This window comes from Pelobates fuscus, chromosome 5 (assembly GCF_036172605.1).
Source record: "Pelobates fuscus isolate aPelFus1 chromosome 5, aPelFus1.pri, whole genome shotgun sequence".
Lineage (NCBI taxonomy): Eukaryota > Metazoa > Chordata > Amphibia > Anura > Pelobatidae > Pelobates > Pelobates fuscus.
The window spans coordinates 285,863,774-286,007,952 of NC_086321.1; the positions used below are offsets into that span (position 1 = coordinate 285,863,774).

Here is a 144,179-nt window from a genome sequence, read left to right on the forward strand (position 1 = left end):
ATCCGTAGGTCCTCCTCACCAGCCGGGGCTGGATTCTTCTTTGTCTCTAAAAAAGAAGGAGACCTACGCCCTTGTATTGATTATAGGGGTTTGAATAGGATTACCATAAAAAATGCCTACCCTATTCCCCTTATATCAGAGCTATTCGACAGATTAAAGGGAGCTCGAGTCTTTACCAAGCTCGATCTCCGAAGTGCCTACAATCTAGTCAGAATTAAGGACGGTCACGAATGGAAGACCGCATTTAACACCAGAATGGGACATTACGAATACCTGGTTATGCCGTTTGGATTATGTAACGCTCCAGCGGTATTCCAGGATTTTATCAACGATGTCCTAAGAGAGTACCTTCACATGTTCGTTCTAGTGTATTTGGACGACATTCTCATCTATTCCCCAGACCTAGAGACACATCACGAACATGTGAGAATTGTACTGAAAACCCTGTTACAGAACGGCCTTTACTGTAAACTGGAGAAATGCCAGTTTGACCAAACGGAGATACAATTCCTTGGATACGTTATATCTCCGTCTGGTTTCCAGATGGATCCTCGTAAACTGGAGGCAGTCTTACAGTGGCCATTACCCAAGGGCCTTAAAGCTACTCAAGGCTTTATAGGTTTTGCGAATTACTACCGCAAATTCATAAGGGGATTTTCCTCCGTGATTTCCCCTATAACCAATTTAACAAAAAAAGGAGCAAATTGTATATCTTGGCCCAAAGAAGCAAGAGAGGCATTTGAACGATTAAAATCTTTATTTTCCTCAGCACCTGTCCTGACCCATCCTGATCCATCCAAACCATTTATCCTAGAGGTGGATGCATCAGAGACAGGAGTTGGAGCCATTCTGTCTCAAAGAGAGAGTCCTGATACGCCTTTACATCCCTGTGGATTTTACTCTCGCAAACTCACACCTGCAGAGAGGAATTACGACATAGGGAATAGGGAACTTTTGGCCATTGTACTTGCCCTTAAGGAATGGAGGCATCTCTTGGAAGGTTCCAAAGAGCCACTTTTGATCTTTACTGATCATAAGAATTTGGCTTATATTGGGGACGCTAAGAGACTGTCCTCTCGTCAGGCTAGGTGGTCATTGTTCCTCTCCCGATTCAATTTCGTAATTACATACAGACCTGGTACTAAAAACACCAAGGCAGATGCACTTTCTCGGCAGTTTGAGACAGATGAAGTTCCGGAACAGGTGATATATCCTATTGTACCTCCTGAATGCCTCATTGCCACTACAGTTTCCGAAGTGTCTTCTCCACTCTTCTGTGCCATAATAGCAGATCAAACTCAGGCACCTGTGGGAAAACCTCCGGACAAACTATATGTGTCACCTCAGTTTCAAAAGAAGGTACTAGATTTGTTCCATGACAGCCTCACAGCGGGCCATCCTGGAGTCCATAAAACTCTCTCTGCCATCTCCAGGAGATTTTGGTGGCCTGCTCTTAGAAACGATGTCAAAGATTATGTTGGGGCATGTCAAATATGTGCTGTTTCTAAAGTTCCTCCCAGGTCACCTCCTGGACTATTACAACCACTGCCCATACCTAGTGCTCCATGGACCCACTTGGCCATGGATTTCATTGTGGATCTACCCAGTTCAAACGGGTTTAATACAGTCCTTATGGTCATTGATAGATTCACGAAGATGGCACATTTCGTCCCACTTAAAAAATTACCATCTGCTCAAGATCTAGTTCAAATATTCTTGAGAGAGATCTTTCGGTTGCACGGTGTACCCAAAAGCATAGTATCTGACAGAGGTACCCAGTTTGTTTCTAGGTTTTGGCGTTCCTTTTGCAAACAATTGGGCATCGAACTCTCCTTTTCGTCAGCATATCACCCTCAAACAAATGGAGCAGCAGAGAGGGCGAATCAGTCTTTAGAAGCCTATTTACGTTGCTTTATAAATGCCAATCAATCTAACTGGTACGAGCTCTTACCCATGGCTGAGTTCGCCAGAAACAACGCCACTCATGAATCTTCTAATCACAGTCCATTCTTTGTTAATCAGGGTTATCACCCCACTGTTTTTCCTTCTGCATTCTCAGACACAGAAATCCCCGCTTTGAACACCCGTTTAGATTCGATTCATGATACTTGGGATTCCGTCCATTCAGCTCTGCAAAAAGCCTCATTACGAGCGAAGGTCCAAGCTGACAAGAAACGGGGCGCTAATCCTGTCTATATTCCAGGTGACAGGGTGTGGCTCTCCACAAGACATATCAAGCTTAAGGTCCCGTCCATGAAATTTGCCCCTCGGTACATTGGTCCCTTTCGAGTTACCCAACGTATTAATCCAGTGACCTATACTTTGGCACTACCGGCTCATATGAGAATAGCGAATACTTTCCATGTGTCTCTGCTCAAGCCCCTTACTTGCAATCGCTACACAAGGGTATCCACTCCTCCTCCGCCCTTGGTAGTGGGTGATCAAGAGGAATACGAAGTCCGTTCTATCATGGACTCCAAATTATCCAGAGGTGTCTTGTCCTATCTCGTTGACTGGAAGGGTTATGGTCCCGAGGAACGTTGTTGGGTTCCTGCTGACCGGGTCCATGCGCCCCGTCTTATCCGGTCATTTCACAACCGCTTTCCTCTTAAGCCGGGTCCTTCCCGCTCGGTGCGCGGTCTTCGAGTGGGGGGTACTGTTGCGGTCACCGGCCCGCCGAGCCTCACGGTCGTGCCCGACCGGCACGACCGCTCCGACTACACGAGCTTACCTGCTCGTCGGCGAGCCGGGAACCGCGCGTGTAGTTCTTCCGGGCATCACGCCCGAATCCAATATGGCGCCGACCACGTGGTCGCGTCTATGGATAGCCCCGCCCCCGAGAATTATACTAACGTGTGCGTGACGTCACGACGTCAACGCACACGTACGTTCTGGGGTCAGAGGTCGCCCTCTGACCAATCATAGCTTAGAGAGGGGTATTTAAACCCCTAATTCACCCTAGTACTTTGCCATGTCGTGGTTTCAGTTTCCTGGTTTCCTGAAAGTGCTAGTTTCGTGTTTCTGATTTCCTGGTATCCTGACCCTTGGCGTTTCCCTGGTTATTCTGATCTCTGGTTTCCCTGACTTGGCTTGTCTTATCGGTATTGAGTATTTTCTGGCTTCCTTGACCTCGGCTTTCCCTTTGACCATTCTCTGTCTCTAGCGTATTAGTCCGGCCATTCTAAGGTCCGGTTTACGCTCTGTCCTGTTATTTTTCCTTTTCTGACTTATGTATATGTTTACATAGATTCTGCGTGCTGGACCACATTACTAGTCGTGACACAGACAGTCCTTGGGCATCTCCTGTAGTCCTCGTACCAAAGCGAGACGGTACGACCCGCTTCTGCGTGGACTATAGGAGATTGAACGAGAAGACTGTATCCGACGCCTATCCGATGCCCCGGATAGACGAGTTACTGGACAGAATGGCCAGGGGCCAATACCTCACCACTATTGACTTGTGTAAAGGGTATTGGCAAATCCCCCTGGCCCCAGACGCCATCCCGAAGTCGGCCTTTGTCACCCCATTTGGCTTGTACCAGTTTAAGGTCATGCCATTTGGGATGAAAAACGCCCCAGCCACCTTCCAAAGGATGGTGGATCGACTCCTGGATGGATATCAGGACTATACCTGTGCCTACCTGGACGATATTGCCATTTTCAGCAATACATGGCAGGAACATTTAGCTCACATAGGAGCTGTGCTAGATAGGATAAGGGAAGCAGGTTTGACCTTGAAGCCGGCCAAGTGTAGTATCGGAATGGCTGAGGTACAATACCTGGGACATAGAGTAGGGTGCGGTAAACAGAAACCCGAACCCGCCAAAGTAGAGGCTGTAGCCCAGTGGCCCACCCCTAGGACTAAGACCCAGGTTTTAGCGTTTCTAGGGACAGCAGGGTATTACAGGAAGTTTGTTCCCAATTATAGCGCCCTGGCCAAACCCCTCACTGACCTGACCCGTAAGAACCTTCCCCGCCAAGTAAACTGGACCCCGGAGTGTGAGCAGGCATTCCAACAATTGAAAAATGCACTGATAAATGCCCCTGTCTTGGCAGCTCCCAATCCAACTAAACGTTTTCTTGTTCACACAGACGCTTCTATGTTTGGATTGGGGGCAGTACTGAGTCAAGTCGGGGCCGATGGCGGAGAACATCCAGTGGCTTACATCAGTCGCAAACTATTACCTCGAGAAGTAAGCTACGCCGCCATCGAAAAGGAATGCCTGGCTGTGGTGTGGGCCCTAAAGAAGCTACAACCCTATTTATATGGACAGCCCTTTTCCTTGCTCACGGATCACAACCCGTTAGTCTGGCTGAACCGGGTGGCTGGAGACAACGCCAGGCTGCTGCGCTGGAGTTTGGCGCTACAGCCTTTTGACTTTAATATCCAGTACCGGCCGGGTAAGCAGAATGGAAATGCTGACGGGTTGTCAAGACAAACTGACTTAGAGAAATGATCCGTGAGCCCCCGGACATCCCCAAGCCGATCCGTGTTGGATCAGACTGTGTATGCCGGCTTGTGTGCAAGGGGGAGCAGTGTAGCGGATTGGTACCGGGCTGTCCCACAACATGTATGAGAAATAGTGTATTTAGTCATATTGCTGGTTTAATGTGTGTGAACATGTATAGAAATCATGGTATCCAGTTATATTGACAGTTAAATGTATATAAAGAACTGTATTCCTCTAGTTGTTCGGTAGAATCATTCAAATAAAACAAGGGAATGAAACTACCGAACAACCAGACCCCCCCTGTGTAAAGTGTGCCTTCAATTACCGTTTGCAACAATGTTGCAAACGGGTAATTACCTATTCATGCGGTGTGGTCTTTGTTCTCTGGGTGGCCGCCATTCGGGATGCGAACACGTGGCGGCGGCCATCTTGGACTGCCGAACAGCGGTGTTTTGCCGTCGAGTGTCTGGAACCAAAATCGGACACTTGACTAGGCAAACACCGCTGAGACCTCCAGACTCCTAATACTTCGTGGGGAAACTACCGAACGGCCCGCCGTTCGGTAGAAAGAACCCCACAAACTAGGGGATTCATCCGAATCCCCGTCAGGCCACTTAACAGTAATATTTCACCCCTTTGCATTCGCCTGTTTGTGACCGACCACAGGGCCAGAATACATGGAACTGTTTTCGGATACTTTACCTCTGCGGTCGGTCCAAACTTCAAAGTCCCATAACTCCCGAACGCTGTATCCGAATGGGCTAATTTTTAAGTATGTTGGTCCCCCAGAATAGAGCTATCTGGGGATGTTGGATTTGTGGATGTACCCCAAGTATTTAGGGTACATCCAAAACTCGGGGAAAACTGTGTACACGATAAGGGGATTATGATGCTAGAGGAGGGGAGGAGATCTGTGGGAGGTTACTACTTGGAGATTGGATAATGTCTTAAGTGATAGAACCTCCTCCCTTGCATGGGAGAGGGCTTTATAAGGAACTGTGAAATAAAGCTAGCTAGTTCTACTCCTGAAACTGTGTGTCGTCCAGTTATTGGGATTGCGATGGGGATATTGCTGTATTACTCTACCTACTGGAAACCTTGCCTGTGGACTTAACATCACCTTGTTCCTGAGCCTCACTGGGATCTCTAGTGGAGAATAGCTGTGTAAGATCGGCTCTCCGCTACAGTGTTTTTCTGCTAAGTGGACAGGACAACTGCACAGCATCAAAGGGACAATGGACGGGCCATCTACCGTCAAATATTGGGTGAGAACCTCCTTCCCTCAACCAGGACATTGAAAATGGGTCGTGAATGGGAATTCCAGCATGATGATGACCCAAAACACACATCCAAGGCAACATGGAGTGGCTCAAGAAGAAGCACATTAAGGTCCTGGAGTGGTCTAACCAGTATCCTGACCCTAATCCCATAGACAATCTGTGGAGGGAGCTGAAGGTTCGAGTTGCCAAATGTCAGCCTTGAAACCTTAATGACTTGGGGAGGATCTGCAAAGAGGAGTGGGACAAAATCCCTCCTGAGCTGTGTGCAAACCTGGTCACCAACTACAAGAAATAGAACGGACGCACACCCATATCCCTGATGAGGATAAGCTCCCCTCCCCTCTTTCCATTACTGCTGGAGCCGGTCACGTGACGCACGCACTACATCTCCCATAGTGCTATGCGAGTCACGTGACGCGCCATATTTTTATAATACATTATTAATCAAGTTTAAAGCTTCATTTTTCATTTCATCCTATTTAAAATGATTAAGATATGCAACAGTTGTACTATAAATATTTCTATTAATTATTTTACCTCTTATTGTAAGTTTTATTTTTTTATATGTATAATGCATGACTCTGATTGGCTATTAGTTGATGATGCAATTTTGGCGCCATTTTTTTAAAGTACCAATGCTCCTATATATACCGTACATTTGCCAGGTTTTTAAAATTATTCAATTTTGATAAAACCCTAGTGGTGAAACGCGTTAATGGTTTTAAATATTGTGTAATTTATATAAAAAATAATTTTGGCTATATTACTGTGCCACTATATATATTTTTATACACATATTTATTTTATTTATCCTTTTCCTGGCATTTTACTTATCTACTTATCCTGAGGTGGGGATTATACCACCAATGCTATATCCAGAGTGCAGCGATATCTGCACTCCACTTGTGAGTATATTTTATCTCATTTTTATCAACTATTCCATCGTATTATCAGAGAACACTATTTGCTGTTTTATTTTCCCCCTTCTTCTGAGAGTTGGACATCATCATTTTCCGGAAAGAGCATCCATATATCCTACAAACGGGGATTATTACGCTGTACGCCTGTTACACTTGAGCTGGCTATAGCTCATTGAAATGTGAGTGTAATATTTATCATTTACTTATTATTATTCAGCTTTTACCCTCCACACGATTGGTCCTCTCTTCTTGTGTTTTTCATATCACGAGACGGTCAGAACTACTATAAACAGAGAATATACCTTACCAGCGGAATTTGTGGAAAAGCCAACTTACCCTCTGATATTTATTGGGACAATTTCTATTAACAATTAATTTTTATTTGTATTTTTACTTTTTTATTTGTATTTATTTTTTTATTGTCATTTGGCACAGCCTTTCTCTTTCTTGTTGTACATTTCTACCATAGAGGGTTAGAGGGTTACTCTCTGTAAGGCCGCTGCCTATTTTCTGTATTATTAGCGCAAACCAATTTATTTTATCTCACAAGAAATGTCTGACCTCTGTGATTGCCAACAAGGGTTTTGCCAACAAGTTCTAAGTCGAAGGGGTTGAATACTTATTTCACTCATTGACATGCAAAGCAATTTATAACTTTTTTGACATGCGTATTTATGAATTTGTTTTGTTTTGTTGTTATTCTGTCTCTCACTGTTAACCCCTTAAGACCGCAGCCAAATGTACAAGTTGTGAACCAAAAAAAATGTAAACAAACCACAGATTTTGACTATATGTCTGTTCAACAATAATTTACCTCTTTCATATTAAATGCACCCACACTTATTATATATCATTTTGTTCAGGGGAAACAGGGCTTTCATTTAACATCAAATATTTAGGTATGGAACATAACGTAATATGAATAAAATATAAAAAAATGAGAGAAAATATGATTTTTTAAAATTTTCTTAGTTCTATGTGACATTCTAACTGTGAATGTCATAATACTGTTTGCTTTTACTGCAATAAAATACACATATTTGTATTCAGCGATGTCTCACGTGTAAAACAGTACCCCCTAAGTACAGGTTTTATGGTGTTTTGGGAAGTTACAGGGTCAAATATAGCAGGTTACAATTTTCAGTTTTTTCACATTGAAATTTGCCAGTTTGGTTACGTTGCCTTTGAGACTGTATGGTAGCCCAGGAATGAAAATTACCCCCATGATGGCATACCATTTGCAAAAGTAGACAACCCAAGGTATTGCAAATGGGGTATGTCCAGTCTTTTTTAGTAGCCACTTGGTCACAAACACTAGCCAAAGTTAACGTTAATATTTGTTTGTGTGTGAAAAATGCAAAAAACTAATTTGAAAGCCAATTTTGGCCAGTGTTTGTGACTAAGTGGCTACTAAAAAAGACTGAACATACCCCATTTGCAATACCTTGGGTTGTCTACTTTTGCAAATGGTATGCCATTATGGAGGTAATTCTTATTTCTGGGCTACTATACGGTCTCAAAGCCAACGTAACCAATCTGGCGAATTTCATTGTGAAAAAACTGAAACGCAAGCCTTATATTTGACTCTGTAACTTTTGAAAACACCATAAAACGTGTACATGAGGGGTACTGTTATACTCGGGAGACTTTGCTGAACACAAATATTTGTGTTTCAAAACAGTAAAAAGTATGACAGCAAAAATATCGTCAGTGTAAGTGCCGTTTGTGTGCGAAAAATGCAATAAATTTCACTTTCCCTGACGATATCATTGTTGTAATAAATTTTACGGTTTTGAAACACAAATATTTGTATTCAGCGATGTCTCCCGAGTAAAACAGTACCCCCCATGTACAGGTTTTATAGTGTCTTGGAAAGTTATAGGGTTAAATATAGTGCTAGCAAATTAAATTCTCTATACTTTCGCCCTGGGTTGTTAGGCAGGTCCTGCAAATTGTAATTAATAAAAGGACCTAATTATGTAAAAGTATTACATAAATATATATGTAAAATTATTATATATACACGTGTGTATATATATATATGTATATATATGTATATAATTTTTTTACTATTATTTTTATTTATATATAGGTATACATATAGTGATGTATACGAATATACTTGGGTATATACATATATATATTATTTCGTTCTACGTGTATTTTGATATCTATATCTATATCTATATCTATATATATATATATATATATATATATATATTATCAAAATACAGTTAGAACGAAATTACACACATATATATTTTTAATTATTTATTTTTTTATTTAAATTTTTTTTACGTATTTACATATTTTTTTATTATAATATATATATATATATATATATATAATTATAATTATGTATATATTTAATCAATATCCTTCTACGTGTATTTTGATATTAATATATATATATAATTATATATATAAATATTAAAATACACTTAGTGTATGTGTAAATGTGTGCGTATATATATATATATTATATATAGATCATATATATAATATATATATATAAATGATGTAAGTATATTTTATTTTTAACTTGACACACAGGATCAGTGATCACAGTGACTGGCTGTCACTGTGATCACCTCCTGCAGATCGCGGTAATTGGCCACAGGGGGAGTGCCTGGGTGGCCAGGCATGCCCCCCACCGCGATCTGCAGGGGGATCCTGCCTGCAGTTACTATGGGTCAGCCAATAGGCTGACACATAGTAACTCTGATCGCAGTGACAGGCTGTCACTGCGATCAGATCGCAGGGAGAGGCTGTCTCTGCATTCAGATCGCAGAGACAGCCTCTCCCTGCGATCATAGTCTGCAGATCGCGGTCACTGACCGCAGGGGGACTGCCTGGGGGGCCAGGCATGTCCCCCGACCGCGATCTGCAGAGTGAAAATGCGGCCGGCTCCATGTGTCAGCCGATTTTAAAATCGTCTGACACATGGTAAATACCGATCGCAGTGACAGCCTGTCACTGCGATCGGAAGCTGCAGACCGCGGTCCCCAGGCACAGGGGGGCTGCCTGGGGGGCCAGGCATGCCCCCCAACCGCGATCTGCAGCGGCCATGTGCCGCCGGCCACGTGGGGGGTAAGACCACCCAGGACGTACCATGCCGTCCTGCGGCGTTTAGAGCCGCCCAAATAAGGACGGCATGGTACGTCCTGCGGTCTTAAGGGGTTAAAGGACCACTATAGTGCCAGGAAAACAAACTAGTTTTCCTAGCACTATGTAGTCCTTAGGTCCCTCCCCCCCCCCCACCCATATGGCCCCCCTTTCGCGGGGCTTAAGGGGTTAAAACCCCTTCAGCCACTTACCTTTATCCAGCGCCAGGCTCCCTCGGCACTGGTGACCTCTCCTCCCACTCCGACGTTGGCTCCCGAGTGGAGTCGAATGCGCATGCGCGCCCAGAGCCGCGTGCGCATTAAAAACACCCATAGGAAAGCATTACTCAATGCTTTCCTATGGACGTCAGAGTCTTCTCACTGTGATTGAGACAGCCACTAGAGGCTGGATTAACCCTGCAGTGTAAACATAGCAGTTTCTCTGAAACTGCTATGTTTTCAGCTGCAAGGTTAAAACTAGAGGGACCTGGCACCCAGACCACTTCATTGAGTGGTCCTTTAAAATACACCTACCATAAATAGTAAATCGATGTCCTTAACCCCCTCTGTGTTGCTACAAAAAAATATTTTGATTAATAAAAAATTTTATTCTCATATACAAAAATAGCTCTTTATTAGATAGTTGAAAATCTTAAAACTATTTGAGGGAATTAGTTGATTTTATCTAGCACCATTAGCTATATAATATTTTGTAAATAGTTTTTTTGTAACCACTTGTCTAGATTAAGATCTTCTACATAGTATAATTTAATATTTGCAGGAAATTTATTTTCTATTCCGCAAATTCATGTTTTTCCCACCGTCTAATATCGTGACTACATCGCTATTTCTAGAAGCAGCAACCCAAGGCTTGTTGCTCCTGTGCCATGAAAGGGCTCCCAAGTCTTTAATTTGACAGGCCTCACTCACTAAGTTGTACCAACCTACATCTTTAACGGTATCTAGTTGAGATCTGTATAGATGGTATAGTAGGTTAGCATAGTATGTCCTTTCAATCATAAGGGAACCTAATCCCACCACTCTAACTTTCTGTGCTAGTAGTTTTTATCCCCATTTTTTATGTCTTACCCCTTTAGTATATCTTACCTTCCTTCACTGTATCTCATCCGCCCACTTTCTTGTGCCTATCACCCTTTTTGATGTTTCTTACTCCCATTTTGTATTTCTAATTCCCCCTTGTCTCCTACTCCCCCTTTCCCCCTTACTCCTCCTTGTATCTCATACCCCCAAATCTTACTCCCACTTTGTGTCTCCAAATACCCATTTCTATTTTTACTGTCACCCACCTTGTGTCTCTTACCTCTCTGTGTCTCTTGCTCCCCCTCTGTTTTCAGGGTGGCCTTGCAAACTCCAGTAGATGGTCTTCTTTATCCTCTACCTTCTATCTTCTGGACATTCAAACCCCCGATACTGCTTGATACTGCACTGGCCCTGATATCATTTGAGGTTTCAAGAGTAAAAAATAACAGTTATCCTGCTCTATGTAATTTTAATGCTAGATATGATTTCTCTGTTTCCATAGCACACAATATGTACCATATGCAAATATTTCAAGAAAGGCTAAGACATAAAAAGTGATTTTACTCTTTGCAACATTATGCATTTGATAAATTGACAGGACATATACATGGATTTGCATAAGTTAACCCACCTCTTCATAGGTCATTTTTATGTTTTTGTTAGGAATTTGTAATTGGAATCAACATTATTCTGATTTTTACATTTTTTTTACTTATCATTACTAACACTTTGAAGATGCTAAATATTTTATATTACAGCAAAAATATGACTTATAATACAGACATTCATTGGTTGCCCCCAAGGACTTTGGGGTTACGTCTCTACCAGTTTTACACAGCAGGATCCGATGGTTCTTAAAGGAACACTATAGGGTCAGGAACACAAACATGTATTCCTGGCCCTATAGTGTTAAAACCACCATCTAGCCCCCCAGGGCCCCTCATGCTTACCTAAATATAGTACAATCTTACTTGTACTCAAGCCTGAAGCTGTAGCTCTGCATGGTGTTTGATTCAGAAAAACAAGCTGTCTGCTGACATCATCAGAAGTGGTGGCCTGATCCAATCACAGTGCTTCTCCATAGGAGTGACTGAGACTGACAAGGAGGCAAATCAGGAGCAGAGCCAGCACAACTCAAACACAACCCTGGCCAATCAGCATCTCCTCATAGAGATTAATTGAATCAATGAATCTCTATGAGGAAAGTTTAGTGTCTGCATGCAGAGGGTGGAGACACTGAATGTTTGGATGCATTTTACGCAGCCATGACCCAGGAAGGATCTCTAACAGCCATCTGAGGAGTGGCCAGTGAAGTTATCACTAGGCTGTAATGTAAACACTGCATTTTCTGTGAAAAAAAGCTTTAAGTTAATGATTTTCAAGCTGGACAAAAGTGGTAAGTGGTGTCCCTCAGGGTTCTGTTTTGGGACCGCTTCTATTTAACATATTTATAAATGATCTTGAAATGGGCATTGAAAGCCATGTATCAGTGTTTGCAGATGACACAAAATTTTGTAAAGTAATAAAATGTGAGCAGGGCATTGCCTTGCTGCAGAGGGATTTGGATAGATTGGGGGACTGGGCACTAAAATGGCAGATGAAATTTTAATGTAGAAAAATGCAAAGTTATGCACTTCGGGGTTAAGAATGCACAAGCAATTTACACCCTAAATGGTAGTGAACTAGGGATAACCACACACGAGAAGGATTTGGGAATTGTTATAGACAACAAATTAGGTAGCAATATGCAATGTCAATCTGCCGTTGCTAAGGCCAGTAAGGTTTTGTCATGTATGAATAGGGGCATAAATTCTCGAGATGAAAATATAATTTTGCCTCTTTATAAATCGCTAGTAAGACCACACCTTGAATATGCTGTGCAATTTCGGGCCCCTGTTCTAAAGAAGGATATCATGGCACTAGAAAAAGTGCAGAGACGAGCTACAAAATTGATAAAAGGAATGGAGCATTTTAGTTATGAAGAAAGGTTAAAAAATTTAAATCTCTTCAGTTTGGAAAAACGGCGCCTTAGAGGGGATATGATAACATTATACAAATATATTCGGGGCCAGTACAAACCATTATCTGGAAATCTATTCATAAACAGGGCTATACATAGGACACGAGGTCACACATTTAGGCTTGAAGAAAGGAGATTTCATCTAAGGCAAAGAAAAGGTTTTTTTACAGTAAGAGCAATAAGGATATGGAATTCATAGCCGGAAGAGGTGGTTTTGTCAGAGTCTATACAGATGTTTAAATTGCAATTGGATAAATACTTGCAAAAACATAACATACAGGGATAAAATTTCTAATTAGTGGGCTAATAGCTGCTTGATCCAAGGAGACATCTGACTGCTATTTTGGGGTCAAGAAGGAATTTTTTCCTAGTTTGTTGCAAAATTGGAAGCGCTTCAGGCTGGGTTTTTTGCCTTCTTTTGGATCAACAGCAAAAGCATATGTGAGGAAGGCTGAACTTGATGGACGCAAGTCTCTTTTCAGCTATGTAACTATGTAACTATGTAATTCTACTCACCAGAACAAATTCAATAAGCTGTAGTTGTTCTGGTGACTAAAGTGGCCCTTTAATCTTTCTTCTCAGCAAGATTGTTTAATGTTTATCAGGTTGAAATGGAATTATTGGTAGCCACCAATTTTCAAATATTTCTAGAAATTCTCAATTAGAATAGTGGAGAATCTGACACTTATCTGAAATTTACACCATTGAATAAACACTGAAATCACCTATAGCTTACTGTTAACCGTTTTTTTTTTATATTATTCATTATCTTTTACATTAATATTACAGATATAGCAAATTATCCAGTTCAGACAAGACACAGCAATGGCATACATTGCAAATGAGGAGAAAACTAAACCTTGTTTCCTTTCTACTATTTTCTTTAGGCTTTCTCTATATACTGACTTCCAAGTGCAAAGGACAAAGCTTATACTGATAACTATAGTCACCAGAACCACTAAAGCCAGAGTGCATGCATTTTTGACTACTCAAACAAAGATGCATTTTGCTGCACCTCCCCAAAAAATGAATCTTACCTGTGTGTCTCTTAGCAGCATGGAGCATGACAAAAAGTTCAAGGTGTTGCCTTGCCTTTTAAAGTCCCCAGATCTCAATCTGATTGAGGATCTGTGGGATGTGCTAGCTAGAACAACACATTTCATCCGTGGGGGCCCTATCTCGCAACTTGCAAGGCTTAAAGGATTTGTTGCTTTTGTACTACAGAACACATTCAGATATCTTCTGGAGTCTATACCTTGATGCATCAGAACTGTTTTTGCAGAATAAGGGGGACCTACACGATATTAGACAGGTGGTTTTAATATTGTGACTGATCAGTGTAAATACTTGGCATTTATTGTGCACGTTTAGATGGTATATTATGAACTTTGCACTGTTCTTTTCTAAGACATAGATAAACATTACACAAATAATTGTACTTATTCTTAATATACTATTTTTTTATGTTTTGGAAGAATGCCCTAAAAGTTTTGTTTTCATCTGGAAATGTTCTTCACTCCGTGTCCTTGTGGGAAAAAAAATCAATGGATTATATTTTACATTAACATAACATTAATAACTCGCAAAGGAATACAGGATATTGTCTGTTGTACTTACACACCTCATTAGGAGCTTTCTGGAAATATCTGTCAGTTACTATAATTGTACCTGTATTATGAGCAGAGTGGAAAAATAGCAACCTTAATATATCACATAGAGATACAGACTTGCTAAACCAGTCACTTAAAAATATGGGCCATATTATGTGCCAATTTGGTCAGACAGGACACTGTCGTCACTTATAGTCTCCCAAGGCCGAGAGAGGATTCGATATTGGAGAAAAGGGTAAATAATTTTTCGTTTTAGGTTTACAGGGAAGAGACACTTAGCATGTAAAGGGGTTAAGGAACACGCCAATCATTAAAACAGTTTTTAACGTTACAGTGGTTTTTTTTAAAGGTATTTGCTAGCTGTCAATTAATGTCTTGGGGATACACAGTCTTTCAAAAATGTGTCTTTTTCTATGCATAATATGTTGAAGATATTATGATAATGGAATTGCAAAATGTATACAAATCCACCAAAACTATACATGTAAACATTAACATACATCTCAATCGTTTATGTTAAAAACTGCACATTTATAAAATATATACATGGGGATGTATTGAGATTCTTGGACCCAACTGTAGAAGGAGCTTCCAAATCTGTGCAAATAGAGTAGGATGGTAACAAGTCAATATAAGTAAATTGAGGCACAGGCTCTTTCCAAGTAAAATAAGTGGATGGAATGATCTCATCCTTTGAGAACAATCTGTGCTCTATGTGACACAGAATAAAACTGTTTTCTCTATTTCATTCATCGAAGTGTGATATTAAGAAGCCTTAAACATGCTTTGAAGAAGTTCTCTATGTTGCCAGAGAATTGCTCAAGTCATTGGAAAAAGGTTTAGCCTGGTGCATTAAGTGAATATTTGCCATCAATGTAGTTATAGCCCCTAACTGAAGTTTGTTTCACACTCTGAAAATGCTGTTTTACTTTTATTAAAAATACTGCTTGAAAAAATGTTAATCTTGTCAGCCTCAGCAGGGTTTATACATTTGAGATGTTAGGTGTTTACCCAATGTCAGATATTTTATTCCAACATGAAAATCTCAAGTGTGCAATCAAATTCTAAAGGTCACAAAACCATTTACCAGATCAGGATTTGTAGGGAACGGACAAGGACATTTTATACTGTTGATCAATATATCTATACTAGTAAACTATCCACATGAGATGCTTAAGATCAGCATCTTGGCTCTTTTGGCCGATATCTTCCCATTCTCTTGTCAATTCCCTATTGTACTCACTATGGTAATTAACCTAATTGTTAATGGTTAATTACTAAAGTGTGACTTGTTGGGAATTCAAAGTGAATTTAACATTTTAGTCAATAATAGCTGAGCTGAGCATAGCTGACTTGTTTTTTTTTTTTTCATTTCAACTATTTTTGTCTTTAATTTGAAATCCACTTCCAATTTCGCACAAATCATTCTATGGGAATAAATATCTCTTCGAGGAGCTGATCTTGATAGATGGAAAATAGTTTTTTACTGACAACACCCAAGGTTTTCTTTAACATTTTCCTTGTGCTACATGCATTGTGCACAGACTCAATTTTCCTGCACTTGACAGTTTTGACAAATCTTGACAAACCTTAAGGCAAGCAACACTTCCTTTGTCAAGATAACATTACCTACAATACTCACTTCTCTATCCTGTTCTTCCACTGTTGCCTCGTGAGATTTTCATGCGCGGCACATTCCCAGTTCAGTTTTAATTGCTCGCGACATATTGGGCAAGCATGGCTGTGGCCGTTTCGATTGTAGCTTATACAAATGTCATGCTGATACTGAAAGTGCTCCCCCATCTCACACTATGGGTAATAGAAGGCACTGACATAATGACATTGCCAGTAATGATATAATTGCAGTGCCAGGAATAAGGATATGGTGCAGAGAATATATATATAATGTAAGTGTGTTTTTTTTAGATGTTAAAATTTAACTGGTTGAACTTTGATGAGGTGTACAGTTGGGGGGTTGGGTGCTAACATTTTTAAATTGCCATGACAGAGCAGCTTTAGGTCTCAAACCATTCTAAAATGGTTTGACAAATTAAACTGAGAGGGTGCAAGGGTTGTATTTGTAATCGTTCTTGGAGTGTTTCTTTAAGATATGGAACAAATAAAATGAACAGCGCAAAAGGTACATTTCACTCATTGCTCTTCGTCAACTGCTTCAGGTAGTGGCGTACTAAGGGGGGGAAGGAAGGGAGGTGCACACCGGGTGCCACTTACTAGGGGGGAGCCATGACCAGGGCGGCCTTAGGATGTGTAAGCTGTGTGGCCGCACATTGCGCCATGGCAGTCGCACAGCTCACACACACAGGCAGCCGCAGAACTTCAAAACTGGACGGCATCTAAGAAAAACTGGGGCGGAGCTAATGGGCGGTGGGGACGAAGCCAAACCAGCAGCAGGGACGGAGCTAAACATGGCCGCTGCTGTTACTGCTGCACATCGAGGATGGAGTCCCTGCTTCCCCAACTTACAGACTCCAGGAGCTTTAAGGGATCCACTCCTCCAGCCCATACTGTCTGCAAGTAAGAGAGAGTGTGTGTGTGTGACTGTCTGCATGTGACTCTATGTGTGACTCTCTGCCTGTGAGTTTGTGTGTGTGACTGTCTGCCTGTGACTGTGTGTGTGTGTGTCTGCCTGCCTGCCTGTAGCTGTGTGTGTGTGTGACTGTCTGCCTGTAACTGTGCGTGTGTGCGTGTGAGACTGCGTGCTTCTGACTATGTGTGTGTGGGACTGCCTGCCTGAAACTGTGTGTGTGACTGTCTGCCTTTGACTTTGTGTGTGTGTGTTTGTCTGCCTGTGACTCTATGTGTGACTCTCTACCTGTGGGTTTGTGTGTGTGACTGTGTGTGTGTGCGTGTGACTGTCTGCCTGTGACTGTGTGTGTGTGTGGGTGTAACTGCCTGCCTGTAACTGTGTGTGTGACTGTCTGCCTGTGACTTTGTGTGTGTGATTGTCTGCCCATGACTCTGTGTGTGAGTGCCTGCCTGTGACTGTGTGTGGGTGTGTGGGTGTAACTTCCTGCCTGTAAGTATGTGTTTGACTGTCTGCATGTGACTATATGTGTGACTGTCTGCATGTGGCTATGTGTGTGTGACTGTCTGCATGTGGCTATGTGTGTGTGACTGTCTGCCTGTGATTGAGGGATGCTGCCTGTGACTGTGTGTGACTCTGTGTGTGACTCTCTGCCTCTGAGTTTGTGTGTGTGACTATCTGCCTGTAATTGTATGTGTGACTGTCTGTAACTGTCTGTGTGGCTGTCTGCCTGTTACTGTGTGCAAGTGACTATGTGCCTGGGACTGGATTTTAAAGACTGTTGCTAATATTGTTGTGTAAAAAAAAATAATTCTATTGTAAGGGGCTGGGCAGGGGGTGCAGGAGTTTTATGGTAGGAAGTGCAGTGGTTTGTAGAAGGAGGGCAGGGATTTTGTTTAAGGGGGGCTAAGCAGAGGATTAGTGGAAGGGGTGGGGTGCAGGGGTTTTGTAGAATGGAGGCAGTACAGAGTTTCTTCCAAATTTACACATTTGTGTAATTTTTAAAAATGAAAACCTTTAACATTAAAAATATTGCGTATTGGTGTTTTTTAAATTTTAGAGTGGAGGGGAATGGGGTGTCAAACACAGGATCCGCGCCGGGTGCCAAATGCTCTAGGTATGCCCCTGGCTTCAGGTGGTTGTAGCGGAGTAGTAGTATTATCCATGGTATCTCCGCTGGTAGACAGGATAAAGCAGATCCAAAACAGGCAAAATGCAGGAAGCGTAGTTACAATCCCTTCCTCCCAAGAACTAGACGACACATAGCTTGGAGGTCAACTGAGGTTTTAATTACTGGCACAGTATTTATGTGGTTACAGATGTACAGGGTTTCCCAAGTCCCAATGCAGGGTTTGTCCTGTAGGGGACTACATTGGGGACTGGGTTTTACACATACAATACCCATCATACATTGCTGTACCAAGGAGATACTTATCCCAGAATGCATTGCTAATGGGAGTATCCCTTGGTACAGAGGAACACAGTTTTTATATTAAAATCCATAACTAACATAATATTTATGCCATACAGCTGTTTCACCATTTATTACATAGCTGGGATTTGGGCGCACAGTTAAGTGAACTTGCGCTCAGATCCCAGCACAAATAACCGAACGCCGTTCAGTTTCCCCTATCAGGACCACTTCGTTCAACCGATTGCCTGAATGAAGGGAATGAGAGTCCTGAAAATGGTAAACTCCCGAACGGCTCGGAAGTCCAGCGGGGCTTGTGTTGTCAAGTAGCCGATTTTAGTTCCAGGCACTCGACGACAAAACCCTGCTGCCTTATCTGCGAACAAAGATGGCCGCCGCATCGTGTTCGGTACACGAATGGCGGCCACCCACAACAAACCGCAATTAACTTAGATACAACTGGACATACTCCATTTGCAATACCTTGGGTTGTCTACTTTTGCAAATGGTATGCCATCATGGCGGTAATTCTTATTTCTGGGCTACCATACGCTCTCAAAGGCAACGTAACCAATCTGGCGAATTTCAATGTGAAAAAACTGAAATATGTAACATGCTATATTTGACCCTGTAACTTCCCAAAACACCATAACACCTGTGCATAGGGGGTACTGTTTTACATGTGAGACATCGCTGAATAGAAATATGTGTATGTTACTGCAGTAAAAGCAAACAGTTTTATGGCATTCACAGTTAGAATGTCACGTAGAACTAAAAAAATAAAAAATACATCTTATTTTCTCCCATTTTTTTAATATTTTTATTTATATTAAATTATGTTCCATACCTAAATATTTGATGTTAAACTGTTTCCCCTGAATAAAATGATATATAATAAGTGTGGGTGCATTTAATATGAAAGAGGTGAATTATGGCTGCGGTCTTAAGGGGTTAAAACATACATTTATAAAAACATTAGCAGGTGTACAAAAGGCCCTGTCTATGACATCACTTGCTGCTCCAGCCTGGCACAGGTCAGAGTATTTTGGCGGTTGCCATCTTCAAACGGTCGTATTTTAAAAACTATAAATCCTACAGCGAAGAGCTTTATATTGTGAGAATCCCAAGACCCAGACCTACATTGTGATAGTATGTCTCTGAAATATTAAAAATGAAGGCACAGTCGCAGTTTAGAAATTGCCCTTCAAATGTGAGCTTTGCAGAGTGGAGTTTCAATGAATGTCAATGGACGGCGTGAGTTGCAAACAAATGGTCATATTGTGAAAACTATCAGGACTATGGCTTAGCTGTGGACATTTTTAGTGGCTGCAGGGATAGCTGAACGTTTTGATATAAGATTTGTGTAGGTGGGCCTGAACATGAGCGAGTGGTGGCAGTTTAGAAATCATGTCCTGATTTTTCAGCTTTTGCCAGCTCCCACTCTAGCTTTGCCATTCATTCTTATGGGACAAATTTCGCCACAAGAACAACGATATTCCGAGAACCATTCGGCAAAACGTTCCACAAAGTAATAGCAATCCAATCGGGAACAATCTGCACGTTTTGGTATATTACTGTCTATGTAGTGTAAAAACTGTGGGAGGAGTTAGGGTGGTAAATTTGGCTATAATAAGCATAATAATATATATGTGAGATAACAGTAAGTGGTATTGCTATGCAAGAACACTTAATAAGCTGTGGTTGTTCTGGTGACTATAGTGTCCCTTTAAGTTTGGAAGCTTAAGAGGGACGTATGGCAACACAACCTGTGTGGACTGGCTGACAATAAAATTAGTTTACGTAATGCAGATGCTGGTCTCTCTACACTCACTACATACACCTTTTCTCTGTCTCAGACTATATACCAGGAACTTCTGCCTGCTAGTAAGAAGGTAAGGAGACAAGTGGACCAGCGAGTGCTAGGGGACAGTCCTTAGAAAGCATGGAGTGAGCACATCATTAGATGCATTTATGTCAAGCCACCATATGTCTATGCTGCCTGCATAGTATGCCCTTAGTTGGACAGCCTGCAGGATTGGCGGGCAGCCTGACATGCATTCATGCCAGGCTGTCCTTCAAATTCTGCATGTTCTCCCCTTTTGGCAGGTCTGGTCACGTGATTCGCACCAGTGGCCCACCCTTTTACCCCGCCCATTGACTTCCTGCTTCACTGGACACTGCTGTTAGGGGTTATGGATTTACTTGAAAGATGAAAGCATAAATTAGAGAAAGATTAAGAGAGAGTATGTGTTTTCTTATAGCCGCATCCTATGAGTTTCCCTCCAGCACCATCTCCATCAGATACATGACGCTTGGGAGGTATGACTGTTTTTGGTCAATAAGATTCCGTAATTAGGCCCATCATAATTGTCAGCACCAGGCCCACTGTGCTCTTAATCCGGCCCTGGGCATGTCCGAATGTCCAGTGGTGTTTGTTCAGAGAAGATTAAGGGAATAATACTGACCTAAAACTTTCCTTCTTCGCATATTTTCTTGTCTTCAGAGTGAATTTAATCACCTCAGACAGTTCACCTGCCGTAAAGCGTTCATCCAGAGCAGCCACTATGACTAATGTTAAGTTACATTTTATTAGCAAAATGTGTTAGTAGTAAATAACGTAGCATTTCTCAGAACAGCCTTTGCACCTGGTCACACCCCTGAAATGAAATTGTCTCTACTTCAAATGGGACATATGAGAGATAGATAGATAGACAGACTGGCAGACAGATAGATATGGATCAAATAAAATATTAAAGCAAGAGGTTTTTGTACAAGTTATCTTATGAAAATAATATTTAGTTGTATTTTAGTTACTATTGTGTTTTAAACTTGCCTCTTTTTTACAAGACAGTATGTATACTTTTATTGTTCTAGAACAAAAACAATCTTCCGTGAACATCCTGCTCAGAATGATTGCTTGCAACTCATCTAGGTTATTGTACAAGGATATTCAGGGACAAGAATTGTTTATGAAACATTTCGTACTGTTTTATGATGTTATGTCTCCTGTGTTCTTCTCATAAATAAGCAGCTTATGGGGGTAATTTATTTAAGATGAAGTTTAATTAAATCTTTTACACTTCACAAAAACATTATATTCTATTCTTCTAGAGTTAACAGGTACACTTCAAAAGAAGAGTGGGTTGATGCCAGTATAATTGGTGGAATTTTTGTAATAAACCCAGGTGTTGCAGGATCTACATAAAAACAAAATTTGTGCAGGTGAATGAATGCTTATGCAACTTCACAAATCAACAAAGATATTTAGATTTTGAAGTATCTGCTTCAGTAAATGTTTCATTGACTTACATTTGGCATTTCAAATATCTTGTCTTGGGAATTTCATGGTTTTTCAAAAATAATACACCTAGATGCTTTTGTGGCCATTTTTACCAATACACTTAGATGCATTCCTTCCTCTCAACCCAACTATGACCATACCTCCTCCCAAAACAATGTCCATACCTGCCCTCCCAACCATGCCCCAATAACTTCTTCCCTAGCCATACTCCATACTTTTTTTTTTCAACCATGCTACATATTTCCATCTTTAGTCATATCACAGATTAGACCTACTCCGTATTTCCCTCTCTCTTCAACAAGTCCAACACTTGCCTTTTTAGTCATGCTCCATTCCCTCCCCAACCGTGTTCTACTCCCCACTAGCCATGTTCCAAAATTTGCTTCCTATCCAACCATCCCTGTATTTATATATCCCTCCACAGAGTGAATTCTGTTTGCTAAACATTGTTACATCCATCACAACTCATCAGGCAGGATAGGAGGAGTTCCAGCAGACAATGGTGGAAGAAATCACAATGTAGTAGACTTGTGAATGGCGAGAAGGTACAGCTCGGCCAAACTATTTATCTCAAAATATCGAATAACTGATTCAGGAACAAAATCAGAATAATCAAAGATGCAAAAATGAGATATAATATTATGTAAATGTTTTGCAGTACACTGATAGGAGCATTTTTCTGCCATTTGGTTCACAGATCAAGGGGAAAAATGTAACCAATACAGGAAAAACAGGAGGAGCAGTAAAAATAAAATCTATATTTAAAGATTTATAAAATATATATTCATTTTTTTTAATGCTCCTCCTTATGTCCCTCAATTGATCTGTGAATAAAATCAACATTTAGTGACTGTCCTCTAACCATCTATCATCTTTTTTTCCTTCAACTCTCTCTCTCACTCTCAAAGTGAAACTAACATGCTTGGCTATTGATCATTTTGGCTGGCTCGTGATATATGTACATTTCGTGAATTCAGTGAATCAACCTAAATTTGGATGAATTGCTGTTTGGACCAAATTAATCTCCATGCCTATGATGCAACTTTGAATTAGAGTTAGGATTTAATATTAGAATTAGGGAAAGTACTAAAGTTTAAGTGGCTTTTGAAGTTAGTAGCTAGGTTTTTAGGGTTGTAACAAGGGTTAGAATTTGCATCAATAAAATGACCTAACTGAAAGTATCAATCGATCATCATGTATTACTGTATTAGTAAGACAACTTTGTAATAGTTAGTGCTAAAACAGCGGTACCTAACAATTCTAGACTCCCTTGAAGAGGCAAAATTTTAAACATCAGTAATACACAACTGTGAATTGTTCATGGCAGGAACAAAAAAGGTTCCATTGTAGGTAAACACAAAGGAATTGGAAGGAGTAGCTTACTGGTGGATAAAGATAAGAGTGCCACTTCAGGAGTGGGAACAAACATGGTGCCTCGGAAGATTCAGTTATGAACAATCTTATATCTTCAGGGACAGACATTAGAGGAATGTTCTTGTGAGACAACATGGAAAAGAGAGCCTCGATAAAGGCAGACATAGACAAAGGCCATAAATTGACATCAATGGTGTTATGCGTTTAGATGCAGATTAGTTCTGAAATACTTCGTATGGAGGTTTTGGGAATTAAGAGAGTTTTAGGATGAGTCATTTGGTAATTGGTAATGGGCTTGTAACATCTATATATGTTGCATCTTTCCAGCTTTAATTCATATTACACTGGTTCTACAAAATTTGAGTATTTCTGTTCTGTTCTAAATGAGGTATGATTTGCTATGTCCATTGTTATGAGCTATTATTGGAGTAGGTAATCTGACACATTCACTGTAAAAACCCTAATTAAGGTTCCAAATAATATGCCTAATTCAACTGGGATATCAAAATGGAAATCAAAAAATGATATATTCCTCACAGATAGAATACTTTCTAAATACAGAATTAATCATTTATTCATGATGGTAAATCTGTATGTCTGCCATTAACTAGTAATTTCTGGTCTGCTGGCTATGATCCGGGGAAGTAGGTGTTTTAGCAAAGGACTCTTGGGTAATGGACTTAGCATCAATTAATGAAACAACATTCTCAGAATGTTTTGTAAAGTTATGCTCGGCATCAAATATTTTATTTATTTTACAAACTCTTGTGCTGCACACATTTTATTGTAGGAGATTAAATTACATCTTCTGGCATGCTAGGAAACAGACACAGGTTTACTATCCATATCTGCAGGATCCATGAGCCAAATATATTTGTGAAAGTGTTAAAAATATGACTCGACAACAGGGGAAATGGCAAAATTGAGGAAACTGGGAAATCTTGTGATTTTCTTTGAGCTTACTTTATGGTTACTTTTTTACTCATAAAAATGGAATTGTGGGTACACCTGGAACATACATTTCTCAGTAGAGGTGCTGCCATAAAGACCAAATATATACAAAACACATATTAACCCTTTAAGGACAGAAGTAATGGTACAAGTTCTGACCAAAACAAAACCTGGAACTTGAGCTATATGTCTGTTCAACCATAATTTACTGTTTTAATCCCTTAAGGACGGCGGGAGTGCTATGCCGTCCTTGGGGACCCGGCTCTAAACTCGCCGTAGATCGTGATGGAGGGACTTACCTGACATCCCAGGGATTCCCCCTGCTGCCGTTCCGGCCCTCCTGGGCCATGTGATCGCGAGGTCCTTGCGAGGACCTCACGATCACATGGACGGAATAGCCATCCATAGCAGTGTCAGCAGGGGGAGTGCTGGAATCACAGGCAGTACCCCTGCTGCCTGAAATAAATTAAAATAAAGTTTTAAAACAGTGTAAAATAAAATAATATACACTTAGATGATATATATGTGTATTATATATATGATCTAAGTATATATATATATATATATATATATACACTTACACATACATACACATGCACTGTCTAAGTGTATTTTAATATTTATATATATATAAATAAATGTATCAAATAAATATCTAAATACGTTAAAAATAAAAAATAATAATAAATAAATTATATATATATGTGTGTGTAATTTCATTCTAACTGTATTTTGATATTAATATATATATATATATATATATATATATATGCTTTGATATCAAAATACTCTGGTGAGTATAATAGCTCCCTTCAGGCATTTTCATGCAAACACTGTCTTTTCAGAGAAAAGGAAGTGTTTACATTGCCCCTAGGGACACCTCCAAGTGGCCACTCCTCAGATGTAGGCAGTCTTGCCGTTCAGCGCCCCCATGCAGCTGAATTTTCCTCATAGAGATGAGGAATAAAAGATGAGGAGGTACTGATTGGCCAAAACGGTGTTTGGCCCCGTCCACTTGCCAATTTTAGCCAATCCAATGCTTTCCCGATGGGTTGAGGGGGGCAAGCCACCTAAATGGTGGGTTAAACACTATAGAGTCAGGAAAACAGGTTTGTGTTCCTGACCCTATAGTGATCCTTTAAAATAAAGGCAATGCAACACATTTCTTAAATTATTTTATTATTTACATAATTGTTAGCAAATCGTGATCAAAACAAGAATAAAATTGTATAAAGTGTGTACTAAACGCTTAATGCTAATGCAAAGAAATATAAAGTGCTAAATGTTTACCTAACTAGTAGATAAAAAGGACATGATTCAATTAATTGAGAAACATTTATTTAAAACATGCTTGAAATAATAAAGTGAAGGGAAGGTTGGGTTGGTGGTTTAAATCATTACGGCCAAAATTGAGTTTCATCCAAGTAGGAAACATCATCAGAGGAATGAACATAACTTCAAAAACAGTTCCAAGCAGTGTTTCAGCGAGTAGACTCAGAAACCTGGACACACAGAGCATCACACAATGATTTCAGCAGTATTCCTTCTGACTTGCTACAATATATTTTATGGATCATGCCAATTGTCTGGAAGAGGTATGTCAAACTTGTCAAAAAATTGTATTATTTGCAAAGGTACATATTAACATATTAACTTATATTCCATGTAAATCATTATTTTAACCCTGTATATAGTGCATATTAATGTAGATGTATTTTTTCTGTATTAGAGTTTATATTTTAAGACATCAATAATAATTTAATGCAATACAATAAAATGCTACTTTAAGTGCTTAAAATCAAGCAAATTAAATAATGTATTTAAACCTTACTGCCTTACTATCTATTGATTGATCTTTTTTTGTTTATTTATTTCATAAGCATCTTGAATATTGAAAATTTAACAATGTCCACATACGGACCTTCTAAGTACTTTCTACATTTTCTTAGACTTTTTATAACATTTTTGGTGGCAATAACCCTTTTTTTAAATCCTTTCTCCATATTTATCCATACACCTATCCTCTCTGTGCTTTTTTGTGTAGACTTATCACACACATGCAAAATATATATCCACACCTTAATATATATGCCCCATTTCTTTACATCTTGTAAATAAAACACACACGTTTACACATGTATCTTATGCTATAACTTTCCCCTTATTTGGCATAATTCCATACTTTGTACCAATTAGTTGAGGGCAAATTTGTAAAATTTGAATACCAAAAACCAGAGTACAATTTTCTGAGATGTTATAATTGGCACTTTGAAACATAGCCCTGGAATCAGTATACAATAATAATCAGCAAAGACAAGATAAGCATACCTGTGATACTCAGTAAAAGCAGATAAGAGGCTTGACTTGAAACCATGAAATCATGGCTATGAGATCATTGTGGGAAATAGCATACGACTCAGACACTCAATAGAATTAAATTAGAATTGTCTTTTTTAACAAAACTAAACAGTGTTTATGTGAAAATAGCCTTGAGCAGCCATTGAAAGTGCATAATTAAATATCTGACAGATACCTTTACCAGTAGCAGGTCACAGAAAGGATAACTAATGCAAGAAACCAAGATGAAAATATGACATGAAGTGTTAGCATAAGAAAAAAGAAATAGGAAATGTTTGGCTTAAACTCTACAAGACTCTACTGCCCACTGTAGTGGTTATAGTACTACAAGTGTCCTGGCATTCGTTCAAATTAACTGGTCAAAACCACCCCCTATCTAGCCAGAATCTCTGTGTGCTGAGCTAAGCCTGGCAGTTGAGGCAGGTGCTCATTCGCTGAGAGTGATTAGCAGCCACTCTCAGCCAATGGCATGACTAAGCTCAGTTGGAATAACTAGGGACGTGCGTGGGCAGAAAATTGGTTCCACACTTCCGAAAATCGGGGCTTCAGCAATTCAGGACTTCGGCAATACGGCACTTGCGAAATTCAGGACTTTGGCACTTCGACAATTCCCTAACCCTACCCTTAATCCTACCCCCAACCCTACCCCATAACCCTAACCCTACCCCTAAACCTACTAGGGTTAGGGGTTAGGGTTGGGGTTAGGTTAGGGGTAGGGTTAGGGTTAGATTCCTGTCATCATTCTCTTAATTTTTCCTCCCTCTCCTGTTTTGCCACTTTTCATAAATCCGAAGCACTTCGACACTTCCAAAATTCCGCAATTCGTCACTTAGGCAATTCGGTTCGGTTTGGAACTTCCAAAATTCCGCAATTCGGACATTCGGAAGCATTGAATTGCACATGTCTAGGGATAACAGAAGCTCCTTGCAGAAGTTAAGGCTTTGGAGGATCCCATGTAAATTTTCAACCATTTACTGTTGGCGGTCGCCAGGGCACTACTGGCACTATGACCACAACAACAGGCTGTAGTGGTCATGGTGCTTGTAGTGCTCCTTTAATTATGCTCTTTTGGAACCAAAAATGTTGCCCACAGAGAAATTAGCCGGAAAGCATTTTCATTTACTAATAACCATGATGCAGTCAGCGTCACATGGCTAATTTAAATAAAGTGAAGGTTTACATAAAATGATTAGGTAACTTATTAACAGCTGAAAAAGAACATAGTACTCTCCACTTAACATAAACAATAGCCTGATTCTGAGCTTCCCTAGGCGTAAACAGTTTTCTAAACTCCTGATCCAACACTCCCTCATCTAACACTCCTGCTCCTTCCATATTGGACACCAACCCTTGATATCTCAGCAAATAATTTACTTTTTAAGTTTATTCTTGAGTTATGTTTTCATGTGGACAAACATACATATGAGCAGATTATCATCCAGTAGCTCCATATTGGGGTTACACATATGGGATTTATTGGAGCAGGGTATCTTCACGCCATTTATTAATAGCTTATATTTAGAACTCTTTTGATAATTTAATATATATGATATCATATTAACAGATTTTTATAAGAGCCACCTCATTTTCTTTCTGCATGATTATATCCTAGATTTTCGGGATCTACAGTTCTTTGGCTGGCTGACTGAGCCTCATCAAAACTGACGCTCTCAAGTACCTAGTCTGTCATTGTGCAAATGAGGTGTAAGATAAGTCACTTATAACAAAACAAAAAGTTATATTGTGCACTAGTTTAAAATTGTTGCCTGTTCACACTAAAAAACCTTTCCTACGGTTGATCCATCTTTGTTTCCCTTTTTCAAACGCCCCAAGAACACCACACACTGAGCTTGATAATGGCTCTTTTATATGTTAGTGCTTATGAGCACACTGAATAGTGAATACCATCCCATTTATATGGGCTTCATAAGATCTGATAAATTTACTACAGAAAATGTTTATTAACTTGGTTTTGCAGCAAAATTATGCCAAATATGCTATTTACTAACTGTAGTAACCCAGCCACAACGCCAAATAGAAAATGTTTCCAGCTGGAACGAAATTACGTCATTGAAAAACCACACAAACTGTAACTGTTTACTAACTTAATAGGCATTCATCTTTTAATTTAGGTATGAATGCTACCGTTAGTGAGAACAGGAGTATAGACTGTTAATTTTGCTTGATGCTGCTCATCTTGTGGAACCACACAAATGGACAATGCTTCTGTGATGCTGAAAGAGAAAATTAAAATGTTTAACATGCTGGGGTCTGCAAGATCTCAATATGTAATATCTTCTCCTTCAATCAAAGATGAACAATCAGCTTTCTTATATCAGCATAAATAGATAAATAAATAAAAAATACATGCTCCATAGAATCCTATGACTCATGATGTATGACTTCCCCTCTTCCTCCACCATGTGTAGTGTGGTGAAGGGGAGACACAGTAGGGTAGAAGCATGAGTGATCACTTCTTTTACCAAACTGGCTGGACTAAAATTTATTTTAGTGGCAGAGGATGTCCAGTCCTATGGGTCTATAGAATATTAGGGTTAGAGTAGAGGATGCCCTATCCTCTGGTCCTAAATGCATAAGTTGCAAAAACACACAGCACACAGCACACACACACACACACACACACACACACAGTTTGTATATGAAATCAACATGCAAATTACCCTAGGTAAAAACAATACATATCCTCACTAAATTTTGGTGAATATATCCATTCATAAAATGTTCACACTTCTTTCCAAAATGTGCCTTTTGCTACTGCTAATAAATAGTGCTTTTTTATTTTCCAAAAATATGATTTGAAGTATGTTTCTGTTTTGAACAGGCGCAAATTCTGCCTATGTCAAATGTAAATAACAGAAATTGAATTTGGTGGAGGAGATGGACTATAAAATGAAGATCTATGTGTTGGCAAAGCTAGTTTTTGCGTACATACCTTCATGTTCCACATCATAATGATGACTAACACTGTCTTTTGAGTACAAAATGTTAGTGTCACCCGTGAAGGTGTACAGTACATTCATTTAACTATTGCCAACTACCACAAGCCCAAATTATAGACTTAAGGTGAAACTCTGTTTCCGACCTATTTTATATGTTATCATAAGGAAACCACCCACAGTTCTAATTGATGTGTTCTACAATATAAATTAGCTGAATTTGGGTATTTTACAAAATTAAGCTGCAAAATGCTTTTATTTATTTAAGAATGGAAATTAATTCATGGGACTCACAATGCTGAACAGTGTTCTTGGAAATTTGCTCAACCGCACTGTTTCTTGTGTTTATTAACTTAAAATGTAGATTAAATAGCACAGCTTAGGGCACACACAAATCATATGTTAGAGCAATAACCAAGATCTTTAAAAAGGTAAACACAGAGGGTGCCTAAATATGTGTGATCTGAACTTTAAATAGTGCATGGTAAAACATTTAGCATACTTAGTGTGATTCATTAAGATGGGCTCTCTGCTTATAGCATGGATCATCTGTTTACAGTATGGGCCCTCTGCTTATTGTATGTCAATATGAGACATCACATGCAGACTGCAGTATATACACAAAAAAGCCTATCCTATCATAATGGTGTGCAGAGTTTGATACCGGCCATTGTGAAAAAAGGATTTCATGCCTGAATTATAGGAAACGTGTTGGCTGCAATATGCGGCTAAATCTGTTACCATGTACTAGCCACATTGAGACCTGCGTGTCTGTTTTTCGGCTGCATTCTCAATTGTACTGTTGACTGCTATAACCTTGCTCAATAGACAGCTTTTTGAAACTTAAAAAAGGATTTCATAAGGAATTGTGCCAGACTTGCCTTTATTACAGCTTCAATCACTCATGGAATTCATACATACACATGATTTTTTATTATTATTATTACTTATTTATTTATGGTATGCAGATACATGAACATGCCGAAAAAGCAGTAATGTATACATTCTGCACATTTTGTAGATAGTAGCTACAAACATGATCGCTACAAGTGATTACTATATAAGAAGCAAACACTCAACAAACACTCAAGTGTAACAATCATGGGTAAGTATATAACCAGAAATCAGTGACTTCATAACATCATGATATTTATGACTCTCTGTGAGAATGGTGTCTATTTTCTAACAGACCTGCATCTTATCTGTGCTCATGTCACTTTAACCCCTGTATACAACCAAACTTTGAATTCTATGTGTTGTTTTTTGTTCAGAAATGCTTTAGATTTGAGAAAGTGAGGTTCTCCTGAAAGATTGTCATTCCAAAATTCTGTTAGTCCAATAAAAAAGGCATTACAAGGTAGTAATCTCATCTGTTATTTTACATTTACATCACTGGAGTAATACGGTAACAATCTCTATTCATTATTGAGGTAATACGTCTGCGATCATTACATCTATTCCTTCTTTAAGCTATGATTTATAATCTACTGAGCTCTCATTATTGAAAAACATTTTAAAATTCACTATTAAACAGAACTAGACATGTGCACCAGTGAAATGTTTGTTTTGTAAGAATGATTTCGTACTAAGTAAAAATGTAATTCATCAATCCCGAATTTCGTCCACAAACCATTCGGTTTAGAAAATAATTAGGACGAAAACAGCACTGCGCATACTCCCTCCTTGTAATAAATAAATAACTATGCATACCCCCCCTGCATTCAAACCTATTGCGGTCACTAAGACCCCCATATTAATAAAATGGAGGTTAAATGCTCCCGCATGCCCCTACTCGGTGCTTGCCATGAGTAGAGGCATGTCACCTAAACAAATTTAAAACTACTGGTGACTGGGTACCTATTGCTGCCCAGTCACTAGTGCAATAAGAGGGGGGACCAATGGCTGCTCGCTGTCATTTAAAACTGTATGTAAATAAATCAGTATTTTACATAGAAGTAATAAAGAGCAACCGTAATAATACATGTAACCAAAAGGTATAGCAAAAACTATAACAATGTTGCAATATGAAAAAGTAGCTATTTAGATCTAAATAGCTACTTTTCATACATACTCTTACCGTACTCTTTACACTTCTATATAAGATACATTTATATCCAGTTTTAAATGACAGCGAGCGTCCACACGTCTCACTCCATCTGCTTCTGGACACGCCCCCCTGACCATTGGTGCTTTTAACACATTGAATTGTACAGGCACTGTTTGTTTGTGAAAAGATGGATGTGGCATGTCCTCTGTATGATGACAGCTAAGGGAAGAAAGTATGGGGACACACAAAACTAAAGCTTTCCTTCTGCCATCTATAGATGACCAATACATGATGCTTTTCCTTATTTTGCCCACTTATGGGCAGAGCTGTAACTTACCATCATCTGATTATTTATGAATGTATTACACATTGGATGGGAAGCATCGTATGACTACTGTGAGAGCAGCTATTTGGCAATACAAGTAAAAATTACATCTATACAACTCAACTATTTGTCACTTAACAACTCACTACAAATCACTTTGCAGCAAATATTCCCCCAAGCTAAGTCCCATTTTCTTGTATTCATAAATTCATATATGCAGCAAATGCTGATCTCTAAATCATTTGCTATTATTTCAACATGAATCTCTTTTTTTTACTGTGTCATTTCAACAAAGTATACCCAGGTTGGGAACAAGAGCCAGTGGAAATAAAAACATTGTTTAGAACACTCTAAATCACAGTTTTCATTTTAAGGCTGAGTGAACATTTTTGCGTAAGACAATTAACAATGATACTCCGAATGCAACGCTGTGCTTGTATTTGTGCAGAGCAAATCATGCTTTTAATCACACTCCAGAGGAAAATCTTAAATATTTGATGGCTGCTTCAACCAGTGTAGCAACATAAGAGGATAACCTTAGGAATGATGCCACAGTAGCAATTATCTTGATAACTAAATTACAGGTTGGATTTGCCGTGTAGCATGAAATTGCTGCCTGTGTGAAAGCTCTCTCAGTAGATTATTAGCAATATGTCATTATTTACTCTACCAGGCTGGAGGCAAGTGCAGCAATTAACCGACGTGGCCTTACGGTTATTTGAAAAGTTTATTGTCCAAATTGATGCTATTAAAAAAACGCATACAGACTAATTCACTAAGCAGAATGTTTTTGTGTTTTAGAAATCCAAACAAAGTAATCAACTCAAATAAATTTGTGGGCAACTATTCACTTGCAGATTCTGCTTTCTTCCAAATTTTGCAACACGTCTCCTTAGTGATTAGAATACGTTTCATGTTAGAAGCCATCCCATTTCTAATTATATGGACCCCAACATAACTCTGAGATAAGATTGATTAGCTCAGAAATGACCAGGGAATGACATCCTAAGTGTCAGGATCAAGACAGGGATCCAACACGCAGTGTACTAAAAACTATAAAGACGTGTACCGGACCTTAGAGTGTCCGGACTAACATCAAGCAAACAGAGAATGGTCAGGGGCGAGCCGAGGTCGAGGGAACAAGAAGACAGCAGAGGCGGCTCTCTAATTAGGCGGTTTAGGCGTCCGCCTAAGGCCTCGCGCTGGCGGGGGCCTCGCGGCCGCCTAAACCGCCTGTTGGCAGAGTGTGTCAGGTCCTCGGTCACTGACCGAGGACCTGACACCAGGAGGGGGCCCGGCGGCTTGCCCGGTATGCCGCCGGGTGCGAGGCCCCTCCTGGCTGCCCGGCCACCATCGCAGACACTGGTCTGCAGCTCCGCAGTGTGCAGAGCTGCAGACCATGTGACTCGCGAGAATTGGCCAATCAGAGCGTTGCCGCGGGTTACCACGGCAACGCTCTGAAATCACGCGAGATTACATGGTCTGCAGCTCTGAGGAGCTGCAGACCGTGAGCAGTGGCCACCGGACCACCAGGGAGCCCACTGGACCACCAGGGAAAGGTAGGCTCTCCCACCCCCAGCTTTACCCCCTACCACCATCACCCCCACCACCCTCAGCCTCACCCCCACTACCACCATCACCCCCACCACCCTCAGCCTCACCCCCACTTCCACCATCACCCCCACCACCCTCAGCCTCACCCCTCCCCACCATCACCCCTCCCCACCATCACCCCCCACCACCATCACCCCCACCACCCTCAGCCTCACCCCCACTACCACCATCACCCCCACCACCATCACCCCCACCACCCTCAGCCTCACCCCCACTACCACCATCACCCCCCACCACCCTCAGCTTCACCCCCCACCACCATCACTCCCACCACCCTCACCCCCACCACCATAACCCCCACCACCCTCAGCCTCACCCCCCACCACCCTCAGCCTCACTCCCCACCACCATCACCCTCAGCTTCACCCCCCACCACCATCACCCCCACCACCCTCAGCCTCACCCCCACCACCATCACCCCTCCTCAGCCTCACCCCCACCACCATCACCCCTCCTCACCATCACCCCCCACCAGCCTCACCCCCACCACCCTCAGCCTCACCCCCACCACCATCACCCACCATCACCACCCTCAGCCTCACCACCATCACCCCCCACCACCCTCACCATCACCCCTCCCCACCATCACCCCTCCCCACCATCACCCCTCCCCACCCTCACCCCCACCACCCTCAGCTTCCCCCCACCACCCTCACCCCTCACCACCATCAGCCTCACCCCCCACCACCCTCAGCTTCACCCCCACCACCATCACCCCTCACCATCACCCCTCCCCACCATCACCACCCTCAGCCTACCCCCCACCACCCTCAGCTTCACCCCCACCACCATCACCCCTCCCCACCCTCAGCCTCACCCCCACCACCCTCAGCCTCACCATCCCCCATAACCCCTCCCCACCCTCAGCCTCACCCCCACCACCCTCAGCCTCACCATCCCCATAACCCCTCCCCACCTTCAGCCTCACTCCCACCACCCTCACCATTATCCCTTCACCCTCAGCCTCACCCCCACCACCCTCAGCCTCACCATCCCCCATAACCCCCACCACCCTCAGCATCACCCCTCACCCCCCTCAGCTTCACCCCTCTCAGCATCACCCCTCTCAGCATCACCCCCCTCAGCATCACCCCCTCAGCATCACCCCCCACCACCCTCAGCATCACCACCCTCAGCATCACCCCTCACCACCCTCAGCATCGCCCCTCACCACCCTCAGCATTAATCCCCACCACCCTCAGCATCACCACCCTCAGCATAACCCTCTGTCACCACCCTCAGCCTCCCCCCACTCACCATCACCCCCTCCTTCTCACATCACCCCCTCCTTCTCACATCACCCCCCTCTCACTCTCACATTACCCACTCTCACATCACCCCCCTCTCACTCTCACATTACCCACTCTCACATTACCCTCTCACTCTCACATTACCCCCCCACTCTCACATTACCTCACTCTCACATTACCCCCTCTCACTCTCACATTACCCCCCTCTCACTCTCACATTACTCCCCTCTCACTCTCACATTACCCCCCTCTCACTCTCGCATTACCCCCTCTCACTCTCACATTACCCCCTCTCACTCTCACATTACCCCCTCTCACTCTCACATTACCCCCTCGCACTCTCACATTACCCCCCTCTCACTCTCACATTACTCACTCTCACATTACTATCACCCCCCGCTCCCTCTCACATTACCATCACCCCCCGCTCCCTCTCACATTACCATCACCCCCCGCTCCCTCTCACATTACCATCAACCCCCTGCTCCCTTTCACCATCACACCCCCTGCTCCCTTTCACCATCACCCCCCCGCTCCCTCTCACCATCACACCCCCCGCTCCCTCTCACCATCACCCCCCCCGCTCCCTCTCACCATCACACCCCCCGCTCCCTCTCACCATCACACCCCCCCGCTCCCTCTCACCATCACACACCCCCGCTCCCTCTCACCATCACACCCCCCCGCTCCCTCTCACCATCACACCCCCCCGCTCCCTCTCACCATCACACACCCCCGCTCCCTCTCACCATCACACCCCCCGCTCCCTCTCACCATCACACCCCCCCCCCCGCTCCCTCTCACCATCACACCCCCCGCTCCCTCTCACCATCAGCTACCCCATACACATAGGGTCTCAGACAAAAACGCAAACATGCTCACAGAGACATACATTCGCACACACAAGGATACTCTCTGTCAGACACACTCTCAGGCACATACACAGGTAGACAGTGCATCAATGTGTATATGTGACACTTTTTTGTTAGTGGGTCCTCATGTTTGCGTTTCGCCTAAGGCCTCATAAAGTCTAGAGCCGCCTCTGGAAGACAGGTAAGCGAAAGCCAAGCCGAGATCAAGGATAGGAGAGGTAAGCAAAGTCAGGATACAAGCCAAGTCAATAACCGAAGAAACAATCAATATAAACGCACTGAGGGAACAGACAAGCTGAAACCGCGACAGGGCAATGACTCACTGTAAGTGAGTACCTTTTATACCCTGCTTCTTTAATTGATTACCACGCCCCCAAAACGTCCTAGTTTGAGATTTTTGGCGGGTCGTGACGTCATGACGTCGGCGGCATAGCGCCGCATCATAAAAGGGGGCGGGGCTATCGCGGCCGGCGCCCAAAGTGCCGAAATCGCTGGAGGAGCATGAGGTCTGAGTAGCAGGTACCATGACACTAAGCATTTTCTGAAAGGTAGTAGGGAGGAGTCGGGCAACTATAATCCAGTAAGCCTTACTTCAGTAGTGGGAAAAGTAATGGAAACCATGTTAAAGGATAGGATTGTTGAACATCTAAAATCACATGGATTTCAAGATCAGAAACAACATGGGTTTACTTCAGGGAGATCATGCCAAACTAATCTATTATTTTAGTTACCTAATCAGTGTGGTGCAGTAGACATTGCTTACGTAGATTTCAGTAAGGCTTTTGACACTGTTGCACATAGAAGGCTTATCAATAAACTGCAATCTTTGAGTTTGGATTCCAATATTGTTGAATGGGTAAGGCAGTGGCTGAGTGACAGACAACAGAGGGTTGTAGTCAATGGAGTATATTCGAAGCTTGGGCTTGTCACCAGTGGGGTACCTCAGGGATCTGTACTTGGACCCATTCTCTTTAATATTTTTATTAGTGATATTGCAGAAGGTCTTGATGGTAAGGTATGTCTTCTTGCTGATGATACTAAGATATGTAACAGGGTTGATGTTCCAGGAGGGATAAGCCAAATGGCTAATTATTTAGGTAAACTAGAAAAATTGTCAGAGTTGTGACAACTGACATTTAATGTGGATAAGTGCAAGATAATACATCTTGGACGTAAAAACCCAAGGGCAGAGTACAGAATATTTGATAGAGTCCTAACCTCAACATCTGAGGAAAGGGATTTAGGGGTGATTATTTCTGATGACTTAAAGGTAGGCAGAGAATGTAATAGAGCAGCAGGAAATGCTAGCAGAATCCCATGTATTAGCAGTAGAAAGAGGGAAGTACTTATGCCATTGTACAGAACACTGTTAAAAACATCACTTGGAGTATTGTACGCAGTACTGGAGACCGTATCTTCAGAAGGATATTGATACTTTAGAGAGAGTTTAGAGAAGGCTTACTAAACTGGTTCATGGATTGAAGGATAAAACTTACAAGGAAAGGTTAAAGGAACTTAACATGTATAGCTTGGAGGAAAGACGAGACAGGGGGGATCTGATAGAAACATTTAAATACATAAAGGGAATCAACATCGTAAAGGAGGAGACTATATTTAAAAAAATAAATACTAGCACAACAAGAGGGCATAGTCTTAAATTAGAGGGGCAAAGGTTTAAAAATATTATCAGGAAGTATTACTTTACTGAGAGGGTAGTGGATGCATGGAATAGTCTTCCAGCTAAAGTGGTAGAGGTTAACACAGTGAAGGGGCTTAAGCATGCGTGGGATAGGCATAAGGCTATTCTAGAGTTAAGATAATGCCAGGGACTAATAAAAGTATTTTGAAATGTTGTCAGACTAGATGAGCCGAATGGTTCTTATCTGCCATCACATTCTATGTTACTATGCTTCTGAATTAGTTTTGATTTAATCCCTCTGACTCGGCATGTTATTGCTGAACAATAGATTTGGAATCAATCTAAAAAATAAATAATATAACTTAAACCAGGGAATGAGATCCCCCAAAAATTATTTTTATAATAATTTGTAAAGAATGTGAACTTTTAGATTAATTATCATAGAAAAGGTAATTTTCAAGCACATGTAATTCCAACCAGTAGCAAGTCATTATATGTCTATACACTAGATTAGTCATTCCCAACACCTCACGGCACAGCAAATAGTAACACCAATAATAATAAAAAGTCATTAAATCAATTTATATGAGCACATTTATTTTCCCTTAGCTTTAATATACACATTTTAAAGGTGTTTAATTAGGCTGATATACCAGTGCATTGCGGTGCTAATACTTAGTTCACATTTGCTAATAATAACAGCAAGTATAATTTAGGCAAATAAGAGAGCAATCATTACTCTCTTGTTAATAACATGCATGGCGACATTCAATTGAATAATTTCATTTTTAATGAAGCACAAACATTAATAAAAGATTAACTGGGGTTTAATATTTAAAAAATATATATATTTAAAGGAACACTACAGGGTCACAAATGTGTATTCCTGACCCTATAGTGTTAAAAACTCAATTTAGGTGGCTTGCCTCCACCTTAACCCCCTTTAAAGGTAATACATCTTACAAGTCTGCCGGCGCTGGCCCCACCCTCAATCCGCCTCCTTGCGGACATCATCAGAATTTATGATTTCAGCCAATCAAATGCTTTCCCTATAGGAATTGACTGAAATCGGCAATGAGGCGGAATGGGGCGAGACCAAATGCCGGCTTGGCCAATCAGCACCTCATCATAGAGATGCAATTAATCAATGCATCTCTATGAGGAAAGTTCAGCATCTCCATGCATAGTGTCGAGATGCTGAATATGCAGCACTGCCCCAGGAAGCACTTCCAGTTGCCATCTGAGAAGTGGACACTGACGGTGTCCCTAGGGAGCAATGTAAACACTGCCTTTTCTCTTAAAAAACAACAACAACAAAAAATGTGTTTACTGCAACATGCCTGCAGGGAATGATTATACTCACCAGAACAAATACATTAAGCTGTAGTTGTTCTGGTGACCATAGTGTCCCTTTAATTTTTTTAATCAGTTTTCAACAATCTTTCCCACACTGTTTGCAGAAGGAACAACATGCTGTAGATTTAGTGATTAAACATAGAGCTGCTATGCTCTAGTTTTTATTATTACTTATGTAAAAATAATCTCTGCTGTTGAGATGCTGCATAGCTGCTGTTTGCCTCTGCATAATGGAACAGGGTAGATTTATGTGCTGGGAGCTTTGTAGAATAATTGCTTCTCTTTCTTATTCAGACTTATTTGCTTGGGCTAAGGAATGCTTTGTGTGTATGAATGTGTGACGGATGCTCCTGTGCAACAGCCTTTTGGACAGCCTTGAAGGCCAGCCTCCTGCCTACAGACCATGAGCCTAGTCCCAAGAGCCTGTGAAAGGAGCTATTGTCATTATGGGGAGGGGTATAGGGGCCTTGGATGCTTATTGTGCTTTCCAGCTGGGCCTGGGGGTTGCCTGGACTCATCCTACATATTAAGCACTAGACCAGGAGATTACCTGAAACACTCTGGAACTGTTCCTCGGAGTGGGAGTGGGTATTGCTCGGTCCCCTGATCATCAAATAGGGCGCTATTTGGAAGGGAGGTTGGGGAAACGAGGAGGTATCAGAGGTTTTCTTGGACTTGAGAAATTTCCCAGGGTCCAAGAACACCTTTTGTGAGACAGGGGCTAAAACGACGCATGCCTGTAACTTCTCTTCTGATCGGAGAATAGCCGTAACCTGGTAAAACTTAAACACGATGAAAGTTTGATGTTGGCGTGGATTCTCTGATCCGTTCATTATCTGGACTGTGAGGGTGCTCAGTGATGAGCTTTCCAGCTTTATATATATTGTGTGGGGTACGGTTTAGGGAAAGGTAGCTCCGGTAGACATTTTGTTCTATGCCTCTAGGAGTGTGAGAGCACAGCATGGAGCCTATTGTGTTAGCTGGGGATATTCAAGTACCCAGACAGAGTGCCGCAGGGAAGGGCTAATTGTTACATAGTTACATAGGCTGAAAAGAGACATGTGTCCATCAAGCTCAGCAAGGAAGCTGACCTAGAGGAGGTGGAGTACAGAAGCTCCATCTCATTTGAGTGTATTCAATTCCCACCAAATACAGCACAAAAGAAACGCCTAAATGCCCTTGTACAAATATAAATGTAATGTAGGTCTAATGCTTACTGATATTTTTGACCCACAGACATAACTATATATATCACCATAATTGGTCATCTACCAAAAATAAGGGAGTATATATGTTGTTGTTATTTAAATACATTAAGCAATATTGTCCTGTATTTTGGTTTTAGGTGGAGATGTTGCTCCACAAATTCTTTCAGAAGTAAGAGAAACCAACCTTGTATTGAAAGAAGTTCGGGATCTCCTAAAGCAGCAGGTAAATGTCTTTATTAATATGTGCTGAATTCCATTGCATGCATTGGATTAATATGATAAGTACTGGTGAAAGCATGAGATAGGATGGTCTCAGCAATGATGGGGTGAAGGTATCTGACTTTTTTCAGTCTTGTGTTTGGCAACATTTAGTGAATAAGCCCCTAGACTAACAAGCTAAGTTTTGTTCAATGTATAGAGGGTATTAATTGTTTACAAGTTTGGACTTTATACCTTATTTCCTCCCCCCTACACTCACGACCCCCCTTACTGCTGATCTGCCTAGTAACACAGTCAGGTTCCAACAAACCATCTCCCTAACTGCTAGTCTGCCTTGTAACAGCGGTAAAGCTAAACTCACAACTACTCATCCCCCTTTTATTACCCTCTCTATACATGAAGACCAGGTGTAACTATCTGATTGGATAAAGAATAAAAAACATGCCCTGTTGAACACCATATATGCACCTGTGATATGCAATAAAATTTTAAGGGTCACTGAACAACTTGTGTCTGTGTCAGTTCATGGTGGCTTCCCCAGTGCTGGAAAAAGATTGTAGTACAAACCAGAGATTGATAAATTAGTAAAATACCAGGGCAAATTAAGTGATTTTTACTTAAAGTATTCTTAACTAGATTAACCGTGGGTTAAACAAAGAAAATGATCACTATGCCTCAACTAGTAATGGTTAAACTGGAAATGCAAACAAATAATGAAATAAATAAATAAATATATATATATATATATATATATCTATAAACAGAATATAAAGCATGCAAGGACTATAACGTAGTGTGTGGGCAAGGATGTCAAAAATCAGCAGAGAGAGTATGGAGAATAAAAAGAGTGATAATATCTGGATTGAACCGTAAATCGAGCATTGGAAACCAAATTGAAGAGGGTCATAGAGGGAGTGAAAGTTGAACAGACAGGCATCTACAAATATTTGTGAAGAGCAAATCATGCTTTTAATCACAATTCTCCAAGTCATTCACCGTTTTGAGAGCCTGATTGGGATGACTCTAATCCTTAATAGCAGTCTAGTATCTTAGAGGGGGAAATATGATCTTCTCTTGCGCTACCATAAGTACTCAAAGACAGAAAAATACAGTCATAGTGTTATTCATGAATCCAGCAAATATATTCATGAAATTAATACTACTTGTGTGGTTAAGGGCCCTGAAACATCTAGTGTCAGTGTCTATTTTATAGGGTAATAATCCCCCTTTTTCTTTGTATATCCTAAACCTCTTAAGAAGACGAATAACAGACTGCAGAGTATATTCCAAAAGGATTTATTAGCAAATTTGGGGGTAAAATACTAAAACTTACTTCTGCAATAAATAATATAATTTATAATAAGGTTATTTGTTAAAGTGAGAATTCAATGTGAATCTGCAGTGAATTTTACATTTTAGGCCTAGGTAGCCAGAAATAGGAGAGAATTTTTAAAAATAAAATAAAATTTACTATGGATTCTCACTTTAGGTTTCCTTTATGAAAGATATTTTTTTAAAGTAGCTTACACTGTTATGTTATTCATGTACAACCAACAGTGTGGGAATACGTCTTGAAATGGAAAAAGAAAACAAACAATAGTGTAATACAGGTTTAAACAATATGACTTTGCATAAGATTAAACTCACAGGAGTTATAGGTGTATCAGAGTGTTAGAGGTGCCTTCCCAGATGATGTGGGGGGATAAAATACACTGTCCATTTTAATCACTTTCACCAGTGATGCATAAGAACTCTAGCAGGTATATGTCTAAAATATAGGTATATTAAAATATATATTAAAAAAGGCAGCAAAAAAAAGCATTGGGTGTATAAATCAGCTTATCTATATAACATTGAATTGAATTATGAGTGGCAGTACAACACTTTTTAAGCATCATTTTGCATATTCTCCCGTCAATGCACAGGACCGGCGCAAGAATTTTTGGCTTCACAAATGATCACCTCTGTGTCTCTTAAAACCATTTAGCCCCTGTTGTGTTTGTTATGCCCTATTTTAAATGTTTTACCCCCTTTAGTGTATCTTATCCCTCTTGAGTGTATCTTAACCCCTCTTTGTGTCTTACAACCCTATTGTGTGTCTATTACTTCTCCCTATAACCTCTGTCTGTCTCTTTCTCCCCCTCAAGTTCCTTTGTGTGTCTCTTGCTCACCCCAGACCCTTTGTGGTCTCTTACATTGCATGCATTTTTGCCTCCTATTAGTAGTAGTGGGGCCTCGCAGCCTGTGATGGAAGTCTTCTTTATCCTCAACCTGAAAGGAGGGGGGAAAGACTTGCAATAGCTGCAGACAAGTTTCAATCTGCAGCATTTTCAGATATACCCACAAGGAAAAAATGCATAATTAAATGCATGCATATTTTTATTGACAGTATATCTACTAAACAGTGTTTTTTTAATAGTTTTTTTTTTTTTTGGTCAGTGGAATGTCCCTTTAAATTTAGTAAGAGCTATTGATGACAAAGGGTTAGCTTTATGAGAGATTCTATGGACAATGTTAGAAAGTTTTATTCACTAAAGTGAGGATTTAAGGTGAATTCAAAGTGAATTTTACATTTAAGGCGAAATGATTCAATCTGGAACCATAGCTGAGTTAGAATTTTTTTCCAGTTCAGTTATTAACCTTAACTTCCCAATTCACTTTGAATTCACTTTAAATGATCACTTTAGTGAATAACCCAGCTAAATTAAGGTATAGCATGAGAGAGATTTCAGCTCCGTTATCTATATGTAACATCAAATTTCATTAATTTTACTATGCAGACCGTTGGTAAGTTCATAGCAACAGTTCAATGCTATAGGTGTGTAAGCTTTTAATCTATTCATGTTTCGTACTGGGAACCACATAGCTGCCCAATAAAATCACAGCATTAGGCCAACGCCCGGTGGAGAGAAGGGGGAAAGACTGAGAGGTCTGCATTAGACAAGCGTTGCTGACATAAACAACAAAAATAGCAGCCATGCAGACAATTAAGTGTGTGGTCGTTGGTGATGGTGCTGTTGGTAAAACGTGTCTCTTAATATCCTACACAACAAATAAATTTCCTTCGGAATACGTACCAACGGTATTCGATAACTATGCCGTAACAGTTATGATCGGTGGAGAACCATATACTTTAGGATTATTTGATACTGCAGGGCAGGAAGATTATGATAGATTACGACCTCTTAGCTATCCACAGACAGATGTGTTTCTTGTCTGTTTCTCCGTGGTCTCTCCATCTTCATTTGAAAATGTGAAAGAAAAGTGGGTACCAGAAATTACTCACCACTGTCCCAAGACTCCTTTCTTGCTTGTTGGGACCCAGATTGACTTAAGAGATGACCCTTCAACAATCGAGAAACTTGCAAAAAACAAACAGAAGCCAATCACTCCAGAAACAGCAGAGAAACTTGCTAGAGACTTGAAGGCAGTAAAATATGTGGAGTGTTCTGCCCTCACACAGAAAGGCCTAAAGAATGTATTTGATGAGGCGATATTGGCCGCCCTGGAGCCCCCAGAGCCCAAGAAGAAACGCAAGTGCGTGCTGCTATGAACACCCACCATCCATGGTCCTCCTTCTGCAAAGCTGGTGTCGACGTCAAACTAAAAGCAATGTTTAAATCAAACTAAAGATGAAATACAATTCCCCCCCCTGCCCAACGTTTACCACCCTTAAACAAAGGGGTGTCCGAAAAATCAAACCCAACAACTTATGTAACATAAAAATAGTTGAACAATTGTGTATCTTCAGGATCACACATAGACACACACACATTGTTACTAGGTTTTTTTTTGTATATTATTTACTGTATCTAACGTCTTATATTAAGAGCAAGGCATGCTTTGTAGGTAACAGACTAATTTTAAAGCTCTGTTTTATCAGCCCAACTCTTGTACCAAGTTGGCAGGAATTTTTTTTTCTGTTTTTTACTGTATAATTGCACAAACATCGGGCAGGTTGGCACGTTGTTTTCCCACGCTCACCTAAAGTCTAAGACCCCAATATAAGCCTGCTGCCAATCTAGGACATGAGTTAACACTAGACAAGCATGATTCTAGTTTCCAAAATCAAAATGTCCTTTGTAATCTACTTCCTCGACTGTTAAAGTCCAGGTTTCTGACTCTTGACATATAGAGTCGAACCATTTCAGCACTGACTCTCCAGAATATTTCTCCATCTTTCATTTCTAACTCCTTTTTTTAAGTTCGAGGGTAGATATGTGTTGGGTGCCTCTTTGGCAGAAAGTAGGGATTATTTCATCCCCTGGAGTATCTTGGCAAACATATTAGACTAATTTAGGTTTAGTCTTTTCTTGATCACATAATTGATTTTCTTACCAATATGTCTAACTAATGAATACAAATAGTTTCACATCCATGTTAAATAGATGTGCCTGATTTACATTTTTTGTTTATGTTGTAAGGAGGGAGTGGTTTTTATTTTGTTTAGTTTGATATTTGAGGGACCAGTCATTGTCCTATTAATGTACAGTTTGCATGTAAACCTAACCCAAGGAGCCTGGGATTGAATTCAAGTTTCAGAGATAATGTAAAGAAAATATAGACACCAGTGTTAATACAGATTTTACCAAAACCACATGGTTTATTTCCAGAACTATTTTTAATATTTAGGGAATATATTCCACCTTCCCAAATTAATAACTTGTAGACTCATTAGTGTTTTCAACCGATGGTTTGTTTCATGTCTCCGTTCTTTGTATATGCATACTTTTCAGATGTATTAAACAAAAAATACTGTCAAAAAAAAAAAAAAAAAAAAAAATCACAGCATTATATTTGGATATATTGAAATGAAAAATAAACAAAGGGTTTAGTGGCTTTTCTAGACAGGCTCCCACATTGAACATACTCTATTAGGTAATTATGATAATCAAAAAACGACTGTAGTACACATGGAACTTGTGTGTTAGCTATGACTAAATAATTTAAACATGGTCAATCAGTTATTTTCCATTACATATCCACATCCATTCAATTAACATTTCCACGTCCATTCAATTAACATTTTTTGGGGGTTAATTGAATAGATGTGGATATTTTATGGAAAATAACTGATTGACCATGGGTTTTCAAGAGATATTTTTCTAGTGTTTATTTACTAAACTGAGCATTCAAAGCAAATTTTAAATTTAAGGCCAAAGTAGCTGAATTGTAGTTTTGTAATCTAGTTTGGCTACTTTGACTTAAATGTGAAATTCACTGTGAATTCTCTTTGAATCCTTACTTTAGTAAATAACTCTGCATATGTTTTGCTACCCTGTACTAAGAGCCGGTGCAAGGATTTTTGGCTACACAGGCAAAGATGCATTTTGTGTCCTCACCTCACCTCCTCACTCTGTCTTCTCACCTCCCTCTTGTAGTGTTACCGAGTCGAGGGCCGGGGGAGAGGAGCTTCAGTAACCTCTCCCTAGTCTGACAGGAAGCAGTTCTATGCTCTCAGTGAGCACTTCCTGTGAGGGTAGAGATTACTGAAGATCCTCTCTCCTGGTCGGCGGCTCGGCCACGCTACATTCATAGAGCGGCAGGAGGGAAGGGCTTTGCTGTGCATTCCTCTCCTGCCGGTCAGCTGAATCTTGCGCCCCGAGGGCTGATGTGGTCCCCAAAGGCCGTTTGTGCCATCTTATAGTAGTGCCAACCCTTACTGTACTGTTTATCCAATAATTCTGCCACCATACTGCCTTCAATAAACCATGTCCCATCTATGTACAACCAAAATAACCTTCATATAACTTTTTTAATGAGCAGTGAACATAAAGAGGAATTAGGGAGGGTTTATAAGATTGGTAAGGCTTGGGATACAGGACTGACAGTGTAATAAATTTAAATAATTCCACTGTGGTGTTATCAAACCATCAATGATAAATTGCTTTTCCTTCCAAGTGGTATTTCACTACAAAAAAAATCAACCAATATTATTTATGCCATATGGTCAATTAATTGTGGCTTTATATTATTGATCATAATTATGAACTAGCAAAGACTGACCCCAGACTCTCAAATATTGCCTAGCCATTCATCATCACATTCATTTTCATAGTTTGTCTATTTATGATATTTTGAACAGTAGTCCAAAGCAAGCCGATCCTCTACACATAGGAATATAGACACAAATTCTGCAAAGCAAGACACTGGAAACTTTGAAAACCAAGTATCTCATGAAGAACACTTATAAGAAACTACATTGGTTCACAAACTTCAGCGAGGTCACTTTGCTGGGTTATTACAAAGAATTGTTAACTCCACAGGGTGTCAGAAATTCCCAATATAATAAACAGATTTGTGACATACTTTTACTCTCCTCTACATTTGTAGAAAAACAATCTCTTAATTGTTTATGTGTGGAGGAACTTCCAAAACATGACCTATAGACTCAGTGGTAATATTTCATAAATGCATATACAAACCTACACAAAGCAATTATTACTATTGATATTTTATAATATTAAAGGGATACTGTCACCATTTTTTATCATTATTTTAGAAACAGATTACATGCATTATAGCCTGTTTGTATTATTTTCTAATGCATACGTAGAAATATATATTTCTTCTCAGTCTTCCAGTTTACCTTTATGGGGCAGTACAGGTTTGCAAGACCGGTAATAACCAACATATGGCGCTGTACAGGCTCCACAGCCAAATGCACTTGGCTGGTAGAGAGCATCAACAGGACAGGAGAGCACACAAAACATTTAACAAATAACAATACAATACAAAATTTAGAAGAAATACGTGTTGGTGTTAATGCTTTTAATACAAAATGTAATAGGAGTAAGGGAGGCTTTATAAGATAATAAACTTCATTTTACACTGCTTTGCAAAACTGTTTTAATAGACATCTAAGTTACAACCCACGTCCCCATTATTCTCACTAAGGAATTTGGAGTCCCAGGGTCAAGATTCTTGTTTTTGAAGGGGAAAATATGTGAAACCATTTATATCTTTGTCAATTGTTATTTACCCACCAGAGGTCAGAATCACATTCTGAGAAATATAATAAGGCAACTTGGGGCCTTCAATGCTGGCTCCCTGGTGGTTGGAGGAGACTTCAGCCTACCACTAGACCCTCTCACATATACAGCCGCAGGGAAGTCACATCCCCCTACCTATCTGCTGGGGAGGATTCAAGATTCTCTATAAGCTTAAATTAATAGATTGTTGGAGGACCCTTCACCCTACTGGCAGGGATTATACCTTTTACTCATCCCTACATACCTCTAGAAGTCCTATGTGATTGTCCAATTGGAAACATAACAAGGTCATATGGCACAGTCCACGCTCCCGATCAGAGTGTTCAGCGCGCGTGGCCCGCCAGGAGCAAGCAGCTTCCGAGCCACATGCGGCACGCCTGGAGGCAGGAATGCTCGAGCCGCATGCGGCTCGATCAGAGGACCCCTGCCGGCTCGCAGACCGTTACATTACCCACCCCTGAAGATATTCCATACATTTTAAATTATATATACAAAAAAAGAAAAAATATCCACAGAATTGACATTAGCCAACCTGGAGCTCTTGGCTAAACTCAGTATGTATGTACATTGTTTCATAGAGAAAGCTGCACATACATACTCCAGGCACCATGAGCACTTCAAAACGCTAAAGTGTCCATGGTGCTTGAAGTAATCTTTAACACAAGTGTACATGTCTTGATGTGAAGGAATCTGAGGGGTGTTTCACTATTTTTAATCAGCAAATGATGAAGGGAGCCATTTATTTCCAATCATGTGATTTGCCTGTCCTGGTCTTATATGTCTTTTTGTACCTCTTCCAGAACTTTTAATCGTTTTACATTCAGCCTTGATCATTATTTCTCCTTCATATCTTTACTCTCACTATTAATCTTCATCTGTGCACTTCTCCAGTCTAGGCATATTAATGTCAGCAGCAAGACGCAGAGAAAAGGACCTGTCCAACCTGTATAATTCATAGAGAAAAATGTAGCATAAAGTTCAAGCTACATATTACAGAATTATGTTTCCTTGGTTCAAATATCGCTCTTATAATTGTCATAGTCTATTTCGTTTCACCCCCATCATATTCTTATTCTGCATTCAGTTCAAAAGCACAACTTTTATGATCATGCTTTAGCCTTAAACAGGATATGTATTACTTATAGGACAGTGGTATATACTGGTATGCATTATTAGAGGCATGCTGATTTTACATCTGTCTGTAGGGATGAGGTTAAAGCCATAGTGGGTCAATCACTCACTTGTTGAAAGCAATCACGGGATTTGTACATATGATAAGCTGAATTTGAAAACGTTGAAAACTTTAACCTGAAAAGAGTTATTTCTCTAGTTAACCAATATCAGCTTAAAACTTGCAATTCTCAACTGTAATCTCTACATTTCTCCATTGAATGAACCCCACTGGGTGCGCACACTCCAACATGATGAATTTGTCTTTGTGTTGGTGTATAGGAAAACGGCAAAGTGTTGAAACTGCTCACTTAATGTTTTTAAATGTATCCAATTCCTAGCTTTCCCCCCCACCCCCTTAAGGCAGGTTGGTGCTCGTGGCATACATCCTCAGCAAATATTTGTTAAATAATAGTCCGATTTCTTCCATTAAGTTAAATGACCTGATTAGTTTAACAACTGTCCTGGAAAATGAAAACTCCATCAGCATAGCAAGGCTTCCAGGAATGAATGAGTGGAGAAAATGAGGGAAATATGATTCACCATTAAACAACTGTATTTTCTTAAGAACTTTATTGACTCATTCCAAGAGATTAGTGGACAGAGCAGGGACCTTTGGAATTTGGCACTGCTCGCTATATGCTGCCTAAATGTTTTGCTAAACTTCTATGTCCAAACTTTGTGGTGCAGATGAATAGGTCTGAACATTTTCTTATGCGAAGGTTTTAGCGCTCTATGCCAATTCCAAAGTTAATGGTTCATAGACACTAACCTGTCCAGAGAACATAAAGCAGTCACATATATAACATTACACGTGCCCAGTGAAAAAGATCAGCAAATCCTTCACTCTACAAAAGTAATACTAAAACGAGGGCTTTGGATGAAGCAATTACAGATGATCGGTTCTGTTCCCAGTTGAGCACTCCTCGGTTTTCAAACAGAACAATTTACATTAAAGGATGCCTCGTACAAACAGGTAACAAATCATGGCCTCAATTTCATATTATTGAATAATCTTTTTAAATGTTTGGATGAACAAAAATTTCAATTTATCTACTAAAATTCCCATATGCTTTTATGGTGACTTCTGTAGATTAATTATTTGTAAAGTTTATCCAGAGATAATAAATCAATTGAAAAGCTTACCACAAAATATTACCTTGAGGCCCATGTTTGATGAATAAAAGGACCTCAGTAACAGTAGAGTTTGGATTTTGCTATGTCTGGTTAACAAACTGCTACAAATTGTGATTGAACTGTGTGTTATTATACCTGCTATATGACCCTGTGCTGTTGCTCAGTACTGGAAATATTACCGAAAGGAATAGTTGTAGTTATAACACTTATAATATTTTCCCAGATCTAACTCTGTTCATGTTAAGGATACACTACTTGCATACTTTATAGTAGGGAGTACATTAAAGGGACACTATAGTCACTAAAACAACTTTAGGTTAATGAAGCAGTTTTGGTGTAAAGACCATGCCCCTGCATTCTAACTGCTCAATTCCCTGTCATTTAGGAGTTAAATCACTTTGTTTATGATTCCTAGTCACACCTCCCTGCATGTGACTTGCACAGCCTTCCTAAACACTTCCTGTAAAGAGTGATCTACAGTTTATCCTTTATTGCAAGTTCTGTTTAATTTAGATTTTCTTATCCCCTGCTTGCTAGACCCTGCGCCTCTGGTATGTGATTAAAGTTCAATTTACAGAGAAAGAGATACAATTGTTTAAGGTAAATCACATCTAATTCAAAGTGAAACCGTTTTTTTTCATGCAGGCTGTGTCAATCAGAGCTAGGGGAGGTGTGACAAGGGCTGCATAAACAGAAAGTGATTTAACTCCTAAATGGTAGTGAATTAATCAGTGAGACCTGAGAGGCACGATCTACACACAAAAACTGCTTCATTAAGCTGAAGTTGTTTAGGTGACTATAGTGTCCCTTTAACTCAGCTTTTGCCATTAGTACATTTATGCTTGCGTTGTAATACCCCCTTCTTATCCCTACTTGTTTGCTGAATGTTTCATGCTTAGGTTACTTTTCTAATATGTTTATATATTTGCACCCCCTATAGATTGTGGGTGTAAATCCTTGTAATGTTGTACGTGGTGATCTTTGTTACTATTTTCCTAATGTAACTAAATTTTTAAGTTTGCTTACCTGCATAATTTTCCCCAAGGAGAGTTCTTGCCCTCATGTAGTAGACATGACTTAGTTTATTACAGGTCAAGACCAGGAGTAGCCAGCAGTGGTTCACTACAATGCTTGGCTTATTGTGGGCCTAGAACTTCAGCTCCAATAGTCCCTATGTTAATCTGGTTCTGGCAGCTGGTGAGAAAATGACCTTGTGTTGACATGAATATTGTTTGTTTGCAATAAATAATAAAATACAATATAAAAACACATTTTAATGCTAGCACAACATATTGCAAACACTTACATAAATATATGTTAAAAAAAGCCACAAAATGGCACTATTACAACTGCCCTTTCAAGACTCCTTACCTGTGCAAACACTGAGAGACACTGAAGTAAAAAAAATATAATAATAATTAAACACAAATGCCAAATGTGATGCTTGTCTACATGTTTAGAAAATGTATTATTTCAATCGTGACAATATGCCATTCTTATTTGTCCAAGACAAATAATCTTGTAATTGTAACTGATATGTTTCTTAATATTTCATTTTTTTTTACATTTATTTTGGTAGGTTAAAGAAATAATATTCTTGAAAAATACTGTTATGGAATGTGATGCTTGTGGTACGTATTTTGGTAAGATCACTGTAATATGTATGATGTACAATTACATAGCCTTTATATTTTTTTCTCTCCATTGTGCCAATATAGAGTATAGAATTTCTCACAAATCATTGAGCATAGCAAGTATAGTGTGTAAGGTTGAGGTATACTATTTAGAATATACAACTAAGCATTCCATTTCTTCAACAAGCTCTAATGAAAGTTCTGCTGTGTTCAGAAGGCATATGAAGTAATGCAACTACCCATGTGTTGCATCATTCACTTGCTTCTGTGTTGTCTCACTGTCATGAAAATAGACAAGATAACATTACTGACCAGAGCTCAGGACAGATAGGGATAGATTCTGGCCGATCCTAGAAATTATGTAGAATATTAAAAGTAATATCTTCATACTATGTACATCACACACACGCGAGTCCGCAGGCGCATGCACACACACACACACACACCAAGATATGTGGAAGCATTATTTGAAACACAAACAAAAGCATAACCTGTGCAAGTTCAGGTGATACAAAACAGCAAATCAAAAGGGAAATTAGACAGTCTGTGCAGAGCTCACATGTCTTGAGTCATCTCTCTTGTGGGCCTCATGCTATTCTACAAAAAACAAATTATATCTGTTCTTTCCCTCTACTGCACATCAATAGCTTTCCCTCTGCTGTGAGAAATGCCAAGACAAAGTAACATCTCAGTCAGCCAAAGTTATCTTTGCCCAGCCCGACGGAAAAACAGAAAACAAGTTTTTTACTCCCTTGGTATGCATTTACAACATGGCCAAAAAAGACATGTGGGCAATAGTTTAAAGGAAAGCCATCATGGTGTCATACACTGAACCAAACTCGAGGGAAATAAAAATATAATTTACTTGAAATTGGTACTAAATTCTGTTTATGGTAAAAAGAAATACATTTTTGCAAAACCAATGCCTTTATAGTTTAGAACAAGGGTCGTCTTGTTTTAACTCCCTGTTCACTAACTTAACATATTTGTACAGTTTGGTCCCGAATTATTTGGACACGGGTACAATATTCATAATTTTGTCTCTGTACGTCACCAAAATGAATTTGGAATGACACAACTGAGATGTTAAAATATTATCTATGATTGTTTTAATTTGTCCAATTACATCTGAACCCCTGACATAAAGGGATTGTGGATTAAAATGGTTGCAATTCTGAAATGTTTCATATGATATTTTTGTTCAACCCTTTGAATGAAAGCTGAAAGTCGACACTTCAATTGCATCTCGGTTGTTTCATTTCAAATCCAAATTTCAAATTGTGGTGGCACACAGAGTCAAAATTATGAGAATTGTTCTAATGTCAAAACATTTCAAGACCTAACTTTATGTATGCATTCTATGTATGTAAGAAAGAGGCCTTCATGGGGATTAACAGCTATGTCATCCTCCCCCACACCACAAACAAATGAGCATTTCATAAAGATGAAAAGACCCCAAAAGGTGACAGAGCTGCATTGACATTATAAGTACTAAAAATCAAACCTCTCTAGAGACAAGGTTTTTTTTTCTGCATAAAGTGGTTTGATATAAATTTAACTCAACTCCTTTACTACCAAAATATATATACACGTTCTCTTTTACTTTAATTTACTTTGCAAAATTACATTTAGTCAACATAGCTTCACTTACAAACAGATGGAAGGAATCTCTGGCACTCAAGCAGATAAGGTGAAAAATTAGGCTAAGCAGGTGCTGTAATTTAAATTGTAAAAACATATAAAATCCATTTCCAATCTTACACTATTCATCCAACATGCTAACAGGACTTAATCGTAGATAATAAAGCTTCACTTGCGTTCACCTTCAATCCAGGTATAATTACTTGCTTGTACTGGAATTTCTGTGCCAGGAGCCCATTTCACAATTTAATGTCTGCAAATGTTCTGATAATGGCAGCCCTCCCTCTTTCCTTGAAACAGTAAAGGAAATGTTAAATATTATACCATTCCTACATGAAGGAGCAGTGACTCCCTCATATTTCTCTTATGCCTTTTAGCAGCACATTAGCTTTCTGTAAGAAATTGTTATAAAACTTTTAAAATACCTTTATTTAAAAAAAATTAGATTAAAAAAAATTAGATTCAACTGTATTTACTATGTAAAACGACATTAAACTCAAAAACAGACATTTGTTCTGCATTCTTTTGCCATGTAAGTAAGCTGTACTTCTAGGAAAGCCATAAGGGTTCTTACAAATATCTACAAGCGTGGTAGTTGACCAATATTATTTATCTATATTTGTCACTTCTTTGAGACTCCTGTGCTAGCTATGCACCTCATGCTTCCAATACATGATATGCTATTTTTTTATTTTTATTTTTTTATCCTTGGTAGTGAAAGGGGTAAATAAATGTACTAAATGATTAGCTCCTCTTTACCTCTCTTCTCTTTTTTAAGGCATTCACACCAGTGCCACTAGCCAAGCCATAAAAGTCACAACTTATCAAAATGGATGTAATCCAAATCCCTGCTATCCTGGTGTTACATGCACTGTAACCGGCTCTGGCTTCCGTTGTGGGACTTGCCCAGCAGGTTATTCTGGTAATGGATCTCATTGCACTGACATTAATGAAGTAAGTAAAAAACACCTTAATGCAATGCCTCATAATCGTGACTGACCAAAACCTCCAGTAAAGTCTAAATTATTTCTGGCCATTGTTGGGAACGGTGGATTATCATGTTTTAAAGGATTACAACTTCAATCCACCTCATTCAGCAAAGGTTATGAACTTCCAGTAACTCTGATTCATTCCTGAGCTATAGTCACAGGAAAATTACAAAAAAATGTTAGGGCTGATCTTATGAATAACTAAAAGGTTATTAAATTGAAGGGTACCTTTTATGACAAACACAACTCAATCTTTAAGGATAGAGAATCAAATTTCCTATCTGCATTGTTATATCATAATTGCTAGCAATTATCTAGATGTTAAAAAATAGCCACTTCACTTTCTGTTAAAATGTGCTGATCAGCACAGAGATAAGAAGGGTGTGCTCTGTATGTCTGTTATCAAGGATATCCTCCTCTGGATGTCTATTTTTGAATTCAGCCTAAGGGAAAGCAATGGTTAGAAAGGGAAGAAGGTAGGAAGGGCAGGCTATGGGTGAGTGCAGCAGCAGCTGCAGGATGGTGAGAAACAGCCAAAATAATATATTGCAGCAACTTTGGACAGGCAATCTGGGAATGGAGAGAATACATATGTTTATTTACACAAAGACAGCATAAATGTTGAGTACTTATAACCTGTTATGGGAAGCAAGTCTTTGCTTCCCAAACAAGGGTATGCAGAAGAGGTGCGTCTTACAGCAAGTGTAACTCCCACTGAAAAGATTATTGATGATCTCAGGAGACAGAGGAAGAATAAATACATTAAAATATGTGCTTTTAATACTATTAAGGGAAGAAGCACATATAATTGCATTACACGAGTCAGGCCAGATTTATGGGAAATTGAAAAGCTTTATCTGCCATGACAGGTTCACTTTAAGAACATTGATTAATCATAGATCACATTTTAATAGGAAGGAAGAAACATGTAGGCCATTTGGGTGGCACAAACTATTTTATTTTTTTATTGTGGTCGCATATTCAATTTCTGTGTCTGGCTGTTGCTATAATATGTAATCAACAATTCAGAACGTGATTCAATGAACATCTCTTTACAGTGCACTGTGAATCCTTGTTATGCTCGAGTCCGATGCGTCAATACCGCTCCTGGCTTCCACTGTGAACCTTGCCCCATTGGTTATATAGGGAAGAGGGTTGAAGGGATTGGACTGGAATACGCCAGAGCAAATAAACAGGTAAGGATGTTCAGGTTGTAATTTGATAAACATAATGTGTAAGAGGAACAAAGTGAGGAAGGATTTGATATTAATGTGAGTATAATAATAATTATTAGAGCAGACCTGTCACTTTCTGAAGCCTTTACATGGTTTGCAAAGACCCTTGATGTTAGCATCTCCAATTAGGGTAAAGCTGCCAGGGTGCAGGGCAGGGTGCAGGGCAAAATAAGTTTTACTTACCTGAAGTTGAGCTTCACGGACATTGCCATCTTCTTTTTTAAGGTCTAGTTCTTGTTACTTCATGTGCCAGGAGCTGCATTAGTGCTGTACTCTCGCGATGAGCGAGACCATGAATGAATCCCACAGGTATCACTTCTGATGGTAGCTGGGACTACAGAGGTTGTAAATGGAGCTTCGTCTTTTGTCAACTTTTGTGAGCCTCAGATTTACCATAGTCCCTATTTCATATCATGGTACTGTTTCGGTCTGTTGGAGTTTCATTGAATTAAAAGATTTTCTATCTTAATGAAATACTGAGAAGGGAGAGAGCCACTTTAACATTATAATTTAGTGTTTAAAATGGTTATTGACAGGAAACAAAACTAAATACAAGGCGTTAGCTTGGTCAGGGCCGGCCTTAGGGGTGTGCAAGCTGTGCGGCCACACAGGGCACCATGGAAACAGGGGCGCCATGCGACCGACATAGCTCATACATGACCGGATGTGAAATGTGTGCACCTGCTACCTGGATGGAAGATTTCAGCCTGGGTGGCCGACTATCCCAAAAAACACATGGCAGTGTGGGTGGGGCTTACCAAGAGGCGGGGTGGGCGGGGCTTACCTGGCACCAGGGGTGGGCTAACTGCACCCAGAAGCCGGTGCTGCACAGAAAGGGGAAGCAGAAAGGAATACCTGCTACCCCAACAACTCCAGAAGCTGCAACTGCCTCCTCCCTTACAGACCATAATAGATAGAGGTAACATTCCATTTATGTGACTGTCTGCTCTGTGTGTGTGTCTGTCTGTCTGTCTGTCTGTCTGTCTGCGTGTGTGTGTGATTGTCTGCCTGTGTGTGTGACTGTCTGGCCATGTGTGTGTGAGACTGTCTGCCTGTGTGTGTGGCTGTCTGCCTGTGTCTGACTGTCTGCCTGTGTGTGTCTGAATGTCTGCCTGTGTGTGTGTGTGTGTGTGTGTGTGTGTGTGTGTGTGTCTGACTGTCTGCCTGTATGTGTCTTACTGTCTGCCTGTGTGTCTGACTTTCTACCTGTGTGTCAGACTGTCTGCCCGTATGTGACTGTCTGCCTGTATGTGACTGTCTGCCTGTGTGTGTGACTGTCTGCCTGTGTGTGTGACTGTCTACCTGCCTGTGTGTGACTGACTACGTGTGTGTGTCTGTCTGCCAGCCTGTGTGTGACTGTCTTTCTGTGTATGTGACTATATGCCTGTGTGTCTGACTGTCCACCTCTGTGTCTGACTGTCTACCTATGTGTCTGACTGTCTGCGGTGTGTGTGATTACCTGCCTGTCTGTGACTGTCTCCCTGTGTGTGTGACTGTCTGCTGTGTGTATGTGTGTGTGTCCTACTGTCTGCCTGTGTGTGTGTCTGACTGTCTGCCTGTGTGTCTGACTTTCTTCCTGTGTGTCTGACTGTCTGCCCGTGTGTGACTGTCTGCCTGTATGTGACTGTCTACCTGTGTGTGTGTGTGTGTGTGACTGTCTGCCTGCCTGTGTGTGACTGACTATATGTGTGTGTGTGTGTGACTGTCTGCCTGTGTGTCTGACTGTCCACCACTGTGACTGACTGTCTACCTATGTGTCTGACTGTCTGCATGTGTGTGTGTGTGTGTACTTATCTGCTTGTGTGTGACTGTCTCCCTGTGTGTGTGTGTGTGTGTGTGTGTGTGTGTGTGTGTGTGACTGTCTGCCTGTGTGTGACTCTCTGCCTGTGTGTGTGTGACTCTCAGCCTGTGTGTGTGAGACTCTCTGCCTGTGTGTGACTGCCTGTGTTTGACTGTCTACGTGTGTGTGTGTGTGTGTGTGTGTGTGACTGTCTGCCTGTGTGTGTGACTGTTTGACTGTAACTGTGTGTGTGTGTGATGGACTGTCTGCCTGTGTGTGTGTTACTGTCTGTTTTGTGTGTGACTCTAACGGAGTGTGTCTGTCTGCCTGTGTGTGTGTGTGACTGTCTGTCTGTGTGTCACTGTAACTGTGTGTGTGACTGTGTGTGACTCACTATAACTATGTGTGTGACTGCAACTATGTGTGTGACTGTAACTGTGTGTGTGACTGTAAATATGTGTGTGACTGTAAATGTCTGTGTGTTACTAACTGTGTGTATGACTGTCCCCTATACAAACACTACACCCCTATACACACACACAGACACTATCCATGGATGTCAAGATTTTCTGCACAGGGCGCCTAAAGGCCTAAGGCCGGTCCTGAGCTTGGTGACCAATTCTTCCATAGTGATTCATTATAAATTACAATCAGTCAGTCAGTCATCAATCAATCACCTTCATCAGACTTTTGCCAGTATCAAATGGGCTTTAGTTGCACTGGTAAAGGCAAACTACTGAGGTAATGGGTCAGTTGCTTACGGGCTATCTACCTATGCACTTTGTATAAAAGAGCTTAATGGAAAGAATTCAACATACAGGCAGGGCCCTCTCTACCTTTTGTATTTGTGTGTATATTGTATGTTCTCCACTAATTGTACAGCGCTGCGGAATCTGTTGGTGCTTTATAAATACCAGTAATAAATAAATAAAACATGGCAGATATGATTGGTCTGTTTTAACCAGTGCGGGCAAAACCCTTCTGTGATAAAATGCATAATTAATTTATTTGTGTGTGATATGCCCCAAAGTGTATCATGGTCCCTATTGCAAACTGAATACTTTCTATCTGTATTCATTTACATTGCTCAAGCTCGCTCTAAGAATCGTCAATAATTTAGAAAAAGAGGGGATACATTTGTATTCTGTCCAGTGTTCCTCGGCATACTTATTCAGCTGAATAATTCATAGCCTATACATTAACAAGTTATTTGATTAGCGCAGTATATAGGTCATGTCTCCGCCTTGCTTCAATCATTTTGTCGCATGACTGATTCATTTTAAAGCTGATGATCAAATAATTGAAATTCTGCTTGTTGCTATACCATCTATGGGAATTTCCATAATAATTAAGTTGCTGTACCTAAATGCAAACTGGTGCATAAGTTAGCGCCCTTCTATATATTCTATCACTGTATGTTCTATTTATGAGTGTAGCAGTCACATTATACATTCATGAAGGGAATAAATGAAATCTTTGGTGGTATGAATCACAAGGACACACAAAGAAACAGAGGAAAAAGTAAGTAGAAAGTATCTCCGATTTTGAAATTTAGAATGGTTTACATACACTTTTTTTATTTTCGTGTGGAAAGGAAGGCGTTAAGTAACCACTGCCTTCACCTCCCGCTGTGGCCAAATAAAGAGGTTTATATGTGTAAGTGAGGGACAGAATCCCTACAGCTTTCTCTCTGACAGTGAACAGCTTACTGGTGTTGTACATATTTTATGCTAACCAATGTTTACCTACATACAACATAACATACACATTGACGAACACAAGAATAAATTTAAAAAGCTCAGAGGCAGCCAATAAAACTGAACGAGTAAGCGAGAGACAAGCACATGCTCATGTAACAGAGGTAAACGCGTGCCTAGTGTACAAATGTAGATGTTCAGAGCCAGAGAGTAAAAATCTAATCTCTTCATATCACGTAATATATTCACATTTCTCTAGAATCATTTCATTACAAGCGGAATGTCGAAACACTGATATTTTACCATACTCAAAATCAGTTAATTGAAATTGATAGTGCTTTTTAATTGAATATGTTCTTAACGTTCTAAAACTGATATAAAGTTCGGACTAACCTTGTTTGGCCCTTGAGAAAGGCGGTTTGTTTGTTTTTAGTACTTTAGCGAACTACTACTTTAGTACTTATTTTGCAGTCTTTATTGTGCTTTAATGAGACTTTTGGTTCACCAGTAGTGATGTCGCGAATACAAAATTTTCGGTTCGCGAACGGCGAACGGCGAACGTGAACCTGCAAACCGGGTGAACCGCCATAGACTTCAATATGCAGGCAAATTTTAAAACCCACAGGGACTCTTTCTGGCCACAATAGTGATGGAAAAGTTGTTTCAAGGGGACTAACACCTGGACTGTGGCATGCCGGAGGGGGATCTATGGCAAAACTCCCATGGAAAATTACACAGTTGATGCAGAGTCTGGTTTTAATCCATAAAGGGCAGACATCACCTAACATTCCTAAATCACAATGGATATGGCTTGACACCTGACATATGACATATTGACACCTTGACATATGGATTGACACCTTTCCTCAGAGACCCTGATACACACTGGCACAGAGCAGAATAGGGACTGTTCCCCCTACATAGGGTCACTTGGCAGATATGGATTGACACCTATCCTAAGGATCCCTGATACACACTGACACAGAGCAGAATAGGGACTGTTCCCCCTACATAGGGTCACTTGGCAGATGTGGATTGACACCTATCCTAACAATCCCTGATACACATTGACACAGAGCAGAATAGGGACTGTTCCTCCTACATAGGGTCACTTGGCAGATATGGATTGACACCTGTCCTGAAGGACCCTGATACACACTGGGGTGGGGGACCTACTGCCTTCCCCCCCAGCCCCCACCCTTGCACGGTGGGTGGGGTCCATAAATCACAATGAGGGGGACCTACTGTCGTCCCACCGCCCCCACCCCTGCGCGGTGGGTGGGGGCCATACAAATAATGACGGGGGGACCTACTGTCCTCCCCCCCCAGCTCCCACCCCTGCGCAGTGGGTGGGGGCCATAAAAATAATGAGGGGGGACCTACTGTCCACCCCCCGGCCCCCACCCCTACGGTGTGGGTGGGGGCCATAAATCTCAATGGGGGGGACCTACTGTCCTCCCCCCACCCCCACCCCTGCACGGTGGTTGGGGGCCATAAAAATAATGAGGGGGGGACCTACTGTCCTCCCCCCTGGCCCCCACCCCTGCGCGGTGGGTGGGGGCCATGAAAATAAAGAGGGGGGACCTACTGTCCTCCCCCCCGGCCTTCACCCCTGCGTGGTGGGTGGGGGCCATAACAATAATGACGGGGGGACCTACTGTCCTCCCCCCCTGGCCCCCACCCCTAAGTGGTGGGTGGGGGCCCTAAAAAAACAATAAGGGGGGACCTACTGTCCCCCCCAGCCCCCACCCCTGAGTGGTGGGTGGGGACCCTAAATAACCCCCCCCCCAATCAAAGGTGACTAGGGGTCCCCAAGCCCGTAGTCACCCACCCCCCAACCCCAAAAGAAGTTACCCCCTACCTACCCCCCTCACCCTAAAAAATAGTGAGGGGGGAATAAAATAACTAACCTGTAAAGAAAAATTCAACTTACCATTTGATGTCTTCTTTTTTCTAAAATCTTCTTTTTTTCAGCCCCAAAAAAGGGCAAATAAAAAGCCATAAGAACTGACGCAATTTAAAAAACAAACAAAAAAAAACGAGCGCAAAAAATAATAATCCATCTTCACCCATGGAGGGCTCCGCGCAGACTGAGCTCTGCAGGGCGGGGGAATGCTTATAAAGCCTTGCCACGCCCTGCAATTAGGCTAAGAACACTCTGATTGGCTGGTTTAAGCCAATCAGAGTGCTCTTTGTCATTTTACACAGCGTGGGAAAATTCTAAAGAACTTTCCCACGCTGTGTAAAATGACACAGAGCACTGCGATTGGTGGGCTTGGAATCTAACCAATCAGAGTGCTCTGTGTCATTTTACACAGCGTGGGAAAGTTCTTTAGAATTTTCCCACGCTGTGTAAAATGACAAAGAGCATTATGATTGGCTTAAACCAGCCAATCAGAGTGTTCTTAGCCTAAATGCAGGGCGTGGCAAGGCTTTATAAGCCTTCCCCCGCCCTTGAGAGCTCAGTCTGCGTGGAGCACTCCATGGGTGAAGATGGATAATTTTTTTAGCGCTCGTTTTTGTTTTTGTTTTTTGTTTTTATTGCGTCGGTTCTTATGGCTTTTTATTTGCCCTTTTTTGGGGCTGAAAAAAGAAGATTTTAGAAAAAAGAAGACGTCAAATGGTAAGTTGAATTTTTCTTTACAGGTTAGTTATTTTATTCCCCCCTCACTATTTTTTAGGGTGAGGGGGGTAGGTAGGGGGTAACTTCTTTTGGGGTGGGGGTGGGTGACTAGGGGCTTGGGGACCCCTAGTCACCTTTGATTGGGGGGGATTTTTATTTAGGGCCCCCACCCACCACTCAGGGGTGGGGGCTGGGGGGGGACAATAGGTCCCCCCTTATTGTTTTTATTAGGGCCCCCACCCACCGCTCAGGGGTGGGGGCCAGGGGGGAGTACAGTACGTCCCCCCTCATTATTTTTATGGCCCCCACCCACCGTGCAGGGGTGAGGGCCAGTGGGGGAGGACAGTAGGTCCCCCCCCTCATTATTTATATGCCTCCACCACCCACCGCGCAGGGGTGGGGGCCGGGGGGAGGACAGTAGGTCCCCCCTCATTATTTTTATGGCCCCCACCCACCGCCGCGCAGGGGTGGGGGCCGGGGGGAGGACAGTAGGTCCCCCCCCCTCATTATTTTTATGGCCCCCACCCACTGCGCAGGGGTGGGGTGGGGGAGGACAGTAGGTCCCCCCATTGTGATTAATGGCCCCCACCCACCGCGCAGGGGTGGGGGCCGGGGGGAGGACAGTAGGACCCCCCTCATTTTTTTTATGGCCCCCAGCCACCGCGCAGGGGTGGAGGCCGGGGGGAGGACAGTAGGTCCCCGCCCCTCATTATATTTATGGGCCCCACCCACCGCGCAGGGGTGGGGGCAGGGGGAGGACAGTAGGTCCCCCCCAATTGTGATTTATGGCCCCCACCCACCACGCAGGTGCAGGGGATGGGGGGGAGGACAGTAGGTCCCCTCCCTCATTATTTTTATGGCCCCCACCCACCGTGCAGGGGTGGGGGCGGGGGGGGGAGTACAGTAGGTCCCCCCCCAGTGTGTATCAGGGATCCTTAGGATAGGTGTCAATCCATATCTGCCAAGTGACCCTATGTAGGAGGAACAGTCCCTATTCTGCTCTGTGTCAGTGTCTGGGGGGAGTATCTGCAGTAATACAGAGTGTCTGGGGGGAGTATCTGCAGTAACACAGGGAGTCTGGAGGGAGTATCTGCAGTAACACAGGGTGTCTGGAGGGAGTATCTGCAGTAACACAAGGTGTCTGGAGGGAGTATCTGCAGTAACACAGAGTGTCTGGGGGGAGTATCTGCACAAACACAGAGTGTCTGGAGGGAGTATATGCAGTAACACAGAGTGTCTTGAGGGAGTATATGCAGTAACACAGAGTGTCTGGAGGGAGTATCTGCAGTAACACAGAGTGTCTGGAGGGAGTATCTGCAGTAACACAGAGTGTCTGGAGGGAGTATCTGCAGTAACACAGAGTGTCTGGAGGGAGTATCTGCAGTAACACAGAGTGTCTGGGGGGAGTATCTGCAGTAATACACAATGTCTGGGGGGAGTATCTGCTTGTAACATTTATATGCACTGAAAAAAAAAATAATACATTGCAAAAAAAAAATGAATGCAGCCTCTGAATGAATCTTAAATGGATGCTGTCCAGGAGGTGGGAGGGTCTGGAAGGGAGGGTCTGCTGCTGATTGGCTGGAATGTGTCTGCTGAATGTGAGGTACAGGGTCAAAGTTTACTCAATGATGACGAATAGGGGGCGGACCGAACATCGCATATGTTCGCCCGCCGCCGCAAACGCGAGCACTCTATGTTCGCTGGGAACTATTCGCCGGCGAACCGTCCGGGACATCACTATTCACCAGTTTCTGAGACAGGAGGGGCATTGGGCTTAATACGAAGGGTAGTTGGAAGTCTCTCTTTCTCCCTTTATCTTTTCTACTATAAACTCTTCCCTGTCCTTTCGATTTCTGGTACATTTTTGCAGCACAATATACTGTTTATGTTGGTTTCTAGTGATTATCTGCATGGCCTAATATACATTGTAACATGTGTCTCCTTTACTAACAACTCTGTTATGAGTTTTAGTGCTAAATTTTTTGGATACAACCCTTTACAGTCATATGCCTGCAGTAACCAAGGATCTATTTATCTATGAGTTTCTAGCTTTTTAATTTATTATTTTTTCAATAAAGTTTATTAATTATTTTGGTTTAATTCTTAGACGCTCCTATTGGGGTGGTTTTTGAGGGGGATCAGCCCGGTTGATTACGGGGTGATCCTGCCTCATTTTTTGCTCTTTATCTGATATAAAGTTGTTTATGTTAACCACTGTGACTGGTTGGGGAAGTATCTCCCGTAACCAATCTACGGTGAAGATCAGCATTGGAGCGGATCCCTACCATGTTCACAAAGATTGTTGGTGCTTTATAAATACCAGTAATATTTGTTTGTGGAGTAGATTTCTATTAATGTATGTAAACAGAAGACATCCTGGATGACATTGGGTTTGGAAGCGGGTACAAGCTGATTATGTGCCACCTGGGCTAAGTAAGGAGGGACTGCTGTTAATGTGGCCAACAGGGTTTGTCTGAATCCAGTCACATCTCTTAATCTCTGTCAGCGGGAGTGTGAGTGTATATAGGTGCCTGCTAATGCAGCGTGAGCAATGTTTATATCTGTATTTGCTGGCGAAACTTGAATAAGTGAGCATACATGCTGGTGAAAGATGAGTGTGAATATCTGTGTCTGCTGGCGGATTGTATGAGTTCACATATATCTGCTGGTTGCATGTGTGTGTGTGTATTTGAGCAGGGTGTGTCCATCTGTAGGCTGGGTGTGTAGGCTAAGCAGGGTGTGTCCATCTGAGAGTATGAATGCTGGAGCAAGATGAGTGTCAGTTTGGGAGATGTGTGTATGTATACCATTCTATAGCTCGTTAGACTTTCCTGTGGAAAACACTGGGGCAAGTGCAATGCCAGAAGAGCTTGCAGTGAGATAAATGCTTTCAGCATACCCTTTTTAAGTTGAAAGGAAATAATTATTACCGACAGAATTGACTTGTTTGCAAAATAGATAGTAAATACAAAGTCACTTTTCTTACTTTAAAGGAACACTCCAGGCACCATAACCACTACAGATTGTCTGGACAGCCCTGCCAATCTCCCATGTTAACGGTTTGACTTATTACCTGTGGTCTTTAAGGTGCCGCTCCTCGCCTCCACTACCATGAATGGAGAAAACTAAGTTCCTGAAGAAAGCAAGGCTTAGCTAATTGGCTTAAAACGATCAGCTGACACTGTAGTGATTATGGTGCCTGGAATGTTCTTTTAAATATATTAAATATATATGCACACACACAGTGTCTCTTTAAGTAAGTTTCTAACACAAAACATGTGTCCTGGGCGAGAGAGAGAATAAACTCCAACATTTAGTTTAGGTTTTGGATCAACAGCAAAAACATATGTGAGAAAAGCTTGATGGACCCACCCAAGTCTCTTTTCAGCTATGTAACTATGTAACTATGTACATTCTAAGCTTACAAACTGTGGTGTTGGTTGAATAGTATGAACAACAATTTAAATCTTAGTTTGGTTAAGATTTCAATAGGTGTGTTGTAAATGTGTTTTGGACAATACCATATGAGTATATTCATTATTGTTTTTGAAAATGTTTGGTGACCTCTCAAAACAGAGAAAATATCAATAATTAATGTTCAAGTCCACTAGGTGTCAGGATGCTGCTGTGTCAGTATTACATACACTGGTATAGCTTCTTAATAGCAATGCAAAAGAAACAATATTGCCAGAAAAAAATGTATTCGCCCACTTATAAACAACTACATTTTTTGTAACATTTTCAACATTTCAACCCTTTCGATACAGAAAGAATCTGATAGACAAGTTGTGTTTTAAACACACACAGAAGCATGGAAATTACAGCTTTAATGTCAGTTAATGCTTAAACAATAAAAAAAAACACAGAACAATGTTACTTGCATCCTATCCCAAATCCCTAGGACATTTAAATAACTAGAGGTGTTCTAGTATCACTCCAATGGCCATTAAAGTGTAAGCTCACCTGACACGTCAAGGCAAACCTCTTAGGTGAGTCCTACACTAACAATTCACCTGGCTGTTTTCAGGTAGAAGGTAAAATCTCTAATGAGACAGAGAGGGGTATTTCCCAAACCCCTATACACTTATTAACCCTTAATAAGGAACACATTGGGTGGGTGGCAGCACAGCAAAAATGCCTATACTTTATGAAGACAAAGGCTAAAAAGCCCAATTGTCCATGGTCAAACTGAGAAAACTGAAGGAATTCTACTGTCACATTGCAAATAAGGTCATATATAAGTCATGGAGGGCAAAGTGGAAAATTTGGAACTCTGAGCTAATATAAAATAAACTAAAACACATGTATGGAGTAGTGATGTCGAGAACACAAAATTTTCGGTTCGCGAATGGCGGACGCGAACTTCCGCAAACGTTCGCGAACCGGCGAACCAGGCGAACCGCCATAGACTTCAATGGGCAGGCGAATTTTAAAACCCACAGGGACTCTTTCTGGCCACAATAGTGATGGAAAAGTTGTTTCAAGGGGACTAACACCTGGACTGTGGCATGCCGGAGGGGGATCCATGGCAAAACTCTATTGGAAAATTACACAGTTGATGCAAAGTCTGGTTTTAATCCATAAAGGGCATAAATCACCTAACAATCCTAAATCACAATGGATATGGCTTGACACCTGACATATGACATATTGACACCTTGACATATGGATTGACACCTGTCCTCAGAGACCCTGATACACACTGACACAGAGCAGAATAGGGACTGTTCCCCCTACATAGGGTCACTTGGCAGCTATGGATTGACACCTGTCCTCAGAGACCCTGATACACACTGACACAGAGCAGAATAGGGACTGTTCCCCCTACATAGGGTCACTTGGCAGATATGGATTGACACATATCCTAATGATCCCTGATACACACTGACACAGAGCAGAATAGGGACTGTTCCCCCTACATAGGGTCACTTGGCAGATTGACACCTGTCCTCAGGGACCATGATACACACTGACACAGAGCAGAATAGGGACTGTTCCTCCTACATAGGGTCACCATTTTTAGCCCAAGGCAGCTCATCTCATCAGGCCTTTTTTAGTTGAATGTATCGCCCACTGTCAGTCCCTTCGGGATCCATCCCTCATTCATCTTAATAAAGGTGAGGTAATCTAGACTTTTTTGACCTAGGCGACTTCTCTTCTCAGTGACAATACCTCCTGCTGCACTGAAGGTCCTTTCTGACAGGACACTTGAAGCGGGGCAGGCCAGAAGTGCTATCGCAAATTGGGATAGCTCAGGCCACAGGTCAAGCCTGCACACCCAGTAGTCAAGGGGTTCTCCTCAGAGTGTCGATATCTGCAGTTAAGGCAAGGTAGTCTGCTACCTGTCGGTCGAGTCGTTCTCTGAGGGTGGATCCCAAAGGGCTGTGGCGATGCGTAGGACTTAAAAAGCTCTGCATGTCCTCCATCAACAACACGTCTTTAAAGCGTCCTGTCCTTGCCGGCGTGGTCGTGGGAGGAGGAGAATTACTTTCACCTCTTCCCCTGTTAGATTCCCGTTGTGCTGTGACATCACCCTTATACGCTGTGTAAAGCATACTTTTTAATTTATTTTGCAAATGCTGCATCCTTTCCAACTTGTTGTAATTTGGTAACATTTCCGCCACTTTCTGCTTATACCGGGGGTCTAGTAACGTGGACACCCAGTACAGGTCGTTCTCCTTCAGCCTTTTTATACGAGGGTCCCTCAACAGGCATGACAGCATGAAAGACCCCATTTGCACAAGGTTGGATGCCGAGCTACTCCTTTCCCGTTCCTCCTCCTCAATGATCTCAATGAAGGTATGTTCTTCCCCCCAGCCATGTACAACACCACGGGTATCAGATAGGTGACAACGAGCACCCTGGGATGCCTGTTGTGGTTGGTCTTCCTCCTCCTCCTCAAAGCCACAATCCTCCTCTGACTCCTCTTCCTCACAATCCTCTTCCAGCGTTGCCGCAGGTCCAGCAAGCGATGCTGATAAGGCTGTTTCTGGTGGTGATGGTGACCACAACTCTTCCTCTTCCTCTTCACGCTCATCTATGGCCTGATCCAGCACTCTTCGCAGGGCACGCTCCAGGAAGAAAACAAATGGTATGATGTCGCTAATGGTGCCTTTGGTGCGACTGAGTAGGTTTTGTCACCTCCTCAAAAGGACGCATGAGCCTACAGGCATTGCGCATGAGCGTCCAGTAATGTGGCAAAAGAAATTCCCAGCTCCCCAGAGGCTGTGCTAGCACCCCGGTCATACAAATATTCATTAACGGCTTTTTCTTGTTGGAGCAGGCGGTCGAACATTAGGAGTGTTGAATTCCAACATGTCGGGCTGTCACAAATCAAGCGCCTCACTGGCATGTTGTTTCGCCATTGGATATCTGCAAAGTGCACCATGGCCGTGGAGGAACGCCTGAAATGGCCACACACCTTCCTGGCCTGCTTCAGGACGTCCTGTAAGCCTGTGTACTTATGCACAAAGCGTTGTACGATCAGATTACACACATGTGCCATGCACGGCACATGTGTCAACTTGCCCAACTTCAATGCCGCCAACAAACTTGTTCCGTTGTCACAAACCACTTTGCTGATATCCAGTTGCTGCAGAGTCAGCCACTTTTCCATCTGTGTGTTCAGGGTGGACAGGAGTGCTTGTCCGGTGTGACTCTCTGCTTTCAAGCAAGTCAAACCCAAGACGGCGTGACACTGCCGTATCCGGGATGTGGAATAGTACCTGGGGAGCTGGGGGGGTGCCGTTGATGTGGAGCAAGACGCAGCAGCAGAAGAGGACTCAGCCGAGGAGGTTATGGAAGAGGATGGAATAGGAGGAGTAGAGGAGGTGGCAGCAGGCCTGCCTGCAAGTCGTGGCGGTGTCACCAACTCCTCTGCAGAGCCACGCATTCCATGCTTGGCAGCCGTCAGCAGGTTTACCCAATGCGCAGTGTAGGTGATATACCTGCCCTGACCATGCTTTGCAGACCAGGTATCAGTGGTCAGATGGACCCTTGCCCCATCACTGTGTGCCAGACATGCCATTACTTCCTTTTGCACAATCGAGTACAGGTTGGGGTTTGCCTTTTGTGCAAAGAAATTTACCTTCCACTGCGGTATCCCAATAGCCACAAATTTTTTGAACGCCTCAGTCTCCACCAGCTTGTATGGTAAAAGCTGGCGGGCTAATAGTTCAGACAAGCCAGCTGTCAGACGCTGGGCAAGGGGGTGACTTTCTGACATTGGCTTCTTACGCTCAAACATGTCCTTGACAGACACCTGACTGTGGGCAGATGAGCGGGAACTGCTCAAGGCGAGAGACGGAGTGGCGGATGGTTGAGAGGGGGCAAGGAGGACAGCAGTGGTTGACGTGGCTGAAGATGCTGGACCAGGAGGAGGATGGCGGCTTTGAGTTTGTGTGCTGCTTGTACTCATGTGTTGATCCCATAGGCGTTTGTGATGTGCGATCATGTGCCTACGCAAAGCAGTTGTACCTAGGTGGGTGTTGGACTTCCCACGACTCAGTTTCTTTTGGCACAGTTTCAAATGGCATCGCTGTTGTCAGAGGCAGACAAACAAAAAAAATGCCGCACTGCTGAGCTCTGCAATGACGGCATTCTGGTGGTGGACACAGCATGCGTTGATTGGCGTGCTGTCGGGCTGACCCCGGGTGCCGATGCATGCTGTCTGACTGTGCCACTAGCTCCTTGTGATGACCTCCCCCTGCTTCCAACTCATCTCTTCCTCCTCCTCTCAGTCTCCCCATCTGAACTTTCGCCCTGTTCTTCTTCTTGCCGAGCGGGCACCCACGTGACATCCATGGACGCATCGTCATCATCAACCGCTTCACTTGTATCTGACAACTCAGCAAAGGAAGCAACAGCGGGTACAACATCATCATCATCACACCGTACGTCCATGTGTGTAATGCTGCCTGCCTGAGACATATCCCTGTTATCTACATCCTCTGGCAATAATGGTTGCACATCACTCATTTCTTCAAACGGATGTGTAAATAACTCCTCTGACATACCAAGTAAAGCGGCTGTGGTGCTAGTGTTGGTAGTGGTGGCAGGCGGGTGAGTGGTATCTTGAGAGGTGCCCGAAGCTAAGCTGGAGGAGGATGGTGCATCAAGGTTCCGAGCGGAAGCTGTAGACGATTGGGTGTCCTGTGTTAGCCAGTCAACTATGTCCTCAGAACTTTTCAAGTTCAGGGTACATGGCCTCTGAAAACTGGGCATTATTCTAGGGCAAAAGAGAATCACAGCACCACGACCACGATGGCCCCTGCGGGGTGGCCTGCCTCTGCCTGTCATTTTTTTTTGGGTTAGTGGTACTATGCGTGCAAGCTACTGTGAGACCAGATATGAGTGGCAATGTGCACTGGCAGAGGTTGGCAGAGTACACGCTGAAGGCCTGACACCCGCTTGAAGGACTCTGACTGCTATTCAATCTATAACAGTGGAAAAAAGTTTTTTGGTTTTAAATGCACGCTATTGTGACACCAGATATGAGTGGCAAAGTACACTGGCAGAGGTTGGCAGAGTACACGCTGAAGGCATGACACCCAAACGCTTGCAGACAACTAACTGCTATTAGCTTACAGTGAAAAACGTTTTTTCTTTTTAAAGGCACGCTATAGTGACACAAGATATGAGTGGCAAAGTGCACTTGCAGAGGTTGTCAGAGTACACGCTGAAGGCCTGACACCCGCTTTAAGGACACTGACTGCTATTAGCTTACAGTGAAAAACTTTTTTTCTTTTTAAAGGCACGCTATTTTGACACCAGATATGAGTGACAAAGTGCACTTGCAGAGGTTGGCAGAGTACACGCTGAAGGCCTTACACCCGCTTTAAGGACACTGACTGCTATTCGCTTACAGTGAAAAACTTTTTTCTTTTTAAAGGCACGTTATAGTGACACCAGATATGAGTGGCAAAGTGCACTTGCAGAGGTTGGCAGAGTACACGCTGAAGGCCTCACACCCGCTTTAAGGACACTGACTGCTATTAGCTTACAGTGAAAAACGTTTTTTCTTTTTAAAGGCACGCTATTGTGACACCAGATATGAGTGGCAAAGTACACTGGCAGAGGTTGGCAGAGTACACGCTGAAGGCCTGACACTCAGACGCTTGCAGACAACTAACTGCTATTAGCTTACAGTGAAAAACTTTTTTTCTTTTTAAAGGCACGCTATTGTGACACCAGATATGAGTGGCAAAGTGCACTTGCAGAGGTTGGCAGAGTACACGCTGAAGGCCTGACACTCGCTTTAAGGACACTGACTGCTATTAGCTTACAGTGAAAAACTTTTTTCTTTTTAAAGGCACGCTATAGTGACACCAGATATGAGTGGCAAAGTGCACTGGCAGAGGTTGGCAGAGTACACGCTGAAGGCCTGACACCCGCTTTAAGGACACTGACTGCTATTAGCTTACAGTGAAAAACTTTTTTCTTTTTAAAGGCACGCTATTGTGACATCAGATATGAGTGGCAAAGTACACTGGCAGAGGTTGGCAGAGTACACACTGAAGGCCTGACACCCAGACGCTAACAACTAACTGCTATTACAATAAAAAAATCTATTACAGTAAAAAAAAATTATTTGTTTTAACTGCAAGCTTAAGCTATTGTGACACCAGATATGAGTGGTGGCACTGGGCAAGTGGGCACAGTATCCACTGTGAGCCTGACACAGAAGCTGGCAGGCAGGCAACTGCAATTACATTACACAGAAAAAAGCAGACTGATGTTCTAGCCCTAAAAAGGGCTTTTTGGGGTGCTGTCCTTACAGCAGAGATCAGATGAGTCCTTCAGGACTGTAGTGGACACTGAATACCCTAGCCTAGCTATCAACTTCCCTATCAAATGAGCAGCAGCTACACTTTCCCTCCTCTATCTAAGAATGCAGCTTCAGAATGAATCTAAAATGGATGCTGTACAGGAGGTGGGAGCGTCTGGAAGGGAGGGTCTGCTGCTAATTTGCTGGAATGTGTCTGCTGACCGTGAGGCACAGGGTCAAAGTTTACTCAATGATGACGAATAGGGGGTGGATCGAACCGCGCATGTGTTCGCCAGCCGTGGCGAACGTGAACACGCTATGTTCGCCGGGAACTATTCGCTGGCGAACAGTTCGGTACATCACTAGTATGGAGTAGAAATCACAGTACAAAATAAAACACTTCATATATACAGATTAACGGGAACAAACTACAATGGAAAATAACCAAACCCAAAAGAAAAATATTTCTACAGAACAATTTTTTAAAGGAAATTGTTACCTAAAATCTTGAGTTTTAATCTTTTGTTTTCCAACCTATGTGTGTTGCATGAGTTGCACAGAGGATTTGTTTTGTTTCTGCATCCATCTGTTTATCCTACATTTATGCATTGTATTTCATCCCAAGTTTCATCTCATGTTTCAGATAAATGTTATGCAAATGTTATGCTATGTTTAAGAAAAACATACTGTGTAGTGAAAGGGTTAAAACATTATTGCTAGCATTCATATTCTAACTCACTTTGTATATCTGATCCTGGCTGGATAATACATGGTATAGTCAAGCAGGACAAAAGATTGACCGGTAAATAGCAACTGTTTGGGTACTAGAGGTCTAACCTTTTGGGATACTCACAGCCTTGACCAATATCAGCTTGAAATATTTGCGAACAGCTCTGAGGACTTGAAATGTCTCTTTAAGCATTATAGGGAGTACAAAGCATAGTTTTAGATGGTTGCCTGTTCAATTGGCTTCTTTAAATGGGCTACTATAGTCTTCAGAACAACTACAGCGTATTGCATTTGTTCTGGTGAGTAGAATCATTCCCTTAAGCATCTTACAGTAAACACTGTCTTTTCAGAGAACATGCAGTGTTTAAATTACAGCCTAGGGATAGCTCCACTGGCCTTAGATTGCTGGTAAAGCTGCTTCCTGGGGCAGTACTGCAGAGTAAGCAGCATTGCCATGCTGTGTCTCCACCCTCTGCATGCAGACACTGAACCTTCCTCATAGAGATTCATTGATTAAATTCATCTCTATAAGGAGATGCTGATTGGCCAGGGCTGTGTTTGAATCATGTTGGCTCTGCCCCTGATCTGCCTCCTTGACAGTCTCAGCCAATCCTATGGGGAAGCATTGTGATTGGTTTAGACCACCACTTCTGATGATGTCAGCAGACAGAGGCAGCTCAGAGGCAGAAAGGGGCAGAGCCAGCAGCTGCAGACTTAAATATATGTAAGATTTTACTTTAGGAAGGCAAGGTGGGCAAAGGGGGCTTGATGGTGGTTTTAACATAATTGGGTTAGGAATACATGTTTGTGTTCCTGACCCTATAGTGTTCCTTTAAGGAACAACTGTCATCAGATTTTTATTTTTCATTTCTTAAAACTGTATTACATTTAAAAATTTATTGATTTTTTTTTAATTATGTATATACATTTATTTGAAGAAAAAACTCACATTTTGAACTTTAATCACACACAGAAGGCTCCTGCTAGTTCTAGAAATCTATTAACAAGAAATACAAATTCTAAATGAAACAGAATATGCAATAATGGAAGTGTAAATATTAGATCTTTCTTTACAGGAAGTGTTTAGGAAGGCGGTGTAAGTCATATGTGTGAAGGTGTGACCAGGGCTGCATAAACTAAGTGATTTATCTCTGAAATGGCTGATACTTTAGCAATAAGACTGCAGGGGCAAGATCTATATACGAAAACGACTTCATTAAGCTAAAGTTGTTTTGGTGAGTATAGTGCAGTCATGTTCATGTAAACAATGCCTTTTCAGAGATAAGGCAGTGTTTATATCAATTTCTAGGGACACCTCCAGACGGTTACTAGAGGTGTTTCCTGGGTCAGTGCTGCACAAAGTGCAGCACTGACGTTTAGTGTCTCCACGCTCTTCATGGAGGCGGCGACTTTTCCCCATAGAGATGCATTGATTCAATGCATTTCTATGAGGAGATGATGATTGGCCAGCTTGGCGTTTGGATCCACCCACGCCCCACCTCCTTGGCTGAGATAATCAATTCTGATAATGTTAGCCAAGGTGGCTGGGTGGTGACGGGGCCAGTGCCAGTGGACTAATGCAGGGCTGAAATAAAGGTGAATTTTACAGCTTTTTAATGGTGCGGCAAGGGGTACTGGCAACCTAAATACTAGGTTCAGGAATGCACGTTTGTATTCTTGACCCTATAGAGTTACTTTAAGGTATGGCACAAAAATATGGTAAAAATATTATATTATACTCAAAAAACTAATTCAAAATAAGCAACATATTTTGAGATACAGCATATAACTTTTTATCTGTATATTTGTATACTTTGATACTAACTCTAAACTTGTTTCTCACCTCTCTTCAGGTGTGTGATGATTTAAATGAATGTGAAAGTGGAAATAAACCGTGTCCTGGAAACTCAGTTTGCATCAACACCAAGGTAAACTGTTATAAATCAGATGTTTAATAAGGGGAATCAAGAGTCTGGGGCTAACCAGTTCTTTTTAGTTAATTGTTAAATAGGTCATGCATTTTACTAGATTTAAGAGTAGCCTAACCAACCAATCCAATATAAATAAATATAAAAAGATAGTCACATTTAAAGTTGCTATGTTTGTTATAAAATCCTAGGCTTTAGACTTCAAGCAATTGCCACCTCTCAGAAAAGAAAGTGATCAACCAGTGAATATGCTCTCAGAACTTTCTGTAGAACTGTTAAAAACATTCTAGGCATATTTATAGAACATGTAGTTCAGTTATCGTATTTACTTAAGAAAGATGTTATTGGAACTAATAATCCCAGAGTCCTGGGTGAGTGCAGTTTAGAAACTGTGGACAGAAACAAACAGTTATGTTATCACATACATGGATGAAGCAACCAAGAAGAAAAAGGTATTGTAGGATGGGGTGAGACAGAGGAAGCAGGGTTAATATGTAAAATGTAATTTTCAAAAACTAAATAAAATTGAGATTGCAAAATATATCTAATGTTTAAGGTAAAAAACGATAAAATGCTTAAAATATGTATTTGATGCTTAAAAATGTTCTTTTTCACTTATATACAATACACAGTTAAATAACCTGAGAGGTATAAGGAAACCTGCATTTCATGTGTTTCACATTTTACACAATGAGGTTTATTAATTGAATATTGTCCTAACATTTGCCAGTCCATAAATGAGTTAGGAGATTATCAAATTGTGTTGGTGAAGAGAATTTTTGAGAAAGTTTGTCTCTTTCGTTACCAGTGGAGTGGTAAATATGACTTTAAATCAGGCAGAAATAGAATAATGGCACCATAAACACAATAAACAGTTACTGAATGTATCTGCTATCTCATAAACTTGCAAGCAATCGTATACAGTGCAGAATTTTGGCAATAGTTCAATCTAATAATTTCGGAAGACATAAACCTCATGCTTACATATTATAAAAAAAAACAACAAAATATAAGTGACGTCACATTATGGTTAAAGCACAAAAAGCAAAATGCTGTTAGCTACTTTTGTCCAGGATACGCTGGGTCTTGTTGATAGAAAGGAATCGCAGGGCAGAATTCTAAAGGTAATCCATCACCATGGAAACCAATTTAATGTTACTGCTGATTAATCCTCTTGTAGAATATTCCTTTAGATATACACTTTATAAATAAACCTAATCATGTTGATCATTAGCACACATCTTGTTAGGTAGGATAGTATATGAAATATTAGATGACACAAAAGTCACCCAGACCACTTCATTTCAATGAGGTGGCCTGTTTGCAGTGGTCCTCTCATTTTAACCCTTCAAATTAAAACATTGCTGGTTTTTAATATGGCTCTAGTGGTTGTCCTATTGATGGCTTCTAGATGAGGTTTCTCGGCACTAATCGTCATGTGATGCTTGATGTTGAACATCATGAATTGCAGCTGGTAGGAAAGTATCAGGTCCAAAATGCACCCTTATGTGGAGCATCTATATGGACCCTCGCCGAAGAAAGCAATGCCTCCTTGATGACTTTGTGAGAGTAGGATAGGTAGTCATCACCAAGGGAGCCTCGGGCCTGGATAAAGCTAAGTAAGCCCTTTCTAAAATTAATTTTATGGCCAATGAGGCGTAAATGACTAAATTTCAGGAGGAAATATGAGAAATTAGAAATACGCATGCAATACGATTGCAATTTGAAAGATGTTTGAATCTGGTCACTTAAACCATATTTTGTTTATCTGGATAGAATTCAGTGTTTAGAAACAATAATTTGTGCTAAGCATTAAAGTGAACATGTCATGACACATTCACTAAATCTGAAATAAAAGGTATATGAAGTGATTTGAAGTAATCATGGTGGTGGAAGTCTGTAAGTGTTTATGTTTGAAATCCTGTACATTCAGAGATATTTGTATTTTTGTGCATGCAGGGGGCTTGTTATATCCCAGGCACATGTGACATTGACAGCTGGCAACAGTCATAATATTCTTCTAATGCAAGGGGAAGGTCGCTTCCCCCTCCCTACCTTCCTCCGTTGCTTGTATTTTCTTTTTAATATTTATTTCATTAAAATACTCCCCTAAAATCCCTCCACACTCTCTCTATGAGAAAACTGTGATTGGACGGCACAGGGCTCCCTGTTGACGTCAGATGGAGGAAGGAGATTAGCGCCGGGAGCTTTACCCTGCGCTGGATTACAGGCAAATTTTAACTTTGTGTTTTTTAAGGGGTGGACCTTTTAGCAATGATCAATAGGGCATTCTAACCTTGAATATGCAACTGTAGCAAAAGGCAGGAGTTACCCTTTAAGTAAAGTGTATGTGTTCAGTAAAAATAATAGACATGTTAGCAATTAATTTTAGTTCTGCAGCTTTCCCGTTATTATTTTTTTTTTTTTATTGGACCGAACCGCTCGGTATTCATAACAACATATCAATTGAACTCATTCTTATGGTAAAAACCCCCTCTGACAATTTATTCCCCACATGGCCTCCGGGAGGCTATTCTGACATCTTGCAAACAAATTCAAGCAGAAACTGTCCAAAAAGTCACAAGTTCAATGGATGCAAGACTTGTGAAGCTGCCATCAAATAAGGGGTCCTATGTTAAAATGTAACGTGACCTGTTAAAATGTTTAAAAAGTAAAAATGTTGCTATAAGTTTGATTGAAATAGCTTTTGATTTCAGTAAATTTGCTGCAAACACAACAAATGACAATTTTCAGTTCTTTACAACCTATAAAGTGTTTTGAAAGTTACTGTGCGTAATAATTTGGAACAGTGCATTGTAAGTTTTTTTGTTGTTTTTTTTTTAAATACTGTTATCATTAGGAGGTTTGTTCAATAAAATTTGAATTGTACTCTTAATAGTTGATAACATGAGAATTATGCTGACTGTTATTTACATCAATTATTTAGGTAAATGAGAAAAATATAATTTGCATAATAAATTGGAACAGGGTGTATTCTCCACATGGCTTAACTTTAACCCACATGGTGCTTTTTGTGAATACAGGGTTCCTACAAATGTAGTCCATGCAAAGCAGGGAAAGGGGGTCAGAACACAGTCTGCAAAACTGAAAAAAGGTGTCCAAATGGAGAGATAAGCAAGTGTCATGAAAAAGCTGAATGTATCATCGAACGAGATGGATCAATAGCATGTGTGGTAAGATTATATTTCTTATTTAACAAAGCATGGTGCTTTCTTTAATGTCAAGGAGTGATGTTATGGTATCAGAAGAGTATGGATTTATCCATTTTGAAGATAATAAATCCTTATGATTGACAGAAACAAGAAGGTCATTCATAAACATCTAGTTTATAGATATCCTGTCCCTGCAGGCTGAGCACTGTAAACAAAGCATTTTCAGAGAAATGGCAGTGTTTCAGATGGCCACTAGAGGTTCTTCCTAGTCTCTGCAGCACTGGCGTTCAGCATCTCCACGCTCTGCTTGGACTTTTCCCATAGAGATGCACTGATTCAATGTATCTCTATAAGGAGATGCTGATTGGCGCAGTGCAATGTTTTTTCACGCATGCGCGATAGCCTCCCTTTATATGGAAAATAATTAGATTGACTGAGATCGTCAAGATTATTGATCTCAGCCATGGAGGTGGAGCCAGGCAGGGCCAGCTGCGGCTAGACCGGCACTAGAGCAAAGGTGAGTAAAATCACCTTTCCCATGCAATCAGAGGAGGGCCGATCACCTAAATAGTTAGTTAAACACTAAAGTGACAGGAATACATGTTTGTATTTAAAATCCTTTAAAATCCTTTAAATGCTCCTTTAAAATCAGTCTATCTTACTTCCAAATCCTATAAAAAAATAATGGCCTGTATATTTATCAAACACAGTAAAGGGTTACTTCAAGCACACTGAACATGGATTTGAAGTGGTGGCTGGAATCTCTATGTGCAGTATTTTGCTATGAAACTCTGAACAAACAGAGTTTCACCTCTCTGATGTTGGAACTCCACCTTTGGCATTGTCATTGGGGTGTCATCCCTAGACAACTTGAGTTCCAGGCTAGGTAATTTAAATTCTGTGCAACTTTCATTGCACAAAATGACAGTCACTGAAGTTGTTATGGTACCATGAGTTACCTGGCACAGGCTTACCATTAGAAGTTAAACCATTCATGCAGGATCAGATTAAGAGCCCATTGGGTCTGGTGCTGATAATTATGATGGGCCCAATTACAGAATCTTATCGACCAAAAACTCTAAAACAGACATCATACCTCCCAAGCATCATGAATCTGATGGAGATGGTGCTGGAGGGAAACTTATAGGATGCAGCTATAAGAAAACACCTGTGCTAATCTCTCTCTAATTTATGCTTTTATCTTTCAAGTAAATCCATACCCCCCTAACAGCACTGTCCAGTGAAGCAGAAAGTCAATTAGCGGGGTAAAAGGGTGTGCCACTGACGCATATCACGTAACCAAAACTGCTGAAAGAGGCGAACATGCCCAAAGAATGGGAAGGCCATCCTTGCATGAATGCATGCCAGGCTTTGTCAATCATGCAGGCTGGCCAATTAACGGCATTCTATGCAGACAGCACCCTGAGCTTGGCATAAATGCATCTAATTATGCTCTCGCTCCACTCTTTCTAAGGACTGTCCCCTAGCAATCACACGTCCACTCATCTCCTTACCTTCTTACTCGCAGGTAGAAGCTACTGGTATATAGTCTGAGACAGAGAAAAGGTGTATGTAGTGAGTGTAGAAGAAAGAGTACATGCGACAGTGTTAGAGAGACCCAAGTCAGCTTAAACGTAACTAATTTCATTGTCAGCAAGTCCACACAAGTTTTGTTCCCAAACATCCTCCTTCAATTTCCATTTTACTTAATCAAGAGTAGTTAGGGTTGTCACCTTTTTTGGAAAAAAAATACCAGCCTTGCTAATTTGCTAAATTGATTATGTATGTGTGACATCACAATATGTAAATCACAAGTGACATAAGAGAAAATTAAGTAAAATCATCCAAAAACTTGGTTTGATACTGCTGTATATATGGATTGCTCCCAGTGTCTCCTTATCTTCCAGTGTCCCTATGTTTCACAGTGTCCCCTAGTGTCCACATGTCGCCCAGTGTCCCCATGTCTCCCAGTGTCCCCATGTCTCAGAGTCCGCTAGTGACTGTGTCCCCAGGTCTCCCAGTGTCCCCTATGCATCACAGTGTCCCTATGCATCACAGTGTCTTAGTGCCCCATGTCTCCCCATCTCTCTCAGTGTGCCCTAGTGTCTCAGTGTCCCCATGTCACCCAGTGTCCCCATGTCACAAGGACACTAGGGGACACTGAGAGACATGGGGACACTGAGACACTAAGGGACACTGGGAGACCTAGGGACACTGAGAAACTTGGGGACACTGAGACACTAGGGGACACTGAGAGAGATGGGGAGACTAGGGACACTGAGACACCAGGGACACTGGGAGGCATGGGGACACTGTGTCCCTAGTGTCTCAGTGCCCCTTTGTCTCCCAGTGTCTCCAAGTGTCTCAGTGTCCCCATGTCTCCCAGTGCCCCTACTGTCTCGTGTTCCCATGTTTCCATGTCCCCATGTGTCTTAGTGTCTCCAGGTCTCCCAGAGTCCCCTAATGTCCTTGTCCTCTTATCCCTCACTTACCTGAACTTTAGGCTGTATCTGCAGGCTGGGAGCTGCTGTCTGGTATCTCTGTGCTGTACAGCTGCCTCCCTGCAGATCAGTGAGTAGAGAGAGGCAGGGATATGCTGTAAGTTCCTAACCCTGTCTTTCTCCACACACAGTGAGTAATCTCTGTTTATACTAAGAAAAATACTGGCATTTGTATTGCCGTTATTACTGCAATACCGGCACTGGCCAAGCAGCCTCAAATACCGGCCATGCAAGGAAAATACCCTAAAAGTAATTTGTAAAGAAAGAAAAAAAAGTACTAAATGTTTTTTGTTTTTTTAAATCAATGGGTCTTTCCATGGGTATGTGCCTGAAGCTGCAGCTTCACCAGCCACTATTTTAATCCTGCCCTGCATTCATGAATGGTTTAACCCCAAAGTTCCATATCCAGTGCCCGATTGCTCAGACCCTTGTCCTTGCACTGCTTAGAATCTTACATTTTATGTGTGAAATCTGACAGACGCCAATCAGCAGCTCCCCATTCACAAAATGGCTTGAGTTACATATGTTTTTTTCTCAAGCTGTTGTAAATAGGGAGCTACTTATTGGCTTATAGCATCAGCTAACGCTCTCAACCTATCAGCAGTGCCCCTGGTCAGGCTTCCTCTCACAATTCTGATCAACAAGAGGACAGGGGTAAGAATGATTGGGTGATGGATACTGGACTTTCGGGTTAAATCATTCGTGAATGGTTTAATCCCTCAAGTTAAGCTGGTGAAAGAGTCCTCCTGGTACCATAGCAACTTCATTTCCCTGAAGTTGTTATGGTGCCCAGAATGTTCATAGGAGTGAGGCCAATAAAATACATTCCAATTAATAATATACCAAAAGCAGGTCACATGCAAACCCTGGTTAAAACAATAAAAAAACAACAACAACTTAGATGCAATATTGTAAAGACACAAACTTTCATTTTTAATGATAATGTGCAAACTGAAAGGAATGTCATGAATTATTTTTCTTTTCTTTACAGTGTGCAGTAGGATGGGCAGGAAATGGCATAATCTGCGCAAAGGATACAGACATTGATGGATTCCCGGATGAAAAGCTTAGATGTTCTGATTTGAGATGTAAAAAGGTAAGAAAGTAAAGCCTTTGATTACATCATGACAAATTGCATGCTATGCAAACAAAGGAACGATTGCACTTAGAAGTCACTACTCTACAATGAATAGATTTTCTTCAATGACTTATTACTGTCACAAAGGACTTCTGAATCTGAATAAGTATCTACAATGTTATTTACATATCATTTGTTTTATATTCACAATATGCATTCCTTCTTGAAGCATAAACACATATATCCCTGGCGTATTCAATCCCAAGCACAAAAAGCACAAAAGCAACTTGGCAATGGCTCCTGTTCTGTAGCAGTATTTGAAAAGTGCAGTCCACAATCTCCACCCAAACACCTAATCCCCCTGGAGCAATCTATTAAAACGAATGTGCAGAATCGGTTAGCCACTGTGTTCCTGCTTTTACATCAATAGATGGTTCAACAAAAAAAAAAAAATAAGATTTTTTGTTCATTTCTGTTTAAAGCTTTAGTTGTGCAAGCAGCATATTTCACTCATTCTTTCCTGTAAACCTCTACTGAAAAAAAGTACCTGGTTTTAGATTTAAAATGAAAAGTTGCGTTTGCAAAAAAAATATATGTTTAGGCAATTGTGACTATGTTTCAAGAAATAAATGATTGATTTCAAGGGGTTTGAATACTTTCCCAAGACACTGCAGATATATATCTTGCTAATTTGGCAGTCTGGTAGGGAAAGGGCTACTAATCTATCATTTATACAGCAATAAACGTGTAGAATACCTCTTTAATCATTTGCTATATCTCAGCTCTGGTTTGTCTCCCTGTAAATGTCATTGTACAGTGATGTTGAATGTTTGTAATGTCTACCCTTGTATTTGTGAGTATGTTCTATTCTGTATAAATCTTTGATATTTCTGAATCTATAATGCTCTGATGCAAATATTATTTCTGGCCTTTTAAGGACAACTGTGTAACAGTCCCAAATTCAGGCCAGGAAGATGCAGATAAGGATGGCATAGGAGATGCATGTGATGATGACGCAGACGGAGATGGTATTGCCAATTTGCAGGTTTGAATGTTTTTGATATCCGAGTACTTTTTATTTCTAGTAACACAAGCTACTTAAAGAGACACTATAGTCACCCAGACCACTTCAGCTCAATGAGGTGGTCTGGGTGCCAGGTCCCTCTAGGGTTAACCCTGCCTGATGTAAACATAGCAGTTTCAGAGAAACTGCTATGTTTACATTTGGGGTTAAGCCAGCCTCTAGTGGCTGTCTTCCGGACAGCCACTAGAGGCGCGTCTGCGACGCCGGAGGCATTTAATGCCTCCATTACGCAGAGTGTCCATAGGACGCTGACGTCAGACGGGGGAGCTGAAGTCGTTGGGGGAGGAGAGGTAAGGGAGCCCAGCGGTGGAAGAAGGTGAGTAACTGAAGGGGTTTTAACCTTCAGCACCACGGGAGGGGGACCCTGAGGGTGGGGGCACCCTCAGGGTACTATAGTGTCAGGAAAACCGATTTGTTCTCCTGACACTATAGTGATCCTTTAATCAAGCTTTTCAGTATAGTATTGTTTTTGCTTTTCAAAACATTACTTCCACAAAGTAGTCAGAGTCATATGAATGGACAAAATGTTTTTAGATTTCAAACATATGATTAAAGCAATTAAACTAAATATCAATCCATGTGACTCAGAATGGGATGTAAAGGATATAACTTTTAATCATCCCATAGTATTCTTTTTGTTTGAATAACTACTGTTATTATACACAGGCTGATCTTGCATCATTATGTGATAAACACACGGATGTCCCCATGGTGTATGTTAACCTATCCCTTCTCCCATCTTGATAACTGCTAACTTGAAAATGGATATATTGAGTGCATTAACATTAACCAATGTAAGCCAAACAACAATAGTTATTTTAATTCAATAACAAAAAATGGCTCACACAACTCAAGACAAGAGCAGATAACATGAGTTTTTGTAATTTATAAAAAAAAAAGTTAGATTCATAGAACAACATAGTCAAAGCTAGAAAGAAAAACATGCAGGTCTTTCCAGGAGAAGGATCCTCCAACAGTCACAGAGGCCAAAGATGGTGATGCCGTTTAAAACCTTATTCTTTAACTTTTGAAGATGAATGTAGGGATACCCTCTATATTCAGCCAGCCTTGGGAGGATTGAAAGAGACATCTCAGCAAGAAATTCACATAAACAAATTAATGTGAGAATCAACAGTCTACGGTGGACTCAGAAGTATCCAAGCACTACACATGGAACTTAAAATGTCAACATCCTTAAAAATGTTAGATAGCAGACATACCAAAATGTAAGGGGCTACGGAGACACTGTGAACTTGGACTCTTCTCTTTGATCCTGTGACATACGCAAACCTAGTATGATGGTGTTTCATAAATGAGGTGTCTATAAGCAGCACAAGGTCCCAGGTGTTATGTTGTTGTTGGATTTCAGAAGTTACAAGGACACAGTGATAGCTACACAGTGGTAACTGCTTTTCAGCACCTTTAAAAGAGACCATCTTTATCTCAAGCTTTAAGGACTCTAACAGCTGAGAAACAATGATGTCCGTACATCATTGTTTTTTGAATGCCCTCTACCAGCTATAGGAACTGATACACCATATAAATGGGACACTCAAAATATGACTTAAGTTTAGGAGTCTGGAGACTGTGACCTGAACAAGCCAACGACTAACAACATTAATTTTTTTTTTTACCATTCATTAGCTTAAATTTTATTGTGCCACTGCAATTTTGTACATCCCAATTTGCACTAGTAACATACAAAGCCCCTTGCATGTTTTCTATAAGCCTAGATAACTATGTATAGTTAACTATTCTTACAAGGAATTTACCTATATTATGTTGTTTCAATTTGCCCTCTTGCACTGGTATATAATCCTGGTACCTTAAAATCTATACTATTAAACAACTTTGTTTTTAGTTAGATCATATCTCCCATTGTTTTGTATTGCTCAATATTTGATAGGATGTGTGAATAATTCACTGATGTGAGAATATGTTTCTTTCTGCAGGATAACTGTGTGTACGTGCCCAATGTGGACCAGAAAAATACAGACCAAGATAACTTTGGAGATGCTTGTGATAATTGCCGCAATGTGAAGAATGATGATCAGAGAGACACTGACAGGGATGGGAAAGGAGATGTCTGTGATGATGACATGGATGGCGATAGTAAGTTTCCATACAATTTATATGTTTATATGTACATAACGTGTTATAAATCTATTTTATTTTATTTTTTTTTACCTGTAACTCGTGGAGCACTTCTAATACAGCCAAGGAGCCCATCAAAATGTTCTTGATATAATTATAAATTATAGAAGCTCATGTTGTAGAATTTGATGAAAGTCAATAGGCCTCAGCCATACCGGACTACAAAACATGGCTGTGAAATATTTTAGTGTTGGAAAAGGGTTGAATAAACATATTAACTTTACTGCAAACAAATTGAGGTCAGAATACGTATGAATTAATTGTATTTATTCTAAAAGACTTGCTGCACCAGTACATGGAATTTTAGTGCTCTACGAAAGCTTTTATTTTGGTAACTCCAATCCTTCTCTATAATCTTTTGTACTTAGCAACAGTGCTGTGATGATGTACACGAATGTATCAGATTCTTAGTTATAAAGGAGGTAAAGTGTTCTAGAATGTACGAAATTAACAAATCTGCATAATTAGTGCTAACACTGATAAATGCACCATTTGCAGAAATAAAAAATACAGCAGACAATTGCAAGAAAGTCCCCAATCCTGATCAGAAGGACAGTGATGGTGATGGAGTGGGAGATGTATGTGACAGCTGTCCCAACATTAAGAACCCAGACCAAGTAAGAGGAAATGGAGGAATGATAATAGTTATATTTTGAACAGTGAACATAGCATATGTTTTAACACATGAGTTTAAAGGGATGCTATATGAAAAGGTTAATATATCATAGCACCAAAACAACTTTAGTTTAATCAATCATTTTGTTTATGAAGCCCTAGCCACAACCCCTGCATTTAACTCACGCAGCCTTCCTAAACACTTCCTGTAAAGTGAGATCTAAGGTTTAAACTTTCTCTATTTCACAGTCTGTTTAATTTTGAAATTCTTATCTTGAGCTTTGCTACTAGCCGGCAAGACATTGAAACATAGAAACATAGAATGTGACGGCAGATAAGAACCATTCGGCCCATCTAGTCTGCCCAGTTTTCTAAATACTTTCATTAGTCCCTGGCCTTATCTTATAGTTAGGATAGCCTTATGCCTATCCCACGCATGCTTAAACTCCTTTACTGTGTTAACCTCTACCACTTCAGCTGGAAGGCTATTCCATGCATCCACTACCCTCTCAGTAAAGTAATACTTCCTGATATTATTTTTAAACCTTTGTCCCTCTAATTTAAGACTATGTCCTCTTGTTGTGGTAGTTTTTCTTCTTTTAAATATAGTCTCCTCCTTTACTGTGTTGATTCCCTTTATGTATTTAAATGTTTCTATCATATCCCCCCTGTCTCGTCTTTCCTCCATGCTATACATGTTAAGATCCTTTAACCTTTCCTGGTAAGTTTTATCCTGCAATCCATGAACCAGTTTAGTAGCCCTTCTTTGAACTCTCTCTAAGGTATCAATATCCTTCTGAAGATAGGGTCTCCAGTACTGTGTACAGTACTCCAAGTGAGGTCTCACCAGTGTTCTGTACAATGGCATGAGCACTTCCCTCTTTCTACTGCTAATACCTCTCCCTATACAACCAAGCATTCTGCTAGCATTTCCTGCTGCTCTATTACATTGTCTGCCTACCTTTAAGTCATCAGAAATAATCACCCCTAAATCCCTTTCCTCAGATGTTGAGGTTAGGACTCTATCAAATATTCTGTACTCTGCCCTTGGGTTTTTACGTCCAAGATGCATTATCTTGCACTTATCCACATTAAATGTCAGTTGCCACAACTCTGACCATTTTTCTAGTTTACCTAAATCATTTTCCATTTGGCTTATCCCTCCTGGAACATCAACCCTGTTACATATCTTAGTATCATCCGCAAAAAGACACACCTTACCATCAAGACCTTCTGCAATATCACTAATAAAAATATTAAAGAGAATGGGTCCAAGTACAGATCCCTGAGGTACCCCACTGGTGACAAGCCCAAGCTTCGAATATACTCCATTGACTACAACCCTCTGTTGCCTGTCACTCAGCCACTGCCTTACCCATTCAACAATATTGGAATCCAAACTCAAAGATTGTAGTTTGTTGATAAGCCTTCTATGTGCAACAGTGTCAAAAGCCTTACTGAAATCTAGGTAAGCAATGTCTACTGCACCACCCTGATCTATAATTTTAGTTACCCAATCAAAAAAATCAATAAGATTAGTTTGGCATGATCTCACTGAAGTAAACCCATGTTGTCTCTGATCTTGAAATCCATGTGTTTTTAGATGTTCAACAATCCTATCCTTTAACATGGTTTCCATCACTTTCCCCACTACTGAAGTTAGGCTTACTGGCCTATAGTTGCCCGACTCCTCCCTATTACCTTTCTTGTGAATGGGCACAACATTCGCTAACTTCCAATCTTCTGGGACTACTCCTGTTATCAATGATTGGTTAAATAAATCTGTTAATGGTTTTGCTAGTACACCACTAAGCTCTTTTAATAGCTTTGGGTGTATTCCATCAGGTCCCATTGACTTATTTGTCTTTACTTTTGACATTTGAAATAGAACCTCTTCCTCTGTAAACTCACGTGTAATAAATTACTCATTTATCCTTTTTCTTAACTGAGGTCCCTTTCCTTCATTTTCATCTGTAAATACCGAACAAAAATATTCATTGAGGCAGTCAGCTAGACCTTTATCCTCATCTACATACCTTCCTTCTTTTGTTTTTAATCTAACTAATCCTTGTTTTACTTTTCTTTTCTCATTTATGTATCTAAAAAAGGTTTTGTCCCCCTTTTTTACTGACTGTGCTATTTTCTCTTCTGTGTGTGATTTGGAAGCTCTTATAACTTGCTTAGCCTCTTTCTGCCTAATCTTATAGGTCATTCTGTCTTCCTCACTCTGGTTTTTTTTTTATAATTACTAAATGCTAACTTTTTGTTTTTTACTATTTTGGCTACATCTGTGGAGTACCACAGTGGTTTCTTGAATTTTTTGCTTTTACTGACAAGCCTAATGCAATTTTCTGTTGCCTTCAGTAGTGCAACTTTTAAATAATCCCATTTCTTTTGGACTCCATTTAAATTGCTCCAGTCTGATAATGACTCCTTTACACATATTCTAATTTTGGAAAAGTCTGTTTTTCTAAAGTCTAAAACTTTTGTTTTTGTGTGGTGTGACTCAGTCACTGTTCTTATATTAAACCACACTGACTGATGATCACTGGATCCTAAACTTTCACCTACAGTAATATCTGATACCAAATCTCCATTTGTTAACACTAAATCTAGTATGGCCTCTTTACGAGTTGGCTCCTCAATGACTTGTTTTAGAGACAATCCCAGTAGGGAGTTTAGAATATGTGTGCTCCTGGCACAAGTAGCTTTTTTTGTTTTCCAATTTATATCAGGAAGATTAAAGTCACCCATGATGATAACTTCCCCCTTCATTGTCATTTTAGCTATTTCTTCAACTAGTAGATGATCTAACTCTTCAATTTGTCCTGGGGGCCTATAAATCACACCTACACAAGTTACTGTGTGATTACCAAATTCTAACGTAACCCAAACTGACTCTATGTTCGCCTCACTAACCTTTATTAAGCTAGATTTTATGCTATTCTTTACATACAGGGCCACCCCTCCCCCTTTCTTGCCTTCCCTGTCTTTTCTATATAAAGAGTACCCTGGTATTGCTATGTCCCAGTAATTTTTCTCATTATACCATGTCTCAGTAACAGCGACTAAATCTACACTATCAGTTGCCATTATTGCCACAAGTTCATGGATCTTATTCCCTAAACTGCGAGCATTTGTAGACATGACTCTAAGCTTATCATTTTTTAACACACTTGCTACAGGCACCTTCTGTCCTTGTTTTGGGGGACAATTGGATTGATGTTTTATCACCCTTTTGCCCCCCCCCCCTTCTAGTTTAAATACATCCTAGAAAAACCTCTGAACTGCTCACTGAGAACATTTGTTCCCTTTTGAGAAAGATGCAAACCATATTTTTTGTACAGTTTATTTCCATTCCAAACAGAGCTACCATGAGCAATAAAGCCAAATCCTTGCTCCCGACACCATTCACCAAGCCACAAATTGCAGGAAGCTCCTGTGTATGATTAAAGTTAAAATTACAGAGCAGGAGATAAAAAACTTCTAAAGCAGGTTAACGTCTGATTGAAAATGAAACCTTTTTTTCATGTATGCTGTGTGAGTCCCAGTCAGAGGAGGTGTGTATAGGTCTACATAAACAGAAACAAAATTGATATAACTCCTAAATGGCATATAATTGAGTACCAAGGCTGCATGGGCATGATCTACACACCCAAATGGTTTCATTAAGCTAAAGTTTTTTTATACATATTGTGTCCTTTTAATAATTCAAACATGTATCTTGGGAATTTTTAACTCTATGTACCTTTAACATTGTTCTAATATTTGTCTAACTGAGACTAAGGTTTAACTTTCTTAAAGTGACACAGGTAGGCTTTGGACCCTTTTGGCACAATTTACTAATATTTCACAGGTTTTTTTCATCTGTGCCCTAACTGTAATTTTTGAATCTACACCATATTGTGGGAGACACAACAATTTATAAATCTTTCCATCGCTTTTTTTTTTCCAAGGAAAGTGCTCTGTTTCACTTCTCTTTTTTCCATCATTCGAAATTTGTCAGGCTCTTCTCAAATGGATATTTGAATTTGTGAAAATAGTGGAATAGGAACATAAAGGGCACTATCCTTAACATTTTGATACATCCCCTTGTCTCCGAACATATAGGTTCAAAATATACCAATCATTGTATTTTAGCAATAGCAATAATTAAGTGAGTGCTTTGATAAGAGTGATTGTGCATTATCAAACCTAATTGACTGCAAGACCTTAGTTAATCTTTTTCATGCATACAATGAATATGAACAATATACTCTGTTTCTAATTTTCTTCCCCAGTCCGATGCTGACAGTGACCTTGTTGGAGATCTATGTGACACCAACAAAGACAGGTACATTAAGAGATTAGTATGGACATGTGAGAAGTAAAATCTATTGCTTGTGGATATGTTTCTATAATTGCATAAATCAGTGGAGTTATTCACTAAGCAGGCAGTTGTGAAGAATTGCCCAGGGATTTGCAAGATTTAAGCCAAAATAACTAAAGTGTAAAAAATAGTCCAACTCACCTGTTCTTCTTTGCTACTTAACTATTTTAGACTAAAAATGCATTGCCCTCGTTAGTTCTGTGTCCTCTGTCGTAGGTAACTCTATGTACGTAAGAGTCAAACAGTTTGTCCCACTGCCGTGGCAAACAAAATAGAGGTTGAAAAAAAAAATTCCATCAAGTTCAACCCTTAAAATAAATTTTTTTTAGTTGTTGACTTCCTGCCCAATTTAAAGTGATGGCCAATTACCCAACAAATAGGGGGGGGGGGGACCAGGGGGGACTTTTGGACATAATGGCAATCAGATTTCTCCTTAGATCAACAATCTGTTTACAGACATGTTAATTGTTTCTTTAAAATCCAGTTTTTAAAACAAAACAAAAAAAACTGCAAGGCCTTTTTTAAAATATTTATAGAATTTGATAAGACAACCTGTTTGGATAGATACTTCCTACGTTATTATTACTGTAAATAACCATTTCCTCTGCTGTAAGTGAAAACACCTTTCTTCCAATCTCAGTGGATGCCATGTTGTCTGCTATCAAACAGGATAGTACCTAGCAGTTTGTGTTGACCCTGTTTTTCTGTATTCATGACTATCGTTTTCCATCCCCCCTATTAAATGTGTAGCCTGCCTCTGCACTTCTCCTGGTTCTGCAATACCTTACTTTAAAACTGGTGCCAAAATTGCATAGCATACTCAAGGTGGGGTCTTACCATTGAATTATAAAGAAGCAAACAAATATTTTGATAATGTGAATCAATATCACCTTTTTATACATGACATCAGATAGTTTTGAAAATATAGCATCTGACAAGACAAGGTAAGCCCACTGAAATTTGTAATATAATTTGTAATTACTGTTTTGTGTGATTTTAAATGTCTGACTGAAAGATTACCCCATAGCTCAGTCATAGTCACACTGTCAAATATAATTAAAAAGGAACGTTTGGGTGTCATACATCCTACCTCCAACTGGCCTGCCTTGTCGTAGTGCACTCCTCTTCATTCGCCGGATGCCGAATGCTTGCATGACACTTCCCTGCATTAGGCTGATGCCAAATGCTTGCAAAGCAGTTGCCTTCGACTCACGTTAGGAGGTGTGTGTGCTGACATCATGTGCTACTCTGACACCATTCGTGATGCAGAATGCTCCTGGTCCAAAGTCTATATACCCTTCATGAAGCCCAAACAATTGTGGACAAACACATAACACTAATTAAAGTACACTTAATCCATTATTGTTCCCCAACCACCAGTGCCTACCTGAGGCTATATTAGCCCCAGTATGATCTTGCCTTGTCATGGTCTCAGTCACGGTCTCAATAGCCCAAGAGGGCACCCTATTGTTTATTGTGTTTTCTGGTTTTGACAAGGCTCTGCATATGACTCTGGAATGCTTGACCCCTGCTGAGTATACTTGTTTACCCTACTCTCTCCTATGCTTGACCTTGGCCTGTTTCTCGTTATCTTTGTTATCAATGGATTATATTCTAAACTCCTTATGCTAAGCCTGGCCACTGTATGGTCCAGTAATATGTACTATTATAGAATAGAATACTATTGCCTTTTGCTTGTGTTTTGGGGTAGCACATTGACAGTCTTATTCTAAATATAAAATGCTGTTCACTTTCTAGCCATTAAATTAAACGTTGTTACCACAACCAAAATACAATCTTGCATGTCTTATATTTATCCATATATTTATATCCAAGTTGTTCACAAGGTTCATTGTACCGTGTGATGTATAAATAACACATAACTCATTAATATGTTAAATTGATCTAGAATGTTATTTTTCCATTAGAGATGGAGATGGACACCAGGATAGTCGTGATAATTGCCCATCAGATATTAACAGTAACCAGCTGGACACTGACAAGGATGGCCTGGGAGATGAATGTGATGACGATGATGATAATGATGGGATCCCTGATATTTTACCACCAGGACCAGATAACTGCAGGCTGGTTCCAAATCCAGACCAAGCTGATTCTGATGGTAAATAGGATCGTCCTTCAACAAAGGAGTTCACTTCAGTTAAAACTACTGAATTTTTTATAGTTGATCTTATTTTGTTTATTTATATAAAGAATAAAGTTGTAGGTGTAAGGAAAATATGATGCTTTTTTTTTTGTAAATATGTTTTGCAAAAGTTGCTTTCCACCAGTTATGTTCCCCATACTGGCCTGAGCTGAGTTCCTTATATTTTCATGCTCAAAAGCTCAAATCAAAGTGAGAAGTAGTTGCATTGTTTTTAGTTACACAGCAGAGCGATCAGTGCTAATACCAATGACCATGATTGGTTTGCAGGTATCTGTCACGGTGGCCTATATTCAATCTAAGTGATTTTATGTAAATAGCTAAATTGATCATTCTTGGATTCCAAGTCAAAAATGGATGGATAAATAAACGTCACATATCATTACTTTAGCTATTATTTAGAATTCAAACCAATTTAAGTACTCTAAAGCAATCTAAAGAATAGATTTTACTGTATTCAAACACGACTATGGTGACAAACTGCCTGGCACCCTGACCGGGTACCTCCATTAATCGCTGCTTCCTAGTACTTGCGAGCACCATAAGCACTGTACTTGAACACCATAACTACCGTAGACCTCACAAACCGCCGCAGCTTGGTTGGGGTCTCGCCGTCCTCCACCCACCCTTGTAAACAGGCCCCTCCAAAAACAAGTGGCTAGGTTACTTTTGCCACAACTAAAAAATTATAGCACTCTGCAATATTAAACTTATCTAGAGCATATGCTCCATATATTTACACTCAAGCAATAAATACATATTTACACATTCACAAATAAATACATTTTCCACTGTTGTCTGTGTAGTTTACATAACACTTTAATCTTGATTTTGAAATGTTTCCTAACCTTTGTACATGCAATATTTTGTGTTTCTTAATCTGTATCCATATGTCTCTTACAGGGAATGGAATTGGAAATGCTTGTGAAGGTGACTTTGATAAGGATTTGGTGATTGACATAGTTGACGCTTGCCCAGAAAATGCTGAGATTACTCTGACCGACTTCAGAGCCTTCCAAACAGTTGTTTTAGATCCAGAAGGGGATGCCCAGATTGATCCAAATTGGATTGTACTGAATGAGGTAGATTGCTAACTATTCTTAATTTCATAATAAACAACAAATTCTAGAGTGGATTTTGGAAGTTCAGTTTCTTAATTATAAAACAGCATTTCATGTAGATGTGGTTTTCAATTTCTTCGGAAGAGGGTTATTTCAGGGTATTTAATTCAGGTTAGTTCATGTTGATTGCCGAGCATGTGAAAAAAAAATACAGAGATGTAAGATGACGAACAGAGCATTAAAGCCAATTTATGCCAAGAAGCAGCCCATCTGTGCAGGAGTTTTGTCAGAATAAGAAAGGCAAGTTAGGAGCAATTATTATAGGGAGAACCTGTTAAACAAGGTGGTAGCCAGGGCCAACCTTAGGGCTTCAGGCGCCCTGTGCAAAAATCGTCACAGCGCCCTCCTTCCCCCCCTGTCGTACCCCTTCATTCATGTGTATAGTGGTGTGTTTGTATAGGGGATTTATTAAATTAATAATTATTTACAAATAAAAATGTATATTAATTCCCCCTTCTATGATGCTACTTTGCATGGAGGGGGTGTGCTAATTTTAGGCAGTCCAGTGTGCTGAGAATGTGGTCAGCGCCTGCAACGGGTGCAGACCATCAGTAACTCTCAGTAACCCGGTTCGCTCTGCCCCTCCCGCTCACTTAGCTCCACCCCTCCTGCTAGCTTACCACTGCCTTTTTTGATAGACCTGAGTGGAGGATTATGAAATCCTCCACCCGGGTGCTGCGCGGCCACGCTACACAAAGGGACCTACAGACAGTATAAGGGGTGCTCTGAGTACCCCTCACAGCTGTCACCCAGGGAGTATGTGAGCTGTGTAGGCCACATGGCGCCCTGTGTGACCTCACAGCTCGCACTCACCTAAGGATGGTCCTGGTGGTAACATGGCTTCCACTCTGTCCCTCAAATAATGTATGATGGGGCTGTAAGATATCATAATTTGGTGTTGTAGTGATGTCCTTTCTCCTCACCCCATGCTTTGTGCTTTGGGATGATGGTGCTAGTGTTAACTTTGGGAGTATGTCTGACCCTTTATTGACCAGAAGGGCCTTGGTGACTTTCAATCCTTTCCTCCCTTGAGTAGTGGGATGAGGGTATTAAATCCAGGGTCTTCCACATATTCTTCTGTATTACATAGTTACATATATAGGCTGAAAAAAAACATGTGTCCATCAAGTTCAGTCATTCTCACATATGTTTATGCTGTTGATCAAAAAGAAGGCAAAAAAACATTTTGAAGCACTTTCCAATTTTTACAACAAACTAGGGGAAAAATCGCAGAAGGGAAGTCAGATCTCTGTAAATACTCTGATAAAACCACCCCTTCAGGCAGAGAATTCCACATCTTTGTTGTTCTTGCTGTTAAAAAAAAAAACCTTTACCTTTGCCTTAGACTTAATTTCCTTTCTTGCAGTCTAAATACGTTATCTCCTGTCCAATGTATAGTCCTGTTTTTTTTTATTGATTTCCAGACAATGGTTTGTATAGCTATCATATTCCTTCTGAGGTGTCATTTTTCTGAAGTAAACATATTTAAATTTGTTAGACTTTCTTCAGAATGAAAATCTTGCGTTCCCAATTATGCACTTTTTCTAGTTCCATAATAACTTGCTTTATAACAGGTGCCCAAATTGACAAGAATAAAAACAAAGCACACCCACAGTGTGCACACAATATGTCTAATGTACCAATTATTACAGATATCCATTGCATATCATATCTGAAATAAAAAATGGACATACATAGTGCTTTTTATATTACAGGAAATAGAGTGTAAGGAATTAAACCGTGCCAGGCTCTATATATAAAGCTCCAGGGTGCCTACACAAGCTAGCGCTGTAGCTCAAATCAGGAACATGAGAAGATTCACAAGAAAATATGTAGCTGCCCAAAGTTGCACAGCATATTCAAGGCATGGTTTTACCCTTGATTTAAAAAGAGGCAAAATTAAATTTTCATCCCAAGAACGAATGCCCCTTTTTATACATGGCAATAACTTCCTGGCAAGTGGAGAGACCTGTGTATTGGTCAACACTATTTTACACCCCTTGTTTGATAACTTGATGATCAGATCATTCTTTTTCCACTTCTAGAATTACATGTGATATTCTGGCTACTGCTCCTGTTCCACTTTTTTTTTTTTTATTGTCTGCTCTCATCTGTTCTATGACTGCAACGTCTTATTCACCATATAGCTCATCCTTTGTGTACCTTTTATAGTGTTGGCAGTGATCTAGAAGACCCACACACTTCAAGCCATGATCAAGTAATAATGTAAATATCATATGATTGGAAAGATGAGATAACAAGAGCCTCTTAATTAACCTTTTTTTGTTAGGAAAATCTTTGGCATGAGAATAAGTAAGCAGATTAGACTAAGTAGGACCCGAGATTGCCAAAACTTGATCAGATAAGCTCAACTGGCCCAAATAAATATCAGAGTACTCTACTGAAGATGTTGAAAGAAAGGTACTCACATAAACTGACCAAAATGGAATATAATTCCATAACCCCCCTGGTTTTTGTCACTAGCACCTATTGTCGGCTCCAGTGCAAAGCATAGTGCCTAAGATTTAGCATCATATAATGGTCATTCCTTGAAGACCAGGTAAGCTGTATAGAAGGCAGCAAAGAATGCACCACTATTCGATCATCAAAATAATTAAGGCATTTTGACCAATCATATACAGTAATCTTTCTATTTCATTTTTTAGTCCTCTTATTACTTTTTTAATCTAACAAGTCATTCTTTTGCATTTGGATCTTTTTTCATTGTGGACAGCTTGTGGACATTCATTGATCATAATTGGTCATCTGCACATATCAACAGCTATTGGAGAACTTCATAATGTTCAAGCCTTGACATTTGTCAGTGCTCAGAGCCTAGCCAAATTGTGACTCTACATGCTACACTTAATCCACAGTTTTTATTAGGCACATCTTAACAATTAAATAATATTTCATTATTAGTATCAATATCTAATTCAATATGTAGTATCATTTCTTGGTTTCTTAATAGTCGTAAGAATAGTATATTTCTAATAGCATTTGAATATTGTTTCTACTTCTGTGTTTTCAAGGGAATGGAAATCGTCCAAACAATGAACAGTGACCCTGGTCTTGCAGTTGGTAAGGAACATGTTTCTTCAATCTGTTTCCCATTTCTATCTCCATTATATATTTGTAACCAGCAGTATCAGGTGTCCGGAGTAATATGTGTTGTTTAAAAACAGATTATGATAATGTAATTATGTGTAATTTAATTTCCTATATTTTAAAGGATGAAATCAGTGAAGAAAACTTTCAATATTAATACTGTATGAGGAGATTCTTCTTCAAATGCAAATAGACCAGTAAACAGAAAATCTTAATTAAATTTAAAGTTTAAAGTGGAAACTGTTTAAAGGAACACTCCATGCACCATAACCACTACAGTGAGATGTAGTGGTTATGGAATGAAGAGACCTTTGGATTCCCCCCATTATAGGTTGTCAAACCATCCTCTGTGTTCTACTCTACACATCTTCTGCCAAAAAGATGGAAACTCCTGCTAGGAGCTACCACAATCTCTCCTGAGCTAATGCTTGCAGTGCAGCACTAACTGATCACTTTCAGCTAAAGAGCTAAACCCTATACCACTAGGCTTAGCTCAGACTAAGACCTTTCAGCGCTCTGTCTAGTAGTGGAGGCAGGGAGTGGCAGACAAATATAAGAAGTCAAACCATTCTAGAATGGCTTGACTACTTAGAATGTGGAGGTGCCAAGGTTCCTTTAAGAATGTGGTTTAGAATGTTGATATTATCAAATGATCGCAGGGAAACTGCAATGTTTGCATTGCAGCACAAAGTCTACCAGACAGCCACTAGAGGACTTCCTGAATCGAAACGGACCTCTGGTCCGTTATTTGACACTGGACGTCCTCACACTCTGCATGTTCCTCATTCTTTTGAAAGTCTACAAACTATTCCCCATTCTTCTGATAATGGACATTTGCTTATTTATATATTATGGGTTCAGGATTCATATGTGGCCTTGTGGTTTTTGTTTTGCTTCCATACTACTAGTCTAGATTTTGTCGATTCATGTATGAAACAGTAGATACAAAATGTCACTCTTGAAAGAGATAAAGTTGTTTTTGCAAACTCTAAACTTGTTGCATGATATATTATTAATGAAGTAATTAATGGTGCATTGGTTTGATTTCTAACCTAATACACATATATATACATATATACTAAAAATCAGGTTACACCGCATTTAATGGAGTGGACTTTGAAGGGACATTTCACGTTAACACAGAGACAGATGACGATTATGCTGGATTAATCTTTGGCTACCAGGACAGTTCAAGTTTCTACTCTGTCATGTGGAAACAAATGGAACAAACGTATTGGCAGGCAAACCCCTTCCGTGCCGTGGCTGAACCTGGCATACAACTAAAGGTAACAGATACTAAAAACAGTGGTCACCATTGATCCCCCATTTTCACCGTTCCATAGTGGGTTCTTAAAGGTTGAATTAAATTAAATAGTTCTGCTCATTCACTCTCCCATGCCATGACAATGGGGCTTATATCCCCTGCCCTACATTGTATCAATTTAGGACGGGTTGATTCTCTATACCATAGGCAATGACAGAGCTACATCTCTCAGCATAACACTTTTTAAAATGTTTCTGTTAAAAAAAAATCCTTTTTTAAAGGATCGCTCTTAAAAGGTTTCTCAAACCCTTATTTTTAGATCTGTGAATTAATGCATTATTGACATTATTTATCAGGTCACCCCTCCTAAAAGCTTCACATGCTTTACTTTTATCCTGTTCCGGGCAAAGTTTCTGTTGCTGCTCGGTGTGCCCTATCTGATGTCACAGGAGCAGTGCCAAGGCCCAATCAAAGGCTTCTTATTGAGAAGCCTTTGATTGGACCATTTAACTGTCTCAGAGCACATGCGAAGGGGAGGGGGAGGCAAGAGGTTAAAAAAGGATGAGGGAGGGCGGAGAAAACAAAAATAGGATGGGTTTGTGAGAGGGCTACAATTAAGGAGGGTGTAAGGAGGGGGAAGCAATCTTCCTCTTGCAGGCACTCTGCAGCAAAAAATGTATGTCTGTCAGCAGCATGCAGTGCACACTGATCACAGATGGTTTAATGCACAGAATTGGCATTAGGCAGTCCGGATCAGATTTCTGGGCTGCCAATGTCATGTGTGCTGAGAGTGCAACTAACCCCCAGCACACAATTAACAATAACTCTTGATGTGCACTGTTTTAAGCTGAAACACTGCACATCCAGACTCCTAACAGACTCCTCCTGGTTGGAGAAACCCTTTAATTACCCTCCGCCAGATGTTGCAAGTCTTAAGGAGGAGGAGAAACGTTATAGTAGAGTCTCTATAGTGGAACCTAATCTATATCTACTGTAAATCCATTACCACGTGTTGCTTCCGGGTAAAATAAATGTTTCATATTTTTAATATGTTGGCATTTTAAAATCTTAAATATTATTAGGAAAAGGCCAGGATGTGTACCCAAACCTTCATCATATGTTTAAAAAGCATGTAAAATAAAAGATGATATTACAGTTATCCTTAATGTCTATTTAAGTCAACTGATTGCCCTAACTTGTTCATTTTCTGCCTATGACAGCCAGCTTATTTACAATAAAAGACACTTTAAAATAAATAAATAAATAAAAAAACAAAATAAAAAATATCCATCTGAAACAATGGTTGGAAAAATATTTCCAAAAGCACAGAGTAAATTAAAGCCTTCATCACATGCCAGAATAGGAGAATCCTGAAATCATTAATCAACAAAATAGCAATATATTCTATTATAATATTGAATTTAATATATAAAATAAATAATCTTTTGGATTGTAAGCTTGTTTGGGCAGATCCCTCTTCACCTACTGTTTCTACAGGGAGTGCAGAATTATTAGGCAAATGAGTATTTTGACCACATCATCCTCTTTATGCATGTTGTCTTACTCCAAGCTGTATAGGCTCGAAAGCCTACTACCAATTAAGCATATTAGGTGATGTGCATCTCTGTAATGAGAAGGGGTGTGGTCTAATGACATCAACACCCTATATCAGGTGTGCATAATTATTAGGCAACTTCCTTTCCTTTGGCAAAATGGGTCAAAAGAAGGACTTGACAGGCTCAGAAAAGTCAAAAATAGTGAGATATCTTGCAGAGGGATGCAGCACTCTTAAAATTGCAAAGCTTCTGAAGCGTGATCATCGAAAGATCAAGCGTTTCATTCAAAATAGTCAACAGGGTCGCAAGAAGCGTGTGGAAAAACCAAGGCGCAAAATAACTGCCCATGAACTGAGAAAAGTCAAGCGTGCAGCTGCCAAGATGCCACTTGCCACCAGTTTGGCCATATTTCAGAGCTGCAACATCACTGGAGTGCCCAAAAGCACAAGGTGTGCACTACTCAGAGACATGGCCAAGGTAAGAAAGGCTGATAGACGACCACCACTGAACAAGACACACAAGCTGAAACGTCAAGACTGGGCCAAGAAATATCTCAAGACTGATTTTTCTAAGGTTTTATGGACTGATGAAATGAGAGTGAGTCTTGATGGGCCAGATGGATGGGCCCGTGGCTGGATTGGTAAAGGGCAGAGAGCTCCAGTCCAGACGCCAGCAAGGTGGAGGTGGAGTACTGGTTTGGGCTGGTATCATCAAAGATGAGCTTGTGGGGCCTTTTCGGGTTGAGGATGGAGTCAAGCTCAACTCCCAGTCCTACTGCCAGTTTTTGGAAGACACCTTCTTCAAGCAGTGGTACAGGAAGAAGTCTGCATCCTTCAAGAAAAACATGATTTTCATGCAGGACAATGCTCCATCACACGCGTCCAAGTACTCCACAGCGTGGCTGGCAAGAAAGGGTATAAAAGAAGAAAATCTAATGACATGGCCTCCTTGTTCAGCTGATCTGAACCCCATTGAGAACCTGTGGTCCATCATCAAATGTGACATTTACAAGGAGGGAAAACAGTACACCTCTCTGAACAGTGTCTGGGAGGCTGTGGTTGCTGCTGCACGCAATGTTGATGGTGAACAGATCAAAACACTGACAGAATCCATGGATGGCAGGCTTTTGAGTGTCCTTGCAAAGAAAGGTGGCTATATTGGTCACTGATTTGTTTTTGTTATGTTTTTGAATGTCAGAAATGTATATTTGTTACATAGTTACATAGTTACATAGTTAGATAGCTGAAAAGAGACTTGCGTCCATCAAGTTCAGCCTTCCTCACACCTGTTTTTTGCTGTTGATCCAAAAGAGAAAAAAAAAAACAAAAAAAAAAACCCCAGTTTGAACCCCAGTTTTGTGAATGTTGAGATGTTATATTGGTTTCACTGGTAAAAATAAATAATTGAAATGGGTATATATTTGTTTTTTGTTAAGTTGCCTAATAATTATGCACAGTAATAGTCACCTGCACACACAGATATCCCCCTAAAATAGCTATAACTAAAAACAAACTAAAAACTACTTCCAAAACTATTCAGCTTTGATATTGAGTTTTTTGGGTTCATTGAGAACATGGTTGTTGTTCAATAATAAAATTAATCCTCAGAAATACAACTTGCCTAATAATTCTGCACTCCCTGTATATGTCCATCATGTTTTGCTGGAATTTATTATTGTTATTTGTAACGGATCACCTGGCACCCCGACTGGGTACCTCCGTTAATGGATGCTCCTAGTGCTTCCTGAGGACTCCAAGCACTCTGGCAGACACCACAATCACCGAATCTGAGAAACCTTTAAATTCTCCCAAGCATATGAATGCTGTAGACCATTGAATAGGAACCATACGAATAGGCTTGTACTCCTAGCAGTCAACTGGAACAGCATACAATAAATCCTTCCCCCAATAATGAGACGACACTTCACTTTGAGGGTAAAACAGGAACTCTGGACTGGGACATCCAGCCTGGCTTTTATTCACAATCCACAAAACATAGTGCTGCTCAGAGGGTTTTGCAGAACAACCAATAAACACATTACAACACATACAATGCAAGTACAGCAGCCAATCAGACACAATGGGACAATAGAAACACACCCAGCATATTCCTCCCCTCTGCTTAGGAGATAATTGAGTCAATTACTGTATCTACTCAATTATCTCCAAACTGAAAAGTTACACTTTTTATACATTTTTATAACTTGGTGAGTTAACATCGTACATACATAAAACTTATATTATTTTAACCAGTATAACTTGGGGACAAACATATCCGAAATTCACTTGAATAGGTTCAGGGGTTTAACGGTTAGGTCGAAGTCCTTTGTTTTCACTTGCAAGCATGGCTTTTCCTTGTCCCTGGGACAACACCCTGCTGGAGAACAATGGATCCGGGGGAGGGGAAAAGGAATTGTCCAAAAAGTTTCAGTATGTCCATACACTGTTTTTAAAAGGCCAGCACAGTACAATAAAAGTCCATTCACTGTGCTTAAAGGGCCAGTAGCCGCACAATAAAATACAATATGCCCAAATATTGCATTCAAAAGTACAACTTTACCAGGGGCCATAGTCAGCAGGTAGGAGGCGGGCAGCCAGGCCTCTCCAATGCCCAGTGGCGAGGTTGGTTTCGCCACATTATTTTCTTATTGTTATTTTAACCTATTGTACATCGTTGCAGAATATGTTGTACTGTATAAATAATTGCAATATATTGGTCTGTTTGGTGACAGGCAGTGAAATCTAAAACAGGACCAGGGGAGAACCTTAGGAATTCTCTGTGGCACACTGGAGATACACTCAACCAAGTTAAACTACTATGGAAGGACCCCAGGAACGTTGGATGGAAAGATAAGACTTCATACCGTTGGTTTTTACAACACAGACCTTCAGTGGGGTACATTAGGTATAACTAGCCAACCTATCTGCTGTTTGTAAACATCAATTCATGTTAAAGGACCACTTAAGACATATAGCATTGTGTATCAGGAGTCTGTCATTTTCTTTGACAGTTAATAAGGAATTTACATTTTATAAAACTTTGCCACTTGGACAGCTGTAGAGGTTTAGTTCCTTTTCTGTTAGCTCTACAGCGTTACCAGAAGTGGCAGACGCTGGGGTAGAGCTCGTTTGTCTTCCCCACTTCTCAATGAGCTGGGCTACTGCACAGAGGCTACTCAGTGAGGCTTCACAACTTGCAGGATTTGCCCAGGAGAAAGGAGAGGGCTTGCGATGCCTGCAGACATCTGTTTTTTCATATACTCCCAAATAAAACATACCACAAAATTCATGCGTGGTTTCTTCGAGGGTATATCTACTACATGTTTGAAAAAAAAATTTAAAATAAAAACTTAAAGTAGTGCTCCATTATGGGTAGTGTCCTGCTATTTCCCATAACAAACAAAATGCCCAAATACGCTTAATTCACCACTTGATTGACACACTTCAATGTTTTCTCAGAGTGGAATAATGATGTCAGTGTAAAATTATTTAAATCCATCCTGTCCAGTCTTTCTTTCACCCAGTTTACTATGGCTTACCTAACAGACAGTAAAATAAGTGCACATATTTCTGGCGCAACCTGTATCCCCACCTGTTTCACTCATCTCTGTTGTTTAAAAGGCTTAGAGGGAGCCTTATGTTTTAAGGTGTGTCGCCTACTTTCATTTTTGTATTTTTATATATATATATTTTAGTTAGGTATATTAGCACTGATCCGTTTTTATCCTTTTGTTTATACATATTTTCACTGTTTGAAATTAATTAACATTCTTTATTGGTGTTCTATATAACATATTTATACGTTCAAATTTTGGAATCTAACATTCAACATTCATGTTTAATATTTTAGTAAGAGGTTTGGAATATAGAAACCCAGATTAATACTTTCTTCTGTGAACTGATCATTGTCTACATTATCTTTGTTATACAGTGGACCTAAGTGGTGCTATCTGTCTTGGTTCTGAAATAGATGTATTAACTACCTGCAATTTAGTAATATAAAATATCCTTTGGCAAATAGTTTATTTCATCAAGGGCCTGCACTTATGAGTAATTTGCAAGTAAATTATCCCTGCATCAGGTCTATTATGATGGGATGTCCTTTATTTTCTAGGGTGAAGTTTTTTGAGGGACCAGAATTAGTGGCCGATTCTGGAGTCATCCTGGACACCACAATGAGAGGAGGGCGGCTCGGAGTGTTCTGTTTCTCCCAAGAAAACATAATCTGGTCTAACTTAAGATATCGCTGTAATGGTGAGCAAAAACAGTTTTCTTAAAAGTGCTTATTTTATCAGAGGAAGTCTTGATGATGGAAAAAACTACTGAAATATGAATAGTTAAATACAGTAAAGGCACAAAGAATGACACTCTTAAAAGACATCAGTAAAATATGATGAGATACGCAAAACATTAACAAACAGTTGTTAAATTGCACTTTATAGGTGTACAGACTATAAAGGAACACACCAAGCACCATAACCACTACAACTTGGTTATAATGCCATGAGTGGGTATGGTGTTTAGAGTAACTGTTTTGAGATACATTAGATTATTGAGTATAAATATACACATTTGGAAGAGCAAAACAAAAGTTTGCTAAATGACATAGAGCAGAATTTTTTTTTTATATATATATATATATATATATATATAAAATCATATTTTGTAAGTGATGCTGAGAAACATATTGTCCTTCCCTTCTGTGTTCAGATGTCAGATCTACATTATAGTGGAACATCCAGTAAATATAGGGATATATTCAAAATTTTTTATTTTACTGTTGTTTTTTGTATCCTAATGCGAAATTCAATAAATTGTGTTTTCAATAACTTTTCCCCCCCTAGATACTATCCCTAATGATTATGAAACATTTAAAGAACAGAAGAGCAAAGCCTGAAGTCTTGTTTTACATGAAACCACTTGTTTTTTTTTTCCTTTTGTTTCTTTTTGATGAATGTATATATGGATTAATTGTTCTATCGCTCCTCTGTAGCCTGAGCATATGGCTTCTCCTGGAAAGACATCAGCGAACATCAGAACTAATGTTATAACTGTGCAAACTGCGTCTGCGTACATAAATAAAAATAACCTTGCTAGAAAATTATCAAAACCCTGCAATCCCCAGTAACGTCTTTATCCTAAATCATTTTTATAAGATGTGTTTTGTATGATTGTAGACAGTATATGACATGATTGTATTAATTAAAATATAATAATAGACAAATGCCTAGAAAAGTATGCATTATTTTTTTTTACGATCTGGCTTGCTAAACCTGTAGCTCCAAAATTAAACACCACATAGTACATCAATGCCAAATGTTCATAACTTCTTAGCAGATGTGTTATCCGTGAGAGATGACAAGGTATGTATATTGTACATATTATCTACGCAATTTGCTAGTAAGATATCTAAAAAAAATTTAGATTAACCACTTAATCAATGCCATCATCACACTTTGGTCATAAAAAAAACCCAAAACAACTTTAAAATTAAATATGAACGAATAAAGGGCAAAGGAAAATGTTCTAAAAAACAACAACCTAAACTGGAAAAAAAAAGAATACAAATAACTAATACAGCAAATTAAATAAAAAGTAAAAAAAATACTGAAACACAAAACAAAATTGCAACACATCCTGTATAAACTTGTACAACAGACAACATAATACCAGTTCTATAAATCCAGTCTTTCAACGCTTAAGCAAATAAAGGTTTTTATTACGAATATAGACATGTAGTTACAGTTCCTTCTCATACATTTTACAGCATTCCTCTTGGGTCTGAGAATGGTTTTGATTGCAGTGATAACACATGTTTAAAAGAGAATCACGGGGAAAATCCCACAGTGCATTGCTGAATTTTTCAAAACACGAACATACAAGTTTAATTTGTAAGAAATATCTCAGTCTCACTGAAGGCACCCTGTTTTCAGCCACAGTCAGAACCTTTTGTTTCAGCTCTGTTAGCTGTGTTTTATGCAACTAATTACTACTATAAAAAGGTCGATTTTTATTCAATGCAACAACTGGCGTTTTTGACCTTGGTCCATACATGAATTTTCTTTTGACTTTGAGTGAAAACAGGTTCCTGGCAAGTTCGAAAAACAGATGACACAAAATGTTTAGTTGACATTTGTCACAGGACAAGTATTGTTGCAGAAAATATATGAATATTTTTGTTAATGAAAAATGTTATCTATATGTTAGTATAGGTGACAATTATTGTGTCTGTTTTGAAAAACGGACATCTTCATGATAAATGTTTTGTTCCTAAGATTTCAGCATAGGTGCCAAAAGTCCCAAATGTCCAGTCATGCATTTTATGGTCATGCCCCAGCAAAAATTGGGTTTGAAGACATCTGCCTCATTTTGAAATCTGCCAACAGATTCCAAAACGGAGGGAGGACTGGGCACTAGGACTATGCACAGAGTGCTTGCCACCCTCTTACGGGGGCAGACCCACCCATGTGCTGGGCATGCCTGCCTCCTCAACTGTAAACTGCTTTTTTGTCTGCCCACCTCTTTCATGGAAAGTGAGCAGTGAATATTGTCAGGTATGTGTCAGCCATTCTGACATTTTTAAAGAATTTGTTACTTTCACATGCAATGTACTCACACAAATTATGTATTAAAGGCATACTATAGGCACCAAAATAACTTTAGCTTACTGATGCAGTTTTACTGTATATATCATGCTGCTGTAGTCTCACTGCTCAATTCTCTGACGTTTAGGAGTTAAATTATTTTTGTTTCTGCTTGTTTCCTAGCCACACCTCCCTGGGCAGTGACTGACACAGCATACATGAAAAAAAATGGTTTTATTTTCTCCTACGGGCTCTAGCACGCTATTAACAAAAAGGGAGATAAGAAATTCTACATTAAATAGACTGTACAATAAAGGAAGTTTAAACATTAGATCTTTCTTTACAGGAAGTGTTTAAGAAGACTGTATAAGACACATGCAAGGAGGTTTAACTAGGACTGCATAAACAAAGCGATTTAACGTCTAAATGTCAGAGAATCGAGCATTGAGACAGGAAGGACATGATCTACACACCAAAACTTAGTATTGCTTTAAGGTTGTGTTACTTTATCAATGACAGATTGTGCCTTTTTTAATAATGGTTTTATACAAATGAATCAACATTAAGGGGCCATATTACGAGATCTTAAAAAACAGTGTAACACAGAAAAAAAAAGTTACACACACCTTATTTTTATTTCAAACCAGCAATCAAGCACTTTAAAGCAAATATACAAACTAAAGAAGAAAAAAGTATGTAATAAATGTTTATGAACTTACTATAAACTCAGTCAGCTTGCATTGTTGATCGCACTTCTTTAGCCTCCCCCTCCTTCTTTTAACCACCCACTAATTCACCCACCTCAGTTTCACATACCCTTACCATAGCCATGCATGAGAAACTGTGTGCACGCTCATGACGTTTGCAAACAAAAGACCAAATTCTGCTAACAGCCAGAGAAACCATAATGACAAACTGATTCTGCATACAGAAAAGAAAGAACAAGTTTAACAATTGTTTGTATGTATGAACATGTATACAATTAGAAAATGGAGATATTTGACAACCAGTACTTTTCATATGGAATATAACAAGACAAGAGATGAAAAAGGCCTTGCTCAAACGAGGTTACAATCTATAAAAATCTATACATGTGTACACACACATATAAACACGTTTACACAAGTATACTACATATTGAGTGGTTTTCTGAACAGAACAGTGAGTATTACTTAGTATATAAAGGGATTCCCTGTGCAGAGCAATGTCATCATCAATGACGTGCATACGTCTTCCACTCACACATTCACACATTCACAGACATAGAGCAACACACTCACAGATTCACAGATTCAAGCATACAGATTCACGCACTCACAGATTCATACACTTACAAAATTCTATTTACTTTTTTCTGTGTCTTAAATTCTTATTGTGGTATTTTGAGTAATACCAGACATTGACACAAGAAAAAATACATTACAATACAATCATAGCTCTTTCCAACAGTTGAATATAATCTGGCAGCAAGACCTTACAGACATTACAGTCAATAAGTTCTGGATTTAGGACCAGTAGGAACCCAGCTTCATCAATGTTAAAATGTGTGACTTAAAGTCTCAATCTCTTTACAGCATCTCCAGCATACCGGTGGAACATTTGGGAAAATATGCATTATTTTTGAGGCATTGTATACCACCTTATTAGTAGTTTTCTGAGACTCAATATGGTTTAAACAGTGAGTGGTATGCATTATCTGAGAGACTGCTTTGGTCCACTGTTCAGAAGAAAACTGCATATTCAGTTCTTTCTCCCATTGAGACATATACTTCAGTTTTGGGGGTTTAGCAAAGTTCCCCCATAATAAACAGCAGAGCGACAAAGGTTTCTGGTAACACTTGTCCCCAATACATAAACGGTCAAATGCAAGATCCACAATATTACATTTGTGAATGGATTTCTTATGTTGAACGGTTTTCATTCGCAGGTTAAGTGAAAGTTCCCCCTAGGAATGTTGTAATCAGCCTGTAAGTCAGGAAACAATTTAATTACCCTTGTCCCTCTGATAAGTTATACTCTTGTCAGCCCAGCTTTTGGTCCAGGAATAGGTCAAGTATGTAATATCATCATAGAGTTTCCAATGGTCTATGGTGTAATGGACAATCTTGGGACATGATTTAAAAATGTATGAGCCCATGACATCCACACATTGACAGAGACTGATGTAGTGGCCTAGATCATAAGCCTCTGAGGCCATAGTTGCCTTGGCACCCACATCAAGGTGAGCAAGGAATGAGGGTTGAGGAGTTGACTCTCCAATTTAAGCCATAGTGAAGGTTGCTGGATGGAATGTAGGGTGAGTAATTGTGCTATAATTGTGCCTCATGCCCCTATAGGGAGCCAAAGAAATCTATGTGCTATCCAGGGGAGTTTGTGCTTCCAGATATGTGCAGTTTTGGTTCATTGAAATTTGGACCTGGGAACGTCTAACATCAGGGCACACACTTACAAATTAACACACTGGCAGTTTCACTCACATATTCACACACAAAATCACCCACATATTCACAAACTTACACACACTGATTCACACAAACACTCTCACAGACCCACATACAGGAAGGTTTACACAGTATATGGAGTAACCCCAAAATTCTATATTGCCTCCCTTCCCATGGTACAGGGAATGGTAGAAAGAAGCATTGCCTGGCCTATTTCTCTACTGGTCGTGCCAGCCATTTTTTGCGATTATGCCAACTAGGTGGTCCTGAGGACCCTTGATCAAACTTTTGTGGGCCCTTCGCTGGCTACATAGGGGACATTTAGATATACAGTAAGTATTTAAATATTGTATTTATGTTTCTTTTTCCATTGTTAACCCCTTAACGCCGTTACGACGTACCATGCCGTCCCGCATTAAATGGGCTTTAAAGCCGTTGCAACGGCATGGTACGTCGTAACGGCTTAAGCCCCCAGGAGGAGAGGTGTACTCACCTCCGCCGCGATCCTCTTCTGGGGGGCTGCCTGAGAGCCCAGGCAGCCCCCCTCCGGCAAATGAGGCCCCCCAGGGCCATGTGATCGCTCTCAAAGAGCGATCACATGGCCCCCTATAGCTGGCTATGGATATGCCAGCAGGGGGACTGTTTGAAATATCAAACAGTCCCCCTGCTGGTGGGAGCTGTGAAAAAAAAATATTACACATGTGTAAAATTAAAATAAATATATTTATATATATATATATATATATATATATATATATATAATATGTAATATCGAGAACTCCGCACTCAATGTACCGGTCTTGTGCTCGCCTCGGTGCTGCCTCAGCCGTCAGTATGTACAACGAAGAACGAGTGCACTCAAGAGGACTTAGTAGAAAGTAATGTGTTTATTCACAAACGTGCCAGTGATAGGTTCAACGTTTCAGTCCTCGCAGGACTTTTATCAAGACAATCAAAAGGCGGGTAAACAGTGTTTAAATATGGTAAAAACAAATTTCAATTGGAGAGTGAAAACGAGGTTGTGATGTCACCAGTGACGATTTAAAGTCAAAGTTCAACAAGCATACCTAGACAGGTTTAACCCATTCCGGTGAAGTAACTAGAAATATAAACAAGAGCTATAAAGCAATCTAACAACATTATAGTTCTAAGTGTTAAGAAGTGATTAAACCGTACATTCGGTCCAAATCTAGAGGGTCTGTGCTCATATATGCATGTGAACAGAATAGAGAAATACAAAATTTAAAAACAAGGAAAATAAACCCGGAGGGCCTCGCAGAGTGGTTAGTCTACTAAAGATCTGTTTTATGGAAAATCCAATAGCAAAGAACCGTGTGGTACGTCATCAAAGAGCATATTGAAAAGCATATTAAAGATAAGCTTAGCCAGTCCATGGAATGGAAAACCACAGTATCATACAGATTATAACCTTTTTAGTATACAGATACAAATGTTACTGTCTGGGATAACCTCTGCGCCAATGTAGCAAATTTTTAATACTAACTTAATAAAAATGAAGATAACAATAACTGCATCATTCTATCTTCTGGGGATGAAACAGTTCAGAGGGTTAATCTCATTTAGCCCCCCTGGGAACAGTGTTCCCAATGTAAAAATCCAGTAGGCTTCTCTCTGGAGAAGTAAATTATCCCAATCACCTCCTCGTCTTGGAGCCGGGACTTGTTCAATACCCATAAATTTAAGGGTTGGTAATGTATGTCCCGCTGTAAGGAAATGTCTAGCTATAGGCGTAGTTGCTGTGCCGCTGGACAATGCAATCCTAATGGTTGATCTGTGACCCCTCATGCGTTCTCGAAGGTCATTTGAGGTCTTGCCGATGTACATAAGACCGCAAGGGCATGTAATGCGGTATACAACATGTGTGGTAGTACACAAAATACGTTGACGTATTTTATATTCTTTGCCAGAGTGGGGATGAAAAAAAGATTTCCCTGGAGTCATGTTGTTGCAAGCTGTACATTTTAAACATCGGTAGCAACCAACATTGTAGTGTTCGACTTGTTTCAGCTCATGTGTATCAGTATGTACAAGGTAATCCTTCAGATTTTTATTCCTCCTATAGCTCATGATCGGGGCTTGCTTGAATATAGCCGGCAGTATGCTATCTTTTTGGAGTATCTCACAATTTTTCCGAATCATTTTTGAGAAACTCAAGGATTGTGAATGGAAAGTTTGTGGAAAGGTTAGTCTGGGTGATTTAATGCTTGTCGATGGTCCATCCGTGTAGCGCTGCAGTGCTTTCAAATATGCTCGATCCAGGGTATACTTGGAATAACCCCTTTGGATAAATTTCTCAAACATTTCTTGAATTTGAACAGCAGTTCTATTGGGATCCGAGTTGTTCCTCATCACTCTAATGAACTGTGATACTGGGAGTGATTTGATCAGATTGGGTGGATGATGACTAGTTGCGTGTAGTAATGTATTACGGTCAGATGTTTTAGCAAACAGTGTATACCCCAATTTGTTGTCTTCAATGAAAATGCGTAAATCCAGGAAATCCATATGGTTGTCACTGATCTGATATGTGAGTCTAACCGGAGAGTCCAAAGTGTTGAGTGAATTTAGCATGTCCAGAAATAATGATTCCTCTCCAACCCAAATAATAAACACATCGTCGATGTATCTGAGATATTTCAGGATATGGTTACTGTATTTTTGTAAGATATACTTCTGTTCATATACATGCATGTATGCATTCGCATACATGGGTGCCATAGGGGCACCCATGGATGTCCCCGAGACTTGAATGTAGAAAGAATTTTCGAATCTAAAATAATTCAACGTTAAACATAATTCCAGCAATTCCAAGATGTATTCAATTGGGGGTTCGATCTTCTCTCGACATTGCAAAAGTACCTGTCGCATGGATTGTATTCCCTCGTAGTGAGTGATGATGGTGTACAAACTGCACACATCTATAGCTGCCAGCAAGACCCCTTGTGGAGGGAGTTCAATGGACCTCAGAGCAGTGATGACTTGGGCAGTGTCTTTGACATATGTAGGTAATGTCATAACTGGTGTTTTAAATTTAGAGTCGAGCCATCTTCCAATGGGTTCAAGGAGACCCCCAATAGCCGAAACAATTGGGCGACCCGGTGGTAATTCTAAGTTTTTGTGAACTTTCGGGAGTGTGTAAATGATAGGGCATCTTGGATGGGTTTCAAACAGATATTCATATTCTGATGTAGTCAAAAAACCAGCTTCCAGCCCCCTCTGTAGAGTCTGTTGTATGTTTCTACCAAATTCCTTAGAGGGGTCGGTGTTGGAATATTTGTAAACCGTAGTGTCGGACAGTTGTTTAAGGATTTCATCCCTATAATTTTCAAACTTTTGAAGGACGATAGCACCACCCTTATCCGCCGATCGTATAACGATTGACTTATCATTAGCTAGACTGTGTAGAGCTTCTCTCTCCATTTTGGTAATGTTGGATCTGACAATGTTATCACTAGTTGTCATCTGCATCGTTTCTGTTTTTAGACAATGAGAAAATGTTTTTAATGTTGCATTAACGGCTGGGGGGTCAAACACACTGCGTAGTCTGAACCGTTCAGGATTTATCTTGTTCAGCTGGTCATCCCCTTGTTGTTGTTTGAAGAAATCTACCAAGCGGAGTTTCCTGTTAAATTTAAATTGATCGATTTCCCACTGAAATTTATCAACCCTAGACGTGGGGACAAATGATAAGCCCCTCTGTAGTAACATAATCTCCGTGTCAGTAAGAACTCTGTCAGATCTCATTCGATCTCATTAGATTTAAAAGAGAGAAATTGGTCAAAGTCCAAGCGGATTATTCAGAGCACAGAGTCTACCGGTGGTTGTCAGGAGACAACACTAAAACTACATACAGGCCATATAGAGCCCGCATTAGAAAACCGTTTGCTCCTACAGTTGACTTCACATCAGGAGAATCGGCGTCTGACTCTGAACCAAAAAGTGCTCAGAGGGAGAGATCGCAAATTGATTCGTCCTCATCTTCACCTTTTTTAGAACCAGGCCTTGGACTCACACGAGAACCAACTACCAGGAGTCAATCCAGAACAGAGCACCCCCCAAACATCACTATTACACCAGGAGGGGGCAGAAAGGGAAGAGGCACTGGTCACAGAGGACGACCACCACGGAGACATTAGACAATCCCATTATCAACTTATCTGACAGAGTTCTTACTGACACGGAGATTATGTTACTACAGAGGGGCTTATCATTTGTCCCCACGTCTAGGGTTGATAAATTTCAGTGGGAAATCGATCAATTTAAATTTAACAGGAAACTCCGCTTGGTAGATTTCTTCAAACAACAACAAGGGGATGACCAGCTGAACAAGATAAATCCTGAACGGTTCAGACTACGCAGTGTGTTTGACCCCCCAGCCGTTAATGCAACATTAAAAACATTTTCTCATTGTCTAAAAACAGAAACGATGCAGATGACAACTAGTGATAACATTGTCAGATCCAACATTACCAAAATGGAGAGAGAAGCTCTACACAGTCTAGCTAATGATAAGTCAATCGTTATACGATCGGCGGATAAGGGTGGTGCTATCGTCCTTCAAAAGTTTGAAAATTATAGGGATGAAATCCTTAAACAACTGTCCGACACTACGGTTTACAAATATTCCAACACCGACCCCTCTAAGGAATTTGGTAGAAACATACAACAGACTCTACAGAGGGGGCTGGAAGCTGGTTTTTTGACTACATCAGAATATGAATATCTGTTTGAAACCCATCCAAGATGCCCTATCATTTACACACTCCCGAAAGTTCACAAAAACTTAGAATTACCACCGGGTCGCCCAATTGTTTCGGCTATTGGGGGTCTCCTTGAACCCATTGGAAGATGGCTCGACTCTAAATTTAAAACACCAGTTATGACATTACCTACATATGTCAAAGACACTGCCCAAGTCATCACTGCTCTGAGGTCCATTGAACTCCCTCCACAAGGGGTCTTGCTGGCAGCTATAGATGTGTGCAGTTTGTACACCATCATCCCTCACTACGAGGGAATACAATCCATGCGACAGGTACTTTTGCAATGTCGAGAGAAGATCGAACCCCCAATTGAATACATCTTGGAATTGCTGGAATTATGTTTAACGTTGAATTATTTTAGATTCGAAAATTCTTTCTACATTCAAGTCTCGGGGACATCCATGGGTGCCCCTATGGCACCCATGTATGCGAATGCATACATGCATGTATATGAACAGAAGTATATCTTACAAAAATACAGTAACCATATCCTGAAATATCTCAGATACATCGACGATGTGTTTATTATTTGTGTTGGAGAGGAATCATTATTTCTGGACATGCTAAATTCACTCAACACTTTGGACTCTCCGGTTAGACTCACATATCAGATCAGTGACAACCATATGGATTTCCTGGATTTACGCATTTTCATTGAAGACAACAAATTGGGGTATACACTGTTTGCTAAAACATCTGACCGTAATAGATTACTACACGCAACTAGTCATCATCCACCCAATCTGATCAAATCACTCCCAGTATCACAGTTCATTAGAGTGATGAGGAACAACTCGGATCCCAATAGAACTGCTGTTCAAATTCAAGAAATGTTTGAGAAATTTATCCAAAGGGGTTATTCCAAGTATACCCTGGATCGAGCATATTTGAAAGCACTGCAGCGCTACACGGATGGACCATCGACAAGCATTAAATCACCCAGACTAACCTTTCCACAAACTTTCCATTCACAATCCTTGAGTTTCTCAAAAATGATTCGGAAAAATTGTGAGATACTCCAAAAAGATAGCATACTGCCGGCTATATTCAAGCAAGCCCCGATCATGAGCTATAGGAGGAATAAAAATCTGAAGGATTACCTTGTACATACTGATACACATGAGCTGAAACAAGTCGAACACTACAATGTTGGTTGCTACCGATGTTTAAAATGTACAGCTTGCAACAACATGACTCCAGGGAAATCTTTTTTTCATCCCCACTCTGGCAAAGAATATAAAATACGTCAACGTATTTTGTGTACTACCACACATGTTGTATACCGCATTACATGCCCTTGCGGTCTTATGTACATCGGCAAGACCTCAAATGACCTTCGAGAACGCATGAGGGGTCACAGATCAACCATTAGGATTGCATTGTCCAGCGGCACAGCAACTACGCCTATAGCTAGACATTTCCTTACAGCGGGACATACATTACCAACCCTTAAATTTATGGGTATTGAACAAGTCCCGGCTCCAAGACGAGGAGGTGATTGGGATAATTTACTTCTCCAGAGAGAAGCCTACTGGATTTTTACATTGGGAACACTGTCCCCAGGGGGGCTAAATGAGATTAACCCTCTGAACTGTTTCATCCCCAGAAGATAGAATGATGCAGTTATTGTTATCTTCATTTTTATTAAGTTAGTATTAAAAATTTGCTACATTGGCGCAGAGGTTATCCCAGACAGTAACATTTGTATCTGTATACTAAAAAGGTTATAATCTGTATGATACTGTGGTTTTCCATTCCATGGACTGGCTAAGCTTATCTTTAATATGCTTTTCAATATGCTCTTTGATGACGTACCACACGGTTCTTTGCTATTGGATTTTCCATAAAACAGATCTTTAGTAGACTAACCACTCTGCGAGGCCCTCCGGGTTTATTTTCCTTGTTTTTAAATTTTGTATTTCTCTATTCTGTTCACATGCATATATGAGCACAGACACTCTAGATTTGGACCGAATGTACGGTTTAATCACTTCTTAACACTTAGAACTATAATGTTGTTAGATTGCTTTATAGCTCTTGTTTATATTTCTAGTTACTTCACCGGAATGGGTTAAACCTGTCTAGGTATGCTTGTTGAACTTTGACTTTAAATCGTCACTGGTGACATCACAACCTCGTTTTCACTCTCCAATTGAAATTTGTTTTTACCATATTTAAACACTGTTTACCCGCCTTTTGATTGTCTTGATAAAAGTCCTGCGAGGACTGAAACGTTGAACCTATCACTGGCACGTTTGTGAATAAACACATTACTTTCTACTAAGTCCTCTTGAGTGCACTCGTTCTTCGTTGTATATATAATATGTATATATATTATATATATAATATATATACATATTATATATATGTAATGTCATACAAAGTGTATTTTAATATTAATATAAGTATATATATTAATATTAAAATACACTTAGAATGACGTTACATATATATATATATATATAAAATGTATTTATATTATATATATAATAGATGTACATATATATATTATATATAAATACGTATAATTAAAATAATAAAATAAATAAATAAAATATTGAAACAAAATTTAATATAAATTATATATGCATATGTAATTTCATTCTAACTGTATTTTGTTATTAATATATATAACAAAATACACTTAGAATGACATTCTATATATATCTATCTATATATAAAATACAAATAACCGCAAATATATATATATAGATAAATATATATAATTACATAAAAGATTACATTAGTATACACGTAGAATTTAAATACCTGTAAATGCATATATATTAAAATTCTACGTGTATATTTATCTTTTAACGTAATTATGTGATTTGATTAATTAAAATTTGATTGACATGCCTGACAACACAGGGAGAAAGTGCAGAAAATTTAATTCGCAAGCACTATATTTGACCCTGTAACTCTACAAGACACCATAAAACCTGTACGTAGGGGGTACTGTTTTACTCGGGAGACTTCGCTGAACTCAAATATTAGTGTTTCAAACTGGTTAGTTGTATTACAACAATGATATTTTAAGTTAAAGTGACGTTTTTCGCATTTTTTACAAGCAAACGGCACTTTTATGGTCTATATTATTGTTGTAATGTGTTTTACTGTTTTAAAACACTAATATGTGTGTTTAGTGAGGTCTCCCGAGAATAACAGTACCCCCCATGTACAGGTTTTATGGGGTTTTGTAAAGTTAGAGAGTCGGTAAGAAAGAAATGAGTTCGATTCCCAGCAAGGGGAAAAGACCTCATGTGTGTCCGGGGGCGGCCAGAATAGGGGGTAACCCTTACACAATTGTATGAAAAATTAGAGAAGCAGACCTGGTGGGTCAGAAAAAATTGGGCGCCCCCTTGTGGGGATCTATGCATATGTACAGAGGGTAAAGCGTAACCTTTAATGAATTCTGTATAAAAAGGTATAGTAACCTATGATAAGATCGCAAATGAGCGATAAACAAAAAGAAAAAATAAATAAAACAAATATCTGGGAGGTTATACTAGAGAAAAATAGCACACACACGTTAGATGGGGTGGAGTGTACCCAAATTGAGTTCCCTGGAGGACACTTCAATGATCCCCCCAACGTGAAAAAATAATCCTCAAGTGCACTAGTAATTCAGATTCAGTAAAATATGTAGCACCCTCCAGTAAGTACCCAAAAAATCGAACCCACCTAACCGGGGTCAATATGGGTGTATGGAGTAGCAAATAGCCTGCGTACTCAGGAGAGGGCTATAGCAATGGGAGTAGCAAAACGAGATATGTATACTAAGTAATAACACACTGTCCACAAGTAGATACAGTGTAGCTGAGACAGTGGTCTGGTTGTTAGAGCCTAACCTCCAATGGCCAGGGGAACGGACCTGTGGGAGAGAGAGAATCAAACTGTGCTGAACAGAGTTCCCCACCTCAACCCCCTGCGTCCCTTCAACCTTGCTGCCTTGGGGGTGACTGTCTCACAAACCAGACTGCTAGTATATCTCGTGAAGACAACCCTTCATTGCTAACTAAAACTTTGCCTCAAGCAAAGCAATAGAGAATAACAGAATTGGGTGTTTAAATGATGTGATAACTCACTGTCCAGGGTATATACAATGTTGCTGTGACAGTGATCTGGTAATCAGAGCCTATCCTCCAGTGGCTTAGGGATCAGAACTGTGGGAGAGAGAGAATCAACTGTGCTGTGCAGAGTTCCCCACCCCAACCCCATACGTCCTTTCCCTCTTGCTGCCTCTGAGGTGACTATCTCGTAATAAAGCTTTCCAGTATCACTCGTGAAGAACACCCTAGATTTCTAACTGAATCTTTGCCGAGAGAAACGGCACCGGATAACCTCCCTGCCTGCCTGACACGTGTTTCGGCGCCTCTATCTGCGCCTTCTTCGGAGGCTTAACCAAAATGGTATGCGAGCTCAGGGGGCTCCTTAAGTAGCCCATAACCTGTGGGCGTGTACTATAGTGTCCGCGCCAAAATGGCCGGGCTCAGACAAGCCTCTCCCCCTCATGACGTGCTGTAATGTGATTGGGTTATGCTAATGAGGCCTGATTAACCCCTCAAGTGCCCACCCCATGTCGTGGAAAAAATGGGATCGGGATGGGGGAAATCGTAGGACCAATAGTAGTTCCTATATTGGGATAAACCCACGTTTCAGCACGGCAGTAGGTGAAGTAGCTGCTGTGACTGCTATAAGTCACAGTATTGCAGCGTGAAGGGAGGGAAAGGTGGACATAACACTACCGTATGGCCCAGTCACTTATTGGCTAGCGCGAGCCGTTAATAAGTATTATATTAGCGTTGGGACCAGGGCAGTGGTAACCACACGGCGCATCCATTGGGGTAGACAGTCGGGTGAGATTACTGATGACTGTCTACTGGGTCCGTGGATGTACCTCTCCCTAAAATTGCAAATATAGAGTGAATTCACGCATGTAGGGGGGTGCTTGCCTGTATGCGCAAAGGATTAAGATGGGTCCCTGATGCTACAGAAAAGGATAAGCATACCAAATGGAAATAATAATAATAATGATAACTAAAGTATATACAGTCATAATAAAGAAAATTTGTGAATATATGTACATATGTGGTTTGATCATAAAATGATGATGATCTTGGTGTGGTTTATTTTTCAATAAAGGGAGTAAATGTGAATCCCTCATTTAATCCATTGGGGGCCAAAGTTTTGAATCTGTAGATCCAGAAGCACTCTCTTTTGAGCAACATCTGATCCAAGTCCCCTCCTCTACGGCCTACAGTCACCTTTTCGATACCTGCGAACCTCACTCCCTTGGAATCACCAGAGTGTTGGCTTCTTATGTGTCTTGCCACAGGTGTATCCCTCAGATTTCTCACGGAATGTATATGCTCCATGATGCGTCTCTTGAAGGGGCGGATTGTTTTGCCCACATACCTGAGACCGCACGTGCATATCAGGAGATATACTATACCTTTGGTGCAGCAATTAAAAAATTGCTTAACACTGCAGGCTACTTGATCACACGAGTCCTTGAGCTGTTTGGAATCTCTACAAATGTAGCTACATGCCACGCACTTGCCACATTTGTACGTGCCCTGTAAAGATAGCCAGTTGCCCCCGGCTTTTCCAGAGGATAGATGGCTTGGTACCAGTGTCTCCTTAAGGTTTTTCCCTCGCCTTGCTGTAAGGGATACATAGGGGGTGACTGCTCCTTTAAAGTGGGGATCTTGTGCTATGAGTGGCCAAAACCTCCCTAGTATCTTTTTCGCCTGATCCCAGCCTGAGTCGAAATTCGCAATACAGCGGATCGGCGCTTGCTCATTGAGAATCACTTTGTCTTGGAGAAGGTCCGATCTATCACTGTGTAGGGCCCTCTGGTATGCCTGCTTCAGACAGCGATTGGGATAACCCCTTTCCTTAAACCTAAGTCTAAGGACTTTGGCCTGAGTAATGAACTCCTCCAGGTTTGAACAGTTCCGCCTGAGCCGGAGATACTGTCCTACAGGAATACCTCTTTTTAATGTAGTCGGGTGATGACTTTCCCATCTCAGCATAGTGTTGGTGGATGTAGGTTTCCTGTATAGGGTTGTTTCAATTGTGTGCTCAGGGGTAGTTCTGAAGGTGCAGTCAAGGAAGTTCAGGGAAGAGCCACCTATCTCCATTGTGAACCTCAGATTGAGGTCATTGGAGTTTAGGCTCTCCACAAACAGTGTGAAGAGATCCCTTGTGCCCGTCCAGACCACCAGGACGTCATCTATGTATCTCTTCCACATACCAATGAATTGGGTGTAACCGCTGTTGGAGTCCCTGAAGACCACATTCTCCTCCCACCACCCCAGGTGCAGGTTGGCATATGATGGAGCACAAGACGTGCCCATAGCTGTTCCCTGCACCTGGTGGTAGTACTGGCCATCAAACAGGAAGAAGTTATGGGTCAGGACAAATTGTAGCAAGTCCAGTACGAAGGATGTGTGACGTTGATGTCTGGAGCCACGAGTCTCCAAATAATGCTTAGTGTGTCTTATTCCAAGAGAGTGTGGAATCGAAGAGTACAGCGCCTCCACATCCAAACTGCACAGGATGGCATCTTTGGGGAGGGTAATGGATGCTAGGTATTTGAGGGTATCTTTGGTATCCTTAAGATACGATGGTAGTTTCTCTACGTAGGGACGAAGGATCTTATCAATATAGATGCTTGCTTTACATGTTAGGTTATTGGAGCCGGACACAATGGGTCTACCTGTCAGGTTCTCATACTGTTTGTGAACCTTCGGTAAACAGTAGAAAGTTGACACAGTAGGGCATTTTACATAGATAAATGAGTATTCATCCTTCCCCAAAACCCCCTCATCAAAGGCCTTATCCAACAGATTTTTCAGAAGGGATTGGAATTTAACTGAGGGGTCTGTTGATAGTTTTTTATAGGTGGAAGTGTCTTTCAGTATGTTTTGAGTCATTTGTATATACTGTATTTTGTTTTGTACCACAATATTCCCCCCCTTGTCTGCTGGCTTAATGATAATGTCTTCATCACCCTGTAGCTCACTGAGGGCCTGCCATTCAAGCCTTGAAAGGTTACTGTGTGGTCGAGGTTCAAGGGAGTCCATCCTGAGATCTTGTATCATCGTACAGGTGGAGTCTACGAACATGTCAATGTTCCTGTACTCTTTGATATTAGGGGTAAACCTACTTTTGGTTCGTAAATCGGTGTAGGGAAGCATCTCGGGGCCATCATTCTCATCGAGTAGGGACACCAGGTCATTCAGGCACTGGTATTCTCTCATACTAAAACCAAGATCCTTAGCTCGTTTCTCTTTCTCTATGAGAAAGAATTTGTGAAGGGCCAAACGTCGCCCAAAGAGGTGAATGTCCTTTATCCACTCAAATTTATTGAATGCGGGGACAGGGACGAAGGATAAACCTCTTGCAAGAATCTGGATCTGGGATTCAGTGAGTGTTTTATCAGAGAGATTGATGACTTTGTTATTAGATTTTAATACCGTTTGCGTGCCCTCCCCCTGTAACGTGTTTGCCTGTATTGTGATTGGGGTTCCCCCTCTCGGGGGTTTTGGCCTAAAAAAGCCACCCCTTTTTTCAAAATGCCTCTCGTTTGGGTGGTATTGGGGGGTACTGAACTAGTATTTGAACTATCTGTGTCCGTGTCGGAGGTTTCGTACTCCGAAGTCGAGTATTGGTCAGAGTCTGTGCGTACAACTTTTCTATTGAACTTCCTGTACACCCTCCCGTTTTTATAGTCCAAGTTGTCCCTGATGAATTTTTTATGTTTACGATTTTTAATGGTATCCTTATATTTGTTTAGGTTATGCTGGAGTTTCAGTTCTTGTGAGTCAAAGGATGGGTCATCCTTATGATTTTGTACAGCCTCAACTGCTTCTTTAACATTGGTATTAATCTGTTCTAGTCTTTGACTCTCAAATTTACAGATGATGTTCATAAAGGTACGGGAGCATAAGTTAGCCGCTTCTTCCCATTCCTTTAGAAGTGTAGTGTCCTCCATCTGCATGCTAGGCATAACCTGTATTCTGAGTCCCCTGGGGATCATAGATTTATTAAGGTAATTCTGGATGGACGAAATTTCCCATCCTAACCTAATTTGCTGTTTGCAGGCGTTAGATACCAGTCTAAATTTTGTCTCAATGCTGGTATCATGGGAAATGAAAACACTCTCTTTGTCAGTGAACACATTTTCGGCATCTAAACACCATTGGTTCGGATCTTTAAGTTGATTCAGAAAGTTGGCCATAATTGTGAAAAACCACACACAACGATATATATTTAATGGACACAAGTAGGTACTAAAACCTTATTTGAAAAAGTCGGTAAGAAAGAAATGAGTTCGATTCCCAGCAAGGGGAAAAGACCTCATGTGTGTCCGGGGGCGGCCAGAATAGGGGGTAACCCTTACACAATTGTATGAAAAATTAGAGAAGCAGACCTGGTGGGTCAGAAAAAATTGGGCGCCCCCTTGTGGGGATCTATGCATATGTACAGAGGGTAAAGCGTAACCTTTAATGAATTCTGTATAAAAAGGTATAGTAACCTATGATAAGATCGCAAATGAGCGATAAACAAAAAGAAAAAATAAATAAAACAAATATCTGGGAGGTTATACTAGAGAAAAATAGCACACACACGTTAGATGGGGTGGAGTGTACCCAAATTGAGTTCCCTGGAGGACACTTCAATGATCCCCCCAACGTGAAAAAATAATCCTCAAGTGCACTAGTAATTCAGATTCAGTAAAATATGTAGCACCCTCCAGTAAGTACCCAAAAAATCGAACCCACCTAACCGGGGTCAATATGGGTGTATGGAGTAGCAAATGGCCTGCGTACTCAGGAGAGGGCTATAGCAATACACCCATATTGACCCCGGTTAGGTGGGTTCGATTTTTTGGGTACTTACTGGAGGGTGCTACATATTTTACTGAATCTGAATTACTAGTGCACTTGAGGATTATTTTTTCACGTTGGGGGGATCATTGAAGTGTCCTCCAGGGAACTCAATTTGGGTACACTCCACCCCATCTAACGTGTGTGTGCTATTTTTCTCTAGTATAACCTCCCAGATATTTGTTTTATTTATTTTTTCTTTTTGTTTATCGCTCATTTGCGATCTTATCATAGGTTACTATACCTTTTTATACAGAATTCATTAAAGGTTACGCTTTACCCTCTGTACATATGCATAGATCCCCACAAGGGGGCGCCCAATTTTTTCTGACCCACCAGGTCTGCTTCTCTAATTTTTCATACAATTGTGTAAGGGTTACCCCCTATTCTGGCCGCCCCCGGACACACATGAGGTCTTTTCCCCTTGCTGGGAATCGAACTCATTTCTTTCTTACCGACTTTTTCAAATAAGGTTTTAGTACCTACTTGTGTCCATTAAATATATATCGTTGTGTGTGGTTTTTCACAATTATGGCCAACTTTCTGAATCAACTTAAAGATCCGAACCAATGGTGTTTAGATGCCGAAAATGTGTTCACTGACAAAGAGAGTGTTTTCATTTCCCATGATACCAGCATTGAGACAAAATTTAGACTGGTATCTAACGCCTGCAAACAGCAAATTAGGTTAGGATGGGAAATTTCGTCCATCCAGAATTACCTTAATAAATCTATGATCCCCAGGGGACTCAGAATACAGGTTATGCCTAGCATGCAGATGGAGGACACTACACTTCTAAAGGAATGGGAAGAAGCGGCTAACTTATGCTCCCGTACCTTTATGAACATCATCTGTAAATTTGAGAGTCAAAGACTAGAACAGATTAATACCAATGTTAAAGAAGCAGTTGAGGCTGTACAAAATCATAAGGATGACCCATCCTTTGACTCACAAGAACTGAAACTCCAGCATAACCTAAACAAATATAAGGATACCATTAAAAATCGTAAACATAAAAAATTCATCAGGGACAACTTGGACTATAAAAACGGGAGGGTGTACAGGAAGTTCAATAGAAAAGTTGTACGCACAGACTCTGACCAATACTCGACTTCGGAGTACGAAACCTCCGACACGGACACAGATAGTTCAAATACTAGTTCAGTACCCCCCAATACCACCCAAACGAGAGGCATTTTGAAAAAAGGGGTGGCTTTTTTAGGCCAAAACCCCCGAGAGGGGGAACCCCAATCACAATACAGGCAAACACGTTACAGGGGGAGGGCACGCAAACGGTATTAAAATCTAATAACAAAGTCATCAATCTCTCTGATAAAACACTCACTGAATCCCAGATCCAGATTCTTGCAAGAGGTTTATCCTTCGTCCCTGTCCCCGCATTCAATAAATTTGAGTGGATAAAGGACATTCACCTCTTTGGGCGACGTTTGGCCCTTCACAAATTCTTTCTCATAGAGAAAGAGAAACGAGCTAAGGATCTTGGTTTTAGTATGAGAGAATACCAGTGCCTGAATGACCTGGTGTCCCTACTCGATGAGAATGATGGCCCCGAGATGCTTCCCTACACCGATTTACGAACCAAAAGTAGGTTTACCCCTAATATCAAAGAGTACAGGAACATTGACATGTTCGTAGACTCCACCTGTACGATGATACAAGATCTCAGGATGGACTCCCTTGAACCTCGACCACACAGTAACCTTTCAAGGCTTGAATGGCAGGCCCTCAGTGAGCTACAGGGTGATGAAGACATTATCATTAAGCCAGCAGACAAGGGGGGGAATATTGTGGTACAAAACAAAATACAGTATATACAAATGACTCAAAACATACTGAAAGACACTTCCACCTATAAAAAACTATCAACAGACCCCTCAGTTAAATTCCAATCACTTCTGAAAAATCTGTTGGATAAGGCCTTTGATGAGGGGGTTTTGGGGAAGGATGAATACTCATTTATCTATGTAAAATGCCCTACTGTGTCAACTTTCTACTGTTTACCGAAGGTTCACAAACAGTATGAGAACCTGACAGGTAGACCCATTGTGTCCGGCTCCAATAACCTAACATGTAAAGCAAGCATCTATATTGATAAGATCCTTCGTCCCTACGTAGAGAAACTACCATCGTATCTTAAGGATACCAAAGATACCCTCAAATACCTAGCATCCATTACCCTCCCCAAAGATGCCATCCTGTGCAGTTTGGATGTGGAGGCGCTGTACTCTTCGATTCCACACTCTCTTGGAATAAGACACACTAAGCATTATTTGGAGACTCGTGGCTCCAGACATCAACGTCACACATCCTTCGTACTGGACTTGCTACAATTTGTCCTGACCCATAACTTCTTCCTGTTTGATGGCCAGTACTACCACCAGGTGCAGGGAACAGCTATGGGCACGTCTTGTGCTCCATCATATGCCAACCTGCACCTGGGGTGGTGGGAGGAGAATGTGGTCTTCAGGGACTCCAACAGCGGTTACACCCAATTCATTGGTATGTGGAAGAGATACATAGATGACGTCCTGGTGGTCTGGACGGGCACAAGGGATCTCTTCACACTGTTTGTGGAGAGCCTAAACTCCAATGACCTCAATCTGAGGTTCACAATGGAGATAGGTGGCTCTTCCCTGAACTTCCTTGACTGCACCTTCAGAACTACCCCTGAGCACACAATTGAAACAACCCTATACAGGAAACCTACATCCACCAACACTATGCTGAGATGGGAAAGTCATCACCCGACTACATTAAAAAGAGGTATTCCTGTAGGACAGTATCTCCGGCTCAGGCGGAACTGTTCAAACCTGGAGGAGTTCATTACTCAGGCCAAAGTCCTTAGACTTAGGTTTAAGGAAAGGGGTTATCCCAATCGCTGTCTGAAGCAGGCATACCAGAGGGCCCTACACAGTGATAGATCGGACCTTCTCCAAGACAAAGTGATTCTCAATGAGCAAGCGCCGATCCGCTGTATTGCGAATTTCGACTCAGGCTGGGATCAGGCGAAAAAGATACTAGGGAGGTTTTGGCCACTCATAGCACAAGATCCCCACTTTAAAGGAGCAGTCACCCCCTATGTATCCCTTACAGCAAGGCGAGGGAAAAACCTTAAGGAGACACTGGTACCAAGCCATCTATCCTCTGGAAAAGCCGGGGGCAACTGGCTATCTTTACAGGGCACGTACAAATGTGGCAAGTGCGTGGCATGTAGCTACATTTGTAGAGATTCCAAACAGCTCAAGGACTCGTGTGATCAAGTAGCCTGCAGTGTTAAGCAATTTTTTAATTGCTGCACCAAAGGTATAGTATATCTCCTGATATGCACGTGCGGTCTCAGGTATGTGGGCAAAACAATCCGCCCCTTCAAGAGACGCATCATGGAGCATATACATTCCGTGAGAAATCTGAGGGATACACCTGTGGCACATAAGAAGCCAACACTCTGGTGATTCCAAGGGAGTGAGGTTCGCAGGTATCGAAAAGGTGACTGTAGGCCGTAGAGGAGGGGACTTGGATCAGATGTTGCTCAAAAGAGAGTGCTTCTGGATCTACAGATTCAAAACTTTGGCCCCCAATGGATTAAATGAGGGATTCACATTTACTCCCTTTATTGAAAAATAAACCACACCAAGATCATCATCATTTTATGATCAAACCACATATGTACATATATTCACAAATTTTCTTTATTATGACTGTATATACTTTAGTTATCATTATTATTATTATTTCCATTTGGTATGCTTATCCTTTTCTGTAGCATCAGGGACCCATCTTAATCCTTTGCGCATACAGGCAAGCACCCCCCTACATGCGTGAATTCACTCTATATTTGCAATTTTAGGGAGAGGTACATCCACGGACCCAGTAGACAGTCATCAGTAATCTCACCCGACTGTCTACCCCAATGGATGCGCCGTGTGGTTACCACTGCCCTGGTCCCAACGCTAATATAATACTTATTAACGGCTCGCGCTAGCCAATAAGTGACTGGGCCATACGGTAGTGTTATGTCCACCTTTCCCTCCCTTCACGCTGCAATACTGTGACTTATAGCAGTCACAGCAGCTACTTCACCTACTGCCGTGCTGAAACGTGGGTTTATCCCAATATAGGAACTACTATTGGTCCTACGATTTCCCCCATCCCGATCCCATTTTTTCCACGACATGGGGTGGGCACTTGAGGGGTTAATCAGGCCTCATTAGCATAACCCAATCACATTACAGCACGTCATGAGGGGGAGAGGCTTGTCTGAGCCCGGCCATTTTGGCGCGGACACTATAGTACACGCCCACAGGTTATGGGCTACTTAAGGAGCCCCCTGAGCTCGCATACCATTTTGGTTAAGCCTCCGAAGAAGGCGCAGATAGAGGCGCCGAAACACGTGTCAGGCAGGCAGGGAGGTTATCCGGTGCCGTTTCTCTCGGCAAAGATTCAGTTAGAAATCTAGGGTGTTCTTCACGAGTGATACTGGAAAGCTTTATTACGAGATAGTCACCTCAGAGGCAGCAAGAGGGAAAGGACGTATGGGGTTGGGGTGGGGTGGGGAACTCTGCACAGCACAGTTGATTCTCTCTCTCCCACAGTTCTGATCCCTAAGCCACTGGAGGATAGGCTCTGATTACCAGATCACTGTCACAGCAACATTGTATATACCCTGGACAGTGAGTTATCACATCATTTAAACACCCAATTCTGTTATTCTCTATTGCTTTGCTTGAGGCAAAGTTTTAGTTAGCAATGAAGGGTTGTCTTCACGAGATATACTAGCAGTCTGGTTTGTGAGACAGTCACCCCCAAGGCAGCAAGGTTGAAGGGACGCAGGGGGTTGAGGTGGGGAACTCTGTTCAGCACAGTTTGATTCTCTCTCTCCCACAGGTCCGTTCCCCTGGCCATTGGAGGTTAGGCTCTAACAACCAGACCACTGTCTCAGCTACACTGTATCTACTTGTGGACAGTGTGTTATTACTTAGTATACATATCTCGTTTTGCTACTCCCATTGCTATAGCCCTCTCCTGAGTACGCAGGCTATTTGCTACTCCATACACCCATATTGACCCCGGTTAGGTGGGTTCGATTTTTTGGGTACTTACTGGAGGGTGCTACATATTTTACTGAATCTGAATTACTAGTGCACTTGAGGATTATTTTTTCACGTTGGGGGGATCATTGAAGTGTCCTCCAGGGAACTCAATTTGGGTACACTCCACCCCATCTAACGTGTGTGTGCTATTTTTCTCTAGTATAACCTCCCAGATATTTGTTTTATTTATTTTTTCTTTTTGTTTATCGCTCATTTGCGATCTTATCATAGGTTACTATACCTTTTTATACAGAATTCATTAAAGGTTACGCTTTACCCTCTGTACATATGCATAGATCCCCACAAGGGGGCGCCCAATTTTTTCTGACCCACCAGGTCTGCTTCTCTAAAGTTAGAGAGTCACATATAAGGCTTGCATTTCTTTTTTTTCACATTGAAATTTGCCAGATTGGTTATGTTGCCTTTGAGAGCGTATGGTAGCCCAGGAATGAGAATTACCCCCATGATAGCATACCATTTGCAAAAGTAGACAACCCGAGGTATTGCAAGTGGGGTATGTCCAGTCTTTCTTAGTAGCCACTTAGTCACAAACACTGGCCAAATATTAATTTTTTGCTTTTTTCACACAAAAACAAATATGAACGCTAACTTTGGCCAGTATTTGTGACTAAGTGGCTACTAAAAAAGACTAAACATACCCCACTTTCAATACCTTGGCTTGTCTACTTTTTCAAATGCTATGCCATTATGGGGGTAAATCTCATTCCTGGCTACCACACCGTCTCAAAGGTAACATTACTAATCTGGCAAATTTCAATTTGAAAATGGAACGTTCTATATTTGACCCTGTAACTTTCCAAAACAACATAAAACCTGTTAATGGGGGGTACTGTTGTACTCGTGACACATCGCTGATTACAAATATGTGCATTTTTTTGCAGTAAAACCTAACAGTATTATGACATTCACTGTTAAAATGTCAGACGGAAATGCAAATTTAAAAAAAAATCTTATTTTCTCACATTTTTTAAAAATTTTATTCATAATAAATTATGTTCCATATATGAATAGTTAATGATAAATTAAAGCCCTGTTTCTCCTGAACAAAATGATATATAATAAGTGTGGGTGCATATAATTTGAAAGAGGGGAACTATGGGTGAACAGACATATATCTCAAATTCTAGTTTTTGTTTACGTTTTGTTTTGATCAGAACGTGCACTGTTGACTCCGTCCTGAAGGGGTTAAAGCAGACAGACATATTGTGCTGCTGTCAGCTGCAGCACCCAAATAATGAATTTAGTCAGTAATGGATAATTTGAGCATGCTTGGGGGGGAGAAGGGGGAGAGGGGGTGGAGTAAGATGATATCCTGGTACTTTCTAGCTTATATCAACCACTGTATATAGCAAGGTATGTTACATTTGTTTCTATTTCCACAGGTTTCTTTGAGTGAAAACATGAGCAGCCAACAGGTTGCCAAATGTAACAATAAATATCAAAATTGCTACAGAATTGTATCTGACTGGTACTGGCTACTGTTAAAGTGCACTTTGTCAAAACTCATGATGAAAGTATTGGAAAGATATTTGGGAAGAAAGTCAATATAAAAAAACAAAGCAGAAAGCTTTCACGTAAGGATTTTCATTGCTAACAAACATGCTGACTTTTTCGACAGTGGAAAGTTGTTGTTTCTGTATTTCTTCAACTTTCTATTTGACCAATTTGATCTATTTGATCTTAGCAGTGGTGCCCTCGATGGTTTACTTTGAGTAGGCCATATCTGTGGCTATATTTTTGCACAGGTCTACCAGCATAATTTTGAGCAGATCCGCCATTGCTGGCTCCTGGACTGTTGGCTCCTTGTTTATAAACCTGTTGTGTCAAAACCAGTGATGCCCTCTTTCCAAGATCAAAGGAGATGTCCTCTGAGAAAAAAGAGGTACCCTTATCCTCTTTTCCCATGCAGTCTTTTGTAAATTCCGCAGGAGTTCGCTGATGTCCCGATTATTAGGGCCATTATCAGGCTTCGTTTTTTTGTTTTTCATGCCAATAATCCTTATGAGGTAGGTAACAGGGTGTGTCTGATTTCCACCAAAAAATCGTCTTTTTGTACAGCACGGCTCAGAGCTCTAAGAACCGAAGCTTTTGAAAGCTAATTTAAGATATACACCCAATGAATACATACATGATAAAATGCATATGTGTATTCATTGGGGGTATATCTACTAAATAGTGATATCTATTTATTTGCCCGTTTGGGCAGTGGAGTGTCCCTTTAAGAATGCACGCGGATAGAATCCTCTCCCTTTTAGGAAGCACATACTTATGAGAACAGAATTCTTCCAAGTCAAAATTGAGAACAAAAATGACTGATTGCAATCTGGAAAAATCCTAATTAGCTACCACAGACAGAGTTCCTTGTACTGAATTATTAGTAAAAAAAAATTAAATAAATAAAAGTAGTCAGTTATTGCATTAACTGAATATTTCCATTCCTTTCATTCCTTTCATTGCTATTGTTTTCCATATCGATTTTCTATTGTGTGGACAAAGACGTGTAACAAATGTTCAATGTGGCCTTTGATTTCCAAAAGGTTAAAGACCCCTGCCCTACCTAGCTAGATACCTGAAGTCCTTCCACGGACGCTATGGCATTCACTCCTTTGTAAACCTGGGAACATTATTTTCTACCCTATTGCTTGACTGCTCACTGTGACCTTGCAGCGAAACCCAAGGTTTCTACATTAAAAACTTGCACAAAAAAAAAACTGGCACATGTTTATAAAATAACAGACCTAGTAAGAGAAACAACAGTGAGAGACTTGCCAATTGGGACTAAACTACAAATGAATACTCCCTAAAACACTAAGCTTCCTAAAGAGATAACATAAAACCCATTCTCTTTTTTTACACTATAACCATATGAGGAAGTGGTTTAGAAGGAAATAAAATCACTGAAATATTATTGCTTTTTTTATAATGGTAATCTGATCTGCCTTCTCTTCTCGTTGCCATGGAGGCACAGAGATAAAATGCAGACTTCTGTTTGATCTTAGATTGTAGAAGAGTCAGGGAGGGCAAGCTGAACATTTTAAACCCCTTCGATGGCAATCAGAGATTGGAAAGCAACATACATATATGATATAAGCTTACCATTCCCATCTATCAAATACAGGGTTAATACAGATCTTAGACAGTAAGATCTAATGCCAGAACTTGTTTTCACAGTTATGAAAACACAGCACACACTATATTTAATAGATCTAAAAAGAGTACTAACAAAAATGAAAGAACCATTAGACGTGTTTGTTCTACTGTTTCCTTCAGATTATTATTATGTTGTTGATGTACTACAGTGAGGCAAAACATAATTTGATCTCCTGCTGATTTTGAACGTTTGTCCACTGACAAAGAAATGATCAGTCTATGATTTTAATGGTAGGTGTATTTTAACAGTGAGAGGCAGAATAACCAAAATAAAATTCAGAAAAACGCATGTCAAAAAAGTAATAAATTGATTTGCATGTCAATGAGTGAAATAAGTATTTGACCCCCTTCGACTTAGTACTTGGTGGCAAAACTCCTGTTGACAATCACACAGGTCAGACATTTCTTGTAGTTGGCCACCAGGTTTGCACATATCTCAGGAGGGATTTTGTCCCACTGATTCAATGCTTTCCTAAGGGGAGATCTAATGCACACATAGCATTTGCTGCACTTGAGCATTAGTCCCCACTCATCGGGGGATGTAGGAGGGGGCGGAGCTTCGACCCAGCACCGAGTCAGGATCAGGTAAGTAAATAAAGGGTTTTTAGCCCTTTATTTACCATGTAGGAGGAATCAGTAGTGCCAGGAAGACAGCTTTGTATTCCTGGCACTAATGTATCCCTTTAAGGTTTCAAGGCTGATGTTTTGCAACTCGAACCTTCAGCTTCCTTTACAGATTTTCTATGGGATTAAGGTCTGAAGACTGGCTATGCCACTCCAGGACCTTAATGTGCTTCTTCTTGAGCCACTCCTTTGTTGCCTTGGCTGTGTGTTTTGGGGTCATTGTCATACAGGAATATCCATCCATGAACCATTTTTAATACCCTCTCTGAGAGAAGGAGGTTCTCACCCACGATTTGATGGTACATGGCCCCTCCATCGTCCCTTTGATGCGGTGCAGTTGTCCTGTCCCCTTAGCAGATAAACCAAGGCATAATGTTTCTACCTCCATGTTTGACGGTAGCGATGGTGTTAGGGTCATAGGCAGCATATCTCCTCCTCCAATCATGGCGAGTTGAATTGATGCCAAATAGCTGGATTTTGGTATCATCTGACCACAACACTTTCACCCAGTTCTCCTCTGAATAATTCAGATGTTCATTTACAAACTTCAGATGGGCCTGTACATGTGCTTTCTTTAGCAGGGGGAACTTGCGGGCATTGCAGGATTTCAGTCCTTCACATCGTAGTGCGTTACCAATTGTTTTCTTGGTGACTATGGTCTCAGCTGCTTTGAGATCATTAACAAAAGCCTCCCGTGTAGTTCTGGGATGATTCCTCACCGCTTGTCATGTATTCAATTAGTGATGTCGCGAACACGAAATTTTCGGTTCGCGAACGGCGAACGGGAACTTCCGCAAATGTTCGCGAACCGGGCGAACCGCCATTGACTTCAATGGGCAGGTGAATTTTAAAACCCACAGGGACTCTTTCTGGACACAAAAGTGATGGAAAAGTTGTTTCAAGGGGACTAACACCTGGACTGTGGCATGCCGGAGGGGGATCCATGGCAAAACTCCCATGGAAAATTACACAGTTGATGCAGAGTCTGGTTTTACTTGGCAGATATGGATTGACACCTATCCTAAGGATCCCTGATACACACTGACACAGAGCAGAATAGGGACTGTTCCTCCTACATAGGGTCACTTGGCAGATATGGATTGACACCTGTCCTCAGGGACCCTGATACACACTGACACAGAGCAGAATAGAGACTGTTCCCCCTACATAGGGTCACTTGGCAGATATGGATTGACACCTATCCTAAGGATCCCTGATACACACTGACACAGAGCAGAATAGAGACTGTTCCCCCTACATAGGGTCACTTGGCAGATATGGATTGACACCTATCCTAAGGATCCCTGATACACACTGACACAGAGCAGAATAGAGACTGTTCCCCCTACATAGGGTCAGTTGGCAGATATGGATTGACACCTGTCCTTAGAGACCATGATACACACTGACACAGAGCAGAATAGAGACTGTTCCCCCTACATAGGGTCAGTTGGCAGATATGGATTGACACCTGTCCTCAGAGACCATGATACACACTGACACAGAGCAAAATAGAGACTGTTCCCCCTACATAGGGTCACTTGGCAGATATGGATTGACACCTGTCCTAAGGATCCCTGATACACACTGACACAGAGCAGAATAGGGACTGTTCCCCATACATAGGGTCACTTGGCAGATATGGATTGACACCTGTCCTCAGAGATCATGATATACTGCCAGAGAGCAGAATAGAGACTGTTCCCCATACATAGGGTCACTTGGCATATATGGATTGACACCTGTCCTCAGAGACCACGATACACACTGACACAGAGCAAAATAGAGACTGTTCCCCCTACATAGGGTCACTTGGCAGATATGGATTGACACCTGTCCTCAGAGCCCCTGATACACACTGACACAGAGCAGAATAGAGACTGTTCCCCCTACATAGGGTCACTTGGCAGATATGGATTGACACCTGTCCTCAGAGACCATGATACACACTGACACAGAGCAGAATAGAGACTGTTCCCCCTACATAGGGTCACTTGGCAGATATGGATTAACACCTGTCCTCAGAGCCCCTGATACACACTGACACAGAGCAGAATAGAGACTGTTCCCCCTACATAGAGTCACTTGGCAGATATGGATTGACACCTGTCCTCAAAGACCTAATTGTGTAATAATGGTAATACTATTACATATTATATAATATTGGCAGGGGCAAGGAAATTCCCTCTAAATAGATGGGTATAGGCAGAGAGTATGGAGACCGGAGTGATAAAGTGTCAATAAGGTGATATAAACAGGGCCGTCTTTAACAAGGGGCAAACGGGGCAGCTGCCCCGGGCCCTATTGCTCCCGGGGGCCCGCAGCCAGGTCTGAACAGCCCACGAATACTAAGAAATATTCCTGTGGGCTGCTGCAGGTGAGGTAATCAGGGGCCCCCGGCCCTTTAAGAGAGCTCCAGACCGGGCCTCCGTCTTCCTACCTGCTGGGAGGAAGTGTTGTGAGGTCACTTCCTCCCAATTAACTGAGTGCCGCTGGGGAGGAGGAGGAGGAATACATGGAGAGAAGGTGACCAAGAGAGAAGATACAGACCAAGAAGAAGAAGAAGACTGCCATCAATCTCAGCCATCCAGCTCCCACTGGACTCCAGGGAAGCCACACTTCTGTAAAGGTAAGGAGGGTGGCTAAACTATGTAAAATGATATGTGTGTGTGTGTGTGTGTATCTGACTGTGTGTGTATCTGATTGTATGTGTGTATGTGTATCTGACTGTGTGTGTATCTGACTGTATGTGTGTATCTGACTGTATGTGTGTATGTGTATCTGACTGTGTGTGTATATATCTGACTGTGTGTGTGTGTGTGCATCTGACTCTGTGTGTGTATCTGACTCTGTGTGTGTGTGTGTATCTGACTGTATGTGTGTGTGTGTGTGTGTATCTGCCTGTATATGTGTATATCTGACTGTGTGTGTGTGTATCTGACTGTATGTGTGTATATCTGACTGTGTGTGTATGTGTGTGTGTCTGACTGTGTGTGTGTGTGTGTCTGACTGTGTGTGTGTGTGTGTGTGTGTATCTGACTGTATGTGTGTATATCTGACTGTGTGTGTATGTGTGTGTGTCTGACTGTGTGTGTGTGTGTGTGTGTGTCTGACTGTGTGTGTGTGTGTGTGTGTATCTGACTGTATGTGTGTATATCTGACTGTGTGTGTGTGTGTGTATCTGACTGTATGTGTGTGTTCTGACTGTGTGTGTGTGTGTATCTGACTGTGTGTGTGTATATTTGACTGTATGTGTGTATATCTGACTGTGTGTGTGTCTGACTGTTTGTGTGTATATCTGACTGTGTGTGTGTATATCTGACTGTGTGTGTATCTCACTGTGTGTGTATGTACCTCAGTGTTTGTGTGTATATATCACACTGTGTGTGTGTATCTGACTGTGTGTGTATGTGAATCTGACTGTATGTGTGTATATCTGACTGTGTGTGTCTGACTGTTTGTGTGTCTGACTGTGTGTGTATATCTATCTATGTGTGTGTGTGTATCTCACTGTGTGTGTGTGTGTGTGTGTGTGTGTGTATCTCACTGTGGGTGTGTGTATCTCACTGTGTTTGTGTCAGTGTTTGTGTGTATATGCGTGGGGAAATGCATACATCCCATCTAACATTGCACACAAATACACCCCTACATTCCAACATTAACAATGCACACAAATACCCCACTGCATGTGTATCTGTGTTCCTGTGTGTATCTCAGTGTTTGTGTACATGTGCATCTGTGTGACAATGCATACATTCCAGCATTCCTACGCCAACACTGCACACAAATACACCCCTGCACACAAATACACCCCTGCACGTGTACCTGTGTTTGTGTGTGTACATATCTGTGTCAGTGTGTGTAAGTGTGTATCTGTGTGTGGTTGTGCCAGTGGTTTTATCTCTGTGTGTGCAAGTGTATTTATGTATGTGTCTGTGTGTGTATACGCCAGTCTTTGTCAGTGTGTGCATGTGTCCAGATGTGTGCATGTATCAGTGTGCTAATGTGTATGTATATCTGTGAATGCATGTCATACATCACGGCAATCAAACACAACATGCAAACACACCGCTGCAAACATTACATACAAACACATCCCTGAATTTAAACTCAAAAAGTATATAGAAACACATCCCTACACTTAAACACCAATACTACACCCTACATGCACACACATACTGTATACAACAACATGCTCACATTCAAATGCACAAACACTGCTCACAAATACAGCCCTGCAAGAATGGCCAAATGGTAGATTCTCAGCTTGCATAGCATCGTGGGAATTGTATGATGAGGATCTATCTATTCTCTGCTCTTGCGCTAGAGGGGAGGCTCAAAACAATGTCTTGCACCAGGGCCCTGTCTACATTAGTTCTGCCACTGTGTTGGGGTGGAGGGTGTGATTGCATGCCAGAGAGTGAAAGTGTGTGTGGGGGGGGGGGGGAGGGGGAGGGAGAGGGCAGGGTCCAGGGGGCCCAAACAAATGCATGCCCAGGGTCCAATCAATGTTAAAGACGGCCCTGGATATAAAGTTAAATGTATCACAGACACACAGACACCCTTTCTCTTAGCTAGTTTCCAGAAATGTTGGATAGGTAGAAGGGCTATAAAGACCCAGAGAGGTCTAAGAAGAATCCTCTAAACTAGCCCTAATCTCCTTAAACACCTTCAAGGGTGTTCTAAGCTAAAGCTCAATCTAAACGTTTAGATGACTGCCTGATTTCCCATCACAGATGCTGGCTAGGAATAACAGTGTGCAAGACAAAGAGTGGGTCTAAGTGCCCATAGTGCAGTAAAGTGTCCCTAGTGAAGTGAAAAAGAGAATAACGAGCTGGCGCCCAAGAGAATAACAAGCTGGTGCCCTATCAGGGGACGTGTATATGGCATCGATTTTAGGAACCGGGAGATGGAAAAAGATGCTTGGTCGGTCCTCCTACTTCAAATTTGGGGCACTGCGCATGCAATCTAATGTGCCACCAGATAGGAGTGGTGTGTTAAAGGACCACTCTAGGCACCCAGACCACTTCAGCTTAATGAAGTGGTCTGGGTGCCAGGTCCAGCTAGGGTTAACCCATTTTTTTTATAAACATAGCAGTTTCAGAGAAACTGCTATGTTTATAAATGGGTTAAGCCTTCCCCCAAAGCCTCTAGAGGCTGTCTCATGCGACCGGCTGAATGTGCGCGCAGCTCTTGCCGCGCGTACGCATTCAGCCGACGGGGCGGAACGGAGGAGGATCGGAGGCAGAGAGCTCCCCGCCCAGCGCTGGAAAAAGGTAAGTTTTACCCCTTTTCCCCTTTCCAGAGCCGGGCGGGAGGGGGACCCTGAGGGTGGGGGCACCCTCAGGGCACTATAGTGCCAGGAAAACAAGTATGTTTTCCTGGCACTATAGTGGTCCTTTAAGTAGTACTATTCCTATCAGTTTAATCCCTGTTATGTGCCTTTTTTTGGTTTGGTTTTTGAAGACACAGTGCAGTACCAGAGGGCCGAAAAATTAGGCATGTACACATGCCTGAAAAATTAGGTATTGTTGCAGCCACTGCTGTAGCAGCGGATATAAAAAATGATATTTGTTTCCCAGGCAGAAAGTGCCCTAAAACATTGCGGCTTGAACCCTAGTTGGTGGCGGATAAGTCACACAAGTCAACCGGCATTCAGAGCTAAAATACAGCAGCGTGTGGACCATTTTTAGCCCAAGGCAGCTCATCTCATCAGGCCTTTTTTAGTTGAATGTATCGCCCACTGTCAGTCCCTTCGGGATCCATCCCTCATTCATCTTAATAAAGGTGAGGTAATCTAGACTTTATTTACCTAGGCGACTTCTCTTCTCGGTGACAATACCTCCTGCTGCACTGAAGGTCCTTTCTGACAGTACACTTGAAGCGGGGCAGGCCAAATTGGGATAGCTCAGGCCACAGGTCACCCAGTAGTCAAGGGGTTCATCGCTCCTCAGAGTGTCGATATCTGCAGTTAAGGCGTGGTAGTCTGCTACCTGTCGGTCGAGTCATTCTCTGAGGGTGGATCCCGAAGGGCTGTGGCGATGCGTAGGACTTAAAAAGCTCAGCATGTCCTCCATCAACAACAGCATCCTGTCCTTGCCGGCGTCGTCGTGGGAGGAGGAGGATGACTTTCACCTCTTCCCCTGTTAGATTCCCGTTGTGCTGTGACATCACCCTTATATGCTGTGTAAAGCATACTTTTTAATTTATTTAGCAAATGCTGCATCCTTTCCGACTTGTAATTCGGTTGTAATTCGGTAACATTTCCGTCACTTTCTGCTTATACCGGGGGTCTAGTAGCGTGGACACCCAGTACAGGTCGTTTTCCTTAAGCCTTTTTATATGAGGGTCCCTCAACAGGCACAACAGCATGAAAGACCCCATTTGCACAAGGTTGGATGCCGAGCTACTCATTTCCCGTTCCTCCTCCTCAGTGATCTCAATGAAGGTATGTTCTTCCCCCCAGCCACGTACAACACCACGGGTACCAGATAGGTGACAACGAGCACCCTGGGATGCCTGTTGTGGTTGGTCTTCTTCCTCCTCCTCAAAGCCACATTCCTCCTCTGACTCCTCTTCCTCACAATCCTCTTCCAGCGATGCCGCATGTCCAGCAAGCGATGCTGATAAGGCTGTTTCTGGTGGTGATGGTGACCACAACTCTTCCTCTTCCTCTTCACGTTCATCTATGGCCTGATCCAGCACTCTTTGCAGGGCACGCTCCAGGAAGAAAACAAATGGTATGATGTCGCTGATGGTGCCTTCGGTGCGACTGACTAGGTTTGTCACTTACTCAAAAGGACGCATGAGCCTACAGGCATTGCGCATGAGCGTCCAGTAACGTGGCAAAAAATATTCCCAGCTCCCCAGAGACTGTCCTAGCACCCCGGTCATACAAATATTCATTAACGGCTTTTTCTTGTTGGAACATTAGGAGTGTTGAATTCCAACGTGTCGGGCTGTCGCAAATCAAGCGCCTCACTGGCATGTTGTTTCGCCGCTGGATATCTGCAAAGTGCACCATGGCCATGTAGGAACGCCTGAAATGGCCACACACCTTCCTGGCCTGCTTCAGGATGTCCTGGAAGCCTGTGTACTTATGCACAAATCGTTGTACGATCAGATTACACACATGTGCCATGCACGGCACATGTGTCAACTTGTCCAACTTCAATGCCGCCAACAAATTTGTTCCGTTGTCACAAACCACTTTGCCGATATCCAGTTGCTGTGGAGTCAGCCACTTTTCCACCTGTGCGTTCAGGAATAGTACCTGGGGAGCTGGGGGGGTGCCATTGATGTGGAGCAAGACGCAGCAGCAGAAGAGGACTCAGCCGAGGAGGTTATGGAAGAGGATGGAATAGGAGGAGTAGAGGAGGTGGCAGCAGGCCTGCCTGCAAGTCGTGGCGGTGTCACCAACTCCTCTGCAGAGCCACGCATTCCATGCTTGGCAGCCGTCAGCAGGTTTACCCAATGCGCAGTGTAGGTGATATACCTGCCCTGACCATGCTTTGCAGACCAGGTATCAGTGGTCAGATGGACCCTTGCCCCAACACTGTGTGCTAGACATGCCATTACTTCCTTTTGCACAATCGAGTACAGGTTGGGGATTGCCTTTTGTGCAAAGAAATTTCGTCCGGGTACCTTCTACTGCGGTATCCCAATAGCCACAAATTTTTTGAACGCCTCAGACTCCACCAGCTTGTATGGTAAAAGCTGGCGGGCTAATAGTTCAGACAAGCCAGCTGTCAGACGCTGGGCAAAGGGGTGACTTTCTGACATTGGCTTCTTACGCTCAAACATGTCCTTGACATACACCTGACTGTGGGCAGATGAGCGGGAACTGCTCAAGGCGAGAGACGGAGTGGCGGATGGTTGAGAGGGGGCAAGGAGGACAGCAGTGGTTGACGTGGCTGAAGATGCTGGACCAGGAGGAGGATGGCGGCTTTGAGTTTGTGTGCTGCTTGTACTCATGTGTTGATCCCATAGGCGTTTGTGATGTGCGATCATGTGCCTACACAAAGCAGTTGTACCTAGGTGGGTGTTGGACTTCCCATGACTCAGTTTCTTTTGGCACAGGTTGCAAATGGCATCGCTGTTGTCAGAGGCAGACACACAAAAAAAAATGCCACACTGCTGAGCTCTGCAATGACGGCATTCTGGTGGTGGACACAGCATGCGTTGATTGGCGTGCTGTCGGGCTTTTGCGATGACCTCCCCCTGCTTCCAACTCGTCTCCTCCTCCTCCTCTCTGTCTCCCCATCTGAACTTTTGCCCTGTTCTTCTACTTGCCAAGCGGGCACCCACGTGACATCCATGGACGCATCGTCATCATCAACCGCTTCACTTGTATCTGACAACTCAGCAAAGGAAGCAGCAGTGGGTACAACATCATCATCATCACACCGTACGTCCATGTGTGTAATGCTGCCTGCCTGAGACATATCCCTGTTATCTACATCCTCTGGCAATAATGGTTGCGCATGACTCATTTCTTCAAACGGATGTGTAAATAACTCCTCTGACATACCAAGTGAAGCGGCTGTGGTGCTAGTGTTGGTGGTGGCGGCAGGCGGGTGAGTGGTATCTTGAGAGATGCCCGAAGCTAAGCTGGAGGAGGATGGTGCGTCAAGGTTCCGAGCGGAAGCTGTAGAAGATTGGGTGTCCTGTGCTAGCCAGTCAACTATGTCCTCAGAACTTTTCAAGTTCAGGGTACGTGGCCTCTGAAAACTGGGCATTATTCTAGGGCAAAAGGGAATCACAGCACCACTATGGCCCCTGCGGGGTGGCCTACCTTTGCCTGTCATTTTTTTTTTGATTAGTGGTACTATGCGTGCAAGCTACTGTGAGACCAGATATGAGTGGCAATGTGCACTGGCAGAGGTTGGCAGAGTACACGCTGTAGGCCTGACACCCGCTGTAGGCTCTCTGCAGAGCGCTCGGGCGGCTGCAGCATCAGGGGGGCTGGCGCTCCTGGTGGCGCCCCTTCCCAAGGAGCGCCCTAGGCGGCTGCCTAGTCCGCCTTACAGGTAGCGCCGGCCCTGTACACGCTGAAGGCCTGACACTCGCTTTAAGGACACTGACTGCTATTAGCTTACAGTGAAAAACTTTTTTTCATTTTAAAGGCACGCTATTGTCACACCTGATATGAGTGGCAAAGTGGACTGGCAGAGGTTGGCAGAGTACACGCTGAAGGTCTGACACCCGCTTTAAGGACACTTACTGCTATTAGCTTACAGTGAAAAACTTTTTTTCTTTTTAAAGGCATGCTATAGTCACACCAAATATGAGTGGCAAAGTGCACTTGCAGAGGTTGGCAGAGTACACGCACGCTGAAGGCCTGACACTCGCTTGAAGGACACTGACTGCTATTAGCTTACAGTGAAAAACTTTTTTTCTTTTTAAAGGCATGCTATAGTCACACCAAATATGAGTGGCAAAGTGCACTTGCAGAGGTTGGCAGAGTACATGCTGTAGGCCTGACACCCGCTTGAAGACAACTAACTGCTATTCAATCTATAACAGTGGAAAAACTTTTTTTCTTTTTAAAGGCACGCTATTGTCACACCTGATATGAGTGGCAAAGTAGACTGGCAGAGGTTGGCAGAGTACACGCTGAAGGTCTGAAACCCGCTTTAAGGACACTGACTGCTATTCGCTTACAGTGAAAAACTTTTTTTCTCTTTAAAGGCACGCTATTATCACACCAGATATGAGTGGCAAAGTGGACTGGCAGAGGTTGGCAGAGTACACGCTGAAGGCCTGACACACCAGCTTGAAGGACACTGACTGCTAGTAGCTTACAGTGAAAAACTTTTTTCTTTTTAAAGGAACGCTATTGTCACACCAGATATGAGTGGCAAAGTGCACTTGCAGAGGTTGGCAGAGTACACTCTGAAGGCCTGACACTCGCTTGAAGGACAATGACTGCTATTAGCTTACAGTGAAAAACTTTTTTTCTTTTTAAAGGCACGTTATTGTCACACCTGATATGAGTAGCAAAGTGGACTGGCAGAGGTTGGTAGAGTACACGCTGAAAGTCTGACACCCGCTTTAAGGACACTGACTGCTATTAGCTTACAGTGAAAAACTTTTTTTCTTTTTAAAGGCACGCCATAGTCACACCAGATATGAGTGGCAAAGTGCACTTGCAGAGGTTGGCAGAGTACACGCTGTAGGCCTGACACCCGCTTGAAGACAACTAACTGCTATTCAATCTATAACAGTGGAAATACGTTTTTTCTTTTTAAAGGCACGCTATTGTCACACCTGATATGAGTGGCAAAGTGGACTGGCAGAGGTTGGCAGAGTACACGCTGAAGGTCTGACACCCGCTTTAAGGACACTGACTGTTATTAGCTTACAGTGAAAAACTTTTTTCTTTTTAAAGGCACGCTATAGTCAAACCAGCTATGAGTGGCAAAGTGCACTTGCAGAGGTTGGCAGAGTACACGCTGAAAGTCTGACACCCGCTTTAAGGACACTGACTGCTATTAGCTTACAGTGAAAAACTTTTTTTCTTTTTAAAGGCACGCTATAGTCACACCAGATATGAGTGGCAAAGTGCACTTGCAGAGGTTGGCAGAGTACACGCTGTAGGCCTGACACCCGCTTGAAGACAACTAACTGCTATTCAATCTATAACAGTGGAAAAACGTTTTTCTTTTTAAAGGCACGCTATTGTCACACCTGATATGAGTGGCAAAGTAGACTGGCAGAGTACACGCTGAAGGTTTGACACCCGCTTTAAGGACACTGACTGCTATTAGCTTACAGTGAAAAACGTTTTTTCTTTTTAAAGGCACGCTATTGTCACACCAGATATGAGTGGCAAAGTGGACTGGCAGAGGTTGGCAGAGTACACGCTGAAGGCCTGACACACCAGCTTGAAGGACACTGACTGCTATTAGCTTACAGTGAAAACTTTTTTTCTTTTTAAAGTCACGCTATTGTCACACCTGATATGAGTGTCAAAGTGGACTGGCAGAGGTTGGCAGAGTACACGCACGCTGAAGGCCTGACACTCGCTTGAAGGACACTGACTGCTATTAGCTTACAGTGAAAAACTTTTTTCTTTTTAAAGGCATGCTATAGTCACACCAAATATGAGTGGCAAAGTGCACTTGCAGAGGTTGGCAGAGTACATGCTGTAGGCCTGACACCCGCTTGAAGACAACTAACTGCTATTCAATCTATAACAGTGGAAAAACTTTTTTTCTTTTTAAAGGCACGCTATTGTCACACCTGATATGAGTGGCAAAGTAGACTGGCAGAGGTTGGCAGAGTACACGCTGAAGGTCTGAAACCCGCTTTAAGGACACTGACTGCTATTCGCTTACAGTGAAAAACTTGTTTTCTCTTTAAAGGCACGCTATTATCACACCAGATATGAGTGGCAAAGTGGACTGGCAGAGGTTGGCAGAGTACACGCTGAAGGCCTGACACACCAGCTTGAAGGACACTGACTGCTAGTAGCTTACAGTGAAAAACTTTTTTCTTTTTAAAGGAACGCTATTGTCACACCAGATATGAGTGGCAAAGTGCACTTGCAGAGGTTGGCAGAGTACACGCTGAAGGCCTGACACTCGCTTGAAGGACAATGACTGCTATTAGCTTACAGTGAAAAACTTTTTTTCTTTTTAAAGGCACGTTATTGTCACACCTGATATGAGTAGCAAAGTGGACTGGCAGAGGTTGGCAGAGTACACGCTGAAAGTCTGACACCCGCTTTAAGGACACTGACTGCTATTAGCTTACAGTGAAAAACTTATTTTCTTTTTAAAGGCACGCCATAGTCACACCAGATATGAGTGGCAAAGTGCACTTGCAGAGGTTGGCAGAGTACACGCTGTAGGCCTGACACCCGCTTGAAGACAACTAACTGCTATTCAATCTATAACAGTGGAAATACGTTTTTTCTTTTTAAAGGCACGCTATTGTCACACCTGATATGAGTGGCAAAGTGGACTGGCAGAGGTTGGCAGAGTACACGCTGAAGGTCTGACACCCGCTTTAAGGACACTGACTGCTATTAGCTTACAGTGAAAAACTTTTTTCTTTTTAAAGGCACGCTATTGTCACACCTGATATGAATGGCAAAGTGGACTGGCAGAGGTTGGCAGAGTACACGCTGAAGGTCTGACACCCGCTTTAAGGACACTGACTGCTATTAGCTTACAGTGAAAAACTTTTTTCTTTTTAAAGGCACGCTATAGTCACACCAGCTATGAGTGGCAAAGTGCACTTGCAGAGGTTGGCAGAGTACACGCTGAAAGTCTGACACCCGCTTTAAGGACACTGACTGCTATTAGCTTACAGTGAAAAACATTTTTTCTTTTTAAAGGCACGCTATAGTCACACCAGATATGAGTGGCAAAGTGCACTTGCAGAGGTTGGCAGAGTACACGCTGAAGGCCTGACACCCGCTTGAAGACAACTAACTGCTATTCAATCTATAACAGTGGAAAAACGTTTTTCTTTTTAAAGGCACGCTATTGTCACACCTGATATGAGTGGCAAAGTAGACTGGCAGAGTACACGCTGAAGGTTTGACACCCGCTTTAAGGACACTGACTGCTATTAGCTTACAGTGAAAAAGTTTTTTCTTTTTAAAGGCACGCTATTGTCACACCAGATATGAGTGGCAAAGTGGACTGGCAGAGGTTGGCAGAGTACACGCTGAAGGCCTGACACACCAGCTTGAAGGACACTGACTGCTTTTAGCTTACAGTGAAAACTTTTTTTCTTTTTAAAGGCACGCTATTGTCACACCTGATATGAGTAGCAAAGTGGACTGGCAGAGGTTGGCAGAGTACACGCTGAAAGTCTGACACCCGCTTTAAGGACACTGACTGCTATTAGCTTACAGTGAAAAACTTTTTTTCTTTTTAAAGGCACGCCATAGTCACACCAGATATGAGTGGCAAAGTGCACTTGCAGAGGTTGGCAGAGTACACGCTGTAGGCCTGACACCCGCTTGAAGACAACTAACTGCTATTCAATCTATAACAGTGGAAATACGTTTTTTATTTTTAAAGGCACGCTATTGTCACACCTGATATGAGTGGCAAAGTGGACTGGCAGAGGTTGGCAGAGTACACGCTGAAGGTCTGACACCCGCTTTAAGGACACTGACTGTTATTAGCTTACAGTGAAAAACTTTTTTCTTTTTAAAGGCACGCTATAGTCAAACCAGCTATGAGTGGCAAAGTGCACTTGCAGAGGTTGGCAGAGTACACGCTGAAAGTCTGACACCCGCTTTAAGGACACTGACTGCTATTAGCTTACAGTGAAAAACTTTTTTTCTTTTTAAAGGCACGCTATAGTCACACCAGATATGAGTGGCAAAGTGCACTTGCAGAGGTTGGCAGAGTACACGCTGTAGGCCTGACACCCGCTTGAAGACAACTAACTGCTATTCAATCTATAACAGTGGAAAAACGTTTTTCTTTTTAAAGGCACGCTATTGTCACACCTGATATGAGTGGCAAAGTAGACTGGCAGAGTACACGCTGAAGGTTTGACACCCGCTTTAAGGACACTGACTGCTATTAGCTTACAGTGAAAAACGTTTTTTCTTTTTAAAGGCACGCTATTGTCACACCAGATATGAGTGGCAAAGTGGACTGGCAGAGGTTGGCAGAGTACACGCTGAAGGCCTGACACACCAGCTTGAAGGACACTGACTGCTATTAGCTTACAGTGAAAACTTTTTTTCTTTTTAAAGTCACGCTATTGTCACACCTGATATGAGTGTCAAAGTGGACTGGCAGAGGTTGGCAGAGTACACGCACGCTGAAGGCCTGACACTCGCTTGAAGGACACTGACTGCTATTAGCTTACAGTGAAAAACTTTTTTCTTTTTAAAGGCATGCTATAGTCACACCAAATATGAGTGGCAAAGTGCACTTGCAGAGGTTGGCAGAGTACATGCTGTAGGCCTGACACCCGCTTGAAGACAACTAACTGCTATTCAATCTATAACAGTGGAAAAACTTTTTTTCTTTTTAAAGGCACGCTATTGTCACACCTGATATGAGTGGCAAAGTAGACTGGCAGAGGTTGGCAGAGTACACGCTGAAGGTCTGAAACCCGCTTTAAGGACACTGACTGCTATTCGCTTACAGTGAAAAACTTGTTTTCTCTTTAAAGGCACGCTATTATCACACCAGATATGAGTGGCAAAGTGGACTGGCAGAGGTTGGCAGAGTACACGCTGAAGGCCTGACACACCAGCTTGAAGGACACTGACTGCTAGTAGCTTACAGTGAAAAACTTTTTTCTTTTTAAAGGAACGCTATTGTCACACCAGATATGAGTGGCAAAGTGCACTTGCAGAGGTTGGCAGAGTACACGCTGAAGGCCTGACACTCGCTTGAAGGACAATGACTGCTATTAGCTTACAGTGAAAAACTTTTTTTCTTTTTAAAGGCACGTTATTGTCACACCTGATATGAGTAGCAAAGTGGACTGGCAGAGGTTGGCAGAGTACACGCTGAAAGTCTGACACCCGCTTTAAGGACACTGACTGCTATTAGCTTACAGTGAAAAACTTATTTTCTTTTTAAAGGCACGCCATAGTCACACCAGATATGAGTGGCAAAGTGCACTTGCAGAGGTTGGCAGAGTACACGCTGTAGGCCTGACACCCGCTTGAAGACAACTAACTGCTATTCAATCTATAACAGTGGAAATACGTTTTTTCTTTTTAAAGGCACGCTATTGTCACACCTGATATGAGTGGCAAAGTGGACTGGCAGAGGTTGGCAGAGTACACGCTGAAGGTCTGACACCCGCTTTAAGGACACTGACTGCTATTAGCTTACAGTGAAAAACTTTTTTCTTTTTAAAGGCACGCTATTGTCACACCTGATATGAATGGCAAAGTGGACTGGCAGAGGTTGGCAGAGTACACGCTGAAGGTCTGACACCCGCTTTAAGGACACTGACTGCTATTAGCTTACAGTGAAAAACTTTTTTCTTTTTAAAGGCACGCTATAGTCACACCAGCTATGAGTGGCAAAGTGCACTTGCAGAGGTTGGCAGAGTACACGCTGAAAGTCTGACACCCGCTTTAAGGACACTGACTGCTATTAGCTTACAGTGAAAAACATTTTTTCTTTTTAAAGGCACGCTATAGTCACACCAGATATGAGTGGCAAAGTGCACTTGCAGAGGTTGGCAGAGTACACGCTGAAGGCCTGA

At 41.2% G+C, this 144,179-nt stretch overlaps 2 protein-coding genes across 3 annotated transcripts; both read left to right on the plus strand.

Moving 5' to 3' along the window:
* Positions 1–25,501: 25,501 nt before the first annotated feature.
* Positions 25,502–103,043, plus strand: COMP (cartilage oligomeric matrix protein). Of its 2 annotated transcripts, none has more exons than XM_063455398.1 (19): positions 25,502–25,603; positions 39,772–39,857; positions 50,732–50,795; positions 53,206–53,381; positions 54,475–54,612; positions 73,103–73,177; positions 76,222–76,371; positions 79,843–79,947; positions 80,867–80,974; positions 82,966–83,125; positions 83,666–83,784; positions 88,063–88,115; positions 90,080–90,273; positions 91,219–91,397; positions 94,469–94,517; positions 95,634–95,830; positions 100,096–100,268; positions 101,478–101,617; positions 102,208–103,043. In XM_063455398.1, the coding sequence occupies exons 1-19, from the start codon at positions 25,534–25,536 to the stop codon at positions 102,258–102,260; spliced, it is 2,289 nt and encodes a 762-aa protein (XP_063311468.1). In that variant the 5' UTR covers positions 25,502–25,533; the 3' UTR covers positions 102,261–103,043. The 2 variants fall into 2 exon arrangements, with proteins under 2 accessions (XP_063311468.1, XP_063311469.1); XM_063455399.1 differs by having other exon boundaries at positions 50,732–50,783.
* Positions 42,814–44,619, plus strand: LOC134611484 (cell division control protein 42 homolog). Its single transcript, XM_063455397.1, has one exon. The coding sequence runs from the start codon at positions 42,831–42,833 to the stop codon at positions 43,404–43,406; it is 576 nt and encodes a 191-aa protein (XP_063311467.1). The 5' UTR covers positions 42,814–42,830; the 3' UTR covers positions 43,407–44,619.
* Positions 103,044–144,179: the final 41,136 nt, after the last annotated feature.

What these genes read in the sequence shown, in the direction of transcription:
- COMP (XM_063455398.1), top strand. Translation starts at nt 25,534, where the DNA reads ATGATTTCAGCAGTATTCCTTCTGACTTGCTACAATATATTTTATGGA. An exon ending in TGCTTGTGGTACGTATTTTG is followed by an intron (nt 50,796 to 53,205) that starts GTAAGATCACTG and finishes CTCTTTTTTAAG; the next exon opens with GCATTCACACCAGTGCCACT. An exon ending in CAGTTTGCATCAACACCAAG is followed by an intron (nt 73,178 to 76,221) that starts GTAAACTGTTAT and finishes TTGTGAATACAG; the next exon opens with GGTTCCTACAAATGTAGTCC.
- LOC134611484 (XM_063455397.1), top strand. Translation starts at nt 42,831, where the DNA reads ATGCAGACAATTAAGTGTGTGGTCGTTGGTGATGGTGCTGTTGGTAAA.